Genomic DNA, 144,179 nt, shown 5'->3' on the forward strand with positions numbered 1-144,179 from the left:
AGAAAATGCCAGAGGTTAGTTAAGTTGAATTCTAGAACAATGAGATCGGGCTATCCTGTTGCCTGAAAGCCTTACCTCTCGGGTTCATGGAGCAGAATTTGCAAAAACAAACTGCAGAAAAGCCTTTTCTGCAGCCAGAATTCTCAGTAGGCAGTCATGTGGGGGTGATTGCTCCTTTGTCTGCCTCCCACTCCCTCCTCTTTGCTCAGCCCCTCTGACTTCTGCCTGAATGGAGACAACTATTGCCGAGGCTGGAGCTTGGTAAAGTCAGTGGGCTCGGGGAGAGGGACCCCCCCTTGAAGAAGCGCTGCCACCATTCTGACAAAGGCCCTGGTGTCTACCTCTCCCAGGAAGGAAACTGGAAGTGATGGAAGGTTCGCTGGTGTCGGGCAGTGCTAGGTGATTCCTCCTTCAGTATCAAACTTAACTCTTCCAGTGCCCCAGCAGGCGGGACTTCTCAGCCCCATTGTCACAGAATAAGGGGCCACGGAGAATGATTTACAGAATATTAAGCCTTAGAATGGTTTTAAAAAAAAAAAAGTGGCAGTAACTTCACAGCTACTCTGCGGTGGGCTGGAAGCTTTGTTCCCACACCTGCCCCGAGTGTGGGAGCTGACTCATCAGTGGTAGGGAAACTGAAACCAACTGCACAAGGTCCAGTGTCCTGAATTACGACAGTCAGGTACTCGATGATAAATGATATCCAGGTCTCACAGAAAGAGAGGGAGGGAGAGACCTGGACTCTGTCTGCCGCAGGCCACTAGGATATTTTGGTGCGGAGCCTCTCATTTTCAAACAATTTGCAAGAAAACAAGATCAAGTCGGCTTCTTTTGCTGGAGATTTTTCTCTTTTTTTTTTGGTTCTTTCTAGATGTTATTGGAAACCAAGATTTTAAGACTGTCCCGTCCCAGTCCAAAAGCCAATGAAATAAAAATAGAAAAGCAAAACTGAGTAGCAAATGAAGGAAATTAATTGAATAACAGATTTTGCTCCATCTCTTGGGGCCTGCCCCAACGAGTATTCCCGAATACTTTTGGAGTGAGAGCATGACCACTGCTGAGGAAAAAGCCTCTTGATTATGGCTGCAGAAGGCAGAAACTATTATATGCGAACCCAACACTGGCACAGAGCTAAACTACACTTCCCAGCCTCCCTTGCAGGGTGATGGGGTGGTGGCCGTGGTCTAGCATCAGTTCTGCTCTGGTCAGTGGAAAATGAACAGAACTGATATGCACCAATCCCAGGTCATAAACTCAGATGCAATCCTCCGTGCACATTTCTCTTCCCAGTTGGCTGAAATGGGTCTGTTCTGGGGACCATCTTGGGAGATGGAAGGAGCCCAGGCTCTCGACTCACATTGTGGAGAAGAGCTGCCCAGCCAGAAGCTTTCTGTGCCCAGCCCTGGACTATTACATATCAAGATAGAAGCTTTTAGTATATAAAGCTGCAAAGATGTGGAGATTTCTCTGCAATTGCAGCTAGCACTCCCTTAGCCAATATGCCAGAGCCAATATGCCAGAGCTCTGCTCACCTTCCCAGAGACCATGAAGTGAGCCCCAAAGCACCAGAGCCTGGAGAATGAAAGTATGCTTCCAGGGAGGCAGGTCTATCTACTTCTGAGCGTCCAGGATTTTTCTCGTCTGCAACTTGTGTCCTACCAACAGGAGGTGTGGGGAGATTTCGGAAAACATTTTTCTTATATGATTTAGAAAGCAGAGTTCAGTTGTGACACCAAGGATCTACTTCACCGGAGGATAAAGTCATAAAGTAAAACATTTGTTTTCAGACCGACTGTAGGAGAAAACCAAAGTTAGAAAAAAAAAAAAGTGAATGATAGGGTTTTTATGTCGTTTTATTGCAGCAAATAAAAAGTAGGCAAAACAACCACTGCCTGCCAGAAATCCTCGCAAACTTGCTTTTGTGAATACAGATTTATGTGCACCCGGAATCGATTGTTTGGGTGCAATGTGACATTTTAAAGTGCTTGACGGTGTTTAAGACAGTTTTTCCTTTAAACACATTAAATTCACCCTTCCTACAAATGGGTTTAGTCTGGTAAACACTACCTATAATTATCTAAGCAACAAGTCAGTTTCATTTCAGCTTCTGTCAAATACTACAAATTTCCACTATGTGACTCTACATTTAATGAGGATTATTAAATTGGTATCCTTCATGTTCCGTGACGGGGATGAAGTCTGTGTGGTGGGAAGGAAGTCTCGACCACAATTAGGTGATGAAAGCGCAGGTGTGAAAGGTGCGTCTTCTCCAAGAACAAAAGAAATCCTGAAAGAGAAGCAAGCTAAGAGGTGACACCTTGAGAGGAAGGGATTTATACAAGACCTGAGCTACCACAGGGCTCTCTGAAGGCTTGATCTGTGTGTGTATCTTAGGCAACCGGGGATTATCACCGGAGCATCATTTCTGTTTGTCAGGGGGCAGAAAGAGAAGATCAGGGCTCTCCCCAGGCAAACTCTTGCATCTGCCCAAGTACAAGAAAAACAGTGAGATGGTCTGAATATCCTACTTGCACGCAGACCCCGAAAATGTGTAAAAACAAATTGCTTTCCCTCTCAGCACACCAAGACACCCAAAGGTGACACTCTGGACCCTCAGAGCCAAAAGCCAGCTTAAGAGGATCTGTGCTCTGTTCCAGGTGCACCGAAATTTGTGTGTTGCTGGCCCTTTAAAACAGCTCTAGGCCAGAGAAACCTCATCCAGTAGAATTATTCAGTTTGTTTTAGCAACTGCTTCCCGTGCCCTGGTCTCCCATTACTTCATCTGCATTCCCCAGATACTGACCCTGTCCCCCTGTAAACCCACAGCATTCTCCCCACACCCTCCACCCCGCTGTGGCTTTCATAACCTCCTAGGGAACTCCCAGTACTGAGCCCTGGCGGCCCCACAGGATGCCACCTCTTGGGTCACGGGTGGAACCTGATGCCCTTCCCCTTCTCTGCTTGCAATCCTACCTGCCCCAGATTTCAGGCCTGCGTCAGAGATTGCTACGGGAGGAGGTAGGGAGGTGACCCTGTTTGGTCCTGCCCAGGCTGAACTCCTCCATGCAATTGCAGACAGCTAAGAATAGTCCTGAATCCAGGGGGTTGCTTGGTAAGGTTGCATTTAGAGAGCTGCAGGGCAAGGACTGCCAGGGTCTCTGACCAGGGGCTCAAAGCCCTAGCTGTCGGTCTTTGCTTGACCAGTAAGTCAGCCACGTGTCCTTGTTCATACTCTACCCCACTGTTGAGTAGCGGGCTCAAGGGACATCTTCCTGGATTAGTTAGAGTGTCTTTGGATGCAAGAGACAGAAGGCTGATTCCAACTAGCTTAAAATGGTTTCTTGGCTAGGAAATCAAATTGTGTCCAAAAGAGTAGTAGACCTTAACACTGAGTGGCACCCAGAGCAAGTTCAGACGCTATTGTTGGGGATCTCTCTGTCACTCTCTCTCTCCACCTTAGAAAGAGTGAATCCACACAGCAGGCAGGATGTCTGAGAGAGGTCATGACTTAACATCCCAACACTTAGCAACTCAAGAGAGGGAGCCAATCTATCCTGACAGCTCCAGGAGAAAATATCTGGAGACAAGTCCTGTTGGCCCCATTCGGGTCACGTGTTCGTATCTGAACCAATCCCAGTGATTAGCCAGACTTGAGCCCACATACCCACTCTGATGGCTAAGGTAGGAGCCAGAAGCTGCAATCAAAGCATGTTGAAGGGTTTATTCTGCAGAAAATGGGGCTCAACAGAAGCCTCCACGCTGCTATGACCGTCATCTTTAGACCTTGCCTTAGCTGCCATGGATCACCACTCCTTCCTCCTTGAAATGCTGCATCTACTGTCCAGTGTACCCCATTCCCCTGGTTTTCCTTTCACTGGGCCTTTTATTCCCAGCCTCTTTTTCTGGCCTTCCCCATCAACCTGGTCTCCTCATGCTGCAGCCCCAAAGCTCAGGCCTGACCCCTCTCTGTCTCTGCTGCCTTCCATCTGCACTCCATTGGTAATCTCATTCTGTCCTGTGACCCACCTATATGACATCTCTTCACTCTGGGCACCAAATTTATATCTGACAGCTTCCTCTCATCATCCCCAGACTCCACTTGAAGTTCTTTCCCACAGTGGATGACCCACAAGCATTTCAAATAAATAGCCCCAGCACTGAGATCCTGATGGCCCCCCTCACCCCTTCTCTTTGCCAATAATGATAAATTGCTCCATTTGTGCACTTGCCCCCACCAAACATCTCAAAAACACCTTCGTCTCCACTCTTGCTCATTTGCCACAACCAGGTGATCAGCAAATCATGGCATTCCACCTCTGAGTATAGACTCTATTACTCACCTCCTCCACCCCTGCCAGTCTGGGCCAAGTCATAGCATGCCTCACCAGTATGATCACAATCACCTCCTTAACTGGGCACTTGTCCCTGTCTTGTTCCTCTTTCTGTGTTCACTCAGCTCACAGTCAGAGTGAACCTATGGACGTAATCAGACAATGAATTCCTCTGGTCAACACTCTGAAGTGACCCTTGGCTCACTCAAAGTAAAACTCTTACAAGTAGTCTACAAAGCCCCACACAGTCTCCACACAGCCAGCTGCCCACTTCCTCCCTGACAGTCGACTCCCCTGCACAGACTCCATCAGTTCCAGCTGTACTAACTTCCTTGCATGGCTTTCATTCACCAAGCAGGAGTATGCCTCAGGGCCTTTGCACTTGCCATTCCCACTGTCTGAAGTCCTCTTTCTGCAGAGATCTACATGGATGGCTTCCTTACTTATGTGCATCAGATTTTTAATTAAATATCCCTTCTCCATGAGACCTTCAGTGACCACCCCAATCTAGAACTGCACACTCCTTCCTGATTCTGGTACTTCTTGTCTTCCTTTACTGCTTTGTTTTTCTCCAGAGTAGTGATTATATTCCAAACACACCCATTTTTTAAAATATTTATACCTTATTTATTTAGTTTAATTTTTCCTTATTTTAGTCTCTGTTTCCCCAGCACTAGACTCTGCTGAAGGAGGTGCTATTATCTCTGCATTCAGTACTGTAACCCCATTACCTAGTGCTGGTAGGATAACCCCTCGACAATTTGAGGAGTCAATAAAATGGGGTGACTATCTCAGTCCTCTGGTCTGGCCCCCATGAGGGTGTGGTAACCTCCAATCTCCTCTCTTGTCTCATCCTCTGAGGCTCTTTACCAAAAGTCTGCCTGCGGAGGGGACCAGGAGGCAGCACAGAACTACCACCTGGTGGAGGCAAGATGGCAGCCTGGGGCCAGGGAAGGTGAGGCCAGACCCCAGAGGGCAGGGGGGGAGGTTGGACAGCAGGCAAAAAGCAGGTGGGCTGTGACGTTCCAATCATGGGATGGGGCCCAGTGGGCAGGAGCTAGACCAGGTGGGCAGTGGGGCCTGACGTAGTAGGCGGCAAGCTGCGTGGCCTCAGTCCTTTGTGAGGGCTGGTACAGGGCAGATGCCAGGGCCAAGCAGGGCAGACAAGGGGACAGAAATCATGAGACATGCTGAGGTCAAAATGGAGAGGAGCCAGAACATGGTGCCCAGCCAGCTGTGCCTTGGAGGCAGGCAATCTGTCATCCTTCCCAGCCACGGCTGATGTGAGCCCTTTGAAGATGCCTGGCTCTCGGGGCAGGGCAGCGCCTTCTCTTACCTTAAAGGGTCAGCTGCTTATTTCTCTCCTTTGGCAGGCTGCCCCTCTTGGGGCAGAGCCCCTGTGACTGCTCTGGCAACCCCAGGAGGGCCACCCCCCTGGCCTGGCTCATACGGACAAGAAAGCACCAGCTGGTCTCCGCCAGCCTGGAGGAGACCCACCCTCCCAACTCCCCAACACCCGAAGCAATTTGTTTAGCACTCTAGAATGCAAAGGTACCTCGGAGACCCTCCAAGTCCAATATCCTCATTTTCTCGGTCAGAAACCTGAGGCCCCGGGGGTTGAGTGAGCTGGCAAGGGCGGTGCCCAGGGAGGATGCCAGGCTGAGGGCTCCTTACCCAAGACGTGCTCTGGAAAGCGGCCTCCATCCCAAGGATGGGCTAACCACAGGCCGGCCTGGCTGCTTTACCTGTGAGGGGGAAGCTCTCTGATGCTCCAAGAATTTGCAGCGCGACGGGTCTAATAAAGCAGCCGCGCTGCGGAGGAGTGTGTGCATGTGTGCATAGCAGCTTCTCCCTCTTCTCTCTGGTCCCCATTTCGTGATGGGATCGGGTGAGGTCACTCCTCTGCCTGATGAAAATCTCGGCCCTCGCCACGCGGCTGCTCTCTCTAAGCTCATTATCTGACTGGCTCATACTTTCCCAGGGGTTGCAGAGAGGAGGAAAGGTAATTAAGTGTTTTGCTTAAATGGCCTTTTCAGTTGACAGAAATAGCTGCCCGGGGATGTGGTGGCCGCTCCTTCCCGATTCTCTCCCTGCAAGTGCAGGGGGGTGGGGGATGCAGGCCCAGGGCAGGTGCCCAGGGTCAAGGAGGGAGCCAATGACAGTGCAGAGGCCAAAGGGACCGATGCTGCCGATGCTGCCGCCCTCCCCCAGCTAATCCCTCAAGTGGAGAAGAGTAAAATAAGCACAGGTCGGCCCTCTCCCCAAGTGGAAGGAGAGTCTCTGATTCCTGCGCACATGTGACCTTGGATGCCACGCGTGATGAAGCCAACAAGAACCAGGGTTTAAAAAAAAAAAAGAACCAGGGTTTTTCTCCTGCCTCGAATGACCCTCTGTCGGACCTGCATAGCGGGTGTAAGTCTCTTCAGTGGTGATGCGCAATGGCCCTTTGCAGCACGGAGCAGTCACTGCGGCTGACAGCATGCGTTATTTTGGGAGAAATGATACTGCCAGATGGAGCCCTGGCAGGCGGGGGATGGGACAGGAGACGCGGCAAAGTACAAGGGTGCGTCTCCCCCAGATGCCATGAATAAAGACGTCAGTCCACAATGCCCTCAGACAAATGGACAGAATACAGGTTTCCACATAAAGAAGAGTCTGGATGCAAAAGAGGTCATTATAAGAACATACAAGGAAAGAAAGAAAGTGGGGGTGGATACAGGAGAAAAGGAAAAAGAAAGTAAAAAAACGAGCATGTGACTTTCTGAGGTTGGAAACCACTGATGGGGCTGCAAGGAGCTGCTTAACTGACCACAAAGAGTTAAGTCTTGGCGAGCAGCACCTACTGATAAGTCCAGGGCACATTCAGCATCATTGTGTTAAAGATAATAGCAGCCTTATTACAAGAGAGAACCCCATATACATTAGTGCCCACACAATGTCACCTGTCTGTGAATTCAGCAAAATTTTGTTCACAGAATAATACAGTGCTCCCATTGTTCCAGCTTAGAACTACACATTCATTAATAGAAACAGGATCTCTAGCACTTCTATGCAACGCCGAGTCCCAAAAAAGGCTCATTATGGAATGTGGCCCCACAGCCAGTAATGACAGTCATTATGACAATGTGCATTAATATCAAAGGATCTGTGATTATTTTTACATTTGTTCTTGGTATCATCAGTGATTCTTTAAATTGCGCACCTCTTTTGGTGCCATCAGGTGTCCTTGTAGCCTCTATCCATATGCAAAATTTCCTTGCAAGTTGTTAAAAATTGCAGAAGATATGCCTAATAGAATGTTTATTAGCTATCGTTTTGTTTCAAATTGAGCCTCCAATTGTTGTCAAGGTGACTTCCCTATTATTTAGTCGTATTTAGCCCAAATCAAATCAATCAGGTGCTTCAGCATGTATCACTGGAAGGAACATACTGAAGACAAAAAAATCTTTCCCTTTCTGTATGGATGGTTCGAGGTGGCTACCCAAACTGGGGAAAGGAGAGAAATTGATATGTACAAGAAAATTCAGTGAGAGAGAAAAACGGCTTTGCCAAAATTGTGCTTAGTACTGAGATTCCTAATCTCATCCACGTCCAGGTCTTCCTTCCTCTTGTAGGTGGGCAATGTGGCAAGTTCTAGCCCGTGAAACAAAAATGGAAGTTGATGGTTGTTTCTGGGCCAAGTTCTAGGAAAGTATATGACACCTGTACCCTTTTTCCTGTTCTGCAGTGTTCTTGTAAAAATTCGGCAAGCTGTGTATTTCAGTGTGTTTTTCTGCACATGAATTATGCGTTGATTAAAAACCACAAAAATAAGAGGTGGTCCCTGAGTAAATTTTGCCCTCCATGGTACCCTTCACTTCTCAAAATTCTGCCTGTTGGTGGCTCCATTCACCCACATTCCCTTCTTTCCAGGTTCATGAACCAAAGGAGCGAGAAGATCAGAGCCTCATCAGAGTTTCAGGTGTTCGGGATTTATTGAGGAAGTGCCTTACAGGAAAAACTGGTGAGGGAGAGAGGGAGTGAAGCATTGTGGTGGGGAGAGGAAAGAACTAAGCAAGGCTGTTGTCTCAGGGAAGTCGGGCCTTGGCCTGATCTGCAGTAGCGGGTGAAGGGAGCTCCAGAGCACAAACAGAGATGCAGAGTGATCACTCCCATATGATGCAAAAGATCCTGCCTTTCATAACTTCTGTGCACTCAACCATTGCCTGGGGTCCCCCCATCCTGGAAGTCAGTGTGAATTTTCTTAACAAAGCTGTTCCCATTTGTGGAGGGAAGTGTTTTAGAGAAGGGGACAACTGATACCCATGAACCTCTGACACACAGAGCAGCAGGGTGTTCACACCTAGGACAGTAGATCCGATCATGGCTGCACAGCATCTACTACAGTCCTGGCCTTTCACTATTCACTTCCACGTGCTTCTCAGGCCAGCACGGCTTCTGCATTCAGCAAAGCTTCTTGAGGATTTTGTGTCACAGTTCCTAAGGAAACTTCCAAGAGGATTGTTAAGGGGATGAGTTACAGCCCCCATGGCTACAGCCAGTCCCAGGGCTATTCTTAATCATCATTGCCCTACTCTACCACCCATGGGAGATTCCCCTCACCCTTGGGTAGCACTTCTGTGGTTCATGTGGGCCATGTTTGCACTACTTGCCCAATTGCAATTTAAACTGAGCACCAAGGGGCGCCTGGGTGGCTCAGTTGGTTAGGCATCTGCCTTCGGCTCAAGTCACGATCACATGGCCCTGGGATCGAGCCCCACATCGGGCTCCCTGCTTAGCGGGGAGCCTGCTTCTCCCTCTCTTCCCAGCTCATGCCCTCTTGCTATCTCTGTCCCTTTCTCTCTCTCAGATAAACGAATAAAATGTTTAAAAAATAAACTGAGCACCAAGAGTCACCACAGGAGGATCGTCAAAATGCCAAACACATAGCCCCCAGTTCACTGCATGTACCAGCAGTCCTTCGTGATAATCAGAATCAATTGTTCCTCCTTATAATAAATTTTTCCTTGCCCAGTTGTCTGTTGGCATAAGGAGACCATGTGACAGGGGCAGCTGTAGCTTTACATTTACCAGGACCTTTACTGTGTTGCTTGGTGTTAGCAGCACCTCTAAAAACCACTATATCTAAAATTATATGGATAGAAAACACAAATTTCTCCAGTCAGTCATGATGATGGAAATGATGATGAACAAAGGCATATCTTATTTCCTGGAGCCATGCTTTTACCTCTTACAGATATAGCACATATGATAGCATTAGTCTAAAAAGTCTCCTTGCATCTTGAAATAGTGCCTACTCACACAGGGTATCACATTCAAGCTGGTGACTCAGTTGCTTTGTTGAACCGTTTCCACTCTTCTATCAGGTTGGCAACTTCTGAAGGGCGTGGTATGAGGTAGGATGAGCGACCCCATGGTCATGTGCCCACTGCCTCACCTCCTTTGCCATAAAATGAGTCTTTGGTCTAAGGAGATGCTGTGTGCAATCCCATGTCAGTGAATCAGACACTGCCTGAGCCCTTGGTTAGTGTATAGGCCAAGGTCTCACGGGGGGAAAAGATAAATCCATATCCAGTGTACTTGTCAATCTCAGTGAGCTTTATCTAGGATGAGAGGGAACTTACATAGTAGACTTATCACAATGCCTTTCTGGTCTGCCCAAGGAACTCATATTTGATTTCCAGTAGCAGCAGCAGCTAAATCAGCTTTGGGGAGAAGAAATCCATGCTGTTGGGCTTAGGCATTGCCTCCATCTCTGCCTTCATAATTGTTTCATTAGTGAGCCTGTTGAGAGGGCAGAGGCTGATCAACTGGCCAAATCATCTATTTGTTTGGTTGGTCAGCACTTCTGCTACAGTGGTTCTTGGTGTGTGGTCATGCAACACCTAAGACCTCTTCACACCTTATGACCTCTCCCATAGGTCCTTCTATATCTCTCATCCTCAGAGCGTCTTATCCTCTCTCCTTTGTGCTCCTTAAGACTAGCCAAATCATCCGTCAATTCCCCAGAGCCCATATATATTCTTACCTTAAGCCACTTTTCTTTCTATATAAAGTCAATGACCAGATGCAGTGCAGGTGCAGAACTCTACTCTCTGAAGGATTTCCCTCATCAATCTTTCAGGGTCACAAGGGAAGTTGTCGTGCAGCAACAATCCATTTTCAACTTGTGTCAATATATCGAGCTGATCCATCTATGAGTTTTCTCCATCAGTGGGTCATAAGAAATTCTCTTTGTGGTAGTAAATATGAGCTGAGGGAAAGACATTAATGTAAAATTGTATGTGACATGAAGATCTGGGCCACCAGCTTATTTGTGTCCTATGGACCTGCTCAGTTCCAGTTCAGGATATACCATATCCATTCTATAATGGATTGTACTGAGCTTATTTGACCTTAAATCTTGATGGGGCTGATTGGACCCAGGTCATGATAGGTAGTTTGGCATGTGTTTGATGGATACTTACTCCATTAGATAGTCTGTCTCTACCAGTGCTCAATAACAAGTCAAGAGATATATATATTTTTTAAGTTTTTATTTATTTATTTATGAGAGACGGAGAGAGGCAGAGACATAGGCAGAGGGAGAAGCAGGCTCCTCTCAGAGAGCTCAATGTGGCACTCAATCCCAGGACCCCAGGATAACAACCTGAGCTAAAGGTAGAAACTCAACCACTGAGCCACCCAGGTGCCCCAGAAGATATTTTTCAAATGGTGTATGATACTCTGCTGCAGGCAGTAGGCCTTGCTCTAGAACTTTAGAAGTCTGTGCTGGAATTCCCCTTTGAGGGCTTAAAAGAAACAACCTCTAGTCAGCAACCCACTCTACCCAGACACCTGTAGGACCACAAAGTCCGCTGGCCCATATAGTCCAAAGAGCAACTGCTTTTACTACAAGGATTTTTCTTCCTCTGGGTCCAATGCAAAACTAGCAACCTTTCATATCACATAATAAGTTAGAGAAATATTCTCAAGCATATAATATACCAAAAGGTCTGACAGTAGTCATGCTTCTTTCATAGCAGTGATGGGTTCAAGGCACTCACTTTTTCCTTACTTTGTCCTTACTAAGAGCAAGGTACTTGTTTGTTCCTTTGGAGGGCCTGTCCTGGCATGCTCCCAATCATTGGACACTTATAATTCACTGCTGTGGTAGGTCCCTGAATCTTTGGAGAGTTTATCTCCTACTCTCTGGAGCATTTATCTTACTAAAGCATCCAAAGTACTTGAGTGGATCAATATTCTTCAGAATGTCCAGCCAATCCAGATCCTTTCAGACTACATTATGATAGGGTGCAAGAGAATCAATATATCCCCCAAAATAGATCATGACTGTACACTGTTGTCCCTTCCATATAAATGCTAACTGCTACTCTTCCTCTTTCCTTATGGAAAAGAAAGTACTGACCAGATCAATAGCTGCATACCTCATACTGAGGCTGTGAGGATCTACACTAGTAAAGAGCACATATGACAGGGATGCCTGGGTGGCTCAGTGGTTGAGTATCTGCCTTCAGCTCAGGGTGTGATCTTGGGGTCCCAGGATCGAGTCCCACATCGGGCTCCCCACAGGAAGCCTGCTTCTCCCTCTGCCTCTCTCTGTGTGTCTCAAATAAATAAATAATAAAATCTTTAAAAATAAAAAAAAAGCACATATGACAGAGCCAATGTAGCTGAAGCCTCTTCCTGGTTATGTCTATAGTAATACATTGTCATATGCCATGATCCACCTGGGTTTGCAAAGACCAGCCTGGCAATTATGATGAAAACCCCTACCTTTGTATCAATTAGGTCATTTAGTGTCACACTTCTGTCTGTCATTCTTTCCAAGAGGCAATTCTGCTTTTGATTTGCTACTCTGGTGTGGGAATGGGCTTCCATGTGGCTTTTCCTACTACAATAGTTCTTGCTCCACAGGCCAAGAAGCCAATAGGACTAGTCTGCCAAGCTAAGTATGTTTTTACCAAATATATATTCAGGAATTTTGGGAATTATCACCTGTTGGTCTATGAACCCATTAGACTCACCATGAGATGGACCAGAGCCACAACTCCATAAAGCAAGAAATCAACATTAACTCAGACCTATAACCAACTCAGACCTATAACCAACAGCCTTTGATCAAGCTGGGTATAACCTACTCCTGAGTGGATGGATACCCAAGTAAATAGCTTTATATTCCTTTAAGGAAGTACTGGAGAATCACTATCCACTTGCCTCCGTGTTGCAGAATTCATCCTTAAGAGACTTGATCTTCAATCAATGAGTGTCTGAGAACTGGCTCCAGTTTGGAACTTGGGCAACTGATCATGAGTTTCAACTGGGACCTTGGGTTTCTGTTCTCTTCTTCATCCTTGTTCTATTATGATGCCATATTTACCAACTACTGAATAACCTATTATGGATGCTGGATGTTAGATACAGGGCTGAAAAAGATACAGCCCATGGCCTCTTAGAACTTTTCCCTTCCACCTTCTCTTTATCATTTTCTCTTAACCACACAGACTGAAAGAACCACATATGAAGACAGAGAATGTTGTGGATTCTTAGCAGTTAACATATTTGAAAGTAAAAATGACAATAATAAGAATGATTAATATTGAGTAATTATAAAGTATTTTACCTATATTATTTGATGTCATCCTCAAAATCCTGTGAAAGAGGATTCTTTATTTTGTGGGTGGGAAATTCATACTTACAGAGATAGCCAAGGCTCATCCTGCCTCCCAAAAGCTGTTTATGATCAAATGAACATGAGAGAGATCAAAGCAAAAAAAGAGATTCCCTCAAGTTGTAATTTTGACCAGAGGAAGCCAAATTCCCCAGAACTCTTAATTCACAGAGGGTACCTATCTAAACAAGTTTCTCTCTTCTGATTTGAGCCAACCTGGAAATTACGGAGTTCAAAACTCAATAGAGTGTCACCTAATTCAACCATTTTCCATCAGAAACACATGCCATGTACTGATCCCTGAGGAAAAATAAAAACCCCACTATACTGTACTAAAAGAGTTCAAAGCCTATTGAGATGAACTTGTATACACTGAACAAGTAATGAACCACAGAAGGCTCAATGGATTAGTTGCACACTGCCTTAGCTCTTTCATGAATCATGACAACACTTCAGTAGGTTTTGACTAGCATTTAAAAAATTAAATAGACCATAACTAAAGAGAATATTATCAAGTAGAAAATACCAGGTTGCATCTCTTATAGGAAGAACATACATTGTTTTTGTGAGGTTTTGTTACTTTGGATGAAATAAAACCTATTTCTTGCTATGAGTTATGGTCAAATTTTTTGAAAAAGACTGTGTAGAACATAATATTAAGATAATTTAACAAACAGACAAAACAAGCCAGCCTCGAAACACCAAGCTGGCATTACATAAAGAAAAAAGTGAATGACTAAAGCAGTAGTACTGTGCTACTTGGCTATCTGAGACTAATATAACTACAATTATTTCTCTATCCTAGAGGGTCATCTCAATGAAAAATGACATAAGCAACAACAACAAAAGAGCTTAATGCTTCTGGACTTTCACTGATGGTGACCTTCTCTCAGAGTCATCTAGGAGAACTAGGTGATTGTGAGTGTCCAGTCATTTCACCTCATAAAAGAACCTCTTTCTACCACCACTTACACATGCTGAACACTCACATCTCCATAAAGTGGATCTGGGGGAAATGACTTTAGTACACAGGCCTGAGCAGGAGAGTCATATGTTAACAACAACGAGGGCAGGGGAAGGCTGACATGGGCTTGAGATACTTGCCAACGCTGCTTAAAGGAGGCAACTGTCATTTTTTATTCCCACTTGCCACCATTCTGGTTAACTGCATAAAAATCCAGAATTTCTTCCTTAGTGATCCACTCTGCAACATAAGTCTTCTGGCTTGAGAGTTATGCCACTGTGAATCAAAAAACTACAAAATGAAAAAGAGGAAATGTATAGGTTTTTGAAGCACTTTGTATCCAGAAAGGGCTCTATATGAGTCATGCCTCATATTGAGACAGCTCTCTTCTTCCCAAAGAGTTCCAAGAACCTCACCCTACTTATCACTCATTGCCTCTTATCTGGGAAGCACCAGCAAAGATCCTTATTATGGATTCCCCAAGGCTCCAAGTCCTAAAACGAGGCTGCATTAAATACAGCCTAGAGAAGGATATTCATGCTTCTAACCACCCCAAGACAGTACAACTCCAAAGTCACAATGTATGTCAGTAACAGGTAGTTTTATGCTTGATTCATAAACTAAAGCTCTGAGGGGCTTGAATGTTAGAAATTCAAGTCACACCAAGCAACCAGAAACACAGTCAGAACTGATTTGCAAAAGGGGTGTTAGAAAAACAGTTCCGGAGTTTTGCCCAGAACTTGTTTGTGCTGTGTCCTCAGCCAGAAGTTTCTTCTCTCCTACTCTGCACCAGGTTGACTTCTCATTCTCAGGCCTCAGCGAAATGTCACCTTGTCAAAAAGCCCCTCCCTCGCCACCCTGCCTGAGTCAGGTCACCCAATCAATGCTTTCTCAATGCATCCTGGTCTTTCCCTTCACAGCACTGATTGCAATGAATAATTATATGCTGATTTGTATGTTCCATTGTTTAATATCTCCCTCCCCAGGTGACTAGAAACTCTGTGACAGCCTGTGGGTTCACCCTGGGCACCCTAGCACACGGCCCCCAGCACCTGGCACTCAGAAGATAGTGAATGTTTATTGAAGGAGTAAATGAGTTCTGTTTATGAAACTGAATTTTGTTACCTGTTACCATTAAGCCATCGGGTTTGCTTTTGAATTATTATCAAAACAGTAAGTGCGTATGTATACTCACATTTATAGCAGCATTACTCACAATAACCAAAAGGTGGAAGTGACCCATGTCCACTGACAGATGAATGGATAAAATTGTGGTTATATATACAATGGAATATTTTTCAATCTTAAAAGAGAAGGACATTCTGACATGTCCTCGGCTAACCTTGAGCACATTGTGTTAAGTCAAATAAACCAGTCACAAAAGGACAAATACTGCCTTATTCTACTCTATATGAGGCACCTCAAGTAGCCAAATTCATAAAGCCATGAAGTACAATGGTGGTTACCAGGGGCTAGAGGGAGGGACAAATGGGGATTCGATGTTAATGGGTAGACCATTTCAATTTGGAAAAATGAAAAAGTTCTGGAGATGGATGCTGGTGATAGTTGTACAACAATGTGAATGAACTTAATGCCACTGAACTTCACCCTTAAAAGTGGTTAAGATGGTAAATCTTGTGTTATGTGAATTTTACCATAATTTTATTTTTTTTTAATTTTTATTTATTTATTTATTTATGATAGTCACAGAGAGAGAGAGAGAGAGGCAGAGACACAGACAGAGGGAGAAGCAGGCTCCATGCACCAGGAGCCTGACGTGGGATTCGATCCCGGGTCTCCAGGATCGCGCCCTGGGCCAAAGGCAGGCGCCAAACCGCTGCGCCACCCAGGGATCCCCTTTACCATAATTTTAAAACTAAAATTAAAAAATACATTTGGAAGTATGAAGTGTTTATTACTATCCACATGCTTGCTTTTGGTATTACGGCAAATGGTGCATATTTTGTATAAGTGTTAATGTATAAGTACTGAAAATGTGGATCACCTACTGAAAGTTTTGCATTCTGGCTGATGTTGGTGGAGGTTTCTTCCCTTCCCTTGTCCAATTGGAGAGCCCCTCAGGATAGCCCTGTGTCTGACACATGGCAGGTATTCAGAAATACACACTGAAAGGATGGCTGGAGGTGGGACAGGATGCATAGGTGTACAGACAGGTGGGTAGGTAAATAAAAGGATGGTCATGATAAAAGAAGTTGTTTAAAAGTGTGTTAAGGAAGCTAAAATTCATAGCCTAGATTTTGGGAGTTGGGATACCTTATTTCCTTTTTTTTTTTCCTTAAGGTTTTATTTATTTATTTATTTATTACTTACTTACTTACTTACTTACTTACTTATGAGAAAGAGTGCACACAAGCCGGAAGAGGGAAAGAAGAGGAGAGAAAGACAAGGAGACTCCAAACTGAGCTTGAAATCGTGACCTGAGCTGAAGCCAAGAAGAGTCTGATGCTTCACTGACTGAGCTACCCAGGTGCCCCAGGACACCCTATTTTCCCAAATCACTTCATTCCCTTTCCTAATGAAAGGATTTAACAACGAATATCTTTCAATAGTCAAATCTGGCTGAAATCTTAAATAAGAAAGAATTTTGAATTGTATTATACTGTGTGTTTCTGAAAGAAGTGTTTTATTCACAAAGAGTCAAAAAAATTATAATCCTATTCTTCATGGCAAACATTTATGAGCTGCCATTATTATTATCAGATGTTACAGGAAAAATAATTGAGGCAGAGAGAATACAGTACCCCGCTTAAGAGCATATAGCAAAGAAGTGGTAGCAGGGGCACAAGCCAGATCCTGTGTTGTTAACCAGTAAGTTCTATAGCTCTCTGGAAGGGAAAGGAAGGGGCGGGCTCATCTTCTTAAAATTGAAAAGCCAAGTTATATTCATCTACTTGGTCTATTTTAATGCTCATATTTGAATACAAACAATGCAGAAAGGGGCTTCTGGGTCTTCCTCCAGACCAAATGAAGTCTCTTCTTTCCCAGGTCGCTGCCCCTCTGCAACTAAGAGCCCAGTCAGAGGCCCCACAACACACATTGCCTCACTCACTCTTCCTGTAACAGGGAATAACTTCCCTTAACACTCCCCAGTTTCCAGAAGGCTGCATTGTTCTTGAGTCCCATTTTGGAGTTCCAGAAGACCTCATTTCCTCTGGTTATTCTTTGACCTTCACCAGTAAGTGGGAACAGAACCAACTCATCCACTCTCCTTTGCTCTAGTTTGCCTTCTCCTAAGGAAGCTTAGAAAATGTCCTTAGTAAAAAAAAAAAAAAAGAAAATGTCCTTAGGGTGCTAAGACACCAATATTCTCAATACGCTTTAACACTATAGGAACATAAGCTAGGTGTGGTGTGCACTGTGGGGGCTGGGTGCCAGGAGGGGCGGTAGTGGCGGAGGTGGGAATGAGGAGGGAAGTCATCAAGGGAGGAATGATACAAAAGTCTTTGGTGACTGTTTCTAGACAACACCAACTTACCCTAAAGAAAGGCACCAGATACACCCAAAAGTGCCATTTGAAATGGAATTTGTGGTAATAAAGAAGTTTTATTATTGCTATCAAGTTTACCAGTTGATACATAAGGGTAATATTTAAAAACAAATTTTAAAAGAAAAAAAAAGTGGGGCACCTGGGTGGCTCAGCAGTTTAGCGCCTACCTTTGGCTCAGGGCATGATCCCAGTCCCGGGATCGAGTCCCGCATCCGGCTCCCTGCGAGGAGCCTGCTTCTCCCTCTGCCTGTGTCTCTGCCTCTCTGTGTGTCCCTCATGAATAAATAAGTAAAATCTTATTTAAAAAATAAAGAAAAAAAGTCATTTGAGGGGAGTGGTTATGTTTACCAGCACTTTACTGTCTTTGAGATGTCATTTATCATCATTGCTGGGGTGCCTGCCTGGTTTTTATGCTTTAAACAAGTCTAAGGAAGGCTTCCTGTGCCAAAAATGAATGGTACGTGTGTTAGGGTTGGGCTGACACCTGCAGCTCTGTGCTCGCACGACGATTACACTTATCGGACCTTCCATTTCCCCCTCTGAACTCTGGCCATCCTCTGACAATGCAGACCGGCTCCTGGTAAGGCTGAGACCGGCCGGACCCCCAAGGTCTCCCCACGACGAGGCCGGAGCCACTGCACACCTATCCTTCAGGATCAGATTCAAAGCGTTGGCAATTTCTCTGTGAGCCTGAGAAATCTTTATATTACTCTTACAACGTTTATAAAGAATAAAGAAAAAAAAAAAAAACCTAGAACTTCACAGACTGGAAAAAGCAAACAATAGAAGGAAACGATGAAGACACCATGACTTTTAAGCTCCAGGGAACAGCACAGCTTTGGTGACAGAGGAATTTCAGACTCTCCCCCTGCCTTATTGAGATCAGGGTAGAAAACCCAAAAGCTGCAGGTCCCCTCAAAAGAAAACACTAAGAAGGAGTTCAGGGTTTTTTTAGTTTTGCTTGATGCAATTTGCATCTCTATTTTCAATTTTTATTTTTATTTATTTATTTATTTATTTATTTATTTAAGATTTTAGTTTTTTATTAGAGAGAGATTGAGAGAGAGAGAGAGGAAGCACATGTAGAGGGGAGAGGAAGAGGCAGGCACCCTGCTGAGCAGGGAGCCTAATACGGGGCTAGATGTGGGGCTCGGGGCTAGATGTGGGGCTCGATCCCAGGACCTTGGGATCATGACCTGAGCCAAAGGCAGACAGATGTCTAACAGTTAACAGACTGAGCCACCCAGGTGCCCCTATTTTCAACCTTTAAAATAAACAAGCAGATTCCATGGTATTTGAAAAGTCAGATGACATAACAATAAACTAACCTAAACATAGTATACATTTTCAAATAACGTGTTCAATGCTTTCTTCAACTCCTAGCCTCCTTTTCAGATGCAGGCTCTATAAATTTAAAACATTAATGCCAATTATTTGTAAGAGAGGACCATATCTACTAACCAAAAAAATCTGGAAACCCAGAGAAAGTTGTGTATTTATTACACCTTTATCCAATGTATCTTGGGTCTGGGAACCTCCTGTATTTATCTCTCTTGTTTTCAAGTCTTCCACTTCTTTTTTCCAACCACCAGATGGGTTTTCCCTCAGGAACCACTGAATACAACTTACATGAGAACAAGTGCAGGTAAAATCAAGTGTCACTCAAAAGTTATATCAGACTTTGGCAACAGTGTGAACTGGAAGCTTACAAAATGACATAAGAGTGAGTGATTGTGAGAGAATTAATAAAGCTTGTTTTTAAGGATTTTATTTATTTCTGAGAGAGAGAGAGCAGGAGCAGAGGGGAGAGGGAGAAGCAGACTTCCCACTGAGCAGGGAGCCCCATGTGGGGCTTGATCCCAGAACCCTGGGATGGTGACCTGAGCTGAAGGTGGTTGCCTAACCCTGGTGCCCCTTGAGCAAATTTCTTAACCAATGATTCTTGGGTGTCTCAACCGTCAAAAGCTTTCTCAGGCTCCAAGTAAAGGATTGCTGGTTTCTGAGGCCTGGAGCTGTGGTCTGTAGCTCTAAACTCTCCCCCTTGAACTCAGGAATGATGGAGAAGACCTCACAGAGCGGACTGGGCCTGAGGAGCAGGCTAAGAACTGCTTCTCCATCTCACAGACTCCGCCCAAGTCTCTAAGGCAGAGGTTATGGGCAGGGTGTCCTCGTTTGTTCCTGAGTTGAAGCTTCAGGCTGAGCTCTAGAGGCACCTGCATAGTGTCTAACCACTTAAGCTTCACCCCTGCACCCTGACCACAGGGTTTTACCCCCTTCTGCTGATCCGGCTTCCACAGATCCCAAAAGAACATCAGATTGTCTGGAATCGTGCTGTGGCTGTGATGTAGGTTTTAGCCACTGGGAGCTGCCCACGCATGGGCCGACCCACCCTCCTCAGGGGAGCGCTCCCCACTTAGGCATCCATCCGCTGTGCGGTATCTCCCACCTTCTAGGGCTATCTCCGTCCCTTGGTCCCGACAGTTCAACTTCAATAAAGGGAAAAGTTAAGCCAAAAAAAAAAAAAAAAGCTTATGAGAGGAAACTATAAACATCTTTTTGTCAATAAAATTGAAAACAGATGAAATGCACCCAAAATAATAATAATAAACATCAGGCTGATATAAAGGTCATTTGTTCTACATCTTGGTTCACCTGTCAAGGTCAGTCCAGCCCTGATGTATCCCAGAAACTACAACTCTCTTTTACCAGAGGGAACGCCTTCCTTGGACAGTAAGCAGGGGTACAGGGCCCACTAGAGGCTGAAGTGACACCACAGCCAAGTGGTCTCGTTTGAGCTTTTCTTTTCTTTTCCCTTTTTCTTTTCTTTTCTTTTCTTTTCTTTTCTTTTCTTTTCTTTTCTTTCTTTTCTTTTCTTTTCTAAAGATTTTATTTATTTATTCATGAGAGACACGGAAAGAGGCAGAGACATAGGCAGAGGGAGAAGCAGGCTCCATGCAGGAAGCTTGATGTGGGACTCGAGGATCCCACCCTGAGCCCAAGGCAGATACTCAACCCCTGAGCCACCCAGAAAACCCTCAAGCTATTCCAGATCTTGGCTGGATTGAGGACAGCTCACCAGCAGTCCCACAAGCCCCTGGAGGCAGGAGAAGTGAGGAAGGGTGGACCCTGCACTCGCCCCTGCCACTGAAACTCCTCTGTTTTCCCCTCCTTACCCAGAAAAAAGATCCGTATGACAGCGAGCCCCATGTAGGAAACCCTGTCTGCTCTGTGTTCTCTCCCCACTGGTCCCCTCACCGTCTCCTCTCTAAGGTGTATCCTCAGGAAGCTCTCACTTGGTCAAATCCAGGTTTCTATATAAAGGAAAAAGAACAGGAGCTCATCCTGTTGCACACACAGACACACAGCAACAGAACAACCCATACACAGTACTGAACTGCTCTGATACTTCACTTCCCACACGCTGCCCTATAACTTGGCAATACGCCCCTGTGGAGGGGGTCACTTCCCCACCTCCTCACACTGGGCTCAGCCTTGTGACTTGCTCTGAGCAATGAGGGGATAGCCGCCGACACAGGGCAAGCAAATATTTTTATCACTGGCTTGCTCTCTTGTACTTCCCAGAAGTAAAGATGTCCCAGAAGAAAGATGAAGGACCAGGACCAGAACCATTTCCAGCTGGAGCTCAGGGCCTCTGACTCGTAAGAACTAGTAAAGGACTGTGGTTTTAAGCTCTCATGTTCGGGACAACTTTGTTACATAGCATTTTGAGGCAATAGCTAACTGATACATCTTTTGGATTTTCCCACCCGGGCCTGTTTCAACTTATTGGACTGTAATTTTACTTAAGAATAGAAAAGGCTTTAGAGACAGAAGGTTCTGGAAGAAGAAATTCATACATAGCCTTTCACTTATTCTCAGCCCTTCCTCTGTAGTCTCAGCTTCCCATGTCACATGGCAGACTCTTAAATGGTGGAGGTGTTTATACAACAAAAAGGAACAACCTTCTGGCTGTTTTCATTCCTGTCCAGCTTTTCTTTAGAGGCAGAAGGCCTGCAATATGTCCCTAAGTCCCCCAAGACCTAAATGGTGATTGACATCTCCTATCGATAGCCATCAGCCCTTTGGCCAGCCCCATTTTACTGCCAGACTGGGTCACACACATTACCCATGCAAGGAGACAGGAAGTCGCTTCCAAAAGAGATTCTGATGCAGAGGTTATGGAAGACAAGCTATGGAGGCCCTAGAGAAGCCAGAGCCCATTACCAGGTTGGCTTCACCCCCTTCTGGCTTACACAGAGTCTGAGAAAATAGACCATGAGGTGCTTAATGATGAAGACCACTGGGGCAGGAATGTTTTAAGCCAGGACTCAGCACCCGCCCTGTTCCACCTCCCCCACCTCCCATGTCCACCTGGCCCCCAGGGCACAGGCTCTCCTCTCCCGACCCCCCGGAAGCAGGGCCCACTGATAGCATCACCATTTTATCCTTAAGGCCACACACATCTTAGGCCTGGGTTCTGCTCTCTGGGCCAGCTAGTTCTGGCGGGGTTGCACAACCTGTTCCCACACCTCACTCCCTATAACACACAGTATCTCTGAGCCTATGCGAAGATCAAATATCATTGTCTGAAAACCAAAACCTTCCACCATTCATTGCCTCCGTATTTTATTTGGTTTCCTTGGCCCCTTCTACCCAAATCCAGAAAGTTCTCCATCTTCTATCTTCTCTTTCGTAAAATCTTAACTCTGCATCTTCCCCCCATGGTCGGGTCTCGTGTAAAACATATGGCAATTCGTGTTTTCTTGCTTCAACTGCATTTTACTCCTCCTGGAAGCACACCTATTCTACAAAGGATTTCATCAGGAAAGGCCACGAATCACCTTGTCCCCATTCTGTATTGAATTATTTATGCCACTCACGCTGGTAGATTTCAAGTTCCTTAATGGCCAGGAACTTAGCAATTGGGTGGGTTGGTTTCCTCTGCTGTGCAGTTCTGTATTCATTTACTACTTCAAACAGAACATAATGAGAGAGCAACAGCATAAAACCTCAAGGAGTAAAATGGTGATTTTCTTAAAAGGTACCAAGAAAAATTGGGACAGTGTGGATTATTCTGGTGTTTCTCACCCCAAAAGTGCCACAGAAGTTGCCCTTTTAGCATTTTGCTCTAGACAAGTTCTAGTGTGGAGATGGATGGAGCTGGAGTGGGGGGGGGGTTCCAGGAGGAAGGTGGCCTCTGGGCGGGTAAGGTCCATCCCTGGCAAGATGACACCAGAAGTCCATGCTGAGGGCCCAGCAAATGCCACATCAAGATGTGGGTTCTTGATGACCTGGCTCCACACCAGGCCAGCATGTCAAGGGAGGCAAGGCCAGGGTGCATAAAGTACCTCCCTTCCGGTGACCCTCCCCACCCCTCACTCATCTTCCCTCCCCTCCCCCCACCCCCCAGCTCTTTATCTTCAGCCTGAGGATTGGCTGCCCAGGCATTCCATCCAACTCTGTTCTCCTTGCAGAATCCTCCTCTCCTTCATCTCATTGAAATCCCTTTCTATCAACTATAAGAGCTACAATTTACTGAGTTACTCAGAACTTCATAGACTTGGAGCTCACATATTCCAGAGCTTAAATAAATGATCTCATTTAATCCTGAAAGCAGCCCTACAATGAAATACGGGTTATTATTATCTTGATTTTACAAACTAGGAAATTAAAGCCCTAAAAGTTCCTAAAATGCCCAAAGTTACAAACCCAACAGACATTTGGACCCAGGTAGCCTGACTCTCAAAACTCTGTCTTTCTAGAGCTCTGCACCCCTCCTTCCGGTGGCAACCTCAGCAAAATATTTAGGCAATGTATCTAAGGAATATGAGGAATTTGGGGTAGTGAAGGAGCCTTCCTTTTAGGCAAGGACCTTCTCAGCACCTTGGAAAGCCTGGTACCTGGCACAGAGTATGTGCTCAATAAACATCTGTTGAATGAACAATAAACATCTGTTGAATGGCTACACCTTGTCAGTAGCCACCTTCTCCAACACTGCAGAATCCTGTCCCAAAGTTGCTTTGTCAAGATATTCTTTATTTATGTATTTATTTCAGTTAGAGAGAAAGAGAACACCAGCAGGGGAGGTAGGTAGGGGCAGACGGAGAGGGAGAAGCAGACTCCCCCTGAGCAGGGATCCTGACACCGGGTTCCATCCCAGGACCTTGGGATCATGACTTAAGCCAAAAGCAGACACTCAACCCACTGAGCCATCCAGGTGTCCCTGCTTTGTCAAAACGGAGAGTAGGACTTTACCCAGCACTAACTCGCCACTACTATTTGGTAGATGGATAAATGTAAAGTGTCCAAAGTACACCCATGTGTGCAAAGACATATTCACATTTGTTGCTCCCTAACTAAACGTAGCTATCTCCAGAGATCCCCATTTCTACTGATGTTGAAAATTTTAGTCTTACTAATTTCATGATAATTTAGCCAATTGCAATTTTTTTTCAATCCCTTTTGGGTACTTGGTCATTCAGACATCACTTCCCATGCCTTCCCATTTCCTTCTCCCCTTAGGGTGATCTAAGTTCCGTGGAAAGGAACATTTCTTCTAAAAGACTGAAATTAGGGGCATCTGGGTGGCTCAGTGATTGAGCATCTTCCCTTGGCTCAGGTCATGATCCCAGGGTCTCAGGATCCAGTCCCACAGCAGGATCCCCACAGGCAGCCTGCTTCTCCCTCTGCCTATGTCTCTACCTCTCTCTATGTGTCTCTCATGAATAAATAAATAAAATCTTTAAAAAAAAAAGACTGAAATTATTTCTGAATAAAATGTCTTAAAACCATAGCCTTGTTAGTAGTAAGTGCTCCAAGTCTGCATGGAGACACAGGCACGAGTCTCCCGTGGTTGGCCCAGGGCTGCCCTGCCAGGCATACGCAGTGGATCTGCCACCAAATGGGCAGCCCCAATGTGGCTCTTGAGGCTGGGCTGTGCCAGGGCTTCAATGAGGATTCCAGTGTTTTCTGGGATTACTGCAAAGAGACCTTAGATGCAAATATCTTTCAACAGAAGGGATGGGGCAGGGGCAGCCCTGGTGGCGCAGTGGTTTAGGGCCGCCTGCAGCCTGAGGTGTGATCCTGGAGACCCAGGATCGAGTCCCACATCGGGCTTCCTGCATGGAGCCTGCTTCTCCCTCTGCCTGTGTTTCTGCCTCTCTCTTCGCTCTCTCTGAATGAATAAATAAATAAATCTTTAAAAAAAAAAAGAAGGGACGGGGCATAAGAAGGACTTCCCTCCCCGCAAACTGTCATGGAGCTTACTCTGACTTCTAGGAGCTTGAGGATCACACTAATCGGCCCAAATATGAACTAAAATCACCCCCACCTTCATCCTTGTTTTGCACCCTATTATCAGTAAAGGCAACAAATAAGCACCAAAATTTTTGTGGCTGAACACAATCAAAACGTATGTCTCATCCAGATAACTGCAAAACAAGAGCTCCCCTCTTGCCACGTCCTTTCAACGCAAAGTTCGTCCCTCTCCCGGCAGATGGAGGAAAGTGTGGTAGGGGCATCTCTGATTCTTAAAAACCTCAGCCCCGAAGTGACATGTTTCACTTCCACTTGTGTCCCTGTGACTGATCTCTGTGCCCCTCCTCCCCCCCCGTCCCTCCTTCACAGTTGACCCACTTTCCCTGTGTGGCTGCAGGGGCCCCGCAGGAAACCAGACACGCACAGGGAGGCGACACCTGCCAGGGCGCCAGGTGGAACCTCTCGGCTGCTTGGGAACCTGATGTTAAGAGGCGAACATTGGGGACCAATAAACCCGGGTTAAAGTCTCAACCCACCTCTGCTATGCTAGACAACCTTGAGGAAATGACTTGATTTGTGACTCAAAGGGCCGCATGAAGATATACTTAAAACATTTAGCAGAACATTCGGCACGTGGTACATGCTTGATAGACATTAGCTGCTAGGTTCATTGAGTTCTTCTAGGCAGACTGCATGGGCCAGAGCAAGGTCCCCAGGCCCTGTGGCATCTGCTTCTGGCCACTGGAACCATCTGGATGGAACCCATCAGTTGGGGGAGAAGAGTGAGCCCCCTTGCCTCTTTATCCTCCTCGGAGCTGCCATCACCAAAGAAGAATTGAAGCAGAAACAGATTCAGGGAAGGAAAGTCCAGGCAGGGAAATGGAGGAGGGCAACCAGCAGATGGAGGATGTGCTAGAAGGGAGTAGGTGGGGGTTGGCCAGGAGTCTGAGTGAGAACCAGGATCAACAGAGAAGACTGGAGCTACATGGGGCATGCCCTAGACTTCTCCCTGTCCAGCCCCTTGTCCACTTCTCAATGGATATGGGTATGGGTGCTGAAGGTTGTCCTGTCCGAACTGCGTTGCGTAATGATTCACCAAAGGATTCATCTCAAAAATGCACTCGCGATATTCACCATTTGTGAAAGGTTGAACTACGTTCCCCCTCATCAAGAAAGGTATATTTCCATCCTAGCTTCTGGTACCTGGTATGAATGTGATATTATTTCAAAATAGGATCTTTCCAGAAAGAAGTCAAGATAATGTCAGCCAGGAGTAGAGGCATGAGCAGAATCGTCTGAGAAGATTCTGAGCCTCCAGGAAGGAACCAACCTATTGATGCCTTGGTTTTAGACTTTTAGCCTCCACAACTGTGAAAGAATGAATTTCTGTTGTTGTAAATCATCCAGCTTGTGGTATTTTGTTACAGCAGCCCTAAGAGTCAGATGCAACACTGATGGATTTAACAAATGTTGTTAAGACTCTATTACCCTTCAGTATTAGAACTAAAAAGATTTCATTCTTGCCCTCCTAAAGTTTACAGTGTGGTGGGAGAAACAGACATTAATCAAATAGTTCACTATGAAAGTCCAAGGGGCCTCTCTCCTTTTGCCCCAGTTGTGAGAGCAGAAATGAACTCATAGTCACTCTTTATTCCTAGACCCTAGCATAGTGCTTGAAATATTTTTTTTTTTTTATGATAGTCACAGAGAGAGAGAGAGAGAGGCAGAGACACAGGCGGAGGGAGAAGCAGGCTCCATGCACTGGGAGCCTGATGTGGGATTCGATCCCGGGTCTCCAGGATCGCGCCCTGGGCCAAAGGCAGGCGCCAAACCGCTGCGCCACCCAGGGATCCCTAGTGCTTGAAATATCATATTAAAGTTTAATTAAAGGTAGATCACATGAAGCTTGGTTATCTCGTGATCAGTCTGCCGCAGCACTGTATTCAAAACAGCAAGGCCTCCAAAAGCCTTAAGTATAATGATATAAGTCTTGAGGCAAGAATCCTGGAGAAAGTGGCAAGGGGTGTGTGTGGTGGGGGGCGTACATTGCAAAGCACACAGCAAGATCTCCTAAAAGTCCGACTTAGGATTTTCTTCTTCAGAGCAGCGGCTCCATATTCCTTACCTTTCACCTGCCTCCCTCTGGAGGCTTGCCCCAACTCCTGGTCTTTTCTCATGCAAAGGAATATGACCTCTCTTGGCTTCTCAAATATGGTTCTGCTTAGATACTGGGAGAAGAGAGAAGCTATCTGATATTTAGACTTCATTCTTTGTGTTTCCCATGGATTTGTGAATTACCATATGAATGCGCAAACAGCCAACTCCAAGGTTTCAGGTCTTCGCTTTCTGCCAAGTAGGAATGATTCTGAATTATTGAAGCAGGCTCAGAACTCTAACACCATGCAAGAGCCCTTCTCCTAGGGCAGGAAATTAACCCATCCATAAAGGATCTCCAAGGATCCAGTGTCTTACGGGGTGGTAAGCACTCTAGCATTTTCCTCTGTTTGGCCTCAGCTGACTGCCTGGTCAGTGTGCCCTGTTGGATGCCAGAAGGAAGAACCCTGGACCTGGGATATACAGGTATGGACACCTGGGGAAGTCCTTCCACTTCTCTCCCTCTCGGAGCAAGCTCCAGGTCATGGTCAACTTAGATTATAGGCAAGATCAAAAAGAGCAGAACCTCCTTTTGGGAATCTCTGCAAGTTCTTCGTTAACCAGCACCTCATCAAGCTCCAAGCTCATCAGCGTTGCTTTGATGACAGGTTGCTCAGGAGACTCATGGAGCAGCCAGCACCCATAGAAGAGCAATGACCTGGACACCACTCTCAGCATTACTGGACCCACCAGAAGCCAAGTGGCCAGTGGGGAAATCTCAAACCCTACCATCAGGGAAACGCACTGAAAGGCTGCAGAACTTCTAGAATGGAGCTTGACATGACCTGACGCCTCAATTATCCTCCTCACAGTAAATTCATTCAGGATGAATTTTTTTTAAGATTTTATTTATTCATGAGAGACACAGAGAGAGAGAGACAGAGACACAGGCAGAGGGAGAAGCAGACTCCAGGCGGGGAGCCCGATGCAGGACTTAATCTCAGGACCCCAGGATCACGACCTGAGCCGAAGGTTAGATGCTCAACCGCTGAGCCACTCAGGTGCCCCCAGTATGAATTTTGATGTCATATATGCAATACTTCCATAAGAATTACCATGATGATTAATTAACATATCATTAATCATCCTTATTAACCCATTATTAACTAATCAATCTTTTTTTTAAGGTTTTATTTATTTATTCTTGAGAGACGAGAGAGGCAGAGACACAGGCAGAGGGAGAAGCAGGCTCCACGCAGGAAGCCTGATGTGGGATTCGATCCCGGGTCTCCAGGATCATGCCCTGGGCCGAAGACAGGTGCTGAACCGCTGTGCCACCCAGGCTGCGCTCAATCTATCTTTAAAGTGAAAAGTTAACAATCAATTCATAGTACTTGGATCCTCAAGCCACTGGCAGAGCCTTTATTATAATTATTTACTAACTGTGCAAGGTATTTTTGAATACATGTATTCACAGGTTTCTTCCTGTCCCCTCTCTATACATCACTGCTGCCTTGCCAAATAGATTTGTCTAATCAATACCTCAGTGTCCTTATCTTTAAAGATGTCACCTTGTGTTTGCAGCAGTTAGTCCATCAATACACGTAAAGATTTCTGAGCTGCTTCTGTAGCAGTGAAATGTATCATACATTCATTTATACCACATTCATCTCAAGGACCATCCAGATAGGGAAAACATCAGGATCTTTTCTATTAAAGCATGAAAATACTCTCTTGATTGCTTAACACACCTTATCACTGTGTGGTCGATTCGCCAATAAACAAAACCATATTTTAAAATGTGGATGTTAAAATCAGATTACTTTGAAGGGAATGATATTTTAAGTCCTAGGACTTGTTATGAGCCTGTTTAGTGTATCACCTCAAATACCCTGATGACAAATGAAAAATGAAAAACAATGCAGATATTTGTCATATTCTTACCGGACAATGGATACTGTAAATATACATAGCCCATCCGTTCTCTGTCGCAAGGCGTGGAGAGAGACACAACACACCAATGCTGCAGAAAGATATTCAGAAAGGAAACCCAAAATGGTAAATCACCGGAGTGTTGACACTTCTTGAACTTGACCTTAAAGGTCTCAACGGCAAAGGAGAGTTATTTTTAAATGGGTCAAACTATAAACTTAATTTATGTGGGGTCTTGAGATATGGACAAGTAAAGGTGACATACATATATAATTATGAGCCGGACAACTCATTTGATTCATTTTATTAATTCCACTTCAATTTTTGACATTTGATTAGCCGTCTCTGTACTTAATTCCCAAATCCCAGGAGCAAATGCCTAACATCTACTATGTTTGTGTGTGTGTGTGTAGAACACAACCTAACATAGGGTAGTGAGTAGTTTATTGTAAAGTACAGGATCCATATTAATGCACATCCTTGTTGACTTTTATCAGGAAGACAGGGTGAGTCTCCTTGAGATATTGTTTGTCTCACTCATGGGTGTGACAGCATGATATATACGATCTATCATGCTCATTTCCTTCATACGTTCTTTGCCCTATTGGAACAGGCACGAGATGATGGCAATCTCATGAAAATGCAACATGATTTGTTTATTACTGAAGGTTTATTTAAGGCTGTCACCATGACCTGTATCCATTAGTAACCTCACAGGTTCTTAAAGCGACACTAGCGACAATACTTGATTTTTTTTTAATTCTACTGAGCTTTGGGGAAAAGGCCCTGCAAAGGAGGTTTCTTTGCACCCCTTCTCTGCTGCCTTTCCGTCCCTTTTGAGATTTATTTTTGAATTTTATCCACCTTTCCACAAAAGGGTTTCAGGACTATATAAGCCAGTGTTACACAGTGAGGCACTCTACAGAAAATTAAACTAAAAGTACTCTACGATCTTTTTCAGTGAGACTGAGTTCCTGGGATTCGACCTGATTTTGAAATGTTTATTTACTTCCATGGGGAAAAAAACCCACAAATCTGGCTGAAAGCTGTGCTCTTGTTTTCTCATGTCTACTAAACCAAATCCATCACGTGTAGCAGAGCAGTCCCTGTGCTTCCTGCATCCTCCAGATTGCAAGCAAGTGTAGTTTCTGGGGTGTTACTTATGAACACTGTATGGGATACACCCGGTGCCTGTGGCATCCGGCAAAGAATTTAAGCATCTGACCAAGCGCTCCCTGGGAAAAAGAGCTGCATGGATGAGAAGATGAATTGGGCAAGTCCTTAAAGAGCATTTTAGGATGAAGGCCTTCCCTTTCAAAGCACAAGCCCGAAGCTCTGGCCTCGGCCGTCCGTCTGGATGACATAGACAGGTGCGGCAGTACCTGAGGATTGAACTTGCAGCCCCACAGAGCATAACTCTGTTCAAAATCACGTTCAGGGTCTGCAAACAGATGCATAAAGCCCTGTGTTCTTAAAGTGTTTTCATTTCAGCATGAAAGTGTTTATAGTGTCCAGACATATGAAACTGAGCAGAAGACAGGTACATCCATTGTGAACCAGGGCTCGCACACAGCAATGATGCTTCACAGACTTGAGTGTACCTTGTAATTTACCCAGGATTCAGCAGTTAGGTTAGGGACACACACACCCCACAGAGACCTCACCCCGCGAAGCCCTGCCACCACGAAGCACACCAATTTTCCTGCTGGGGAAGAGGAGCCTCCGGCTTTTCAAAACAGAAGTCATTCTGGAATACCAAAATACACCAATGGCTGAATTAATTTTCTCACCTTCTGTATGAGTTTGTAAGGGCTGCTGTAACGAAAGATCACAAACTGGGCGGCATCAACATTAGCAGGAATTTACTGTCTTACAGTTCTGGAGGTAAGATGTATGAGGTCAGGGACACCTGGGTGGCTCAGGGGTTGAGTGTCTGTCTTCGGCTCAGGGCGTGATCCTGGGGTCCTGGGATCGAGTCCTGTATCAGGCTTCTCACAGGGAGCCTGTCTCCCTCTGCTTGTGTCTCAGCCTCTCTCTGTGTGTATCTCATGAATACATAAATAAAATCTTTTTTTAAAAAAAAAGTACAAGGTCAAGATGTCAGCAGCTTTGGCTCCCTCTGAGGGCTCTCTGAAGGGAGGGTCTCTCTCTGTGGTGTAGAAATGGCTATCTTCTCTGTGTCCTCACATGGTCTTCCCTCTGTGCCTGCCTGGATCCTAATCTCCTTTTCTTACAAGGCCACCACTCCAGTTGGAATAGGGCCCACCCTCAATGACCTCATTTAACTTAATCACCTCTGTAAAGACATTGTCTCCGAATACCACCGCCACATCCTGAGGTAGCAGGGGTTAGTTAGGACTTCAACAAGTGAATGGAGGAGGGGGCACAATTCAGCCCATAACACCTTCCTGTAGGTATTTTGATGTCAGACAGCACAACCTTTTAGACATCTTGCTTCTGGTTTTTTGCATAGAAGAATAAGACAAACAAATTAACCATTGGGTTTGGGGGAACTAGTGCATGCCCGGGTTTCTTTGCCAACTCCTTTAAACTCAGTAGAGTTTTTAGAAAACCCACCAAATACTGTATTTGACCAGAACTAGAAAACCACAGCACTAAGTGGGGATAAACCAACATGCAGGTGGGTAAGTGCAGGACAGGGTGCCCAGAATCACCTGCTGGCTGCTTAGCCAAGACTTGCAGAACATGAAATGAGAGCAAGACCATTCCACAGGGACCTATCCATCAAAACCATCTGAATGAGAATAATACCAAGAAGACGGAGTGCCTGGGCGGCTCAGTCAGTTAAGCATCTGCCTTCAGCTCAGGTCATGTTCCTAGGGTCCTGGGATCGAACCCTGCATCGAACTCTCTGCTCAGCTGGGAGTCTGCTTCTGCCTCTTCCCCGGCTTGTGTTCTCTCTCTCTCTCTCTCTCTCTCTCTCTCAAATAAATAAAATCTTTAAAAATAAAAATACCAATAAGACATGAACTACAGGGCCAGGATATTCAGACGAGCTTGCCTTGGGTTACCAGATGAAAGAAAGATGGTTCTACCTGGAAAGTGGACAACTTGACAGAATAGCCTTTGGTTTTTTCCTCACACCTCTGACTGGCAAAGAGGAAGGTTCTCAGGCAGGCCTCCAAGAATGGGATTTTTGCATTAAACACAAGCTCAGTAACAAGATCATCTAGCACCACTCAGTCTGCTTTTCTTGCATCAAATGAACAATATAGCTGAGGTCTGAATCTTGCTCAGAAGATAAACCGGTCTTAATAATCTTCAGAGATTTGTAACCAAGCTCGTGCAAAAGAACTATAAATTATGTTCCCAGTCTGGCGACTCTTCCTTTACACTTCTTTTCTGTACCAAAATCTGAAGAACATGCTTAGAAGCAATGGGGCATGGAGCTACAAGGGAGCAGGAGAGGTTTCCTGTTCAGGAGAGGGAGGAGGATGGGGAAAATGCATTATTACCCGTGTTTGAACCACAGGACTTGGTGAAGAACACCCCATTTTTCAAAGAAGGTTCTAAGATCTCGTTTGAATTTATTAATAACAGGGTGGATTTAATGTTGAAATCTTCCTGAGAGGGGATCCCTGGATGGCTCAGCGGTTTAGCACCTGTCTTTGGCCCAGGGCATAATCCTGGAGTCCTGGGATGGATTCCCACGTCGGGCTCCCTGCATGGAGCCTGCTTCTCCCTCTGCCTGTGTCTCTGCCTCTCTCTCTCTCTCTCTCTCTCTCTCTGTCTCTCATGAATAAATAAATAAAATCTTTAAAAAAAAAATCTTCCTGAGAAAGCACAAAATAGACCATCCCAAACTCAGCAAAAAGCCTAAAACACCATCTGTTGCTCTGTTGAACCATTTGACTGGGGTGGGGGAGGGAGAGGAGATGGCTGACAAATTGGAAGACACTGAGACACACAAATCACCGCTCTGAGTCCTCTGCTTGGGCACCGAACGGAGAAAAGGAACTTCCTGGGTGCCTGGTTGGGTTGCCTGGATCTTAGAAATGTGTGAAAGCATGGAAATGGCACGCCTCCACAACTTTACGGAAGCAGGAGAGATTAAACAAAGGTGTCAGAAAAGTTTGGAACGAGGAACACTTTAATGCTGCTTTGAAAGGATTTCCTTCCCAAAACGCACACAGCCATCATTTCACGGTGGTTTATTTATGAAACTATTAAATCGAAAGTACATTTAAAGCAGCCTCTGAAACAAGGCCGGCCTGGCCGTGGCCCCTGCCTCCCCAGAATTCAGGAGTCTTGGAGGGGGGGCGGGAGGGGGGGGAGATTTTCCTGCAAACAAAATGCTCTTTAAAATGCAACACATGGCAAAACGCAGCATTGTCTTTATCTGGGGCATCATGCCTTTGGCACCAGCCGCACTGTCTCTGAACATCAGTGTCCTCTTCAATCGGTAACATGCATGAGCAGAGAATGGCTTTTGGTAATGAAGGGATGGCCTCCCGGATCTGCCGGGCAAACAGCAGTTTGATTAGATCATCTGGCCTCTAATAGCCAGGAAGGCAGCCGCAGAACACTCCAGACCAAAGGTGTTGGCTGGCTTTGCAGCCGGAGCGGAAAACCCTCCTCCAGCCTGCACAGCAAATCTCCCTGCGCTGTCCCCGCGACTTCAAGTTGACCCACAGCGACGAAGCCCAGGGGAGCAGTTAGCACACGAGCTGAGAGCATCGCCCGGGCTGTGATTTCCGCGGTGACATGTGCGCTGCGGCCCCACTGGCTGCCCGCTGTGCCCGGATCGGCCGGTAGGTGGCGCGCCAAGCCACCGCAGCCGCTTCGCCCGGGCGAGGCGGGCAGGGACTGCGATTCATAAAAAACATAAATTCTACTCGATGAACAATAATAATAAAGGAAATGGAGTACTGGGCACCGTAGAGATGAAATTTTAAAGCCCCGAAATCAAGTTATTTGAGATTATTTAATTTAATTTACTAAATTTGAATAACTGTGCGATGTAATGATGCATGGCAGGGCATTTAGGTTTTATAGCTTCTAAATGCTCCTCTTTAGGGTGATTGCACTCAGTTGCACCGTCGCCAGAGAACTCTGTCCCCGTCTCCAAGCTGTGTAAACAAATTGAGGAGAGAATGATTACACGTTGGGAAAAAGGCAAGGAGAATCTTATTGAGAGGAGAGAGAGAGAGACAGCGCCCCAGCTACCAAATATCACCCCTTTGCACATCACAAACTACCTCCGAAGTACTCAAAGACCAACAGCAAAGATTGTATTCATGTTAGCACAACAGCAGAACCTAAGCTAGGCACTGTCCAGGTGCTTCTTGAAGTAAGATCCTAGTAAATCGCAATAAGACAATTAGGGTCTCTAGCAACCTTTATGTTCACATCTCTGGGTTTTTAAGTTGGTGAGTGTACACGTCTAATAGCTCCTCAACCGACAAATTAGGGCACTGCAAAAATCTAGGAATTGATCCGTGAAGATTTTCCGCAAGCAGAGGTAAAGAAGGGTCCTTTGATAAAAATGCAGCCCCACATTCTCGTCAGCGTAGCTCCAGTGCACACGTTCTACATTTGCAAAATGTGCGTGCCTAGCTGCATCAACATAGGGAGCTGCACACACGCGAGTATTAATTCAAATATGTGTGAGCGTGTGCACATAGACGGGTATATAGATGCTGTCTGTGCACCACTCTTCTCTATTGTTTTCAACATAACCGGTTTTGGCACCCGCTCTGTAGCACTTTGGAAGGGCCTTCATTAGCACTGGGATAGTATCCAAAAAGAATCCAGAAAAATCAACACATGGCTGCTCTTGTTCTCACGATAAATGACAGCTTTGGTGGAAAACAACAACAGTCAAGAAGCAAAACAAAAACCAAAAAGCAACAAGAGTAGCAATAACATGAACAGAGGAAGTCAGACATCACTAACTCAGATTTTTTTTTTAATTTTAATTTATTTATTTATTCCATTTTTGCCACTTTCTTCCTTTCCCACTAAGCCTCGGGGTCCTTCCCCGCAATTAAAAATATAAATAGTGAAAGTATCTTCGAGACCCTGGGGCGGGGAGCAACCGGGCCGGCTTCTGTCTCTTCATCGACACAGACATGCTTATTATAATCTTAAAATTGTGTGAAAGCGTGTAAGTGGCCCACTTGTGAGATTTTATTGGTATGGTGTGACAAAAAGCTGCCCATTAAACTATCTCAGCCCCTCCAGACTGAACGGTGTCCCCTGAAACATCCACACCAATAGAGCACAATTCTTTGGGACCAGAGGTCTGAAGAGATGAGCCTTTTTTAGAAAACAGAACCTCCCTAGTTACTTGAACGTCTTCCCTCAGAATCATAGATAGGGACTCTTGGGTCATTCAGATGCCACAAGAATGGGAAGGGAAAGCAGTAATCTCTGAATTAGTGTATGTGAATGTACCCTCACACCGTGGCTTAACAGGTAGATAATAAATCACACTTCAAAGAAAAGCAGTCGGGGCACCTGGGTGGCTCAGCGGTTGAGCATCTGCCTTTGGCTCAGGTCGTGATCCCGGGGTCCTGGGATCGAGTCCCACATCGGGCTCCTCCCTCCGCCTGTGTCTCTGCCTCTCTCTGTGTGTCTCTCATGAATAAATAAATAAAATCTTTAAAATAAAATAAAGAAAAGCAGTAGTCAAACTATAGAAGATTCGATTCAAAGAATTGATTCCTTTGTACTTCGGCTGTCAAGGCAACAGTGGAAAACAAAAGTGTGTGTGGCCCTTTAAGGCCGGTGGCTCTGCCCAGGACACCAGACATCCAGGGGGGGACCCCCGGTGCGTCTTCAGAAAACAGAGGTTGTGGTGCTATTCAGTCCCCCATCAGCCCCCTGACTTCTCTTTCCTCGGTTTCTCAGATTCTGTGAGTTGTTCGTACTGGAGGGTCTTGAAATTTTTCAAGGAAAAGAGGAAAGTGATGAAACGATATTATGAAGAGGAGGAGGAGGAGGAGCCCTGCACGATGCTGGAGGTGAGGGTCCAAAGGAGGAGAAAGCTATGCATGAGCAGGTGGCAAGAGGAGCATCCGAAGGAGCCAATCTTAAGCCTCCGACATGCTAGAAGGCTGGCTCTGGAGGGATACAAAATACAGGAACGGCCTGAGACGTAGATCCCAGCAGACAGGAAGCAAGGCATCTCCAAAGTAATCCATTCGCTCCACCAACGTGGAGTCGTTGTGACGGGCCCCCTGTTAAGCACTAGGCATCCAAAGGTGAACACAGTATTCCTTCTCGAAGCCTTTCTGATGTAGAAGCATGACCATTTTGTCTGACTTTAACCCCATCAGTGCGTGTAATCCAGGGGGCAGAGGCTGAAACCCTATGGGCCTGTGCACAGGGAGGAAACCGAGCCCCAGGGCCCGAGGGTGCTGTGTTCCTGGCAGCACCTTTAGCTGTCTTCCCTTCTCCCCCCGACCACTGCACGCTGAGCACAGCCCCCCTCAGGGGCTCGGGAGCTATCGCGTACTGCAGCCTAAGTATCTGTTGACAACAGTTCATCCTTCGAAGCAGCTCCATTTCACCCTATTGCTGATAATTATTATGAATAAGCTAACACAATCTCCTGTTTGACAGAACTGTCTCACTCCCCAAGAAGGGCCAGAAAGCCGGTTGAAAGGTTTCCAAAAGGAGGAAAGATTCCAAGTAGAACCGAGGCTACTTCTCAACAGCCTTTTCAATAGCCCTTCTCTCTTTCGTCTCCCCCAAGATGAGGAGAGAAGCAGCCTGGCGTTTGGCAGGGAGACCAATGTCAACACCCTATATTTACTTATTTATTGGCAGTTTGGAAGGCAGCCACCATTTATGGTCCTTCATTCCCAAATAGAGGGAGCGATGATGCCTGCCAACAATGTCTCCACGCCACCTGACTGCCCTCTCTCTACACAAGCCAAGGGGGGAATGGGTCCAGGACGTTCACTGTTGGCCACCATATTTATAACACTTTTAATGCTGCCTGTACTCTAAAGGACCCCAACTGGAGAAGATAGTGTGGGCTACAACTCCCTGACATTAACCATGTGGTTGAGCTCCCACAGAAGCAAGGTTTTGAAAGGCAGAAGCTGACTCTATCCGTACCCAGCCACACAACCCCAATATTGATGTTCTCTTCGGAGGTGTGATGTAAAGACCTTGGAGAGAGTCCCAAAGTGTTTCACGGACACATGGATGGTGATATGTTTGGGAAATTGTCCTTCTGAGAAAAGACCAAATAAATTGGGATTTGTTTGGGGAGCAAAAAGAGACAGCTAGGATGGGAACGTAGGCCATAGAACTGTCTTTTAGAATGATATCGGGAGAGTGAGATTGTCTTTGAATGAGACCCAACAGAGGTTTTCAACTTCTAGCACAGCTAGAACAAGAGAAATCAGAACATTTGAAAACCAGATGGGCCATTAGCGAGAATCTGGTCTGACCTCTTCATTTAACAGATGATGCAGTTTATTTTTTAGGAAAAGATTCTAGACTGGATGTAGGTCCCCTAAGTCTAAATAGAGTGCTAGATTCTCATAACACAGTGACACAAACACCAGAAAGATGAGCCTAGACATCATTAAAAGCACAGACACATGTCACCAAAAGCACTCAAACCACAAATTAAATTCTAGATCAAAGTAAGCAAGTTTGTTCAGTCAGGAGCACAGCACAGCCCGGGTCAGGAGTCGAGAAATCCTGATGATGGGATAAGACAGCTCTTAGTGGGCTGCCTATCATACTGCTTTTGAAAGCAACCTGACTGTGGCAATAGGAGGCAGAGCAAGTTCGACCAGTCGAGGGCCTCGGAGAATGTGGTCTTATTAATTGCTGGACCAGGCCTAGTCATGAAATCCCAGCAGCCTTCTAGACAGGCACTCAGCTGCAATTTCCCAGGTTGTCCACACTCGTGGGCAATTTCATGGGAAGCAGGTTGTGGACACACCGCATAAGCTACAAATGCTCAGTTGGCCTCCACCATGGCTGCAGCATGAAATTTCCCGTTTGCTCCACAACCTCCAAATTCGAAGCGAAATTGCCACCAGCTGTGCTTTCAGCTTTCTCCACTGCAAGTGAAGAACAAGACATCTTTGATGATAATGTGGGTGGAGGAAAATTTAGGGAAGCCCTCCTCCACTGAGAACTAGTCAAGGTTGACCAAAGTCAAAGTCAACCATACCCCAGGAGTTGTCATCCACTCTCAAAGATGACATCCTACGGATACGGAGCCCATTAGCTGGAACAGTGAGATTGGACTGGAGGTCCAAAAAGACGAGAGTTCTCATCTTTCCGCTAAGATAGTACGCAATCAAGATACAAGTGTGTCCGCAGGAGAAAGGTGACCTGGACGTTGTCAGCAGGTTAGACATTAATTACTGAGGCAGAAATGAAGTAGGTGACAGGCCTTTGGCTTCTGAAACTCTTCACTCTCCTTTTCACCCTATGTTTTATGCACACCACTCCCTCCACCATTCCCAACCCATTTTCCACCCCTATTTGGTCAACCCCCGATCATCCTTTAAAAGTCAACACAGATATCTTCTCAGTGACATCCCCCAACATCTCCCAAACAGAATTAGGCGCACTGTCCTCTGTGATTCCAGATATAAGATATTATGTATTATATGTATATATTTATCACTGACCACATTAGGCTGTATGAAACAGTAAGGAGGAAAGAGAACTGAACTTTGGGGTCAGGAATAAGACTCCGCACCTTAAGTCTTCAATTGATGAGCTCTGTGTCCGTGAACAAATTATCCAATTTCCTGATCCTAAGGGCAATTCTATCTGTACAATAGAGACAATAATGGCCACTTTGGAATATTCTTATGAAGATGGCATGGCTCCTGGCATGGGGCCAGTCTCACAGTCAGTGCTCTATCAATCAGTCCCCTCACCTTCCTCCTCCCTCCAAAAGCAAAAAACGTGCTTTTTATCATGTGTCCTCAGTGTTGAGCATGAAACATACTAGAACATTCTAGGGCCCTAATACATGCAATCATCAGTGAATATGATAACTAAGGACAAATATGGGCCAGGGTTTTTGGAAAAGAATTAATTTATTTGAGAGAGAGAGCACGAGGGAGCTCAAGCAAGGGGAGTGGCAGAGGGAGAGGGAGGAACAGACTCCCTGCGGAACAAGGGAGCTCCAAGCGGGGCTCGATCCCAGGACCCTGAGATCATGACCTGAGCTGAAGGCAGACGCTTAACCGACTGAGCCACCCAGGTGCCCCGGGGGCCAATTTTTTCCCCCCGGGGCCAATTTTTAATCAAAAAATGTCAGGCCTAGAAAGGGCCCTAAGCCAATAGCCTTTGGCCCCACGATCATTACAGAGAAAGCTCAGGAAAAGCAAGGAGCAGGGCAGGAACGAGACCCTCCTCTCCCACTCCCAGGCCCGGACTCTCCCACCGTGCCTCGCTGCCGGCACAGGCTCACCTGCTTCTAGGTGTGATGGACCAGAAGCCGCGTGGGCCTTCCTGGGGTCCTATGTCAGCCGGCCTTCCTGCCCGTGGACCTGGAGACCAGCGCCAGCCTTGGTGGCTGTTCTGATATGAATCCCCCCCCCCCCCAGCTATTAGTGGTTAAAGGCAATTTCTCATCATCCACACTCACACGGCTTCACTCAAATTGGAAATGATAGATGATTAACAGGCATGAGAAACCGTGTTGTGCTACATTCAGAAAGGATGCAAATGACAAAAACATGTTGCCTTCTGGATAGGCAGGGAAGTGGCGTATAGCAGAACGCACCCGGCTTCTTGCACCTCCGTGTCTGGCTAGACGGTTTTATGGCATTTAGCAGCGCTGCGCGAAGGCACCCACGGCATACCAGAACTCTCACAAAACAGCGTTTTCATGTGCTAATGGCAGCTGAATCAGAAACACATGGATTTAATTTCCTTCAAAATACCCCCGGGTATAAAAATCAATGCAGGCAAGCCATTTGGCTAACTGTCTTTGGGGCTTTTCTGAGCCCAAAAATGGCAAGAAATTGTCGGAGCTGGCTGGTGAGCCCCACATCCCGCCAGGTGCAGCCCTCCCCGAGCACGGCCCGGCCTAATGCGATGTGAAGGCCCGGCTGTCTTTTTGGAGAGAGGCAGGTGCTTGCTGCGTGGTACCTTGCCTGCTGCCATCTCTGCACATTTCCTACTTTCCGCCCTTAGTTCATTTCCTCAGCCTCTCCCGCCACACAGCCATCAGGGAGATCTCATTTTGGCAGCAGATCGGGATCCCTGCCTGAAAGTTGATAGAGGTTGAGCTATTTGCAGAAATAATGCTTTCCAGACGTACTAAACAGTACCCCTCTTTCCAGATGGAGTGGCATTAGTGTTGCTTCCAGCCATTTCCTCACCTTCTGGTATACTTGTCAGTTCTCCCATATGCACCACAAGCCTTCCGTATTCTGGGGAATCTCAGAAAACTGCTCAGGCCCTCCGCCTCTCATCACTTGCATGCACAAACGCACACACATACACGCACATTTACACGGCCTCCGCTTTTATGGATGCACAGACAGTTTTCTTCCCTGCCCCCCACCCCACCCCCCGCCACCTCCTGGGAGCAGACGTAGATGTTCAAGAGAGCTAATCACTATATGTGATAGTTGAACAGCCCCGGGAATTAGGAACATCCAAAAAGCCGCTCGGCTTCGGTGGATGTTGCTACTGGCACTAGGCATCAATGATTATTCACATTATTCACATTGCCTTTTGGTGGCCTCTAGTTTTGAATGTCAGAGGGGGGCCTGCTCCCTAGAGAGGAGTGCAGAGGCTTTTCCCCCCAAATAAATCTGTTGGGAGCTGCGTTAAGCGTCTTTGTGTGGTGGCCAATACATAAGACACTTTGTTTGGACGGCAGGACCCCAGAATGTCACCCCCACGTGCTCTTTCCTTACTGAGAAATTGTCCCACTCGCCACATTGTATTAGCTCTGGGTGGTTTAAACATGCCCAGGCCAGAAATCAGGCTACTTCGAACAGGCCATATATCCAGGTCCTTCCCGGCTCTGAGGTCTGATGCTCTCAGGAGTCTGGATGTTACTCTCCTGTCCGGAGAAGCAGGGCACAGGGAGGGTGGCAGCCCAGTAGGGAAGTCATCTTCATCTTTCTAACACTTTGCCTTTCTCCTACCTTTTCTAATTCCTTCCTGAAACTGGGCTTTCTTTTTCAAGGGGGAAAGCAGAGAGGGGATGAGAATGCTGTACACACATGCAGAGTTTCTCCTCTCCCATTGCTCTCTTTTCTCAATCTGCCTGACTTCAGTCCTGAGTGCGTTCAGGATGACTATGCTCTCCCCCCAAAATCTAAGATCTGCTCTGTTTCTCTTCTCACAGAGTAAAGACCCATGCATCCTGGAGTGGATGAAGGGGTCAGGGTTAGCTTCTCAGAAGAACCTGGCATTGGAAGCTCTCAACGCTACTACATACCATGAAAGTCAGGTTGAACAGTCAAGGTCAGTTACTAAACACAACGAAGACAGAATAAAGCAGAAAACACATTAAAACAAAATACAGATCATTGGATATAACTGATACCTTCCTCCTCAACTCTTCAATTATTACACAGAGTCAGTATATCCTGTGTGACCTTGGCAAGTTACTTAACCTCTCTGTGCCTCGGATTCTTCACCTGTAGAATGGGGCTACCACTAGTAAACACCTCACAGCTTTGTTGTAAGGATTAAAAGAGGTAAGGGAGATAAGGCATTTAAATGTGCTGAGAAGGCGGTTGGAGTGTAGCGAGTGGTCTCTAGGTGTAGGCTCACAACCAAACCGTAAATTTTCTTTTTACCTCCAGGAAACCTTCCATGCTTTTTGGAACCGAGAAAACCTTGGCTGTCGACCTGGCAATTGCCACTGGTGGATTTGATATTTATCACACTTTTTGGGTCATTGTCTTTGATGCTCTTGTCTTTGGGTGAGTTGGGTGGTTAGGCTTCTTCCTGAGGGATATGGTCTCAATGATGAGCCACTTCTTCTGGAAGGGCACTGTCCTGGCCATCTCACGAAAGAACTCACACATTCGAGCCTAATTTCTTAATCCCCACATCTTTTGATCTTGCCAGAATGACAAAGATAAGATCATTTTTGGAATCTTTGTACCCGATTGTGCTAAGAGGACACATTTCGTCCAATCAGGAAAATGGAGAGCTTAGCAATCAAATAATTGCTTTATTTGATCAACTGTGCATCTTCTGGCCTCGATCAAGTCTCCAGATGCCTTGAGTCATCCTGACCCAAAGCTTGGCAGATTTGCCACATTTGTTAAAAGCCCCAAACCCTTTTCTCTGATGCTTCGAAACACACAAAAGCAACAACAAAAAGCTTTTTACAAGTTTCGGCAATTTTTCTTAACGTTTCAGAATGCATCTTACTGTTTCATTGATGCGTCTGTACAGTTTACCGGTACAAATCAACTATTCCATATTCATTTGCTCCATGCTCACACCCTTTCATTTTTGGAAGTCCCAAAAAGCAAATACTGCCCTCTCTAATTCTTTTGCACTACTGCTGTTGATAAAAGGAAATGAAACGCATTAGTCACCACCCCTCAACCCAGGCTTCTGATTACATTGCGGGAGCCTTGCTCATTAATGCAGGTATGGGATGCCGAGCAGAAAGGAGGGGTTTCCATTCAGCCCGCGACGGGAGTAACCAGTTGATCGGCAGGACAAACCAGCTCCACGAGGGGGAATACCTTCAACAATTCTATCAACATTGATTTACTTTAACCAGGTGATATTTTAATGAGCCAACCCCAGCGCTCCCTGGATGACACGACTTCTCACATGAAGAGAGCACACCACCTTTAAAGGAAAAAAAAAATTAAATCATGAAAAAAGCCAGAGAGTTGACACTTGCAGATGAGTCTGATTCCCTTTGTCCTGTGGACATGCGCTGTGTTGGGAGAGCTCCAAGAGCATCGAGCTGATTCTTGCTGTCATCGGAACTGACCCTCGGGCCCCCAGGAGGCCCGCAGCCTGTCTGCTCTATAGTGACAGGGAAAGGAGCCAAGCTTCAACTTGGGGTTCTCAGATGTGTAGCACAACAGGCTACATCCAACCCTGACGAGGGCAGCTGGATCACATGAATTTTTAAAGTAAAACAACTGATTTTGTTGGGGGGAGGAGGAGGGGGGAAACGGGTCTTGCTTTTTCCCCCCTGTGAAATCCCCACGGAAGAAATGCACGGACCCAGCATGTTGATTTTGGCATCGGCACACACGGTCCCTCTGTTCTGAAGATGAGCTGACACGTGCAGATTTGCAGATCAGCCATTTCAAAAGGTTAATTAAATATTACCATTGTTTTCCAAGCTATTAATGTATGTTCTTTCTTCATGTGAAAGGCTTCTCCCCACTCAAAAATCAGGGTTTGGATTTGCTTCCCAATCTCTTCCCCTTTTAAAACCTGGAAAGAGAGTGACTGAGGGGCCTGGCGAGAGACACAGAGAGAGAGACAGAGAGACAGAGAGGGAGATTCCCAGGCCAGAGGCAAAATACAGTTTGGAGCTGAAGAAGGAGCGACTGTGGCAGGCATTGTCTGAAGCAGCGCCCTTGAAACACATTCTCAGCTGCAGCTGGGGATTAGAATTATGTCACTTAAGGGAGGTTCTAGAAAGGGGCCAGGAAGGAACCCCTGCTCTTTTCACCTTTATTTATTTGTTGACATAACTGACCACACTGGAGCTCAGTGCAAGCCTTGGCCTGGGCTGGTTCTGGGGAAGGGTCAGCAGGTGCGTCGGCCAAAGGGCCAGTGAGGACTGAGGCAGGGACGTACCCCACTTTGCGACGTCCGTCTGTCCCCTGCTACTTCCGAATGATGTGGTTTTCTCTCTGCCTGAGGCATCCGGAGGCTGGCAGGACAAGGCCTTCGTGCAAACGGGAGAAGCATCCCAAGATGGACGGCAAGGGATAATAAGACAGAGGTCAGGGAGAGGACAAGGTTTCTCTCCGGCAGGAAGTGCCACCCTCTGTGACTGCAGTTTACAAGAAGCCTGAGCCAGGATGAGCACAGCAGTCTGCAGGAAATCTCTCCAGACAACCCATCTTCCAGGGCAAGCGGGACATGTTTTGTTTGCAAAGTAATAATGCCTCCCTCGATGTGGGGAGGAGACAGCTAACCTAACAGTGTAATGCATGGAAAACAAAGAGGCAGAATGAAGGCAGGTGATGGAGGGATGCGGTGGGCAGGGTGGGGAGGGGAAGGGAGACAGCCGGTACCCAGCCTGGTCATGGGTAAAGTTGGAAGCGCACCCGCGCAGTCACACCTCCCCTGCCTATCTGCCTGCCCGCCCGTCCCTATACCTACCAGGCAGCCTGAAATTTCATCTGCAGAGGGCTACGTGGCAGTATAACGTGGTGCTTACAACTGCACACTCTGCAGTCAGAAGATCTGGGTTAAAAGCCCGTCTCCATCACTCTCTGGCTGGGTTTCCTTAAGGCTTTTCATTTCCTAATGTTTCCATTTTTTTAAAATACAAATTGCTGATACTGTAGGGTTGTTAAAACGATAAAATGAAAAAAGAAAAGAAAAGAACAAAGTAGGTAGGGTGTCCATTGTACAGAGAGCACTCTTGAAATAGGAGGAAAGAAAAGGAGAGCAAATCCTGGACAAGCGGAGAAAAGAGGAGGAGAACACAGGGGAAGAGGGGGAGCACGGAAGGGGAGGGCCAAGAAACCTTTGTCCTTCTGGAACCATCTGTTAACTAGCCATCCCAGGGTGTCCTGGGTGCAGCTTCCCTGGATGAGCTCATTTGGATCTCCTGCAGTCTTCACCGGTATCCTGTCCACTGCCTCTGTCCCAACACGGTCTCCCTTTGCTGGTGGGATCACCTTGACAAGCTACCCACACCCAGGGCTGAGACCCTGCATACATGCAAGGCCTGGTGGTAACTGGGCGGGCCGGGATGGAAGGCGCAAAGGGAAACACATGCTTGAGTGGGCTGAAACCCTGGAGGAGGAAGGACCAGCACACGTGTCCTCAGCATGTTTGAGTGCTGAGAGGCAGCCTCCAGAGAATAGTGCTGGCTCTCCTGTAGGATTGTTGCCTGAGGGACAGATGTGAAAGGAAAACCAGGTAACAGAGGGATTTGGGGCTGTACTCTTTCCAACCAGGTACGTGCTAGGACCTAAGGCATGCTAGATAGACCCTTAATAAATTGTTGGAACGTACTGGAGAAGCCCCTGACTTCATGGAGGTTATATCACAGCACAAAGGACCAGAGACCGTGAATCATAGAGCACTGTGCTGGGGAGTCGGGGGCGTGATTAGGTGCTCAGCACCAGGGGAGAGATCCAGCAGAAAGCCCATTCCAGGCAGAGGAACAGCTAATCTAAATAAGCAAGTATGGTGAACACCCTCAGAGTTGTCTGCTCAGCCTAGTAACCACCCGCACCCCCACCCAGCAGCAAGTGAGCAGCAGTGAGGACGCGATCTAGCCCACAGGCTACCACTAACTGATGTGGGGGTGGGCAGATTCCCAGTTCCCTGGCTCTGGGCCAACTGGCCTAAAAGAGGGCTCCTTCCTGACTAGGGTTGCCAAACCTAACAAATAAAAATTTAGGATGTCCAGTTAAATTTGAGTTTGTGTACGTATATCTCACAAAACTTTGGGGAGATACTTATAACTTAAAAATAATGAATTATTTCTCTGAAATTCTTACGTGTTCGGGCATCCCATATTTTATCTGGCAACCTGGATCAACCTGCTTCTGTAGGAAGCAGTTAAAAGAGAACTGAGTCATCCATGCTCCAGGCGCTCAAAGTGCAAAATGTTTTCTGCCCCGTGAAGAAAGCCAACCTACCAAAGGAGAGAATAAAATGAAGTCAGAAGTCAGTGAGAAGCAGAGACGAAGGGAGCAAGGTGGCAGTACCCAGGTTCCAGTCTGCTCCCTGCCCTTCTTACAGCTTGCTATTCTGCTCTATTTGCTGGACCCTACTCCCCACCCACCTCACCCTCGCTCCCAGGCCCCTTAGACAAGAGAGAAAGCAGACGCATTTTAATTCATCAGCTCAAAGGTAATAAAGTCAAGCAAATGCACCTTTAATACAGTAAGGCCAGCGTTACTATGTTAAATGGTACATGGTCAAAGCCATATTACAAGAGGAAATACTATTCTTGTATAGATCAGACGGGATGTTCTTCAAAAGGAAATTAATCCTCGGATGGTGAATTATATTTGATTTCCAAATTTAAGGAGAATACAAGCCAGAGTTGAAACACACACCGTCTCCCCATCCCATCTCACCTACAGAGCCAAAGTTCTCTTATAAACCAAGCAGAAAAGTTCACTGATAAAGCCTGGATACCTAAAGAGCCTAAAATTTGTATGATAAATTATTTGCCATAAGTTAGATTTCTTGGATTTCTATCCTATAAAGAAGTCCTATAAACCAGTAAGCAGGGATCCCTGGGTGGCGCAGAGGTTTGGCGCCTGCCTTTGGCCCAGGGCGCGATCCTGGAGACCCGGGATCGAATCCCACGTCGGGCTCCCGGTGCATGGAGCCTGCTTCTCCCTCTGCCTGTGTCTCTGCCTCTCTCTCTCTCTGTGTGACTATCATAAATAAATAAAAATTTAAAAAAAAAAATCTTTAAACCAGTAAGCAAAACATGATGGGCACCTCCTTCCAAAAATAGGCAAGGGGATATTTGCAAGAGAAATATGAATTTGCAATAAAAAATATTTAAAAAGCATTTTCAGACTCATCATTAAGTAAATAAATGCAAGCAAAAATATCAAAATCCCCTTTTAGACTGTTAAACTAAAGAAAATTAGTTCTACTGAAAGGTGCAATAGAGTGAGCACTCTCTTGCACTGGTGGTGAATCCCTAAAATACAGTATACCAGTGGTATGTCCCTAATGTGCAATATACTAATGGTCTATCTCTAATGTGCAAGGTACAAACTGTATATCCCTAATGTGCAGTATACTAACGGTACATCCCTAATGTGCAGTGTGTGAACAGCATATCCCTAATATACAGTATACCAGTGGTACATCCCTCATGTGCAGTGTGCTAACAGTATATCCCTAATATACAAAGGACTTCTGCAAAAATAATAAATGACAAAGACCCCAATAGAAAAATGGGCAAAGAGTTTGAACAGGCAATTCATCGAAGAGATGCAAGTGGTCACAGTAGGTTAATAGAGGCATACATTTCCATTTGGATGGGGATTTGGATTTAGATAAGCACTCCTCCTCACAGTCAGGGAAGGTCAAGATGAAATGAGATACCAGTTCTTGGCCTCTGATACCATAAGACTGATAACTTCTATTTCTGAGAAGAGCTTTGGGGACTAGCCAGTCTCACACAGGCTATCGGTAGGCATAAATACCCCTACACCATTTCTAAAGGATAATTCAGCAGGGACAGCTGGGTAGCTCAATAGTTGAGTGTCTGCCTTCGGCTCAGGGCACGATTCTGGGGTCCCGGAATCCAGTCCCATTATCAGGCTGCCCATGGGGAGCCTGCTTTTCCCTCTGCCTATGTCTCTGCCTCTCCGTGTGTCTCTCATAAATAAATAAATAATAAATAAAATATTTTTTAAAAATAAAATAAAAATAAAGGATAATTCAGCAATATCTATTTAAAGCACCTGAAATCTCTGACAGCTCCCTGTTTCTTCCTTATAGATTGAAAACTGTTGGGGATCCCTGGGTGGCTCAGCAGTTCAGCTCCTACCTTTGGCCCAGGGCGTGATCCTGGAGTCCCGGGATCGAGTCCTGCGTCAGGCTCCCTGCATAGAGCCTGCTTCTCCCTCTGCCTGTGTCTCTGCCTCTCTCTGTCTCTCTCTCTATGTCTATCATGAATAAATAAAATAAAATCTTTAAAAAAAAAAGAAAAAAAAAACTGTTGTTTACCTTCCTCCTCGTAGAAGGAAATTCCCAATTCTAACTCTCTCAGGAAATAATCGTTACCCTGTGGTCCCGTCTTCTCTAATTTAAGAAGCACATTTTAAAATTTTGCAAACCATGGCATTATTTTCCATTTTCGGTGTTTTGATCCATTTTATCTATATTCCGGGCAGTCTTTGATGAATCATCTCTCATTTTTTAACACTCCATTAAGAATGGGGGAATGACGTGGGCACAATATTATTCTAAAAACTAAAGCTCAAATGCCAAAGACTGTTAACAGCAACAACGTTTTCAGCAAGGATGGGGAAATAGTGATTGCGTTCAAGTGGAAGAGGATGTCGGACATCCTGGGCATCCGAGCAGCCCTGCTACTACATGGCCCATTCCTCCTCTTCCTTCCTTGGATTTTTTCCCACTGCCCCTTCAACTAAGCACCATATTCCCTCCTTCAAGGTTTCCTTCGTTCCTGGGCAGGAGGCCCTGTGCCTGGAACCCTGCCCCATCCCATCTCCGCAAGCTGTCTCCTGCAATCATTCTACCAGCCTCTGAGATCCTGCTTCCTCCACAAAGCCCCCCCCAGCTGAGAGCAAAGTGATTCTCCTCCAGCTTCCCACCTGTTCTGAGCCACTGCACGCTCCCTCTCTCCTCCTCCCATTGTCTGTACTGAACAGCAGTGGGCTCGGTGATGTCCTGGCCACTAAATGGTTGCAGTTTTCCTTTCCTATGCCTGTCTGCATCCGCGATGGCTGAGGCCGAGTTTATAAATGTGCTCTGCTTGGATCAGCAAGGCGAGAAGCTGTCGAGGGGCTGTTTGCATTCTCTAGAGATCACCTTGCACAGCATCACCAAGGATCAAAGTTCTGTGGCTTGGTAAACGGGGCTCACGTTAGGGTCAAGTGTGCTCCCAGTGAGACTTACTTCGACCTTTCTGGGCCTGGCTCCAGTGTCCTTGGGACAGAGCAATGCTGCCTTAAACTGGCAAGCTCTGATAATTAAACGAGTGATTGTGAGTTTAGTGGAACGGAAGAATGGCTTTTTTTTTTTTTAAGTGGTTAAAAATGTCCCTAACAACTGAATCTAAATATTAGAATCCTTCTTCCCTCAATTATATTTTCCTCTTTTGTGATTCAGCATCATTTTAATTGAACTGGATCCCCCAAGACTAAAAATCTGGTATCTAGGACTATAAAACACCTCCAGTTGGTAAAATAGGTGAGAAGTTTTCTTTTAAATCCCTTTTTAGATTTTTTTTTGTCTCTATCCACCATTAAAATTAATTTCGCACCCATTTTCCTCCTTGTACCTTTGGGAAAGACGCTTGCTTTTATAGCTTTCTCTTAATGTCAAAACAAAAGCTCCCTTATACTTCTTAGAATCTTGAGATCTTTTTTCCAACAAAGAGGAAAACAAATGTGCTCGATTTAAGGCAACTGGGGAAGGACTGGATCACTTCAAAACAGAACCCGACCCTCTTCAACTTCTAAGAACCGGTAGCTCCAGCATCGATAGACAACGTGAACAGGAGAATGCCAGGAATCACACAATTTTCTCACTCACTTATTTTCCATTTTTTTCCTAAAGTGTGGTATGGATTTTTGTAAGCCACAGTTTGAATGATATGCAGTTTAGAGTGAGATACAGAGATATTTTCACAATATCATATAAATGTTATTCTGTAGTCAACGATGAAGTGAAGAGCAAGGGTTTTTTATTTTTCCCTTCCCTACCACCCCCCCTTCTCCACCACCCCCACCCCTGCTTTGAAAGGGAACAGGAGAAACAGAATAAACCCAGGGTCCAGATCTCTGGGCCATGTGAGTAATGTTTTCTTATTTTATAAAGGCTCTGACAAAAATACTCCAAGGAGGACACACAATAATATATAATAAATTATAGATGCTGGAAAACTGAAGGACATTATGCTTCAGCATTTCTGCCTTCTAATAAACCAGTGGGATGAGATGCCCTTCTTCATCTGTCTGCTTGCAGAGCGTTTGTTCATTCACACCCACTGTGTCGTGGGTCACCTGCACAGGACCTCAGCAGACAGACTGTAAAAGGTGAGTGGCCGCTGACTGCTGAACCCTGCCTCCCTCCTCCTCCGGCCATCTGATTTGGTCCAAGGGCATCCTTGAGAGTGGGGACAGATGAGCGATGATTCTCCTCTCTGTTGCAAGGAGGGGCCATGGAGACCCACAGGTCCCAGTCTCTGCAGAACCTTTGTCGGCATCAAGGTCTCAGTCCCTCCCACACCGAGCTGACAATCCCGTCCCCAAATCCAGAAGATCAGCAATAATTGATTTGGCTTCTGGCCCGTACCCTTCTGGTGCAAGAGCAACAGCACAGTTCACTAGCTCTTTCCGATTCCTCCCTGCCCTCCCTTAAAGAGAACTCTCGCGTCTGATTAAAATCGGTAATGCGCTGATCCTGGAGTGAAGAGGTGCTATTTATTTCTGTCAAGTTCTGCTTGGAAGGTTTGAGGCTTCCTCCTACCAGACATTTTACTAGTAAACAGAAAAGTTACCCATATTGTCATGCTTGCCCTGACCTGCAAGCTAGTGAACAATAAATCTTAATTACAGTTAAATGCCAAAATCTGCAAAGAATGAGACAGCACTAGTCAACTGTGAATTGGTCCGACTCCTGCCTCGGCTGGGGTGCAGCTGCAGGAATACATAAATTAGTTTGTGATTTGTTTGTGCCGGAACAATCACTCGAGGCTGTTTCTTAAGAGGGTTTCCAGTATCAGTGGACGCACTGGCATTCATCCTACTGCCATGTCAGATGCAGGTGGCATCTGGGAAGTTTTATTTTAAAGGACTTCCAGCATTATGCTTGGGTTAATAAGAAAGCGCGATTTCTAAATATCTCGGCAGTTTTCCAAAATAGGGCTCAGTCTCCTGACATCTGCTCTGTCCATACTTGGTACCTTTGGGTTTATTCGGGGAACGGCTGAATAACCTTTTGTTGATAATCTCCTTTTTTTGCACCGTACAGGGCCGCTAGAGCACGAGGCAGGCAACCCATGCAGGAGCTTTTTAATTTTTTTTTTTCTTCTCCTGCTGCTGGAAGGCTCATGAGCCCCTTGGTATTCAAGTGTTTGCTTGTCATAATGCTAAATAAAGCCACCCTGTTGTCCCCTTGCCTGGGTCCTCTTGACATATTGGCACCTATATGCAAGAATTAGAAAGGTGATTGCAGACATAACTCTGTTCAATGGCTCCAGGCTGTTCTATCAATTTTGAGACTGACAGGAGATAGGAGATGGAACTCGCAAGGAAGAATGGAGTTTGGGCTGCTGGGTGCTTTGTCCCATGAATCAATCTGCAATTTACTCATATTATTTTAGATGCAGATCCTGTTCTCATTGGGAGTCAATCATGTGTTAGATGCCCTTACCGGCAGGTTCCTAAACAATAAGGCAGGCCCGGCTTTCCGGGGACTCTGGAAGCCGCGCAGGGTGATAGCAGGCCCCGCGCTGAGGTGCTAGTTCGCTAATTACCAGGTGGCCGTGGCCGTGGATGGAGGCAAGAAGGAAGGGGGGGGGCACAAAAGAGGCTGAAATAGGTTCTTTCTGTGCTGTTTTTTGTTTTGTTTTTTAAGCGAATGAAAGGGGGATTGGCCTGGCCTGGTCTCACCCCGCCCCACAGGAGGCCACCCTCCAGCCCAGGGTGCCCCCCCCAGTCCCTCGCAGGGCCCCATCCTGTCACCAGCGGTCCTGCTTCCTGTTTGTGTTGCCGCTTTGTTGCTTCCTGGTGGTCAGCCGAGCCGCCCTTCTGCTGAGCCTCCACCCTGGGGCTGGCTCTCGTCCCAGCCCTCTCTTGCGAGAGCAAATCTGTCTCTGGCTCCAGCTAAGCCCACGTTTTTAAAGGACCCGTCCTAGTGCAGGAGGCTGTGCCCACCCCCAGGGACCCCCTCCACTGGGCTGGGGCGGGGGGGGTTGTTGCGGGGGGCAAGCCTCACACTGGACCTCCGAGCCTTGGAAGAGCTGGCTTGAAGCATGATCTCATTTGCCCCCCTGCTTGCCCTTTGGCCTTCCTTTGAGGAGGGGACAAGCGTTGTTGCCCGCTTTCACTGAATGAGAAAGACACCCAGAGAGTCTGGGGGGCTGCAGCGTCCTGGGGAGAAGTAGGAGGAGCACCCAGTCTGTTGGCCCAGACTGCACCCGGGGCACCCAGCTCACGGCTAACACCCACCCGCGTCCAGCCTCCACCGCTTGCCAAGCCTCCACATGCCTTACTGCATTTAATCTACACAAGCACTTTGTCAAGTAGGTGTTAGTTTTATTTTAAACCAGGCAAAGGGAGGTTCACAGAAGTTATTATCTCGCCCAGGGTCATGCAGCTGGCACATTTGCCTGATTCAACTCTTCTCTCTGCAGATACCGCGGAGGTTCCCCCGGTGACACCCTTATTTCCATCCAGGTGTCTCTCCTCCAGTGCCACCCCCTCAGAGGAAGCTGCCTTAGATAGATTGCTCTGCCTCACACAGCTCTCTGTTGCTCTGTCCCCTCACCCACCTTTATCTCCCTTTGGAGCATTTATCACTAGCCCATATTATGTATATTTCCTTGTCTGGCTGTTGCTAGCATATGTATGAAGTGAGGGACTTCCACTGTCCTGCTCACGGCTAGATCCTCCTGGCACAGGGCATGTACCTGATAAATATCTGTTGGAAGGAAGAAAGGGGAAGGAAGGAAGGAAGGAAGGAAGGAAGGAAGGAAGGAAGGAAGGAAGGAAGGAAGGAAGGACATAAAGGAGGGAGGGAGGAAGGGGACTGCATTTCTCTCCAGCTTGAAGCTGAAACAGTTATAATGTTTGGCCAGGTTATCAGAAATGACAGGCAAAGGTCTGATCTATATATGGAAAACTCAAGCTCAAGGTTGCCTTGCTCAAGATTCTACAGTAAGCCACTGGTAGATCTAGGACTAAACCAACCATCTGGGATCCCTGGGTGGCGCAGCGGTTTGGCGCCTGCCTTTGGCCCAGGGCACGATCCTGGAGACCCCGGATCGAATCCCACATCGGGCTCCCGGTGCATGGAGCCTGCTTCTTCCTCCGCCTGTGTCTCTGCCTCTCTCTCTCTCTCTCTCTGTGACTATCATAAATAATAAAAAAAAAAAAAATTAAACCAACCATCTAACAGACTAAGTCATTGCCAGTTATCCCTACAGTGGCTTCCCATACCCTGCAAATTCCTTCCTCCGCTCTGTAGCTGGGAGCTGCTTTATCAAGCTTCTCAAAGTTTTCTTCCCGCCTTCCTTCCTTTCTTCCTGCAAACTCTCGCCTGAGCATCAGTAAAAGGACAACCAACACTTCAGGGGCTCCGGGAAGCAGAAGGCGGCAAGCCTGTTGAGTTGACCTCTGCCTCTTCCAGACAGAACAGGAGTACTTTTTGTAGAAGTCAAAGAATTTAACTCCTCTGTTTGTCTTGATCCTCAGAAGTAACGCCCTCCAGTGTTTACTAACCCCCATCCTTAGAAGATCCAAGAGGAATTGTTTGGAGCAGGACCCTAGTAGAGACCCTGTGAGACTCTATAGAGCAAGCCCCCAACAAGAAACCCCATGAAGGCAACAGAGTCCCTTCAGAAACTGCTCCTTCTTCTTGGCCCTTTAACATTTTACATCAGAACTTCAGCAAGAGAAGGAAAGCAGCATATATGCAAGTCCATTCCTGGCCTCTGCTTCCGGGCCTAGAAAGAAGACACCCACAAAAGTCCAAAGGCAGCAGCCTTGATGCACTAGGCTAGACCAATGTTCTGAACTCAACTGTTCTCTCTTCTTTTTTTCTTTTCTCCCCCCCCGCCCCGCCCCATATATGGTCCTTTCAACATATACACTCAGTAGAAGTGAACCTAAAAAGAACTCACTCTGAACTGAATGCTTCCATCCTTCCTCAATCGTGATGGCCCACAGGAGGCAACACAACGAAGCTTAATTGCAGGTGGCAGGCGTAGGGGGTTATAAAATGTGTGAGGCACAGCTTCACACATTTTTGTGCTTTCACTTCAAGGGGACAAACCTTTGGGAGTAGACGAGAATACCCGTTAAAGTGGATTGATTGGAGGTTCCAACGTGACTTAAAGGATTTCAAGACAGGAGAAATCACTCTTGAGGAAATCAGGAAAGATTTTATGGAAGAAGTGGCTTCTCGGGTAAATCTTGAAGGAATGGTGGAATTTTAATAGGCAAAGGTGGCATGAAGGGAAAATGCTCGAGATGGAGGGCATGACAGCTCATTGGAGACAAGAAGTGAGAATGAGGAAAGACTGCGTGAATGTGGCTAGAGTACAGGGTACATGCCCACAAACTGGAAGAGAAGGCTGCAAAGGAAGTAGGCCAGTCAAAGGCATTTGCACTTAATTTGAAAGGCAAAGGGTGTAATGATCTATGTCTACAGTGGGATACTACTCTGCAGTAAGAAGAAAGAGATTTTTAAGTTTTGATTTAATTTAACCAGTGCAAATTCAGTGCTGAAAACCGACATTTGATTCAGTTATTGGAAAATTTTAAGGTATATTTGAACAACCCGCTCAGTGAATCTTCTCTTTGAACTGTAAATCTTATGAAAGCTAAATACAAATTAAATATACCTGATTAAATTTAACTTCTAAATTAAGATGCACTGTAACTGTGAAGTACACACTAGATTTTGAAGCTCAGTATAAAGAAAGGATATAAGATATCCTATTCATCATTCTGATGTGGGTTACATGTTGCGATAATATTTTGGATTTCTTAGGTTAAATGAAAATGCTATAAAAGTGAAAACAAAAAAAAAAGGGGGGGGGGAGCCATTGAAGGTCTTGAAGCCAGGCTGTCACATGATTTAAATAATAATAATAACTTTGAGGAAGTGGGGCAGGCAGATTACAAGGGAGAGATGAGGCAGGGGGAGAAGAGGCAAGAAAATTTCACTGAAAGATTTTTTTTTTAAGAGTCGCATCAGTAATAACCTAAGTCAGGGACTCAGAAATATGTTTTTCAGTCCCCAGACGTGGCTCAGAAGTGTACTCCCTAGTTTTAGGGATATTTCCACTGGGCTAACGCTAACCTTTGCTCACTCCCCCAAATACTTCACCCTCGGGGAAAGTTATGGATTCTGTTGGGAGAGGTCAGGTCCCGTGAAGGAGCAAAGGTCACCCTGAAGGGTCCTGGACCAAACCTGACCCCTGGTTTGATTTGGAGGAAAACCTGACAAAGTTTGTTATTGCATTTTGGGCTGGAATTTACCATTGGAAATGCAGCCTTTGTCACTGACACAGGGAGAACTGTTTTGCATTTGATGACATTTTCAAAATGGTGTGAAAAAACCTTGACGTTTTTATTAGAAAATCTATAAAGCCCAAACAAATGGTTTCATGCTGCTTTGCCTCATTCTTCATAGGTTCGTTGGCAATCCATCATCTCTCCCACCTCTCCCGTGCCCTCCCACTCCCCTTGAACCCATCAGCGACAACGTCTCACCCATGAACAAAAGGACTACTCAGAGAAGCCCTTTCAACCTTAGTTGTCCTTTGCCTCTCAACTTTTACCCCTTAAATCAACTACAATCATTCCATTTTCACTGGCTCCCTTCCTGAAAGGCTGAACAGTGTTGTCACCTCCTTGCAGAAACTCTTCCCTTAACTTCTCATGACACTGAATTACAGAAGCTTGACCTGCCTTCTCTTCAGTTAGAGACAGGACTCTCTCCGGTCCCCCTTGCATGTGATGAAACATCCAGTTTAAAGCAAATAATTGGATTCAGAGCAAATAAATGAAAGTATTCTCTCTAGAAAAAAAAAAATTGCAAGTCCCTTTCATAGATTGCCATTTTGAATCAAGATCTTATCCATCCTAAATTTCAAATAAGGTAACCTATCTCGTTCGGCCTTGCTTTTGACTATGGCCCGTGCAAACTTACCCCGTGTATCAGAATGCAACTTCTTACCTATGCCTCAGTCTCCCTAAAACTAACTGTGATTTGACTTTCTCTCTCCCACCTGTGGTTTCCTCCCTGCTGACCCTCTCCCAATCTCTGCATCCCCCTCATCAGCACAGGAGCTGACACGGTAGGTTCTCAAGCATGGAGATTGTGCTCATTCATTGGACCTTGTCACTTTTTTTGCATTTTTGAATGACTCTGATGCCTCTCCCAACACCATCACCATTTGGTTCTCTCTTGGTTCTCTGCCTAGCTCCCTCATGCCTATTTTGATTAATCATCTTTTCTCCATATTCTGTTATATGCTCACCTACTCCTTTCTTTCTTCAACCAAATTTGCCTAATAGTCACAGTTGCCACATAATGTGTTGACATAAGTCTTGGGTTTTAATGTTTCCATTGAATTCTCAGAATATCCTTGGGAGGTAGGAAGGGCAGAGGTTATCTTTGGACAATTTAAAGATGATAAAATGGGGGCACCTAGGTGGCACAGTTGGGTAAGGGTTCAACTCTTAGTTTCAGTCTAGGTCATGATCTTAGGGTTGTAATATCGAGCCCCACATCAGGCTCCATGCCCAGCAGGGAGTCCACTTGGGATTCTCTCCCTCTCTCTCCCTCTGCCCACCATGCTCTTTCTCTAAAATAAATCTTTAAAGAATAAAATAATAATAATAATTATTATTATTATTATAAAGATGATAAAATGGAGGCTCAAAGACGGTAAATCCCTTTCCTAAGCTCCCTGGCTCATAAAGGGCAGAGGCAAGACCCCAGTCCTCTGCCCCCAAACCACAGTGCCTTCTTGCCATACTCGCTGTTTCACTTCCTCAATAGCCATCATTCCACCTTTTCACTTGTGATTTAGCCTCTCATCTGTCTGATCAGTCCTCTGCTTGGCTTGACTTAACCACATTGCCTCCTCTCCTCTTCATCCCCTGCCCCCCACACTCCTTTGCAGAGAACCACCAGCCAGTTAGCCACACACACTAAGCTGAGTGTGACAAGTCAGCTGTTCAGAACAGACAAGTCCTGTTCTGTCTTCGAGCAAATTCCTAGGTTTGGGTGTGAGCTCTTTAGAGCAGGTCTGTAATCTGAACTGCCGTCATCCATGGTCCCCCACCCTGCTCTCTGCCCCCTCTGCCACCCTGACACGTCAGTCTCACACAAGCCCATCATACCCCGGGATGCTGGCCGTTTGATGGTGGGTCTGTCCCCTGCATTCCCAAACTACCATGGACTGTAAAACCATGGAGGCTCATTTGTGTTTTCTTCTCATCCTCAGTGTGTTTGGTAGCACTCCCTGGGAGCATACAGATACCAGAGGGAAGAAAGAATAGAAAACCCAGCAGGAAGAGTCTCCAGCAGCACGAGAAACTACCTGTGCCAGTTCAACGGCCACCAAGTGAGACAGTCGACAAACACATACTACACGTGAAGGGAAATGCTGCCAACCAACCAACAGACTGCTTGCTTATAGGCTTTTTCTTTTTAAACTGAGACTTTTGGGGTCACATTTACTGATTCCTCCCCTAGACCAGGAACAGACCCATAGAGCAGAAAATACAGAATTACTCTAAAACACAATTAGCCAAAAGCCAGGGGCAGTAGATGGAATTCTTACAGTATGCCAAGCCATCTCCTGCACCACCAAGTGTGACAGAAGCTAAACCAGGCAGGCACACAGAGCTATTGAGAAGTGACACCCCACCCTCACCACCAGGGGCAAGCTGAAACTCAGTCAGGTATCCTGGTGTTGCACACAGCATTGAAATTCAGGTCACATAAGTTCACAGAACAAGAGTGAGTAGGTTCAAGCTTGAAGATGATGTTGGGATAGGCAGGGGGCAGGGAGGTAGTGGGTGGGCGCCAGCAAGCCCATAGCCCCGGCATGACAGAGGGCTCAGTTCTTCCCTCTGCCTGTCCTCTCAAATCTCTACCAACTACCAGCCTCAGTACTGTTAGCAAGAGTAGGACCAGCCCCCTCTGCCCTCCTATCTTATGTCCTCCCTGAAAAAGCCCTCAAGTAGGAGTCCATTATGTGGATTCTTCTTTATGCGGGAGATGGGCAAATCAAACCCTCTGTGCTTCACCTTAAAAAAAAAAAAAAAACAACATGATGCCTTCCTTCCTATTTATTCCTGAGCTTCTCAAAATCACACACACACACACACACACACACACACAGAAGCATCTTGAGGACTAGTAAGCATCCCAAGAGTGCTGAGTTCCTTTCCATGAACTCTGCATGAATAGTAGAACATCTTCTTTGACAATGACCACCTGGCTATCTAAGGCGATCCTGTACTGTTTTAAAGGACATGTCTTAGGCTCTTCTCAGCTCAAGAAGAGAGAGCTTGAGTAAAGTCATAGACTCACCTTTCCTTGGTGGCCCGGCTTCCATGGAAGGCAGACAGCGTGCCTGTGCCTGAGCCAGGCATCGTCCAATGCTCCAGGAAGACATTCCCTTCCCAGACAGGGAGCCGGGGACTTGTTCCCAGTAGCAACACAGGAGAGCTGACAATGGCTGGAGACTGGGAAAACTTCCTCCCCATTTGATTCTATTCTAATCAGCACAGATTTAACAAATGCGTAGTGTGGATGTGTGTGTGTGTGTGTGTGTGTGTGTGTGTATAAATCATACATATAAATAATATAAAATTTGTACACAGTTGCCTACATCTACATGCTTGATATATAATCTGTTTGCCCTGAGCGCATGCTCCAGACCCCAAGACAGGATTGCCTGTAGGCCTGTGTTTTAGGCAAGGATGTCCCACAGTCATTTCTAGATGCTAATTGTGATGGCTTCCAGGATTCCCAGCATGTCGGCCGGCTCTGTGAAAGCTCTTTGAGGCCTTCTCATCATTAGAATTCCCTGAGTTTTCGCTCCTTCCTAGCAAACCATCTGGCCTCTCTGTACTCCAGCTGTAGCCCCCATCCCCTGCCACTCACACCTGAGCCTTTGACATCCCCCACCTGAAGCAGATCCGTCCATCAAGAAAATCCAAAATTGCAACCAGAAATTCTGTGCCCCCAAAATCTAGATATAAAACTGTTTCTTTTCCCTTTTAATCCTCCGTTAGGTTTCATGCTTCATTTTCTTCTCAAATGCATTATTTACAGTCTTGGAACATACATTGCCATATATGGGGGGAATGTATCTACCTCCACTTAATCGGTTTGCCCAATTAGCTGAGGCCTCTTGCCTCAGTGGTAGGCCTCTTGAACATTTATAATTATCATTAAGCAAAAGAGTAGAGAAGGTCAGAGTGGAGAGGTCTCTGAGAGTCAGAGGTGGCTCGCAATCGCGTGCAGGCTCACGAAGTCTCAGTCTGCCTCTCTTCAGAAGAAGGTGGGTTGCCAGTTAGCCAGTCCTTGCTCACAGTCATTAACCCTGGCCATAGGGACAATTTGAGTGACAAAGAGTCACCAGAGCACCACTCAAAGGAACACATTACTGGTGAGGCAGGAACCTGGAAACAAAGAGAGAAAGTAAAATCCCAATAACAGGAGCTGCTACTGTGGGCCTGGTGATAGAACTTCCAAGAGATTGATCTAGTAAAAGAGGGCTTTTCACATTCCTTATCTTTGGAACCAACTCACTCTTTCCACGTATTTTTCTTCATTTTTGAGCTGATTGTTACTGCTGCCAGTTGCTAGCTTTTGTTTTAATTGAAGAAATACTGAAAAGCTATTTTGTAAAGATATTGCAAGCGATCCAAATGGTTCAGGACAGATTTCCCTTCATTTTACGAGAAGATAATTGTGAGCTTGTGTTTCAGTGACACAGGGGATGTGACCATGAGAGCAAAATCCAGACATGAGAGATAATGTCCTAAAACCACCAAGGATATGTGGCCTGAGGAGATTCACCGAGTCGATCGACCATTCGAAAGCACTGTAGCCCCCCAAAATCCTAAGCTCCTAACCGGTGGTGGCACAGCAGGGAGACAGGCATAGGACGTAAGGGACTCATGCTTTGAGATAGAAGAAAAGAAAGCCCGATTACCAAGTCAGCCAAGTGAGAGCAGCAGGACCACCCCCTCCACAAACCACAGTTGTCTTAGCAAAGTGCAGTGCAGTGACATGCGTCAACATATTTAACTAGCACTTACCAAATGCCTGCTTTATACTAGGGTTTAACATACAGTGTCTCATTCAGCCTTCTGTTATGGGCCGAATTGCGCTCCCGCCCCAAATTCATACATTAAAATCCTAATGCCCAGTATCTCAGAATGTGACTGTATTTGGAGAGGGAATGAAGGTAAAATGAGGCCATTAGGGTGGGCTTTAATCAAATCTGACTGGTACCCTTACAAAAAGAGATTAGAACACAGACATGGACAGAGACGACCACGTGAGGACATAAGGAGAAAATGGCCATCTACAAACCAAGGAGAGAAACCTTCAAAGAAGCCAATGCCACAAACACCTGATCTCAGAATTCTGACCTCTAGAATGGTGAGAAAAGGTACTTGTGCTACGGAAGCCCCCAGTCTGTGGTATTCTGTATGGCAGCCCGAGCAGGCTGATGAGCCTTCCCAACCGCCTGGGGAGGCCGTCCAGAAGCGAGGACACAAAAGCTCAGTGATGGAAAATAATTTGTCCAGAATTCCAAAACTATGATGTGGTGGAGCAGGAATGAAAACACATCATCTGGCTTTGACTCAGGGGCCTTGAAAAGACAATGGTGTTTCCCAGCCCCCAAAGACAGGAGAAGCACTAGACAAAAATATCCTCTCACCATACATAAGCAGGCATTGCTTTCAACCCACCACCCTGGAGAAGCTCCAGAGAACTTATGGATGGGGAGGTCAGTGACAGGCTGCCGTGGGGCTGACCCATCACCTCCCATTCAGGAAGGAGTGCCCTTCCAGCTGACTTCCCGGCCTGGCGAGGCTGGAGGAGCCAAATCTTAAGCAGCCATTGTGTCAGTTCCCCTCTCAGGGTTTCACATAGAGTATACCAGATAATCCTCAGCACTGCCCATGAGCCCGAGACTACTGTTATTCCCACTTTATGGATCAGAAGCCCAAGGAGGCACAGAGGTGATTGGTTCAGGGTCACCCACCAGCAAGAAGCAGAACAAGACAAAAGCCCAGGCTGGTACAAGGGCCCAAGCGCTGCCCACTGCACAAAACTGCTTCTTCTGGAGTGTAGGCACCTGGACTAGAATTCCATGCTTGGAACTTTTAGAAGAACAGCATAGGGTATTCCAAGCTGACAATATGTAAGCTAAGTTGGAAAAGATTCTGTGGCTTCGGAGGTACTGTAAATCTCTGTTCATAGTCCCAGAAGGTCAATGAGTAGCTAATGACGAAGCTGTGCTAGGGGCCTTCCCCTCCCCACGGTTCGGTAGGACTGAATTTTCACACAACAGTCCATGGAAGTCACATAAAGAACAAATTAAAGAGAGAAACCCCCACGCACACAACTTTCCAGTTGTTAAGTCTTCGTGATCCCCTCATGAGAGCCTTATGAGGTAGATGAGAAGGTATTTTTGTAATGCTCCCGAGCCCTTCCTTCTCCTAACAGGGAAAATGAGACTCAGCGAAGCAGATGATGTCCTCACAACCCAGATGATGACAGTGACGGGGCTCCTCCATGGGTTTCAGTGCCCTTTCATGACCTTCCCTACCTCTGCTCCCCACCCACCTCTGTTCTGTGAAACACGTCCAACATTCACTTCCTGGTTCTCCTCTATGTCACAGGCTAGGTTGTATGGCCTCCTGTCTTCCTCTTCTCTTTACTTCATGGTTTGTCTAAGCCTGACAAGATCTTTTGTCCATCTTAAATCTCCAGACTTTCAGGATCCTCAAAACAATATGAAATTTGCTCAGGGAAAGAAAAAAAATGCATCTCAACATCTCCATGGAAGCTTTCATGTGGTTGCAAGAGGTTCACACACCCCCGAAAGCGTGGATGCAGCTACCTAGCAACACTGCCCTACGTGTTTCCCTCTCCTCTAATAAACTTTAAGTCTTTTCTTCTCATCCATATTTCCCATGGCCTTTTTCTCTCCAACACATTTTCTGCCCTCCATTATACCGACTCAAGAGAAGTCCATGCTTCTTCCCTTCCTGTCCTGCTGGTTTCTACTTCCTGTCTGATTCTTCCAACAGTCTTCCTTTTAGGCTTCACTTCTCATGAAAAGTCTATTAAGACTCCTTCATGAGCACCTAGGTGGCTCAAGTGGTTGAGTGTCTGCTTTTGACTCAGGTTGTGATCCTGGGGTCCTAGGATCGAGTCCCGCGTTGGGCTCTGTGCAGAAAGCCTGCTTCTCCCTCTGCCTATGTCTCTGCCTTTCTCTGTGTTTCTCATGAATAAGTAAAACCTTAAAAAAAAAAAAAAAAAGACTCCCTCATGCTATCATAACACATGCAACCTGATTGTCTCTTTATTTTCTAGAACTGTGACCCCGTCACTTAAACATGCTATCTTACACTCCCACTTACTAGGAGGCCTAGAAATAGACGATGGGACATGAGAGAAAATGTGATGTAGTTACACTCGCGTAGAGCTTATAGATGAGTGACAAAGGGATAAAATCAGACCATTACCTACAAATATGACATGTTACCTTACCAACGTAGAGATGTACGGGGTTCTTGGGGAACATATAGCAAAGGGTCCTAAAGCAACTTGCTGAATGGGCTCCAGGGATTTGAGAAGGAGAGGAGAAGCTTCCATCAAAGTGGCATCTCCAACAAAACCCAAAGAATGAGCAGAGGTTGGTCAGACCAAGCAGGAAGGAGACCAACCCAGGCAGAGTGATGAGCTTGTTGGCAGCCAGCATCAGAGTGAGCGTGGCTGAGCTGAGAGCCTGCAGAACCCCACATGACAAGCTCAGAGCCTGAGGAGTGCCAGGCACACCAGCCAGATCAGGCCACCCTGAAAAGCCACCAAAAGGACTGTGCATTATATAGCAAGGGTACTAGGACCTGATAAAGGGTTTTTGATAGACAAGAGATGTGGTCTGCTATGAGGGAGGAGCTGAAAGCTTATTTCATTTTTTATACTAAATTTTTGGTTACCCAATACGTTCTCATGTTTTTCAAAAACCAGAAACATGAAAAGGCATTCTGTAAAATTTTCCCTGGCCCTCAGTTCATGTCTCTCCTAAATAGATGTCAAGTTTTCATAGTTCTTAGGAGTCTTTTTTGACTGATTTCTGCTTGTACAAGCTAATATGACTAGGAATTCTTGTTTTTCTCCTTATATATTCAAAAAGTAACATACCATGCAGTGTTCTGTCCTTGATTTTTTTAAACTACAGATTCAGAGCCCTACACCCACATTTTTCAATTCCTAAGTTTTGAGAATCTACATGTTTTTTTGGGGGGGGGGTGCAAGGGAGAGGGAGAGACAGAATCGTAAGCAGGCTCCACATCCACTGAGACAGATGCAGGGCTCGATCTCATGACCCTGAGATCATGACCTGAGCCAAGATCAAGAGTCAGGCACTTAACCAACTGAGCCACCCAGGGGCATTTGTGCCTTGATTTTTTGAGATACCTTTTGACTCTTTTGCATATTGTCAATTTAGCTCTTACATCAGTATTAATATTCGTGTTATTTACCTTTAACAAATGTAGGTCTCTCCTCCCCTACCTTCTGAGGAGCAGAAACTGTGTCTTATTCCATTTTGCATGAGGTGGATGTTCAGTTAAAGGCTGTTGAATTTTAGTAGATGATGAAAAAGTATCTTTGTTGAATGAATCAATTACTATTGGAAGGAACAAATGCTTCACCTGGCCCATTCTCTCAAATTTTTCACATTTAATTATGCCACTTTTCAAACATGCGTAAAAGTAAACGGAATACCAAATGAACCTCGTGTACCCATGCCCAACTTCAACTATTGTCAGCATTTTGGCCATCTTGATTCTCATCTCTGCCGACCACCCATCCGTTTTGGGGAAAAATGGGGCTGCAGTATTTTAAAAACCAAATTCAAGACATCATGTCATTTCCTCTACAAATACCCAGGACTGAGCCTCTTGCTGATAAAGGCTTTGATTTAAGAAGATAAGCACATGCCAACAAAATTAATAGTAGTTCTCTAGTATTGCCACCATTCCCTGATTTTCTCAAAAATGTCTTTATACAGTTGGCTTCAGGAATCGGGAGCCCCACAAAGCCCACAGATGATACTTGGTCATTGTGTTTATAGTCCTTACATCTCTTTGATGCCATCACAGCCACCTCCTCTCTTCTTCTCTCTCTCTCTTTTATGCCATTGATTTGTTAGAGAAACCAGGTCATTTGTCCTGCATCGTGTCCCACATTCTGCATTTGGCTGATTGCTTCCTTGCAGTGTCATATAACTTGTTTTCCATCCTCCATATCTTCTTGAAAGCTGGCAAGATTTGTGTTTTGAAAACTTCATCCTGGCTGCTGTGTGGAGCAGTGAATGAAGAGCAGGAGAGAGAATGACAGTAAGAGGCTATGTTGGGTCACCCAGGCAGGAGGGTGGCCTCCAGATGATCGCAATGGCACATGGCTTCAGGGGTTGCATGGACAAAGGGAAATGGGCCCATTCAACGGATGCTTAGAGACAGGACCAACAGGACTCATTGACTAACTGGAAGGCAGCATGCTTCTCAATGCTCTATTAAGAATCTGGGCCTTACCATGTTTTCTCCTGGAAAAACATTTACATGTTTACTGACATTCTTCTCACAATTATCATTTATGGCAAGTTTTAAGGGCATACAAAGTTGTAGTATTATTGTTGGTATTAAATTTTATTGCTGTGGCTTTAAAACATAAACAAAAATAATTCCTTAAGTAGTTGGAAATTGTAATGATACTCTTGGGATTGGATTTTACTGCCATGGATACTGTAAAGCACAAAGATAATAAATTTAAATTGCAGTATTAGTATTGGGAATATATTTTATTACTTTGGCCAGAACACAAAGAAGCAGGATTCATAACTCTTGTTTTTTCCCAGCAGTGCGTTTATATGCAACGACGCTGGGTCTGGTGTGGGGAGGATCAGAGGTCACCAGCATCACAGTTCGTGTGACCAGGCAAGAAGCCAGGCCAATAGGATAAGGTATAGAAGAGCTTAATTCTTACAGGTGGTTAGGGCACTGGAGAGAAGCAGATCAAGTGAGGAGGAAGAGATGCACGTGGTCACATGGCATTGAGAAAGGTTCATCTGGCAGGAATTGCTACGAACCCCATTTCACCAAAGTGGTTCTGCACCCCACCCACCAGCACACCCCATGGCTTCACATGCTCACCATTTGAGTCCACTTTTGTTTTTGTTTTTGTTTTTTTAATTTTTTTTTTAATTTTTTATTTATTTATGATAGTCACACAGAGAGAGAGAGGCAGAGATACAGGCAGAGAGAGAAGCAGGCCCCATGCACCGGGAGCCCGACGTGGGATTCGATCTCGGGTCTCCAGGATCGCGCCCTGGACCAAAGGCAGGCACCAAACCGCTGCGCCACCCAGGGATCCCTTGAGTCCACTTTTGAAGACAAGTTCTACACACCAAGGATTGTTTTAGGTTTGGGTGTTGAATGGTCTGGCACTTTGTGGACACTGCCCATGACTTCCTCTGTGTCCATCTTACTATAAGCCTAGCCAAAAACCTAGAACTTGTTCCTAATGCTCCTTTTCCCTGCCCCTGCACATTGTCAGTCATTGGCCCTGCCCATCCTGCCTACTCAGTATGCGTCTCATCAGTCGCCATCTGTCTACCCCATCTCAGTCCACCATCAGCTCTCACTGGCATCTCATTCCAGCCACTGCTCCAAATCCCCCTTGCTGTCCACCCTCCATGCTCATCAAAGTAATAACAATCATCATTTACTGATCATTAATAATGTGCCAGGGCCTGTGCTAAGCATCTTATAGCAGTATCTCATTTGACCCTCACAGCTTCCCTATGAAGGAGGGATAACTCTTCTTTCAGAAGTTATTAAACTGAGTTCACACATTAAATATCAAAACACATCATGTACTTATGTAAATCACCAGACAAAAGAAGAAAAGAAATCTTAGGTCCTTCCTTGATCCTCAATACTCCCTGTCGCCATTTCTTCCTCCTTTCCTTCCTTCCCTCCTTCAACAAATAAGCCCCTTGGTATGAAACACAAGAGCACTACCAGTTTCTCCAGACTCATCCATCACCTGGATCCCAAGTAACCACAGCTCTCATTAACAAAGTAACTTGCAGTTCTTGGTATGCCATTTACTCCTGTCCTTTCTCTTATCTAGAATGTAACCTCTTTCCCTGTCATTGTCTAACTACCGTTTATCTTTCAAGATTTATTTTAGACATCATCATCACCAGGAAGCCTACTTTTAAACTATGCACTTCAAAATACCCATGAGCACACAGCCTGCTTGTACACATAGGCACGTGTGCTTGAGCATACACACACACACACCCATACACACACACACACACACACAGCTCTCTGTAGCTATCCTCTTGGATCCTACTGTACCCCCTACTGTACCCTATCAGGGTGCTTATCATACTGTATTGGGACCATCTGCTTTATCTTAGAAACACATGTAGCCTGTAATTTACCTGAGGGCAAGGACTATGTCTTGTTGGTGAATTCCCAGAATCCAACACCTGAATTCAGCACACACGGTAGATGCTCAGTGGCCTTTGCTGACTAAATGCATGAACAAATGAACAGTATAAGATACAATGATTTCAACAGTAATTTTATTTTTTAAGATTTTATTTATTTATTTCAGAGAGAGAGGAAGAGGAGAGAGAGAGAGCGCACAAGCATGAGCAGGGAGAGGGGCAGAAGGAGAAGAAGCAGACTCCCCATTGAGCAGAGAGCCCAACATGGGGCTCAATCCCAGGACCCCAGGATCCTGACCTAAGCTGAAGGCAGATGCTCAACCACTGAGCCACCCAGGCGCCCCTCAACACTAATAATTAAAACAGTAAGACACGGGGCACCTGGGTAGCTCAGTGGTTGAGTGTCTGCCTTTGGCTCAGGTCATGATCCATGGGTCCTGGGATCAAGTGCTGCATCAGGTTCCCTGCATGGAGCCTGCTTCTCCCTCTGCCTATGTCTCTAACTCTCTCTGTGTGTCTCTCATGAATAAATAAATAAATATCTTAAAAAAAAAACAATAAAACATAAGCCTTTTGAACCTGAAAGGAATATCAGACTTTTATTCAGTTTCAGGAATTATATTTATATACTATGTTTCAAATTCATTCTCCAATTACTCACCTGTTTTCATTCTAAAACCCAGCAAAGGGTTACCTATAAACTCATGGCAGAATATAATTGGTGGAGAATACGCAATTCCTTTCCACGCACTTTAGTGAGTGCATGGAAAATAGCACCCTGGCAACCACACAAATAAATATTGGGAGTGACACGTACCATGTTATAGCAAACTCGGAATGCAGCAAGTAGTCAAAGAAATTAGAAGGTGTCGTAAGTTTGAATCCTCCCAAATGCCAGTCGGCCTAACTTCTATGAGCTTCTTGTTTGGAGGGATAACTCCTCCATTCTCAAGTTACGTGAAGCTCTTTTCTTTGTAGCTGGCCTTTTCTGAGGTCATAAACTTCCAGAACCAGAGTATGGAATTCAGAAACATGGAACGCGAGAGAGGCCTGACAGGAACCAGGCCTCTGACCATGGCCCGTTCCTGCCTCTGTTTCTGTTTCCATAGAAATGACCATCTGATCAGCTGAAATAAGTTCAAGATTCCTTTACTTTGTTTTCCTTTCTTCTTCCTTTGGAGATAACCCCACAAGGTTTGGCCAATTGGAAAAAATGGGCTTGTTGGCTCCAAGTCACCATGTTGGAGAAGTTAAATATTCTCCCAGCAGCGACAGCATGCTTCTCCTCCAGCTACACATTGGTCAGCTCCTGTGATGGCTACCACCCACCCCACCACCACCACCATCTGGGGTGAGGTGCTCACAACCTTTGAATCACCAATCATCTTCCAAGTCACTTCCGGCAGTTGGATAACCTTTATGACTGCACACGTTGCTGGGCATTCAGGATGGTCCCTATCAAACTGAGATGAATGTGTTTCCTAATGTCTGTTTTTATTACATTAGGCTGGGAAGATGAAATCAAAAGAACTACTTTCAACAAAAATGTCCTGTGTGGACAGTTCAATACTCTTTCTACAGGCCCCGGTGATTGCCCTCATTGTATGCGGGATAAAGGCTAAACGCGCAGCTACCCGCTAGTTTGACAAGGCTGTTCTCCCGCCAGCAGGTTGCTCAGACTTTTTTTTTTTCATAGCAGCCCTCTGATTCCACCAAACCCACTGGATTAACAAAAACCTGAAAGCAAAATAGCACAAAATGATATCCCCCACATGCACCACTATTAGACTTTGCAACCTACAATTACACCAGTTCAATCTAAATGCCCCCAAACATAATTTCATTAATGCCAGCCATTTCAGAACTGGTAAATATTTTCTCTTCTTGGATTTTCTCTTATTATGGGTCTTCAGCCGAGAATGATGAAGCAGATAGGCACAGGCCACCCAAACAATGTAGTGGGGGAACCAACCGCCCAGTCAAGATGACAGGAGAGTGAGGGGCTGGTAGAGGAATGAAGAGGGAAACTGAGAAACTCAATTTGGAGAGAAAAAGGGGGGAGGGAACAAACAAGCAGAGGAGAAGAGGGAAGGGGATGGAGGAGGAATTCTGTGGGCAGATACACAGAGCTGTGCCCGGGACCGCACGCCCGTGGCTGGCATCGCCTAGGGAGCTGGGAAGTGCAGTCCAGCAAAGCTGCACTCCACCTGGGCCTCAGAGCTGCTTTTAAAGGCCAGCCTTCAAGATGTCCTATGGTCTCCGACTCAAACCCTTTAAAGAGATTTCCTCCTGTGATAGAATCCTTAGACTGATACAGATGCACAGTGGGTCGTTAATTTACTTTATCAGAGAAAAAAAATTGTCCTAACATTCTTAGCTGATCCAAAATCTGCCTTCTGTAAAACAGCTTTCCGGGGTTGGCAGAGAATTAGGAGGAAGATTGCAGAGCTTGGGCACAGCCCGGCGACACATGTGTGCTCTTGGGCAGCCCCGCGTCGGCAAAGAGAGGGCAGGACACGTGCACAGTGGATCTCAATGGGTGACTCGTTTCGGGGGCATTGCGATGGTCCAGAGGAGGGATCAGGGAAAGACAAAGACCTCGATTTTAGTAGCGGCTTTGGCACTTGTGAGCTGGACATGGGGGAAGCTCAAGTGTGTGAACCACCATTCGGTCAACTGGAACAAAGAAAAACAGCACCTGCCTCATAGAGTTCCCGTGACAACTACATGCCATGGGACAGGTAAGGTGCTTCACACAGGTCTGGCCACACACCTGCCCTCAAAAGAAGGTTGGATAGTATGATTTGCAGTATAATAAAGAGTGATATGACTAGAACCAGAATAGACTCCCCTTTGGGAATCTTTGGGAGTGGGAGGCCCGGTGGCTCAGTGGTTGAGCAACTGCCTTTGGCTCAGGTCATGATCCCAGGGTCCTGGGATTGAGTCCCACATCGGGCTCCTGCATAGAGCCTGCTTCTCCCTCTGCCTATGTCTCTGCCTCTCTTTCTGTGTCTCTCATGAATAAATAAAATCTTTAAAAAAAAAAAAAAAGGAGCCTATGGGAGTAAGTGAAATGGGTTAAAACCAGGTTTAGGGTTTTAATTCTCATCAGCAGATACTGAGACTTGAAGCCTCATTGGGGGCGGGGGGGGGCAGGTAGCAACTTTCTAAAATGGGGTGAGGTACTAGAATGGGAAAGATGTTCTAGACACCTGGGGATTCCCCTCTATACGGTCCCTTCATGCTGCTGAGGATGCAAGTTTGCACCTGTGAGGAAGAGAAGCACCCAGGAAGTGTTTCCAGGGGTGTGGGGGATCAGAATGCAGGTGGGGTTGAAGTCAAGGAGCTGGGAAAGAAATGGCTGGAATGCAGGTTAAGCTGGAAGTTCTTTCCAGAACAACAAAAGTCTCCTCCTGGAAAACGTCACATCCTAACTTCGGGGGCAGCTCTGGCAGGAGGAAGAGCACCTGCCCACACGTCCCTCGGGCAGAGCATGAGGGGAAGCAGGGGGTCTTTGGTTATTGTGCACGCTGAGCTGAGCGACCAGCTGGAGTTCACGGGCATTGTGCTAGCCTGGATTTCACACTGTTTGCACAATTATGAAACAACAGACAACAGAAAAGGTGCCAATTCACTCTTCAAAGGCACACGGACGCCCCTTGTTCCTAGAGTTGGTGTGCGGCACTCAGACATCACAAACACTGTGCCCACTTCCCTCTCTCGGGGGATCCTCATTCAGAGCCCTTCCTTAGGGGCATCCCCACACCCCCGTCCTCTGGATGGAGAAGCAGCTCCTGGCTGGAGCCATCTAGGCCCCAGGATCACCACACATTTTTGTGGCAGCAGAGCCTTTTGCGAACGCTGGCCCCTGGGCTCTGCCCTCCCTGGCTGCTGGGGAAGGAAAGCAGCTGCATCCCAGAAAACGAATCCACTCAACAAACAATGCAATGCCCCGACTAGTCATAATGAGGTCTGGTTCAAATGTTGGCACACACACAAAATATTAATTAAAATAACGTGCATGATAAATAATATTGGGATCCAAAGCACAGGCTCCTCTAAAATCACAGTTGGTAATTATGTGAGAGGCTGCTAACACACACTCAGAATTCCAGTGTTGCTTACATGACAAAATTAGTCTCAGGGAGGTGACCTTGAGAGGTCGTCTCGTGCGAGTATCCTCCTGCTTAGAAACTGAACGATGTCTAAACAACACTGCAAGACGAGCATTCGTCCTCAGTTCCAAGGGCTAAGGGAAGAAATTCCTTAAGAACTCAACAATTCAATTTAATAACAAATATTTGAGCACCGGCTGGTGTAAGACTCTCTACTTATCACTGGGGATAAGGGGTAGGGTGCAGGGGGAGCCACAGTTCACATTTTTAAGAAGTAGCTGGTTAAGGGGAGCTTGGGTGGCTCAGTCGGATGAGCGACCAACTCTCCATTTCAGCTCAGGTCCATGATCTCAGGGTCGTGAGATCAAGCCCCAGGCTCAGTGCTGGGCGTGGAGCCTGCTTAAGACTCTCTCTCTCTCCCTCTCCCTCTGCCCTTCCCCTCCTCCACCTCTCCCTCTCTTAAAAAAAAAAAATGGAAAAAGAATAGTAACTAGTTATTGGTTAACACCTCTCCTAGATAAAAAGTCCTTCTATATCCCTCACCTAAATCTTTCATGCTGCTATTAAAAACCAGTGCCACTCGTTTAAGTCCTTGACTGAGGACCTCACAGGATTCCAATTCTAGTGCTTCCAGGGTCTTTACCAGGTACCACGGACTTCAGGGTAGGCTGACAACAGGTAAGTATCCCCAGTACTGCTCATTACTGAGATACTGACCTGAAGTTCCCCACCAACTCCCAACATAATGAAGCAATTGTGCACCATCGACTTTATCTAGACCTTTTAAATTATTACCAAATTTGACATTCATTGCCCCAGTTAATCCAGAAGCCTAACTGGGAAAGGAAAAGACCTCATTATCCTAATTCCGAAACCATTTTCTATTTGTGGCTCAGTCAACATTTCGGCATCTCGTTAAACGTATTTAATTTCATTCCCTTAACAATAACCCACGTACCACACCAGTGACCACAACTTCGGCATCCCAGCCCCTAAATTCTATTAGTGTTCAGGAAGCCTCATGGTCGCAACATAATGTTCAATCAGTGCAGAGAAATTAATTAAATTAAAATTATTTTTATTGTGATTTAATTAGCTTGATTTAATTACTTTGTTCACGGACTGAGCATTCTGTTTACAGCCAGATCCCGGCTCTCATTCGTGGCATGAATGTTCCCACAGAATTACATATTTTCTCTGTTCAGCCATTGGAGCGGGCTGGGGGAGTTTGCCAGAAACTCACGATTTATCACAATCAGCATCATCACAAATTATAGGAAGCATCCAGCAATATGATAACTTCTAAATGAAGTGTCTGAAAGCAGGTCATACCAGCAGCCTCGGCTGTTAATCCGTCATATTTCATAGTCAACCTGACACCCTGTCCAATTTGCTGTGCCTGCGTTATCGCTGGGCAGCTCCTGTGAGCTGCTGCCTCTCGGAGGGCCCGCCTCGGGGTGCCCGGCTCCCACGCAGGCTGCGGACCTGCCTGGCCCTCCGCGGCCTCCCCTAGCCCTGGCTCCACGCAGCGGCCACTCACCCTGGCACTGCTACTTCCTCTTTCTCTGAGCCGGGGTCCTGCGCCCAAGGTTCACCGTCTGAAATTCAGTATTTCCTTCGACCAGGGGATGTAGGCAGCAAACCACAGAGCATTAGCCGTCCCTGGGACTTGGTCTCAGGGAACACCAGCTATTTCCACGACTACATTGCAGTTACTGTCCACATCTTGGAATACTTTGATCACTACTTGAAAACAATAGCAAGTATTAGACCCCACAGGAGATCATGCGCGTTCTCAACCTTCTTTATGGCAGGCCACTCCACAATACAGTGTGTGATTCCAGCTGGCCGGACAACAGTGCCCTTCCTATTGGTGTCTCTCAAAAATGAAATCAGTTCAGGATGCCTGGGTAGCTCAGAGGTTGAGTGTCTGCCTTTGGCTCAGGTCATGATCCCAGGGTCCCACATCAGGCCCCCCACAGGAAGCCTGCTTGTCCCTCTGCCTATGTCTCTGCCTCTCTGTGTGTGTCACTCATGAACAAATAAATAAAATCTTTAAAAATAAAAACAATAAATTCATAAATAAAGAAAATCAGCTCTAACTTGCCTGTATCAGAAATGTATTGTCTTGATGAGTGCACTCAAGGCTGTATGGAGCTGTTTTTTCATGTTCTAACAACCATATTTCAATAGTTGGGTTTCTCCATGGTCTTAAGTATTTTATTTTACGATCTGAAACCATGTTGCTGAGAATGGAGCCATAGGCTTTGCCAGACTGCTCTAACGAAAGAAGCCTGAACTTTTCATTCCCTGTATGAGTTTTCTGCTGTAACAGAGAGATACGACCTTGGTGGTTTCAGGCAACAGAAATGTATATTCTTTTATGATTCTGGAGGCAGAAGTTCAACCTTCTTCTCACTCGGCAGAAATCAAGGTGTCATCGGAGCTGTTCTCCCTCTGGAGGCTCTCGAAGAGAGTCGATCTCTTGCCTCCTCTAGCTTCTAGTGGCTGCCAGCAAGCCTTTTGCTTCTGGCCACCTCCTTCCTCTCTCTGCCTCTGTCTTCACATCACCTTCTCCTCTTTTGTGTGTATGATCTCCCTCTGCTTCTGTCTTATAAGGACACTGTTGATGGCATGTAGGGCCCACCTGGATAATGCAGGGTAATTTCCCCATCTCAAGGGTCTTAACTTAATCACACCTTCAAAAGCTTATTTTCTCCTAAATAAGGGAACATTTACAGATCCCAGGGATCAGAGCCTGATCTTCTGGGTGCCACCATTCAGCCCACTAGTCTCTATGCTTATTTAATTCTTTCTTTTTTAAGATTTTATTTATTTATTCACGAGAAACAGAAAGAGGCAGAGATATAGGCAGGGGAGAAGCAGGCTCCTTGTGAGGAGGACTTTCAGGACTCACTCCCTTCACCCCAGGATCATGCCCTGAGCAAAGGCAGACACTCAACTGCTTGGCCACCCAGGCATCCCAATGCTTACTTAATTCTTTACTGGTTGTACAGTTCTGGCCTTCAGGAAGGGGCATAAAATTATCTCAAAGATGTGACAAAATTGGCACCAAATCAAAATAGATATTGATGCCAACACCCATTAAAGTCATTAGATAAAAGTTCATGAGATGGTTAAAGAGAAACACAAGGCCTTTGAAAAACAAAGTTTTCACCAAGGCCTAGGAGAGAAACAGGACCTCTTTCTTCACATCCAGATGAAGAAAGCACAAGCTTCGCAAACTTTGCCACTGGAACACCCTTGGTTTTGGGCCCCTACCCGTCCCAGAGAGCTAAGGCGGGTAGCTCTGCTTGCCCCTCCTCCGCCTCTCATCCTGCCCCAAGGGTGCCGTATTTATGTGTTCTGCACAGTGTTGAATGAGGAACTTATGTCACTGACCAGAAGTGAAAAAGGGCAGGGACTGTGTGTTTTTCAATTAAATAGAACAAGAGGAAGTGAGTGTTAACTTTAACATGAAATACTTAAGCTACAGATTAGAGCTAAATCCCTATGGGCAGGTAGGTGTGCCAGACCAGTTTATTGCTAAAAGAAGTTCTATACCCGCCTCTTCCAGAATCATGAAAATGGTGGATGAGTTGACCCAGGGGCAGCCTGATGTCATTCTCTGGTCTAGACATCAGACCTGGCTTCCTGCCCCAGCTATGCCTCTTCTCATGTGATGTCATTCACAAAACCCAACCTCACCAAGCACCAGTCTCCTCATCTGGGGCAGATAGATTACTACAAACATGAAAAACCATTTCATTGGTGTGGATCTTGACTGTCTCATGATCTCTCATGAGAGATCAAACAACTCAGTGATTTTCGTTTGCCATCTTTACCATAGACTACATGGGCTCCTTAAAGGCAGGCCTGGCTCTTCTGGGTGCAGCTCTGAGCATATTGCCTGGCACACAGAGAACCCTCAATAAATATTCCTTTACTTGAACTGAATGCCTGCCTTACCTGACTCACAAAGTGATATTGGTCACACTTTGATTCATGCCCCGGAGATCTGGCCAAGGGCCTGCTAGGGCAGCTTCGGTTACTCCTTTGCTCTACCCCGTGGCCTCCTCCTTGCCCTGGCCAGCGGCAGCATCTACATCTGCCTGTTAAAGCCAGGAGAAAGGGCCTGCATTGCATTGCTATGCTAGCCAGCTCTCCACTCCTGCCCCCAGCATCCTCCAGAAAATAAAAACAAATAAAAACATTTAACCAACAACAACAACCATATATATATATATATATATATATATATATATATATATATATATACATATGGCATGCTACTTCTGGAGGTAACTTGGAAATGCTACACAGACAGAAAGTATCAATATTGTGGTGGATCCTGTTCCTCTTGCACAAAGGACCCTTTTGCAAGTTTCCTTCCAGACATATGACACCTTCGCCCCCTTTAAAATTAGCCTCAGAGAATGCCCTTTTGCACTGGGAATGAGTAGACAGAGGTCTGCGTTGCTCATGCTCTCTAATTCAGAGGGCAGGCCCTAACTTGCAAACCTTGGTGCTCTCCAGCAGACTGGGAAGACATTTGAGATGATCTAGTTCAACCTCCTCTCTTTAGGGAAAAGAAAACTAGGGACACCTGGGTGGCTCAGTGATCGAGCATCTGCCTTTGGCTCAGGTCATGGTCCCAGGGTCCTGGGATTGAGTCCCTGGCTTCTCTCTTCGCCTATATTTCGGCCTCTCTCTGTGTGTCTGTCATGAATGGATGAATGAATGAATGAATGAATAAATTTTTTTGAAAAAGAAAACTTAAGAGTTATCCATCGTCATAGGGCTTATTAGCACCAAAGCATGCAAGCAAGCAGAACCCGCTTCTACTGTCTTCCAGTCCACTGTGGTCTCCATTCTCTTGTGCTCTTCCCTGAACCCAAGGCCTTCACTTGGCCTTGCAGATCTGGCTCAGTGCACTACCTCACAGCTGAGTGTTCCAAGCTGCCCTAGTAGGCTGAGTTACGGACTCCCTTCACACGTTGGGTGGTGAGAAACTATGTAGAAAAACCATGACAAGGTAATCTGATGTAGAATATTTTGGTAGTGTGATTTTGTAGTATGCCATTTTAATTCCCTCTTCTTGTATTTTTTAAAGTTATTTTATTAGTCATATCTTAGAGGTTACAGTTAACATCTTAAACTTGTAACAACTTAATTTGAGTAATACCAACCAAGTCTCAAAAGTATACAAACACTGTGTTCATAATATCTCCATCTCTCCCCCTTTACATGGTTATTGTCACAGATTGCACCTTTATACATTGTATGCCCATTAACATACACTTATAATCATTGTTTGTTGCATTTGCCTGCTAATCACACAGGAGGGCCACCTGGGTGGCTCAGTGGTTGAGCATCTCCCTTCCGCTCAGGTTGTGATTCAGGGTCCTGGGATTGAGTTCCACATCAGGCTCCCTGTGGGAAGCCTACTTCTTCCTCTGCCTACATCTCTGCCTCTCTCACTGTGTCTCTCATGAATAAATAAATTAAATCTTTAAAAATAAATAAATAAATCATATAGGAAAAAGAGAGAAGTTGTAAACCACAACAAAAGTGCAATGATACTGGATTTTATAGTTAGTTATATAGTTACCTTTACCTATGTTTTTGTGTTTTTTTCTAATGACTTTGATTTAGAGCCTACTGTCCTTTCATTTCAGCCTGAAAGGCTCCCTTTAACATTCATCATACACAGCTGATTTACTAGTACTGAAATCCCTCGGCTTTTGTTTGTGTGGAAATGTCTTAATATCTCCCTCATTCTTGAAAGATAGTTTTCCCAGATATAGGATTTTCAGTTTTTGGGTTCTTTCTTTCCAGACTTTAAATATGTCATCCCACTGCCTCTGGCCTCCATGATTTTTGAAGGGAAATAAGTTGTTAATCTTACTGTGGATCCCTCAAACATGGTAAGTCCTTCTCTCTTGGTGCTTTCAAGATTATCTCTTCATCTTCGTGTTTTAATAGTTTGACTATAATGTGCTTCAGTGTGGGTCTTTTTGAGTTTCTCCTGCATGAAGTTCATTGAGCTTTTTAAACATGTATATTCATGTATTTTTTTCAGATTTGAGAAATTTTCAGCCATTATTTATTCAAATTGTTTTCTTCCCTTTTCTTTCTTCTCCTAGGACTCCTTCCCAAAATGTGTATATTAGTATGTTTCATGCTATTACACACATCCCTCATGCTCAGTTCACTATTCTTCATTTTCTTTTCCTTTTGGTCCTCAGACTACAAGTTCATTGACCCTTTTTTTCCTGCTCAAATCTTCTATTTAAACTCTCTAGTGAGTCTTTCATTTCAGTTATTGTTCTATTCACCTCCAAAATTTCTGTTTGGCTTCATCTATCTCTTTGTTGATATTCTTATTTTGTTCATGCATTGTTTTCCTGATTTCTTTTAGTTCTCACTGAACAGAGTTAAGACAGCAGATTTAACATCTTTGACTAATCATTCCAATGTCTGGGACTCCTCACAGATGATTTCTATCAAATTTTTTTTCTCCTGCAAATGGGCCATATTTTCCTGGGTTTCTTCAGGTTTTGTTTATTTTTTGGTAGATTTTGTATTGTTGAGAACTGGACCTTGAGTATTAAATTATGGTAACTCTAGAGATTTAACTCTCCCATCCCTTTAGAATTCCTGAATTTTATTTGTTGAAAGCTAAAGCCAACTGTTACTTTTCCAGACTATTTTCGCAACATGTGTATTCCTTGTTTTGTGTGGTGCCTGATATTTCTGTTCTATCTGTAATCAGCTGGTAACCTGACAAAGATTTCCTTAAATGTCCACCTTTCAAAAGGGGTGAAGGGCAGAAAAAAAACAAACTGTTCCTGTCTGTTGAAATCCTTTCAGAGGCTGCTTCATTCCATAAATGGGCTGAAAGTTCCTGCCAACTCAGTCATTGTTTTGTTGAAGGGACAGATTCCTAGAGCTTTCTACTCTGCCATTTTTATGATGTCATCCAGTAGTGATTGATTTTAATTTAGAAACTATAGAGAGAAAATAATAATTAATTCAAAGTCCAAAGTACACGTGTTTCCCAAACATGAAAAAACATTTCATCCATGTGGATCTTGACTGTCTCATGGTCTCTTATGAGACATAAAACAACCCAGTGATTTTTGTCTGCCATCTTTAAGACATATATATTCTAAAAATCCCTCTAGGAGGCAGGCAAAGTATAAAACTTGCTGGAAGCATGATCTAGAAAAATCTTCGACCTACAAAAGTCTAGCAGGAGGGTCAGAATTGAAAGATCAAAGTGATATTGCTAAATAAGAGACATCTTCTAGAGCATGAAGAGGGAAAGCCAGTCCTCAGGATCAAAGAATGCTTGATCAAGAGAAACACTGAGTCTGACCACAAAGGAGTCCCCAACCTCCCGGTACTTACTCTATGCACCCTACACTTAACATTCAGCCACCTGGCAGCTTCTAGCATCCTCATCTTATGGTTCTGTTTGGTCACTTAACTTAAATATCATGTGTACTTTGCTCTCACGCAATTAGACCTCTCTTGAGAACAAGAATAATTTCTTAAACATTATAATTAAGCTAAAGGAGGAAGAAGGAGAAGAAGGAAGAGGGTATGGGGAAGGGTGTATTCATTTCCTGGGGCTGCCATAACAAATTACCACAAACTTAATGGTTCAAAACAACAAAAAATTTATTCTCTCTGGAGACTAGAAGTCAAAAAAATCAAGGTGCCAGCAAGAAAGTACTCCCTCCAAAAGCTATGAACTTACCTTGCTTCTTCTAACCTGGGGCCTGGTAGCTCCAGGCATTTCTTGTCTCATGGTAGCATAACTCCTGTCCTGCTTCTGTCTTCTCATTGCCTTCTCCTCTGTGTATCTCTCTCCATTCTGGTCCTCTTACACAGATATCAATCACTGGATTTAGAACCTACCCTAAATATAAGATAATCTCATCTCAAGATCCTTAATTTAATTGCCTCTGCAAAAACCTATTTCCAAATAGGATCACATGTACAGGTACTATGGGTGTGGTATAATACAAAAATATATTTGGTCTTTGTCCCCAGTTCCTGACACAGAGCTCTTAAAACCCTTGGGATTTCCTGAGAGATAGAGTGTGTTTGTTATTCATAATGTGCCTGTTTCAATGACACTGGAGTTTTATGCTAATGAGGTAACTTAGGGCCTCTTGATACCCTCAGCATAGGACTAGTCACCAGAAAAACCAAGTGATTGGAGACTTGGAACTTTCAGCCTCACCCATCAATCTCTTGGAAGGTGAAGGTAGGAAGGCTGGAAATTGACCTCTATAAAAACCCTTCAACAATGTGATTCAGAGTTTCCAGTTGCTGAATACATCAGGGTGATGGGAGGGTGGCACCACCAGAGAGAGCATGGAAAGTCCCTACCCTTGGTTCACACCTTGCCCTGTACATCTCTTTCATCTGGCTATTCCTGAAGTTATTCTTTCAAGTAAACCAATAAACATAGGTAATCTGTCTTCCTGAGTTCTATGAGCCATTCTAGCCAATTATCAAACCTGAGAGGGGTTTGTGAATAGCTTCCATTTATACCTGGTCAGTCAGAAATCTGGGTGGCCTGAGACTCACAACCGGCATCCTAAGTGGGGCAGTTTCATGTGGCTGAGTCCTTAATCTGTGGGGTCTGCACTAACTCTGGGTAATACATGTTGGAATGTAACGGAATTGTTGGACAACCAGTTTTAGTGTTGAAAACTAGAGCACTGGGCAGCCCTGGTGGCTCAGTGGTTTAGTGCCGCCTTCAGACCAGGGTGTGATCCTGGAGATCCAGGATCGAGTCCCATGTAGGGCTCCCTGCATGGAGCCTGCTTCTCCCTCTGCCTGTGTCTCTGTCTCTCTCTGTGTCTCTCATGAATAAATAAACTCTTTAAAAAAAAAAAAAAAGAAAACTAGAGCACTAGTTGGTGTCAGAGAAAACACCCCACAAAAGTTGTGATTTGGATGTGTCTTTCGGGGGGGATACATAATTCAACTCCCTATAAAGGGGAAGGGAAAGAAGCCAGATCCTTGTATTCTGACAAAAATCTACAGTACCAAGTATGTATTAATTACATGTATGAATATGTTACTTATGAAATCAACTTAAGAAGGCAGAGAGGTTAATGGTGCTTCATGACAGACTTCTTTTGCCCCCGGTTAGACATGAGGTCTTTGCACAAACTTTATAGGAAAGATTATAAGACTTCAGTACCTACTCTACGTTCCCATTAATCCTGAGTTTACATTGCAGGTGCTCTTTTGGGAGGACAGGCAGGAAATATGGATAACATTAATGAGGGTGAAATCGGTAAGCTGATCACTGAAATTATGACTGCTGGTAGAGCTAAGGAAGCATTCAAAGATTTGGAGCCAGAATTTGGGTACCTTTTGACTCCATTCTTGGAACATCCCCCGCAGTTTCTCACCATTAAAAAAGAAGTGATTTGGATTCATGCCAAAATCCACAGCCAGTAGAAGGGAAACCATTTATTGTTCTCAATCTATGAATTTTTCTTTTCTTTTGTGTCATTTGTCTTTCTTTTCCAGCACTACATTTTCTCTCTTTATTTCTTTAAAACAACAACAACAACAAAGAAAACAAACATTTGCTTTCACAGACATGCAGTTTCATCTTGCATTAATACCATGGGGTAGATATCATTATTGCTACCTTATAGAGAGTGAAATGGGGCCTTAAAGACATGCTGTAAGGTTATGCAGACACTCAGTTGTGAAGCTGAGAATAGGACACAGGCACTAAAACCCAATGATGACTCCCTTTCTACTCCTACCATTTCTTTTTTCTCCTTTTCCCCATTCCAAAGGGACTCACAGGCTTACAACATGCACCCAGGATTCTAAGATCCATGGGTTTCAGCACTCTTAGTACCAGAACTACCTGGAAACTTTTTTTTTTAATTTTTTTTTTAATTTTTATTTATTTATGATAGTCATCACAGAGAGTCATCACAGAGAGAGAGAGAGAGGCAGAGGCATAGGCAGAGGGAGAAGCAGGCTCCATGCCCTGGGAGCCCGACGTGGGATTCGATCCCGGGTCTCCAGGATCGCGCCCTGAGCCAAAGGCAGGCGCTAAACCGCTGCACCACCCAGGGATCCCCTACCTGGAAACTTTTTATGACAGCTGATGACTGGCCTGATCTTAGGTCAATTAAACCATGACATCCAATGGTGCAGCCTGGACATCAGCATTTTTTCAAAGCCCCCATGTGACCCTAATGTGCATCCAGGATTGAGAATCATTGCTATAATGTTTATGCCTCTTATTAACCATAGAAAAGAAAATATTCACTCCCCTCAGACTTAAGCAAATCTCTAGAGCATGTCTTAGTAAAACTGGTTGACAAAAACCAAGGGCAAAGTAACAAATGAGACTTACAGATGATAATGTGAGCTGACATATTTAATGCCCCTCCCTTCTCAAATCCCACTGAAACCATAGACTCATCCTATATAGAGAAAAGTCTTTAACATTCATGCAAAATAGGGAAGAATGGTATTGATGCACTAGAAACTTTGAGGAGGTCGGCATGATTTGGTGGAGGTGAAAACAGAGGGGTCAAAGTACTGACAAGAGCTATATAGCGCTGACAAAGAAAGGCCATGTGGGGAGTAAGTGAATGAAATTTCCCACAAAGACCTGGGAAATTCTCGCATGTGAACTACAAGAGAATGAGACTGTGAGACAGTTGGTGGGTGGAGCTTAGGGCAGTTTGGCAACTACACCAGTGTCTCACATAGAACTGCTGGCCACCTGGAGGGATTTGGGGAAGGCCCTCATCAGTGACCGAAGAAATAAAAACTTAAAATTTTCCCTCTGGGACTCAGAGAACAGAAACCAACACTATCGCTGACAAAATCATCTCAAATTTCCAAGCCAGGTAAATATAGATCTCCTTTCGAAGAACAAGGCAAATCGAAACAAAATTAAAATCCCAGAACATGAAAAGATTGAGCACACAAAAAAGAAAGAAAATACTTTGAAGAATCAGAGCAAATGTTTAATCTGTGAAATAAACTTATTGCAAAGAGCAGGGATTTTTAATTTGGATTTTCAACATGTTGGAAGGACATTATGGAGAATAGCTACAAAGAAGCAATTGATAAATACTTCTATTGGTGAATAAGGGCAGCCTGGGTGGTTCAGCGGTTTATCACCACCTTTGGCCCAGGGCCTGGAGACCCAGGATCAAATCCCACATCGGGCTCCCTGCATGGATCCTGCTTCTCTCTCTCCCTGTGTCTCTGACTCTCTCTCTCTGTGTCTCTCATGAATAAATAAATAAATAAAATCTTAAAAAAAAAAAAAAAAAGATGTTCTATTGGTGAATGGCATGCTTGCTAGAATCTTGTTTAAATCAACTTTAATCTGAGTTGTGTGGCAGATTAAAATTTCCAAAGATGGCAAATCTCCCAACCCACATGCTCATATGCAATGTGACCTTCCTCTTTCATCAAGAAGCAGAGTCTAGGGATGCCTGGTGGCTCAGCGATTGAGCATCTACCCTTGGCTCAGGGCATGATCCCAGGATCTACGATCAAGTCCCACATCAGGCTCCCTGCGGGGAGCATGCTTCTCCCTCTGCCTATGTCTCTGCCTCTGTGTGTGTGTGTGTCTCTCATGAATAAATAAATAAATCTTAAAGAAGGGGGGGAGTCTATTTCTCTACATTTTTTAATTTAGGCAGAGAGCAGGAGGATCAGTTTGACCTTTCTGACCAATAGAATATGCTGGAAGTGACACTATGCCAGTTCTGGTCATAGCTGGCCTGACAGCTTTTGCTCCCCACCCATTGGAAGTTAACAGCCATGTAAAAGGTATGACCACCTAAGACCACCAAGCTGTAGGAAGCCCAAGCCTTGCAGAGAGATCCTAAAGAGTGAGACACCATAGAGAGAAAGAGAAATTGGGAGAGGCCATGCCTTGGGACTGAGAAGATAGCATGGAAGTAGACCACCCATCCCAGATGTGATCAGAAATACACCACCCAGCCAAGCTACTAAATTCCTGACCCTCAATATTATATGCAAAATAAAACGGTGGCTCCAAGCCACAAAGTTTCAGTGTAGTTTGTGAAACAGAAATAGATAGTAGTAAAGGCAGCCCACAGCAACCTGGGGTGTCCCACAAGACAGGAGGGTTGAGGGAATGTTGAAATCCCAAGCCATCTCCCCCAGCTCAGCTCCCAGAATCCTGGCAGCCAGTACATTCATTACCCTACAGGCAAGACATAGCAGCTCTCCTCTGGGAATTCTGACCAGTTCTAGGGAAAAGACCTAAAACAACTCACTTGAGAGCCCCCACAGTAGTCCTACAGAGAAGCTCCTTTCATTAAGACCTTAATCACCTTTCAGTCCCCTTCCCTAAACATATGCAAACAACCCAGGATTCCCAGGCCTGTGAGAAAGCCTTTAATATGAAACACTCAGAAGAAAGGAGATTTAAAGGAAACAGATTATGAGGGGAGGAGAAAAACTAAAAAGCAAAACAATCATTATTGTCCCTAAAGAAGGAGATAGAGGAGAAAACACTGCATCCATAAAACAAGAACAGGATGCTATTCAAAAGAACAAGTAAAAAAAAAAAAAAAGAAAGAAAGAAAAGAAAGAACAAGTAGTCCAAAAACAAAACAAAACAACAAAAACAGAGCTTTTGGAAATTAAATATATGACAGTATAAGTGAGTAACTCATTCAAAAGGTGATGATAAGTTGGGGAAATTTTTTGGAAAATAAACAAAAGTCAGAGATTAAAAATAAAAGAGGAAAGATAAGAAAACTAGAGGACAGGTATAGACCAACAATGATCTGTTCCACCCAAACAACAAAGAGTTCCAAAGAGAAGGAACAGAAAAAACGAAATGGAGAAGATCACCAATAAGGTAATTCAAGGGAACTTCCCAGAATTGAAGGGAATGACACACATCGAGTCATATCATCATGAAACCTCATATCATCATTTAGAAAAAGAAGACTCTGCAAGGAGGTGGAGGGAGGCCAGAGAGGGACAGAGATTGAGAGACAGAAAGGTCACATACAAATGAGAAGTAACAGAATGACTTAGGACTTCTCAACAGCAACAAAGAGCACTAAAAGACAATGGTGCAACATCTTCCAAATTCTGAAACATTCTCTCCACACTGAACTTATCTATCCAGACAAACTATGAACATGTGCAGAATGAAGATATTTTCAGACATATGAGAAATTAATCTCCCACACACTTTCTTTTAGGAAACTATGGGAGAATGTGCTTCATAAAACAAAGGAATTAACCAAGAAGGAAGAAAATATGAAATCCAGGAAACAGGCTTCAACACAATAGAACAAAGAGAATTCCCAGATGTTAGTGAAGGGGAAATCTCAGAATGAGAGCAGCTAGTTCAGACAAGAGCTGGTCAGAGGACTTCAGGAAAGACTACACCAGAAGACGAAGAGACAAGAATGTCTGATGCGAATGCACATCTCAAGAAGAGATCTAGAACCACTGGTATAGAATTGGGGCCAATAAGTATTATGTGAATCAAGGAAAGACACAAACCAACTACAATCCAGAACAGCACTCTCCGCTCAAAACAAAGTATGAACAAATAATTTTACATTTATTATGAGTCATATTTTACAAAGAAAGAGCTGAAAGGTGCCTGGCTGGCTCAGTCAGGAAAGCATGTGGCTCTGGATCTCGGGCTCATGAGTTCAAGCCCATGTTGGGAGTAGAGTTTACGTAAATAAGTAAATAAATGGGCTGAAATTTTTAATTGGTATCAATAACATGTTTTATTTAACCTAATATATCTAAAATATTTCACCATAAAATCAACACAGAATTATTGAGATATTTTATATTCTTTTTTCACACTAATTCTTTGAGATCCAGACTGTTTTGCATTGACAGCCTACCTCAATTTGCACACTCAAATTTCTCAGAAATCCTTGATTTCACCTGAACTTAGTTTTCCTTAAATTTGCAGCTGAAAAGGTTATTCACACACCAGAGGTGTTCCAAACATACTTAAAATTTTTCCAAAAGCCATCACCTTTTAAATTCAGTTGTAAAAGAATTAAAATTAAATAATGTTAAAAATTAATTCCTTAGTCACACTAGTCACAGTTCAAGTATTCAACAGCCACATGTCCCTATTGGCAAATGTATTGGATAGCTGAGATCCAGAGAGATCAGAAAGTTATTCAGAAAAGAAAAAGTAATCATTGTCACTATAGAGCTCAGCTTCAAATAACATACTCTGAGTATTCATTTAATCAAAATTATAAGATGAACTCCATGGGGAAGACAGGGATAGGAAACATTCATTGTGTCAAAGGGGGAAGAAGAAAGAAAGCTAAGTCTTAAAGTGTCTAAAACTGAAAAATTAAAAAGTACTAATATAATCCTGTTAAATAGAAACAGAAGTAAATACAAAAGGAATCTATCAACATCATTTCAAGTGAATGCCTGTGGGTAAGGAGAACTGAGGGAAAATGGGTTTGGGACTCCTTTTTCTCTGAAACATCACAGTATTGGTTGACTTTTTAAACTCATGCATGTAAGATTTGATTTTTGAAAAGACCTTGACAAATGATCAGTGGACAGTCTATCCACAAGTGTGTGGGTTAAGAATTTTCTATGTAATATTCTCACTCTCTTACTCCCTCTTTCTCTATAAAATAAATAAGTATTTTTAAAGTGAGGGAGGCCTGGGGGACTCATTCAGTTGAGCATCTGACTCTTGATTTTGGCATAGGTCGTAATCTCAGGATCATGATATCCAGGGTCCCACTCTGCTCAGAGCAGAGTCTTCTTCTCTCCCTCTCCTTCTGCCCCTCCCCCTGCTCACACATGCTCCCTCGTGCACTCTCTCTCTTTCTCTCTAGAAAATAAAGAAATACATCTTTAAAAAAATAATTTTCCATTTAATATTGCAAATGTAGGGTCATCACTTTAAAATACAATGCCTTCCCATCATCCTCTATAAGGAGGCAGCCCCCAGTCTCAGATGGAAAATAAAGCTGACAGAGAATGCAGTGCAACATGCATCCCCTTGGCCAAATCCCAAATCTCACTCTCAAAGACCCATGCCTTGTGCAGGCTTAAGAGAGGCTTTGAAGCCATACAAAATGACTTCCTGAGGGTGCCTGGGTGGTTCAGTCGGTTAAACGTCTGCCCCTGGCTCAAGTCATGATTCCAGGGTCCTGGGATCGAGTTCTGTATCGGACTCCCTGCTCAGTGGAGAGTCTGCTTCTCTTTCTCCCTCTGCCCCCCACTCCCAACACACACACTCTCTCTATATGTATATATATATATATATATATATTTTTAAATGGCTTCCTGAGAATCACAAGGGGATAGAGGAGCCAGGGGAAGGGAAGTGTGGTCCTTAGATGAATGTCACACAGGCCACAGGGTAAGTAGGAATTGCATCCCACTTTCTCCACACCTCAAAACTGCCCTTTTGATGGAGTCAAGCTACTCCCCTTATGGTCCCATTGGTACCTCCTCCAAGCCAAGGCCTACCATCCTTCCTGGCTCAGTGCAGAGGTTCTCCTTCCTTTAAATTCTCCTTGACTACTCCTGTCCTCACCAACTATCTTTTTCTTTTTTTCCTTTTTTCTTTTTTTTTAACTCATGTGGTACATCTCACACAGTTTGGGCCTTAATTATAAACTGTGGAATTGTATACTACAATCTCACACATAATTTCCAAGCTGCATGATAAGAACTAGGACAATACCATATGCTTCTGCATGCCCCCATCACACTGAACATAGGAATAAATCCATAGTATAGGCTTAAAAAGTATTTGACGATCAACTGTTGACAGTGATACTGAAATGTGTTCATGCATTTTTTGTAGTACCTCTGATTTCAGAAGTTATGGTATTTTATAGGTAGGCAGATCCCTGAGAGAGAGCATTTTTTAGACATAGGAACTCAGGTACAGAGCTGAGTTCATTTCCCTTACAGTTCATGATACAATATTGGAATTGGGCAATACAAAAACTTCTCCCTTCTTTAATTTAATTTGGATTTTTTCCCCTTTATCCTCAATCCCCATGACCTGTCTCCTTCCTCTCCCCACCCAATAGACAGCTGTCGAATGGATTAGGAATTTGCCCTTGGAAATGTACATATCTTAAAAACAGAGTGTTTGTCTATATTATGCTTCTCTTAACTTTATTAAAATAATATGCTACAGATGTTCTTTTTCATTTAGCATTCTTTCTAAAAAACCTGTTTCCATTGCTTCAACTGCTGCATAGTATTCCACCGTCAGCTTCGATCATACTTCATCTATCCATTCCCCAAATGATGCAACCCCCTGGGACCCAAAATAATGCCATGAGGAACATCCTCACATATCTGTTTCCATATGGACATGTGCAAGAGTTTCTCTGGCATATATTGAGATAGCTGTGTTACAGAATATAAAAATACATAATGTGGCTAAGTATTTTTGAATTGCCCCTCACAATGGCTACACCCATCTCGCTTCTACTAGCTGTGGATGAGAATTCGCTGTTGTGTAATTCAGAAACAGCTGTCAAACAAAATGTGGCAGAAACAGCTTTGGGAGCATAATTGAGGCCCTCAGCAGATATGATTCTCATCATCTCCATGAAAGGAGAAGACAAAAAATGGTGGGGGGAACCACACAAAACGAGGCTGTTGCTTACAGGTTTGTTTATCTGATCCACTTCCTTTTTTTTATTTTTTATTTTTTTAAGAAGAGAATCTCATTCTCTTCTCTCTCTCTCTCTCTCTCTCTCTCTTTCTCTCTCTCTCAAGGATTTTATTTATCTATTCATGAGAGACATAGAGAGAGAGGCAATGACACAGGCAGAGGGAGAAGCAGGCTCCCTGTGGATAGCCCAATGCGGGGACTCCAACCCAGGTACCCTGGGATCACGACCTGAGCCAAAGGCAGACACTCAACCCCTGAGCCACCCAGAGACCCCTGGTCCACTTCCCTTTTAAGTGGGGGACAGGACTAAGCTGTGGCTAAGAGATGCTGCTTACCCAGTCTCCCTATTCTCTGCTTCTGACTCTTGGATGTACTAGTTAAGGAACCACTAATTTTTAGACAGTCCTTTTGATTCATATCTCAAAAGAATTCTCCAACTTGGGAAAAGAAAGAAAGTGGAGGAAGAAACAAGAAGGTGTTAGTTAAGCCTACCGAACCCATAGGTCTGAAATAGTAAAGGCTCACACGATCCACTAGAAGAGGTAAGGCTCTGAAGTTGACGTTTATTCCCTATTAACAGAGGAACTGACCATCCCTTTGCCAGCAGGGCTGAGTGAAATATCTCTGTCTTTTCCTGCTCACATCCTCGTGTTTCATCACCCAGGGCTGCAGGGTCCCAAGGCATGAGCTCGTTTGTTGACTCCTCTTCCTGCCCCACATCTGGGGTTTACCCCACCGTGGCTCCTCTGGGGACTCCTCTGCCGTCATCCTGTGGCCTCATGTCGGAGCTGGAAGATCAGCCAAGTAAGACTCCCTTCTCCCATTCTGCCTCAGCTGCCAGACCTAGGGCGCTGGGTGACAGGACCACAGACACGGGGCGGGGTGAGGCCAAGGCCCCCAAGAAAGGGCAGACAGCCTTCTCCCCGCTAGGGCACAAGACACCTTCCACGAGCCCCTCTGCTTCCCTTGCCGGATTCCCACCATCTGGGGTCCACCTCTGACTTGACAGACTCCTGTTGGTCACATCTGGCTTCAGAGAAAGAAACCAGGAGTTAGAAGGCCTAAGCTCACAGGCAGCGCTTGGCACACACAATAGAAGCAGCTGCTGTTTATAGTCCTTTTTAGGGTGGCCTCAAGCTGGACCTCACACTTCCTCTCCCTGGCTTTCCCCTGTGGGGCATTGTTTTACACAGAGCATCTGGAACCTCGCAATCTTGCAGCTCAAAAGGAAAAAGAAAAAAGAAAAAAAAAAATCCACGAATCCCATGCATCTGTGAAACTCCAACGAACCCTCTCCCTGGGAAAAGTTCCCAGACTCGCTCTCGGCTTCCCGCTCAGGTAAGGCAGGTCCCTACGGTCCCTGACCCTCACCTCTCTGTCCATTCCATGGGAATACAAAGGCCAGCCATTCGGAGATCCAGTAGAAAAGCTACCCCGCAGAGGCTTGTTCTAAAGAACAGCCTAGAAGGCCTGAAACACTTCCAATTTCTTAACTGCCAAAAAAACCCAGCATGAATTCAGGTGGGCAGTTCCAGACCAGCACCACGTGGCGTGGGAGGCAGGTAGCAGGGGCCTTCCCAGAGCCTTCCCGCTTGGTCCTGTTATCTGTGTGCCTCCTCTGACCCCAGGGCTCCTCTTCCCTGGTCCTGTCCCCATAGAAACAAGCGCAGAGCTGGCAGGCGCCGAGAAGGCTCCGGCACCATCTGACTCCGCGCCCCTCCAATACCCACTCCTGATTTCAGACGCCTGAGCTGGCTCCGCTGGGCAAGGTGGCGCCTAATTACCTCCCTTCTGTTTTTTTCCCTCCTCTCGTCCTCTCCCCTCCCCACCCCTCAGAGGACAGCCTTTCCAAGAAATAACACACACGCACACACCTGGCACGATGCGATAGGGAAGCTCACCATGGATACCGGGCTACCATTCCCACTCCGCCAGGGGCTCCTGGGAATAAGTAACTATCTCTAGAATGCTACAAACTCCAGATGTGCACCGACTAGTGCCTTGAGACCCGGCTTCCTTGTCTCATTATGCCGAGTTTTTTCACAAGTTTCATATATGCATATCAAGCCTTCAGAAGGGGGAAAAAATGGGAAATGGTAATCTTCCTTTTAATATGCTACCACATGCCAGCCCGGAACAGCTGTGCACACACACCACCATGGACTGGACATGAAATATAGCCCAGGACCATTTTTTAAGCATTCACTCCCAGGGCTTACAAAACACATCTACTTGGAGGGAGGTCACACAGTCTTCCTTCTGCATAAAAAGGTGGCTTTGAAATAGGTACAGCCATCTGGAAACAGCCTCCTCTGCCATTGATATGTAAAATGCACATATTACACCATCTTGCTCGGGACTGTACGGCAGGAGGCAGAGACACACAGAGGCCCATAATTGTTTAAATATACAGCCTCCGGTTCTCCACAGTGCTTACCTTGCTCTGAAAAAACCATTTGCCTGCAGTCTAGGTGACTCTGGACAGGCTGGAGAGGCAATTTGCTCATGGGGGCGTTCATCTGTGTGCAGGAGGAATGTCCTGGAGTCCAGATTTGGGGGGAAATTATTTGCACGCTCTCCGGTGCTGCTCCAGCCTTGCTAATAAGAAAGAATATGTCAAGTGCATGACTGGGAGTAAATAGCAAACACCCCATCGAAATAATGACCTCTGCTCTTTTGCTCATTATAGCCGAGCATTTGCTTCCCTCCCTAGAAGACTTAGATCCCACCTTTAATAACTGGTTTTGTCAGGCATTTAAAGGAAAAGAGCAATGGGTCCTATTTCACTAATTGATCTCGATGTAGTCAGGGGGATGCTTCTGTATGTTTATTAACATTTGCTCCTTAAAATGAGTGCGCTCCCCCCACCCCACCCAGTAAGACCTCACTGTTGCAGACCTTATCCAAATAAATTCTTGACCTCTGAAGCTATTGAACTTGTGTGTTGTTTCTTCCATTTTTATTTCCTGGGCTTGGTTTTCATCTCTGTTCATTAAAAAAAAAAAAAAAAAATATATATATATATATATATATATATATATATACGATTTGGATAATATAAATCAGCTGCTTTAAAATGTAAAATGCCACCCCAAAGCTAAACGCTGTCCCTCTAAAAAAAATACCCCTGAAAGAATACAGAGCCCTGGAGTAACTCAAAGGGTTAAGCTGTTAAATGCACAAATAGCAGAGCTCCCGTTAGTGAGAGGAGAGAGAGCCCACTGGAAGGAGGAGATCACTCTAGGTCAGCCTGTCCTTTACATTGTGAAGAGCTAGAAAGGGGCTAATAAACCCAGCAGCCTATGGCAAAGGTAATTTATTTTATATTCCTAGTCATCACACGCAATATTTTTTGGAGGGGGAGAGCAAATATAATTCAAAGAAAGTGATAAACAATAATAAAAAAAAAAAAAAAAAACCAACAACACGATGTCTAGTGACACTTCCACCCCCAAGTTCAGAGAACGGGAGCCTCTCTCTGCTTTTGTGGTGCCTTTCTCATCCTGTTTGTGTGTCAACATGTTCAGAGTGCCTACCCAAGGGGGGGTGGGGGCTGGTGGCTCTGCCTAAGCCCGGGGTCGCTAGTCCTTCTTACAGGCTGGAACCCCCTGAGATAAGCGACTCCCAGGTGTGGGCACACACACAGGCACCCCCCAGCCCCACTCCCTGGAAGACACATCCACTTGACTTATGCACGGGCCCCTGGCCGGCAGCAACTACCAAGTGGGCAGCTCCTCCGGCCCTTCCTGAGCCAGCCTGGGGGACAGCTACTCCCGGGGGGCTGCGAGGGAGAAGCTGGGCCCTCTCTGCTCCCTGCTCTCGTCTGGCACTTGCCACATTGCACGTGGATGAGGTCATTGGACTGCAGATGAGGTAACCGTGCAGCCTGCCCGGGAGCTGGGAGAGGTTGCCATGTGACCGTGGGTGTAAACACAGCGAGGTCCCCGGGGCACCGACAGCTGGGCTCCGCTGCAGCGGGTGGGAGTCTGGGCGGGCTCTTAAAGGGCCAAATCGCTGCCTGAGCTGGGGTCACGGCCACCTCGGACACTGGCCTCGGGGCACGGCAACATCCTCCAGGGAGGAGGGCTGGCTGGTCCTGTGATGGGTTGGGGGGGCAGAGGTCAACAAGTAACACTGCCCCTTAAAAGGGGAGCTTCCTGGGGCAGAGACACTGCAGACAGGGCTGTGTGGTCCTCTTCTGGTTCAGCTTTAAAATCTCTGCACCCTTCCCCCCCGGGTGGTGAAGGTGGTTCTAGCATGTGAACATTCAGTCACATTGTCTAATGGTCTCTAGGTTCTAATGGTCTCTAAGTTTAAAAACAAGCATTTTTTAAAAATCAGTATAGAAATACATTTTAAAAAAAGATTTTATTTATTTATTCATGAGAGACAGAGAGAGAGGCAGAGACACAGGCAGAGGGAGAAGCAGGCTCCATGCAGGGACCCCGCTGCAGGACTCGATCCCAGGACCCTGGGATCATGACCTGAGCCAAAGGCAGACGCTCAATCACTGAGCCACCCAGGTACCCCAGAAATACATTTTTTTAAAGCTCTTCTGTATTATAGAATGACAGAGGGCATTGCCAGATGCGGAGCTGTGCCGCTCAGGTGTTCCACGGTCCCGTGATTCTCAGGGGAAGGAAGCTCTTTTCAAGGTCACATCGCATTAACTGAGTTCTGTATCTATCCCATCCCTTCCCCAGGTGAGCCCTTTTACTGAGCCCTCCCACGTACAAAGCAGTACTGTGCCTTGGACTATACTGAACACTGGGAATTTTTAGGAAACGTGATTGGCCTCCTGCTCTCAGTGCTCACAGCACCAGCAGACAATTCCTGTTAGTACACACTAGAGATCATCTACGAATGACTATGAGAAAGGAGATGCACGCACGAAGGGGAAATGTGAGAACCAGGAAACAGAGGGCATCTCAAGGATGACCTCCCTGAGAGCCTCATTAAGCTGGGACCAAAAGCCTAAGAGTCACCACAAAAGTCACAGCAGTAACAAAGAGGCACTTCTGGGTACGTCACGTGTCTTACAACCATCCGTCAGTAAGTTCACTGTGTTCCCCATTTTCCCGACGCTCACACAGCTTGAGAGAAATTAAGTAACCTGCCCAAGGAAGTGGCAAAAATCAGAATTTGAACCGAGGGGTGGGAACCCAGAGGCCTGCATTCTATAATCACTCTGCCCCAGACACAGTCAAGGGGACACCAAGACAAGAATCTCACAGCCAGGCGTGAGGCCTATAACCTGCCAGCAACACAAGCAGCTGAACTCACAGGAAGAATGGGAAGACCCCAGGAGACGAGAGCTAGGTGATGGGGAGAACGTTTTGGAAAGAGAAACCAGCATATGCATAGGATCATGTGTGTGCACACTCACACGTGCACGCAGACACACAGACATGACAAACGGAAAAAGAGAGGGACTTCGTCTGCCATGCTAAAGAATTTGAACTTCTGGGGCACCTGGGTGGCTCAGTTGGTTAAGCATCTGCCTTTGGCTCAGGTCATGATCCCAGAGTCCTGGGATCGAGCCCCACAGCAGTCGGGAGTTGCCTTCTGCAGAAGAGAATCACCAGGGCCTGGTAACTGATTGGACGTGGGGCGGCCCGTGGGTGGAAGCGGGAGGAAGATGTTTTCTGGTGGAGCTGCAGGATGTGGAAGATCAGGTTTAGATATGCTCATTAGGCACTCAGACATGCAGGTCTCAAGCTCAGGAACCAGATCTGGTCTGAAGATATCATTTTAGGAGTCACCAATGTATACAAAGCAACCGGACCTTGAGAGTTGCTCAGCATGTCTGAGATGCTACTAATACCCCATTTCTTTTTTATTTATTTATTATTTTTTTATATATATATATATATATATATTTTTTTTTTTTTTACCCCATTTCTTTAACATGGGTCTTTTGGATCCTTTTAGAAAGGCACACTCTCCCCCGCTGGAACATAAGCCACATGAGGACAAGGGACATTTTTTGGTCTTGTTCTACAATTGTTCCCCAGTACATGGCATATAGAATATGGTAAATATTCCATAAGCATTGTGGAATAAATGGGGTCTTCAGGCCTGAACAAAGTAGAGAGATGAATAAAAGAATGGAAGGATGACTCTTTCTAAAATAAGATATGAGGGGCACCTGGGTGGCTCAGTGGGTTAAGCATCTGCCTTCGGCTCAGGTCATGGTCCTGGGGTCCTGGGATTAAGCCCCAAATCAGGGGTCCCGGCTAAGCAGGGATCCTGCTTCTCCCTCTCCCTCTCTCCCTTCCCCTCTCAAATAAATAAATAAAAGTCTTTTTTAAAAAATAAAATAAGTTATGAAAACAAGACAGGCACGGGATCCCTGGGTGGCGCAGCGGTTTGGCGCCTGCCTTTGGCCCAGGGCGCGATCCTGGAGACCCGGGATCGAATCCCACGTCAGGCTCCCGGTGCATGAAGCCTGCTTCTCCCTCTGCCTGTATCTCTGCGCCTCTCTCTCTCTCTGTGTGTGTGTGACTATCATAAATAAATTAAAAAAAAAAATTTATTAAAAAAAAAAAGAAAACAAGACAGGCAGAGTTTTTAAATGTTTTCGTGTACATTTTAAATGGGAGATTTTAAATTTAAATTTTCCCTCAAGCCCTCATGCCTCAGAAGCACTACAGGAGCTAAGGAAACAGTATAGCAGGGATAGCAGGGGTGCTCGTTACCCCCGGCCTTCTTCAGCTGCCCCCCACACACACTTCTGCAGTGCCCAGGTTTACAACATTTACCTTCTGTTCTCAACTATATTTCAGTCTTCTTGCTTTGTTAATGAAGTTTGAATCTAAAACTTTAAACTCCCAAACAATAACTATAATAGAACTATTATTGCATAAACATCACCCATCACAGCACTGAGTACTGTGATTATACTAATAAAAAAGCCAGTGCAGCAATTGGACTGTGCGTCACTAAGCCAAAGAAGTATGTTCCACGCATCAAGATCAAGCGTGTTCTCTTTTCTTAAATTACAACAACTGCTCTAAATCATGCCACATCTCAGCTTGCTTCGTATTTAAACTATAAATTTCTTCTAAGGGGCACCTGGGCAGCTCAGTCAGTTAAGCACCTGCCTTTGGCTCGGGTCATAATCGGGGTCCTCAGATTGAGTCCCGAGTTGGCTCCCTGCTCAGCGGGGAGCCTGCTTCTTGTGCTCCCTCTGACTTTCCCCCTGCTCATGTTCTCTCTCTCACAAATAAATAAATTAATTTTAAAAAAATAAATTTAAAAACTAAAAATAAATAAATTTATTGTATAATATTTCTTTTTCTCACAATTTCTATTGCTGTTCTTGTCTTGTGATTAACAGGAGACATATGTGTTTGTCTTATCATGAAAATCTTCCAGGTTCTTAATCATACTATGTCTATAATAGAACTCTCTTATTGAATCCATTCTTTATTGGGCCCCCTGCTTTCCCAGGAATTTGGACCAATTGCCACCCAACTGGCATCCTAGGGCCCCTTTTCATTGTACTACTGGGTTACGTCCACCATTTCTCAGATTCCCTTTTTTTTTCCTTTAAGACTTTTTTGTGTCAATTTTGTTATCACTATATCTCAGCCACATTAGCATCCTCTCTGACCCCAGAAAATACCCAGACTACTCCTAATTTATGGCCTCCACATGGCTCTTGCTCTGTGTTGAACAGTCTTCCCTCGTTCCCTACCTCAGTGCCTTCCAGAGCTGTTCCCTGTATCACTCGAGTCAGTTTTAAATGTTGCCCCCTCACCTGAACGCCCCTCCCCTGCCTCTCAATCTAAACAAACAAATAAAAACAATTTGACAGCCATACTCTGTTAAAACTGCTTCCTTTATTTTCAACATAGGACTCTCATTTCCTGATTTTTCTGGTTTTATTCACTTTTTATAACCTTGTTCCTCTCCATTAAAATGCCAAGTCCAAAAGAGCAGGATTTTTTTTCTGTCTCATCCACTGGCAAACCTCAGCCCCCAGAGCAGTGGGAAGCATGTAGAAGTAGCTCGATAAACATGGCTGAAAGAATTTTCAGAAGGCCACATCCATATATAACACCCAAATTTCTTCTACTCTATCCTCCTACATGACAGAAGAGAGGTCAGAATCTTAGTGTAACTCCTCTGAAATCTTGCTGAGACTATAAGCTCTCAGATGGAAGAGGAGCTATAAATCAGTGCAACAAGATGTTAGAGGGCTTCAGGAAAAATAGATGGTTGTCACTTGTCAACTTACCAGCTTTTGTTCAGGTGAGAGCATATGTAAACCTAAAAGGGAGAGATAAATTGTTGGGTTTTGCTATCAGAAATACAGAAGGCTAGGTATTGTGAAAATTTCTCCATCACAAAATGCTGATATGCTGGAAAAAGTGTGATATTAAACGAATTGATTAACTCTCAAGATAATATGAAAAATTCTTGTATTTAACATACAGTAAGATAAAACAAAACAAAATGAGCCATAAACAAAAAAGTAAGAAACTCGGGAGGTTGGGGCCACTCAGGAAATAAATGCCAATATCAGGATTCGAAAGCAGAGGTTGGCAGCCCATAGTATGCAGGTGAATCCCTTGTTTTTGTAAATGGCTTTACTGCCAAATGGCCACACCCATTTATTTATAAATCCAACAGAGTTAAGTAGTTGCAACAGAGGCCATATGGCTCGTAAGCCTAAACTATTTACTATCTGATCCTTTTAGAAAACCTTGAATGGTTGTGCAGGGAAATGGGGTCTTCAGGCCTGAACAAAGTAGAGAGATGAATCTGAGTTTCACGTAAAGCTTGAACCTTCTTAAAAGGAGCTCATGTTCCAAGGAAAGTGTAGATTAGAAAAACAGACCTGCGGGCAAAATAAGTCAGAGGGAAATCTGTTCCTGCCACAGCTCCAGGTAGAAAATTTTATCAATCGTATGCTAATAACAAAAATAAAAAATAATAATAATGGTCTCCCTGGGAATTTTTAACTATGAGCCTCCTGTCACACGAATCTCAGGTTCAATATCTCATCACCCACCTAATCTTGAAAACCCCAAAGAAAGAAAACAACTTAAGGTGGTCCCACTTTGGTAACATCTGTGTACCTGATAAATGAAAATGCAGATCCATTCCAGAGCTTCTTAACCCAGTCATGTGAGGATCCCCATAGTTTAAACTCAATTAAATATAAGTTTTTAAAAAGAGAAAAAAATGTATCACACCACAAAATAACCAACCCCTATACGTGAGAGTCAGCAAAAACAACAAGCATGACTTAAACCTCCAAAAACTTCAGATATTGGAATTAACAGGTAGAGGACATAAAATAACTATATATAAAATGTTGAAGGACATAAAAGATAGAAAAGGAACAAATAAAAAGAGGCTATCAAAAGTGAATCCCCCCAAAAAGAGATTTGACAAAGAACTAAACAGAGCTTAGAGAAATAAAAATAAAAATATATTTAATGAAAGCCATATGTATTAAAATGCATGTGTATATGCGTATACTGGATAGGAGAACTAGCCAAATAAACATGGGCAAAGATAGAATTAGTAAACTGAAGACAGATCAAAAGAAAATACTTGGGATGCAGTACAAAATGATAAGAAAATACAAAAGAGAAAAGGAGGAAAGAATAAGAATCTCTAACATACTTCCAGGGTTACACAAGACAGATGAGAATGAATGAAATAGAGATACCTTGTTTGAAGAGATAATAGCTAAGAAAATGCCAGATCTGATGAGAGACTTAAGTCCTGAGAGATGGGAAATATAATATACCTCAAGCAGGGTACATTTTTGTTAAGCGAGCACACACACTAGGCACATCATGTGAAACTGCAAAACACAAAGCTGAAGAGAACATCCTGAAAGCAACAAGAAGGAAGGAACAGCTCACCTACTACAGAATGACTGTGGTCAGACAGTGGACTTGCAACAGAAACAAGGAAGCCAAAAGACAGTGGAACCATGTTTTCAAAGGATGGAAAGAAAGAAGTGTTGATTGAGAATTGTATTCTCAGAAATACTATCTTTCAAGAATTGATAAGGAAACAAAAACATTGGCCAAACAAAACCTGAGATAGTTTACGATTAACAGAGTCTTATCAAGGGAACATCTAAAAGATGAACATCTGGGGCCCTGGGTGGCTCAGTCAGTTAAGTGTCTTGACTTTCTTTTTTTTTTAAGATTGTATTTATTTATTCATGAGAGACACAGAAAGAGGCAGAGACATAGGCAGAGGGAGAAGCAGGCCTCCTGCAAGGAGCCCGATGTGGGACTTGGTCCCAGGACCCTGGGATCATGCCTGAGCCGAAGGAAGATGCTCAATTGCTGTACCACCCAGGCTTCCCAAGTGTATTGACTCTTGATTTCAGCTCAAGTCATGATCTCGGGGGCCTGGGATAGAGCCCCACATTGGGCTCCAGACTCAGCAGGGAGTCTGCTTCTCTCCTTCCCTCTCCCTCTTCTGCCCTTCCTCCCCACTCACACACACACTTTCTCTCTCTCAAATAAATAAATCTTTTTTAAAAAATAAAGAAAGAAAGAATGAACATCTAGAACCCAAAAACAGGAAGGGAGGAAAAAGGCTTAGGGGGAAAAAAGGGGAAAACCCCAAAAAAAAGTTTTTTTTTGGGGGCTTTAAAATTTTTGGAACCTTTTTTGGGGGTTCAACGCCCAACCCAAAAGGCGAACACTCAACTAATTTTAACCCAAACCCAGGGGGTTGGTTCACCCCCAGCAAAGGGTTTTTTTTGGTTTTTTTTGTTTTGTTTTTTTTTTTAATTTTTTTTTATTTAAACCTTTTTTAAAAAAGAAGCCTTAAAAGGGGAAAAAAAGAGGCAGAGGAAAAATTTTTACAGGGGGGGGGAGAAACAAAAAGGCCCCCGTTTTCCCCAAAAAAAAGGGAGGGCCCGCGTGGACTTGATCCTTTTTCTCCAAATCTTTTGCCCGGGGGAAATTAAGGGGGGGATAAAACCACTTTTTTCCCAAAAATTGGGGGGCCCCTTAAATTTGGCTTTTCCCGGGGGGAAGGGTTTCCTGACATAAAGAAAGATAAAAAGGGAATTCAAAAACCCTTATTTTTCCCCCCTTTACCCAATTCCACCGTACCCCACGGGCAAGGGGAAAAAAAGAAGGAATTTAAAAATTTTAATTTTATTTTTGGGAAATTTGGTTTGGGGTGGGGAATCCCCAAAACCCCTAGGAATTTTTAAAAAATCAAAAATTCTTTAAAAAATCTTTGGGGGACCAAAGCCCTGGTCCAACTAGGCCACCCTTGGGGTCGAAACTTTGCCAGGAAAGACAGCCAATTTTTCAATTTATTTCCGTTGGGGGGTTAGCAAATGGGCCTTGGAAAAAAAAACACCCCCAAGTTTTTCCGGGCCAAACCCTCCCTAATAAGGGAAAGCAAAGGGTGGGAAAACCAAAACCCAAGATTTTCTTTTTACTCCAGACGGAAAAGCTTTTAATTTCCCCCTTTTCCCAAAAGCCCTTTCCCTCTTTTGTATAAACCGATGTTTTCCCCAATTTTTTTTTTTTTAAGTTTTTTAAGAAATATTTTAGGTGACCAGAAATCATTTGTTGAATACGTGAAAGATCCTATGCTTACCCAGCAAGGTTTTTTTGTTTTGTTTTGTTTTGTTTTGTTTTGTTTAAGATTTTATTTATTTACTCATGAGAGACCTAGAGAGAGAGAGAGGCAGAGACATAGACAGAGGGAGAAACAGGCTCTATGCAAGGAGCCCAATGTGGGACTTGATCTTGGACTCTGGGATCACGACCCAAGCCAAAGGCAGACACTCAACTACTAACCCACCCAGGTGTCACTCCAGCAAGGTTTTTATTCTAGTTTGGCTTCTTTTTTTTTTAGATTTTTATCTATTTATTCATGAGAGACACACAGAGAGAGAGGCAGAGACGCAGGCAGAGGGAGAAACAGGCTCCGTGCAGGGAGCCCGACGTGGGACTCGATCCTGGGTCTCCAGGATCATGCCCTGGACTGAAGGCGGCACTAAACCACTGAGCCACGTGGGCTGCCCTCTTATTTGGCTTCTCAGGTAGTTGCTGACATGGAAAGAATGCATCAAAAGGAGAATTCAAGCCTTATGTCTCTTGCCAACTCTACTGTACCCCACTGTCAAGGAAAATAAGAATGGAATTTAATTTATACATTAGTCATTTATGAAGTTGGTTAGTGTGAGTCAATCCCTGATCCACTCTAGGATGGGAACAAAATCAAGATTCTTTAGGCCACAAAGCTGTGGGGACCAAGCCCTGTCCACACATCAGCACCTGTGGACGTCTGAGACTTGCCAGAAGACAGCCAATCTCCTCATGTATTGCCGTGAGTCCTCAGCAGTGGGCCTGAGAAACAAAACACCCAAGTGCCAGGGCCACCCTCCCTAATAGCAGCAAAGCTGGGATTCAAAACCAGATCTTTCTGACTCCAGATCTGAATGCTATTTCCCTTTTCCATGCCCTCTCTTTTGTATAACAAGATGTTTACAATATTCCATTTTCCTTAAGTCCTCAAGAAACCTATATTCATTTTAGGGAAAAATGAACATAATAAACTAGAACAAAGGAAAAAGTTACACATAATCCCCCTCCCAGAGATGATCTATTAACATTCTAGGTCATATTTTTCCAGACTTTTTTTTCTTATGGTGTGCATGTTTTAACCAAAAATGCAATTGTACTATCTTATAATCTTCTTTGGCCTCTCATAGAGTGGGAATATTTTATGACAATCTAGATGTACATATAATCACTTTTAATGTTGTCATCTTTTTTTTTTTTTTTTTAATTTATGATAGTCACACACAGAGAGAGAGACAGAGACACAGGCAGAGGGAGAAGCAGGCTCCATGCACTGGGAGCCCGACGTGGGATTCGATCCTGGGTCTCCAGAATCGCGCCCTGGGCCAAAGGCAGGCGCTAAACCACTGCGCCACCCAGGGATCCCTAATGTTGTCATCTTTTATTGTATTCATACGCCATAATTTAGTTCACCAAAATCTCACTGTTGGGGCACTTGGGTGGCTCAGTGGTTGAGCGTCTGCCTTTGGCTCAGGGCATGATCCTGGGGTCCTGGGGTCTAGTCCTACATCAGGCTCCCTGCAGGGAGCCTATTTCTCCCTCTGCCTGTGTCTCTGCCTATCTCTGTGTCTCTCATGCATAAACAAAATCTTTTTTTTTTAACAAAATCTTTTTTAAAAAATCTGTCAGACATCGAGTTTGCCTTAGTTTTTAGCTTATAATCTAATGTGTCTACTTTATTCTCAGTAACTAATTCCCCCAACTCCAACCCCAATCGTCACTTGACCTCTGTCCCAAATGTCGGTATGAAATCCTAGTGTCCCCAATTAGTAGTGATCATCACAACGCCTTCATTTCTGAGTTCAGGATTCAAAGGAGATGCAGTTATTTGAAACAGCAACTTTATTGCCAGTAAATCAGAACTGGATACCAGAGTTTAGTTAAGGCCACAGATGAATCTCCCTCATGGAAGACAGTCTAGACCTGAAGACAACCCAAGCCACCACCTTGAACCCTCTGCCTTAGGAGCACACAGCAAGCAGCAGGCCTGCAGCAGGAGAGGCCAGAACACATGGTATCTGCAGGCTAGCAAACCCTCAAGGGAGAAGAGCTAAGATGCCACGCTTGCTTCTCTCAGCCTCGCCAATCAGATCAGCACCCCACACCCACCCCCACACCCACCCCCACACCCACCGCTACACACATACACACACACACACACACACACACACACACACACGCACGCACAAGCACCCAGGCTGAGGAAGGGATGAGAAAGGCCTGAGGAAGGAGCTGGTAGAGTCATTCCAGGGGAAGCAGGGCCCACACTTGCTACATCCATGCCAGGGCCTGCCTCTCTTGCGGCTGCTGCCTCCCTCCCCCCAATTCTGAGGTAGGGATCGCTCCCCATGGCTTCCCCGTGTGTCACGTGCCTGTTAGAAGGCCATAACCACAAAGCTGCGCTGACTGCCACCAGCCCTGCCCTCTCAGCCCTCGTCAATCTGCAGAAGCCACTTGGTTTTGCCTCGACATGAGTCATTCTTAGTCATTACGAGAGCTATGAACTCTGTGGGAGCCTAGGTCTCTCCAGGGAACCAAGGCCCAGAGGTCCTTGCCTCTGTCCCTTCCAAGGTGGATACCTGAAGGTTCTGACCGCCTGGGGAGCTCTCCAGGGCCTGCAGCTCACGGCCATCTGCTCTCTCTAAGACACCACAAATGAACTGGGGCCACCCTGAGTCTGGACTTTCGCCCCCTTGTCTTCCTGAGACAGCACGGTCAGCAGGTCAAAATCCAAGCTGGTGGCTTTGGACCAGGCACCTGGCTCCTCTGAACCATGCTGCCCTCATCTGCAAAATGAGGCCAACAAGCCCCTTTCAGAGACCATTGACGTTGGCATGGCAGGCAGGCCGGCCTCTGCAGCCTCCCCAGCCCTGCACCCGCTCACACCCACCTGCACCCTTGTCTCTTTTGCACACGGCTCTCTGCCTTGGCCTGTGTTGGCTTTGCTTCCTCTGCACCTGCCACTCCCTCCAGGCATCTGGTCCTTGAAGCTCAGCTTCCCTGAGATGTTTCCTACACCCGGCCTTGCTCAGATGCCACTTCCCTGTGCTCTGGGCCTAGTCTCTCAGACCCTTACCCACTCCCTTGCCTGCCTCACCCATCCAGAAAGCTTGGGTCTTGCCCCCACCCCCCCACCTCGACACATTGACCCGGGCTCTACTGAACGGTGTGGGGAATGGGTAAAGTGTTCAAATCACAGCATCCCAGAGTTCTGGAAACCTAGGAGATTTATCCCTGTTAGTGTCTATAACTCTCTAAACACAAGATCTTACCCCTTAGACTGAAGACTGCCCTTTGAGGGGACTGGGACACACACCATGGCAACTCAGCAGGAAGCTTTGTGTGTGCGGCCCACTGGCGCTGGATCAGCAGCCCTGTGCCCAGGATTACTGAGAATCTGGAGCAGCAGTGTCTGCCCTGGAGCCCCAGGTCATGTGTGTGCACAATTGGTAGCCTCTCCAACACAAACAACCCCAGAAAGACAATACCAGCTTGTTCCAAAGAGAGAGGAATTCTGAGCAGTTGCCATTTCCTGGATGACTGAGTATTCTTTACCCTGGAAACATGAACAGTCTGAACAGAATTGCTTCAAAAACAGCTTTCCCCCTTGTTTCAAATTGAGGGGGTCGATGTTACCTCTGAGCAGTTGGTGAGAGTGATATTGGAAACAGGGAGGCTTCTGTTTGACGTTTCACTACTACCTCCTCTGAGTAGTATGTAAATTCCAGCATAAAAACCAGAAATGGGAGTGCACAGAAGAAGGCCAAGTGCATACATGGTTTTCTGGGAGAACTGTGGGTATAATTACTACCTCTGATCAGTCTCATACAAATGATTCTGCAAGTAACAGACTTTTTTTTTTTTTTTTTAAATCTTGAATATCGGGCTAAGGAGGAAAACACTGTGGCCTTTTATAAAGGAAAGTGTGTCCCTAAGGAAATAATGAAGGCCCCAGTTGCTCAGATCTCACAAAAGAGACTGTACAAAGCTCTCCCGAAAATACTGTGGGGAATAATTCTATGTTAGCTAGGGAATTGGCTAGATGATCTAATAGGTCTTTGCCCTCACTCTAATTTCTATGATTCATGTGTGACTTATTTAATTGTTACCATCTATTGCAGATATATAAAAGAATGCTTTTATTCTAAAAAAAAAAAATCTAAATTCAAATCATCTTTAATATCACAGTAAGTTCTTACTCCCGTCACCCTTCAGAACATTGACATATTAACTTTTTGACCTACCCTGAACCCTCCCGCTACCTCCCAGGATACAAAAAGTACATCTGCTGTGCCTTGGGGTGTAGCACGGAGCCCCCACCCCACGGAGCATTGAAAACCGGTTTGGGAGAACTAAGGGTTAAGTGCAGTCCCCTAGGAATTCCAATCTGTTGCAGGCTGCTAATTCAGAAGCTGCCTGGGGCCTAGGTGTAACCACAGCTAGGAAAACAATGCCTAACTGCCTTATCCTCTACAGCATTTAGCATTTATCATGGTCAGAAAACCACCTGTTACTTGGGAGAGAGTCAAAAGAATCCTGAGCCATCATTAAAGCAATAATGAATAAAAACATATTGTGAATCGCTACCCAAACCCCAGGCAGATGTGTTATTTAAACTGTGGGCTTGATCTGTGCTATTAATTTGGAATTAAAAATAACAGACAACAGAACATAACCCAAACCAAGACGCTGCCTGCCCCTGGGTTTTGTTTTCTTTCAAGTCCTTGACGGTTGTGGTTAGTAACCCACGGCAAGCAGGGCTGACCGTTCGTGCAAACCTGAGCGCTGTCTGGCAGCTGGCAGCCAAGCAGACTCTAACAAACCGCTGGATCCCTGCGACTGCCCTTCAGTGAGATTGCGGGGAGATGGGCAAGGGGCAGGAGGCCCATCCTCCCACGCTGCCCAGGGCTCTCCTACTGGGGTGGGGCCGGGGGTGGGGGTGGCTTTTAACCTCACCCAAGGCAACAGCAGATCTCGCACTCCAGAAGAACACACACCTGACTGCTCACATCCCACCAGGAGACGCGTCAGGAATTTCGCTGGGCCACATCTGAAAACACAGTTCTCCAGCTGTCAGCAGAATTGCAATTAAACACAGAAACTCACGTGGCGGGGTCAGTGTCTACTTGCAAGTTCTCTCTGGCTGCTATTGGTTTGTTTTTAAGACTGAGGTTCCATCTCTTTCAGCTCCTGTGAAATCTTCCGAGAGAAACGTGCCCCAGAGAGGGTGAAGGCAAGGGCAGTGGGGGTGGGAAGTGAAGGAGAGAGGGGCAAAGCAATTTTGTGGTACGCGGGTGTTCCTAACTCTGTATTCAAGATTACTCTTAGAAGAATTCAGAACGCGGTTGACAGATCTATGCAAATGTATGAAAAGTGGAGAAAGACGAGCTGGCGTTCATTTCAAAAGTTGAAAGCATCACTTTGATTTGCAATGATCTTCAATCTACCTCTTTTATTGCAAAGAAACAGCGCAAAGAAAGGAGCCCCAAATGTCATGAAATAAAGCCTGCCAATGTTCTGTTGGCATATATTTTAATTCTTGAACAATTACCCTGCCATATACATTTATTCTTGAATTTTATATATTGACATACTAAATTTTGGAGCTGAAAGAGAAAATGACACTTGTAAATACCCGGGAATGGAAAATTGACTTGCTTTAAAATATAGTCTATGTGCGCGTGCGTGTGCGGGTGTGCACGCGAACGCGCTACAGTAAATCTGTAAAAAGTGCAAGGTATTACTGGTTTATTGCAGTTGGCTTAGTGTTACTCTCCAAGACTTTGAATATACATGTTCATGCCCTGAAAATGTTTTGAGTACGTGTTTTTGGAATAAACTATCATGTATATTTAGGACACGATCTCTAATAGCTACAAGAAGTTGCATGGAGGTGAATTTGTAGTTGAGAATGGCCTTTACGTGGCTGCAATCTTATTATTGCCCTTCAATGGCTTCCCTTTGCCTCTCAAATAGACTATTCTTCAAAACTGCCCAAATAGGGGCAGCCCGGGTGGTTCAGTGGTTTAGCACCGCCTTCAGCCCAGGGCCTGACCCTGGAGACCCGGGATCGAGTCCCACGTCGGGCTCCCGGTGCATGGAGCCTGCTTCTCCCTCTGCCTGTGTCTCTGCCTCTTTCTATGTCTCTCATGCATAAATAAATAAAATATTTTTTAAAAAACTGCCCAAATATGGCCCCAAACTCCTTTCTGGGTTCACCTTCAAACTTCGTACCTGCCACAGATGACTCCTGGATGCTTTATACAGCCTGCTCATCTTTTTTTTCTTTTTTTATGCCTTTGCTCACCCTATTTCCTCCTCTTAAAACACCCTTCCTAACAGATCCCAGTTGGAATCTCATCCCAAAGACCATGTCCTGCATGCCATGATGTATCTTAGTCATCGCTCTATCCTCAGCATCTATCACAGTGACTGGCAAAGGATAGAGACTCATGAGCATCAAATGCATGGATTTTCACATCCTTTTCAAAACTTAGTCTTTTAATTAAGTCTTTTCCAGGGATCCCTGGGTGGTGCAGTGGTTTAGCGCCTGCCTTTGGCCCAGGGCGCGATCCTGGAGACCCCGAATCGAATCCCACATCGGGCTCCCAGTGCATGGAGCCTGCTTTTCCCTCTGCCTATGTCTCTGCCTCTCTCTCTCTCTGTGTGACTATCATAAATAAATAAATTTTAAAAAAAATTTAATTAAGTCTTTTCCAATCCCTTTTACTATTAGACCCCAGAAAGTGATGTTGGAATTCTTTGGTGTGACTTCTTATATTCTATCTATATCGTTACCAGGCATACTTGGTACATTTTGCTTTATTGCCCTTCATAAATATTGCATTTTTTCACAAACTGAAGGTTTGTGGCAACCCTGGGTCAAGCATGTCTACCAGCATCATCTTTCCAACAGCATTTGCTGATTTCATGTGTCTGTCATATTTTGTTAATTCTTGCAATACATCAAACTTTCCCACTATTATACGATGCCAATCTGTGATCAGTGATTACAACTCACTGAAAGCGCAGATGACAGTTAGCATTTTTGGCAATATTTTTAAACTATGTACACTATTTTTTAGACATAATGCTATTGCAAACCTAATAGATGGCCAGTATAATGTAAACATAACTTTTACAGGACTGGAAAACCAAAAAATTCATTTATCTTGCTTTATTGTGATAGACACTCTGTTGCAATATTCGCTTTATTGCAGTAGGTCTGGGACCAGCCCACAGTACCTCCAAGTTATGCCTACACTTGGCTACTCCTCCTCTCCCTGGCCCCTATCTTTAGCAACCCTCCTCCCCCCGCCACAGTAGTCTCCTTGTCTTGCTGACTATGTGCTAAAGCCATTAATCCACATCCCTTCCATGAACCTTATATTTGGTGGTTTAGTTGTTTGTTTGTTTTTTAATTTGAGACAGAAGGACAGAGAGAACACATGTGGGACGAGATGGGTAGGAGGAAAGGAAGAACGAGAAGCAGGCTCCCCTTTCAGTATAGAGCCCAACGTGGGGCTTGATCCCAGGACCTTGGGATCATGACCTGAGCTGAAGGCAGACGCCCAACCGACTGAGCCGCCCATGTGCCCAGTGTTTAATAACAGCACCACTATCGAACATTCGCACAGCACAGAAAATTCTACAAAACACTTTCGCGTGCATTTTCTCATTGTCCCAACAATAAGCATATAAAACAGAAAGGGCCACCATTTGATAGATAATAACAGGTAACGTTTATTGAGAGCTTACTTCAGACCAAGCCTATTAAACACAGGAAATGGTTAAACCTTCACGACTCCTTGAGGACAGCCCTAGTTTGGTCCTCATTTACAGAGGAAGAACCTACAGGCTGGATGGGCGGCATGAAAACCAGAGGCTCTGGCTGGGAAGTGGCTGAGCCACACATGAGAGCCCAGGGTGGTCTGGCTCCAGGGTCTCGATGCATTCAGTCACTGCCCTCAGCAGAAGCTTAGAGGGGCTGTCTGGAAATCTCAGAGCTTACGGAAGGCAGAGCCAGGGTAGGAAGTCAGTTCTTCCCACTATACGGCCTCTTCTGTCTTCTCTGGTCAGGCCTCTGAAAAAATAACTGAATTCAGTTTGCAAACTGGGTCTCCATTGATAGGATAGTGGTGAAGAACACTGATTCTGCGCCTGACTCCCTGGATGCAGAGTCTAGCCTCATCCCCTACCAGCAGCGTGGTGCTGAGCCAGGTGGCTGACATCTCTGAGCCCCCTGTCCCCATCTGTACAACAGGCAGCAAGAGTAGCCACCCCATGAGGGTGTTGTGAAGACAAAAAGTAAACACACGTCAACACATGAAGAACATGAGGAAAGGCACGTGCTTTATGCACACTTGACATAAAGTTCAAGTGTTCCTTGGGGTTCCGGGCCCATGTGTGGTCCAAAAAGGTTTCACATGGGCTTCCAGCATCTCTGTGTGCTAGGGCCACCCCTAAAAATTCAAGAGAACGATTCTGCTCCCAGTAAAGCGGGCCCTCACATCTTAGCTGCAGTATCAGGATTTAGTGGGCCTTCCTTCTCCTGTGTGCCCAGGATCACACATGGACAGAAGAGCTGACTGGGGCCTCAGTGCAGCATCCTGTCCTGTAGTAGACACCCAGGCCTCCCGCCCAGCCCACCCCCCTCCCAGATTCACTCCCGGCCCATTAGCAATATACTAACGACCATACAGATGCTCACTTTGCCCTTATTTCACACATGGTCCTCCAGATGGGACTGACATTCTACACTACCTCATTTTCCATTTGTGTGCACTTAACCCAACTAAAAGGCCACCAATGGTGCCCGTCTGCACAGACTCCCAAGCCCTCATATCTGTGCATCTCACGACATCCAGCTCTCTGCTTCTTTGTCTCCTATATATTTCTCTGTCTCTTCATCTTTCTGAGTCTCTCTCTCTCTCTCTCTCACTTTCCCTGAGTATTTTTTCTCTTTTTCTCTCTCTCTGCCACTCTTTCTCTCCCTCCCTCCCTCACATACACACACACACTCTCTCTCTCTCTCCATCCCCCACCCATCCAACCTGACACACTAATTGGGCTCCCCAGTGACTTTGCCTCATCCCTACAGGCAGGAGTGAAGGGAGATGGGCTTCACACCTGCCAGTTAAGCTCAATCACTTGTTGTGTGAAAATAGAACCACTGCCCAGGAACAGGCCGACCTGGCCAGATTGGGTCCTGTCTCAGCTGTCCTCCAAAGTGGGCTCTGGAAACAAATGCTCCTTCTGTTCTCAGTGGATGAGGGTGTATCCTGGAATGTCCCAGGAGCAGGTGTGGGTCCTTCCATATCGTGGACAGAGGGGCCTGTTCCCAGTGAGTTTATAGAACTATATGTGCTGCAGTTGGTCAGCTATTTTTACAAAATTCCAATGACACAGCAAAAGGACAAACACCACAGAAAGAGGAAATAGGTACTACCCTGGCATTCATGTCACTGGAGTACATCAGTAGCAAGGAAATGTCTTGAGACTGGACCAGCCATAATAGGAAAGAAATATTACCCGAAACAAAGGTGCCTCTATTAATATATTACTTTCGATTTAAAATGGTCTGCCAACTGGAACAGAGCCCATCAAGAGTAAAAGCTAGATGTTGCTGTGAGGGAAGGGTGGGAATATTTTTAAGTGTGGGCTGAGATCCAGGTCGCCATCTATCATGTTACTCACTTGACAATGATTTAAGGGCTTCCAGGGTTGAAAGCATGGTGCTAGCCACAGAGGACGTCCCCAGCCACACAGAGCTTACAGTTTAGTGGAGAATAAGGGCATTCTCCATTCTGTGCACTGAGCATTAGGACCATGGGATCCCAGGGTGCTGAGCATGGAAAGTGAGGGGATGGGGTGCACCAAGGAGTCGAGCGATCAGGAAAGGCCTCCCACAGGAGATGACATGGAAGCTGGCTGTTGACTGCTGCATAGGACTAGCAAGGAATGAGTATTCCAGGCCAAAGGGACAGAAGGTGCAGAGAAGTTAGAGGGGAAGCAGAAGCCAGATGGCAAAGGGTCTGATGGACCCCATTAAGGAATCGGGAAAGTTAGGAGAGATTTTAGGTAAGGTACAATGTAATCACAATTGCACTTTAGCAGTATCCCTGGCTACTGTAGAAAGAAAAGAGTGGTAGCAAGCATGAGGCTGTTGTAGGAAATGTGGAAGAGAAAATGAAGGAATCAAGTGGGGTTTAGGAGGCAAATCCAGAGGGCTTGGTGATTGGCTGTTTGAGGGAGTGGTTAAGAGGAACAGTCAAGATAACTTCTTGGCTTTTAGTTTGAGGGTGGTGTATTTCCTACTGCAGCAAAGATGGAAGAAAAGCAGAGTGGTGAGGAGGTGATGCGTCAGGGCGTGTTGATAATGCTATGGACACCTGTGGCACTCCAACTCTAGACCCAACCTCCTGGTGCTCCTGCTTTATATAACTCCTTCTGCTTGAAGGGGTTCCCCTCTTCTTGTGGGCAGGGCCTATGACTTCCTTCTAGCCAAGAGAATATGGCAAAGGGGATAGAGGACACTCCTGTGATTACATTGTGTCATACAAAACTCTCTCTTAGCCAACTAGACTAGAAACTCTCCTGTAGGCTTGATGAAGTGAGCAGCCATGTTGGGTAAAGCCAGCATGACTCTGAGGATGGCCACTGGCCAACAGCCTGTAAAAAGACAGGGCCTCAGTCAGAGAGCTGCCTGGAAGTTTATTTTGCCAGCAAACCTGAGTGAACTTGGAAATGGATTCTTACCCCAGTCCAGCCACCAGATGAGAGCACAGCCTAAATGACCCTTGATCTCAGTCTGGTAGGACCTTGAGCAGAGGACCCAGCTAAACCAAAGCTGGCCTCCTGGCCCAGGAAAAGCATGAGATAATCAGTGCATATTGGCTTAAGACCTTACGTGTGTAGTACGTAATTTGTTATGCCTCAATAGAAAACTAAAACAGTATGTAATTAGAGATAGCACACAAGCCATTGGCCATATGGGTCTGGAGCACAAGATGGAGTTCAAGCCTGGAGATACACATTTGGTAATTATTAACATATAGATAGTAGCCAAACTCAAGGGGAATGTGTACTGACAAGGAGACAGCCTCCTATAGAAACCAAGGATCCACCAGCATTTGGTTGATAAGTAGATGAAAGAGTCTCAAAGGATTCTGAAAAAGAAAGCCCAGTGAGGCAGGAGGAAAACTAAGAATACAGCTGTATTAATAACAGCCAACAGCGATTAAGAACTTTCCACGCGCCAGGTACTATTTTAAGTGGATGACAGGTGTCAGCCCCTCTATGAGGTATTATCATGTTAGTATCCTTATATTACAAATGAGGAAACTAAGGCACAGAGAGAGTAAGTAGCTTTCCCCCAGTCACACAGCCACACACCTAGCAAAGGGAAGAGCAAGGATTCTAACTCAGGTGGCTGCCTCCAGACTCCACGTTCTCACCCATTTATGCCAAACTGACTCTATTCTGAGGAACAGAAACCCAATGCAAACCAACATAACCATAAGTGGGGATTTATTAGTTCACTTTAACTAAAACTATGAGGCATAGAACGTAGGACAGATTTTAGGCATACCTGGGGAGATTGAAGCGATGCCATCAATCCCCCCCACTCCCAGCTTCCCTTATGTTGGCTTTATTATCACACATGCTCTGCTGACATGATGGCAAAAATAGCTGCCAATAGCTCCAGGCTGACATTATCTCCATAGGAGAGTTCCTCCTCCATCACTTGCCAAAACAAACCAATTCTAGGACACAGGTAGGTGAGCTTCCCCTCCCTGACCCCAAACATAGAATCGCCTGAGAGATGGGCGCAAGAGCCAAATAGGGTTCACATACCAAATTTGGGTGGGGAGAACAGGGTGCCAGAGTTAAGACACCTGTGTCTTAACTTTATGTGTTTGACTTTCTAATAATATTGTACCTAAGAACGAAAGTTAACCCCAGTCATAGCCAATACTGGACAACTGGCAGCTACCCAGCAGAGCACAGCTTGGGAACATAGCCTGCGCAGCTAAGCTTGCCATGTGGCAGCATGATGTACTTTCTCTGCAGGCAGAAGGAGAAACAGGAGCTGAGTCACAGAAGCCTTCTCCCAAACTCACCTATCGGATGAGTCACCTCTCTATCCACCTTACCCTCCTCCACCACCCCCTACAGAATAATGGGAGGGAAAATCCCAGGCACATATCTATTAGAATGGCTAAAATTTTAAAACCTGACAATACCAAGTGCTGACAAGGACATGGAATGACTGGAAGCTTCATCCTTTGTGGACAGGATTGCAAAATAATACAGCCACATTAGAAGACAGTTTCTTATGAAGTTAAATGTACTTTTACCATGTGGCCCAAAACCCAGCCCTAAGTATTTATCTGTGAGAAATGAAAACACATGCCCATACAAAGGTCTGTATATGAATGTTTATAGTTTTATCCACAGTTGCCCAAAACTGGAAACCATCCAAATGTCCCATAAACTTGTAAATGACTGAACAAATTCTAGTATCCACACAAAAGATACTACTTGGGAATAAAAAAGAACACAGCACTAATACAACAATATGGATAAACCTCAAAAGCACTGTGTTAAGCCAAAGGAGCTAGCTCAAAGGGCTACATACTGTATGGTTCCACTTAGACAATATTCTGGAAATAGCCAAGCTGCAGAAACAAAAACAAGATCAGGAGTTGCCAGGTGGTGAGGTGAAGGGTGGAATTAAATACCAAGGGGGATAAAGGAACATTTTGGTGTGGTAGTGATTACACAACTACATGCACTTATTAAAATTGCTAGAACTGTGTGTGTAAGAAGAGTGAAAAGTAAAAGTAATAAACTTACTTATTAAATTTATTTAATAATAACAAATAATTTATTAATAAACTTTAATAAAAAAGTAAAAGCTGTTTCTAAATTAAACTTCCACAAATTTAAAACAAAACAAATAACAAAACCAGGGGAGTTATGCTAATCCTCAAACTTTAACTAATGTGTAAGAATCCCCTGGAAAACTGGTCGAACACAGATTGGGGAGGCTAAAGAAGCTGAGAACTTGTATTTTTCTCTCTTTTTTTTTAAGATTTTATTTATTTATTTGAGAGAGACAGATCACAAGTTGGGAGAGGTGCAGAGGGAGAAGCAGGCTCCCCGCTGAGCAGGGAGCACAAAGTGGGGCTCAATCCCAGGACTCTAAGATCATGACCCAAGCCAAAGGCAGCTGCTTAATTGACAGGCACTCCTGAGAACCTGCATTTCTAACATGTTTGCAAGAGATGGTGATACCCATGGTCCAGGGATCACATTTCAGGAACTGCTGCTCCTGTGAAAATCCCCCCAGGTGGAAATGAGGTACAGGAGACTCTCATTCCTGCCCAGCTGGGTAGCCAAGCCAGCCTGGGCCAACTGGTAGATTGCCGAGGGAAACTAGCTTTGCCACAGACAGTCCCATAGCAGGGCAGGGGAGTTTCCAAAAGGACACGAGGTGTTCTTTTTCCAAAGGAGGAAAAACAGAAAGTAAGTAGCCCCCAACAGCACTTACTATGGAGGCACATCAGAGAAGCCAGAAGTGTACCCACAAGAAAGGAGTAGGGAGAACCATCGATCACACTGCTCCAGAAGATACAGACTAAGGTGTGTTTGCTGGATTGAGCAGCACAGAGGCCACTGTGACACAGAGACCACATTCAAGTGAATGGTGATGACAAAGAGATGACACGAGGTGGGAAAATAAATGCAGGTGCTTCCAGGACCCGTTCAGTAAGCATGGAGCATGTATGTACGTGTGTGACGAGGTGGGATGGACGGCATCACATTTCTTTGTCAACATGGGGATACTTAAGGGAGGAAAGGAGTCAGTAAATGACAAGAGGTTGAAAATATGGGAGAGAGAGTGTGCTCATCCAGGGAAGTCCTTAAAAAAGGCAGGTAAGTTGGGACCCTGACCACAGAGGGAGCAAGAAGCTGAGCAGAAGCATAAGGCAAATAGGCAACAAGGAAGGAAGATGGGGTGCAGATGTGTGTGGGGGGGGTGTAAGTTTAGTGGAGGGAAACTGAGTGTGTCCCCATCTGATGGCCTCCATTTGCTCTGAGGCAGAGATAACAAGTCAGTCAAGGGATGCCCTAAGGTGTTGGTTTGAGAGCTCAGTCTCCAAAGTCAGAGTTCAAATATGCTGTGTAACACTGGATGAACTATATGCTTAGCAATGTCTCTAAAGTAAGAATAGGGGCACCTGGGTGGCTCAGTCGGTAGAGCATCTGCCTTTGGCTCGGGGCATGGTCCTGGGGTCCTGGGATTGAGCCCCACAACAGGCTCTCTGCTCATGGGGAGCCTACTTCTCCCTCTCCCTCTCCCTCTGCCCCTCACCCTGCTTGTGCGCTCTCTCTCTCTCTCTCTCTCTCTGTCAAATAAATAAAAATAAAATCTTCTTAAAATAGTAAAAAAAAAATTTTTTTTTACAGAACTGCTAATCAGTCGCAGCTACTAACGTTTTAACTCCAAAAGAAGCAGCATCCTCGTCAAACTAGCCGGCTGCCGTGCAAGCACTCTGTAGAGTACCTCCTCTCCCTGTTTGTGAAACTCTGGGAGCCAAAGGGCACACTGGAGAGGAACTCAGAGGTCTTAGGTTCTTCTCCCACCTGAGCCACCACCAGCTGTGGGAACTTGAGCGTTTCAGGACAAGGCCACTCTTCAGGTCACCTCTGAAGTTCCATCAAGACCTAACAAGTTGGTGTTTCAAAGGCTCAGAAGTGAGTCACTCGCCCACAGTTGGCACCTTCAAATGGGGCCATTGTGTAAGACGCCCGGAAGGGTAGAAGTAGCTGGACTTAATTAGCCCAGGGAGACCAAAGGTGCCTCTTTTCCCCACTCAAACCACCAGCCACCAGCCAAGGCCATGGTTCAAGGACACTGTTCCATTTCACGTGATAAGTGAAAAAGAGCTTTCTCTTCCCCCCTCCCCCAAAGCATTTCTTCTTCCATTCTGTGTGCTAGAGTTGAGCTTGCATTTCCAACAAATGTTATTTCTCCTTGAATTCATTGAACATGGGTTGGTAAGAGAGCTGTCCCAGGTGTGGGTCCCGCCTGAATTACAGAAGAAACAGAACTACTCCAGTTCTTTCCTTTTCTAAAAAAAAGGTGAGGAGGTGAGGCTTTTCCGAGCTTCTGTTTTTCTCCCTTATCTCTTTTTCCTTAGGAACTCAGCAAAAGGCAGTGACTATACTCCCTCCATTCTAGGGTGCACACTTTCCTCACATGCTAACGTCTGGGAAATGGGGATGCATGAAGGCCCAGGGCACCTTCGTTTTTGTGCAATGGTTAAACTGCCCGTCTCACAATCAGTCTCTTTGTTTTGATGAAGTATAGAGCTTGTCCTCTGGGGAGTGCCTCAGCGCCCGGACTTTACTTAAGTGCTCTCCACAAGCCCAACCCCAGCCCTGTACATTTGGTGGGATGCTCCCGTCCTCTGGCACAACATGACATCAGCCAGATTTCGTGACCTGCTCGAGGCCACATGGTTAGCAGATAGCAGGACGGGATGATGCAAAGTCTCGCTGCCTCCTGAAATATTTTGGCAGCATAGGCATCATCAATCAGCTATATCTGTGAACTTTCCAGAGGAGATGAACAAGGCTCACAAGAGGATTTCAGTCTGAACTATAGCATAATATATAGACAGATAAAGAAAGCCATGTCTGGAGACATTTAGGACCAGCTAGGGGACGAAGCCACCAGACTATGGTTATCTTCTCTGGGCCTCTGAGTTGTGTAAATATGGTCACAGTAACAATAATGCCACCACTTTTGAGGGCCTGTCTGTAACTGGATCTGGGCCAAGCAGTCTACCACATTGTCTTATTTACTTCTCACAACGGCTCCAAAAAGCAGATATTTTTCCTCATTAGAAGCTGTTGCTTAGGGGCACCTGGGTGGCTCAGCAGTTGAGCGTCTACCTTTGGCTCAGGTCGTGATCCTGGGGTCCTGGGATCGATTCCCACATGGGGTTTGGTGCAGGGAGCCTGCGTCTCCCTCTGCCTATGTCTCTGCGTCTCTCTCTGCATCTCTCATGAATAAATGAATAAAATCTTAAAAAAAGAAAAAGAAAAACTGCTACTCAGAATGTTTAAGTTTTTGACCCAAGATTACAGATCTAGCAACTATCAGAACTGGAATTCACCTCTGCCTGGCTGGCTCCAGGAAGCGCTTACCCCGTGCCACTCAGTCCCAACCATCAAAGGAAGTGGGTGGACCAGCTGACCTCCGAAGTCCTGTCCCTAAGAGGCAGTGGTTCTGCTTTCACAAACAAGGACACAGTGACACTCGGTGAGCATGCTCTATGATGACGTGTTTAAAAGTGATTTAAAAAAAAATCAAAAATTAAACATAGAATGACAATATGATCCAGCGACTCCACCCCCAAAAGTACAGGAAGCAGGAACTTAAACAAATGTTTGTACACTGATGTTCATAGCAGCATTATTCACAAGAGCCAAGAAGACAGAAACAAATCAAATGTCCATCAAAAGAGGAACGGATAAACAAAATGTGGTATGTATGTACGACAGAATATCATTCCTTCTTAAAAAGCAATGAGATCCTCATCTACACTACATGGTGGGTGAATCTTGAAGACATTGTGCAAAAGTAAATAAGCCAGCTCCAAAGGGAAATATTATAGGATTCCACCTTTATGAGGTACCCAGAGCAGTCAAATTCATAAATACAGAAAGCAGAATAGAGATTCCCAGAGACTGGAGGGAGGGGAGATTGGGAACTTATTGTTTAACAGAGACATCCCTTTGGGATGATGGGAAAATCCTGGAGATGGATGGTGGTGATGGCTACACAACATTGTGAATACACTTAACGCCTCTCAAATGTACACTTTTAAATGGTAAAAATGGCAAGTTTTGTGCTCTGTATACTTTAACACAAATTTTTAACTGCCTAAGAAAACATCTGGGACTAATGAATCATGCTACCCCAAATCAAAAACAGGAAAACTTCTGAGACCCACATTGGGACGGAAGTGAGGAATCCCATCCCCGGAGTACATCATGTAGGACCAGGTGAGGGCGTGAGAGGGTGGACTTGTGTGTCCTGGGAGGAGGAAAGATGGGAAAGGCGGCGGATGTGAGTTCTGCGAGACAATCCTGGGCACAGACCCAGGGTATCTCAGAGCAGATGGCAAGCTTGGTCATGACAGCAAGGAACAGGCCGAGGGATTCCATGTCATTGAGAAATAGCCCATCTATCTCAGGACTCTGGGGAATTACTTGAAAAACAAAACACACTAGGTCCCTCACGTATCAAACAATACTGTATCCTTCCTCACACCTGTAAATAAACATCCACGCATTCTAATTTTCATGGCAAAGGGGAAGCAGTCGACTTATGAAGTCACTGCTTGGCTCACTGCTTGGCCTTCAGGAGACGCTCACGTATCCAAAATGTTTGCTCACATCAGATGCCGAATATCTGGATTGTCGAATGTTTTGCTGCTAGTGATAAATGTGTGCTGACATGCAGTTCCTGCCTTTCGGGAAGGGCTTCCCATGTGGCTCCGAGGAGCTCTGTCCCCCGCAGTGAAGCTGGGGCACCAGCTCGCAGGCCTTACTGGGATTGGGGAGCCCAGGCCTGCCTCCTGTTGAAACAAGCAGCACACCATGGGATGCTTTTTACAGAGAAAGGAATAAAGTACTGTGTTCAGAAGAACCAGGAAGGATTGTAGCACTCACCCCAACTCCACTCTTGTTTGTGTGGGTGTTGTGGGTGGAGATGAGAAGGGAGATGAGGCAGTGCATGTCTCATCTGGGTATCGTGGGGGCTGCGGAAGAGTCTGCACTGGTTTCAAGATTTATCAGAAAAACAAACAAAGGAAAGTATTCTCTGAAAATGTAGCAAAAGTCCCAACTCAGGATCAGAGGATGATCACTCTAATACCTCCTGTCTATTTCCGTCAGCCTGTGTAAATCTAAGAACCAACCCGACTACCTCCACGCAGTCAAAGCTTTCCCTGCCCAGTGGGGCACAAGGGATCTGGGGGTGAGGGTCAAGCCTTGGAGGTGGCCCCCCTCACTCCATCTTCTGAGTCTCAGTTCCCTCTCTCCCAAGTGAAGAGACTGGAATAGGCAGTTCCTAAGGGCAACATATGTGCAATATTTCTATTCATTTTGCATTTAGAATTTTTAATGATAAAGGCCATATAATAGCAATAAAATTCGTGAAATGGAAACAAATCTATTTGTTTCAATGGAAACAAATGATTACCTCTGAACCCACTATCCTAAGTGGCTTAGTTTGATATTTCAGTGTTTTCAGTCTTGCGGCGTAACTGGTTCTGAAAGCTACACAACTGTTTCAGCTATCTTTGCAGACCAAAAAAAAAAATCTTATTAATTCATATGATAGGTTTTTTTTTTCTCATAAACCCTTTTTTTTTTATTTTTTTTTAAACTTATTTATGATAGTCACACAGAGAGAGAGAGAGGCAGAGACACAGGCAGAGGGAGAAGCAGGCTCCATGCACCGGGAGCCCGACGTGGGATTCGATCCCAGGTCTCCAGGATCGCGCCCTGGGCCAAAGGCAGGCGCCAAACCGCTGCGTCACCCAGGGATACCCTAAACCCTTTTATAAGCTCCAAAACTCTGCTGGATGCTACAATGACTCTTTGGTGAGTGTTATGGCTGTATTGTGCCCCCACCAGACTCATATGCTGAAAATTTAACTCCCAATACCCAGAAAGTGACTATATTTGAGACAGGGTTTTTTTAAAGAGGTAATTAAGTTGCAATGAGGTCATTAGGTGGGGATCTAATATGACTGATCTCTTCATAAGAAGAGGGAATTAGGACACAGACCCACACAGGGGAAAGACCATGTGTGGACACCAGGAGAAGGCAGCCACCTGCGAGCGGAGGGGAGCGGTCTCAGACGGAGCCCCAGTCTCTGGGCATGTTCAGGACTGTGAGAAACTAGCTTTCTGCTGCTTGACTCCCCCCCTAACAACCTAACACAGTGAGATACGATTCTCTTTCTTGGTAAACTACACTGATGACACCAAAGGGCCACTGAGGTCAAGACCCTCCCTACAACAAGACCCAGGAGAAGACCTACACACCTATACCCACCCACATACACACACACACACACACACACACACACACACACACAGTTTTAATGGCCACAAGTTTATTGAATTGTAACATGAGTGTGTTTTGCAACAATTTTTTTTTTTTGATCCTGTAACAGAACAGGGTTTTGCAAAGTAACCACATCCTCTGCCTCAGCTGCTTCTCCCTTCCTGCCAGCCAAGCTACACTGGCAGAGCTGCTTTGAGAGTCAGCCCAGGACAGGGGGTTGAGAGGAATCTCTCCCTTCAGGCCGGCCCGCCTCTTGAATTCTTTCTGAGAAGTTTCGGTTAGCAGTCTATCCACTTTCCAAAAAGGAGACGGGACACATCCTCTCACACACCGCACGGGCCCGTGGTTTCATCAGGGTGGTTGTAAGCACGAAGCACCGTCTGGGGACCAGACCTCTGATGGCTCATTTCTACAGCTCTAACCTGATAACCCCCTTCCCCCCCACCCCCCGGGATTTGCCAGCAGCAGCTACAGCAGCCCCATTCACCCTGGAAGTGGGGAGCTTGGTTTCCCCGCAGCACTATGGTTTGCTTTGGGATTTAAAGCACCAGCTTGCCTGTCCAGACCCCACAGGCCATAGGAGTGGCACAGACGAGTCTCACAGAGTCTCACAGAGATTCATTTATGTTATGACCAATCCAGCTTTTAATTTTTTTTAAGATTTTATTTATTTATTCATGAGAGACAGAGACGGAGGCAAAGGCAGAGGCAGAGCTGGTTCCCTTCTCTCTGCAGAGCAGGGAGTGGGACTCTATCTCAGGGCCCCAGGATCATGACCTGAGCCAAGGGCAGGCGCCCAACCAACTGAGCCACCAGGTGTCCCATGACCAATCTAGCTTTAAACAACCACAACAAACAGAGAACAGAGAGGCAGCAGGTTGTTCTCCTTCAGGGAAGTGGGCACTACACCCCTCAATTTTGAGTCAGTATAACCAGGAACCACCAAGAGCTGAAAAGGTAAATAATCCACCCATTTCACATTCCCTACGTTGCACTAAAGATAGAGTGGTGACTCAAAGGGCCGTGGCCATCTCCAGACCAAACTGCAGCCCAGCCTCCAGGGTGATCTCAGAGGGGTAGGAAGTCTGGATAAGCATCCAGTACAAGGGCATCCCAAGAAGCACCTACTGCGGACAGGGCAGGTGGGGCCTGAACATCCCTGAGGACATCTGGTCTACCAAACAGCCAGGAATAGGGTACCTGGGACACCTGGTAAAAGGTGCAATGACATCAGTGAGTGCCACCAACCAACTGCTGTGGTTACAACCTCCTTTCAGCTCTCCCCTCAGCCAGACAGTGCCTCCTTTTTCTCATGACCACTGTCGCCTCCGCTCATTAAAGATCAGCCTCTGCATTATCACTTCCTTTGCATTGTCACTGAGGCCACAAAGTGTAAGGAAGAAAGCTGACACCTGCACCGCCTTGTCCATTGGTGCTTCCTCCAAGTTTCCCTGTGACACCATGTTTGGCAGGGACTGGCATTTAGGGAGGGATGTTGGCCAAACTTCCCAGGGGTGCGCCTCCAGGCCACGGCTGACCTAAGGTGATGGGTTACAGGGTAAATAGTCACCAAAGCCATCAGAAGGGCTCCACCTTTGAGTTTATTCTGAGTAGATTCTCTGCGCTTATTTTGAGTAGATTCTAAGGACAGCAAATTTCGGAGACGTTGACAAGACAAAGGCAATGGGCCCTAACTGTGGACACGCCTGCCACAGACACCATCCCACATACTGCTCACGAGTTTGTGAAATATTCGTACCCCCCATTCTACAGATGAAGCACTTTGGGTTTGGTTTTGCCATTTTAGAAGGCACCTGACGTCCCAGAGTCAAATCCAGCAACCCAAGCTATCATACGGCAGAACCAGGACTGGGACTCAACTCATCGGCTCCCAAATCTTGCCTCAGCACCCTGTGGCCTCCCTTCCTGGTACCAGTGGGTAAACGGCTTACATCAGCTGACAACCTGTGAGCTGGAAAGCCAAACAAAATTAGGTGCAGTAAAGACCCAAAAGGAAGCACACAGAAATGCTGTTTGCCTTTTCTTTCAGGAAGCCTAGAAAAGCAAAGGCAAGTAGAAGGACCTGGGAGGAAACAGAGAACTGATGGCTGATCGCAGGCTGACGAAAATAAAAACATAGGAAGATGAGGCACAATGAAAATCCCGACAGAGCTCTGGCTGGAGGAGCCTACTACTCTATCCCAGGGGCTTTCTTTAGCAGCAGGTGGAGAAAGGAAAATTCGTCCAGCCTCCTTGGAGAGTCAGGAAAAGGAAAAAAAAAAAAAGAAGAAGAAGAAGAAGAAGAAGAACAAGCAATATGTAAGATAATGAAGTTTCTGGAGCAACCTAAGAAAGCTCTGAGTTTGGGGGTGGGGATGGGGACTACAGGGGGGCTTGGGATCAGAAAATGGGGTAGGGGAGGTGGAGGGAGCCTAAATGGGGAAGGAGAGGAGCTTCCCTGGGAGAAGCCAGCAGGATGGTAGAGTAGCCTAGGTAGAGGCTTCCTCGTGAAGACAAGCGCCACCCCATAGGGGGTTTATAGCTCAGTCCTAGGGACAGGTGCCTCCTTAGGAAAATACTTGAGGATAAGTGATGGTCTTGGGACTGCACTGCAAGACAATGACCCGAAGCTGAGAGATGACTAGGGAGCTCCCCAAACCAGGCCAACTTGCTGGAAAAGCCTGCACGCCAGGGGAGCCTGACCAGTTCTGCTGGTGAGGAACTCCCGGAGGGTGCTGCTCTCAACACCAACACGCAGGTGTGGCCTTTATAGAGCCAGGCTCGGAGCTTGGCCGCAGCATGACCGGAAGGGAGACGGAACTTCTTGGAAGCATCCGAGGGCTTTTCCAGTGCCTCTCACCGCAATCAGTCCTCTTGGCTTAAGTAGCTACTGAATTAAAAGTCATCCTTACGGGTGAAATGACATGATGTCTGGGATTTGCCTTAAAAGTCTCCAGCAAACCAAAAAGTTGGGGGAAGGGACAGAAGCGACATGAGGAAGAAAATATCACGGACTGGCGCTGGGTGGGCAAGGTAAGGAGACGGAGACCTCACTGTGCCCTTTCCAGACCGGCAGCAGAGTCACCTGGGGCCTCGCACGCACGTTGCAAGCTCAGGCTGGAGCAGGAGACCCCAGGTCCACTAAATAACAGCCCTGGGCGTGGGGCCAGCTACCCACGTTTTAACAGGCCCTCCCCTCCCGAGGATTGCTCAAATTTGAGGCTCACTGCATGACACCATTTTCTGTCCTTCAGGGGTGCGATTTCCACAATAAAGGTTTTGGGTCTTTGTTTTTTAAGGAAAAAAACCGTCCCTGTGGGCATTTTTGTTGTTGTTTATTTCTTACATCCCCGGTCTTCCACGGCGATGGAGCCATTGTTCTGATCTTTTCCTGGAGCCAGAACAAAAAGCCAGGAAGCAGGGGCGACTGCGACTCTCCCACTCCCTCTCCCGCCGCCGCTCGCGACCGTAAACTTCCCGTCAAGGACGCCCCTGCCGCGTGCACCCCGCTCCCACCTGAGCCCCGCGTGCGCAGAGGCGCCAGGTGCGGGGCGCGCTCCGGGGACCCTCGGCCTTGAGCGCTCCCCACGAGCTGCACCGCCCCCCCCCGCCCCGCGAGGGTCCCGGCCCTGACCGCGGCCCCCCGGGGCTCGCGAGGCACGACCCCGCCCCACCCTGGCCTGGCTCCGCTCGCAAGACGTGGGGCCCCCGCACCTCTTCCCTCTCCCTTTCCGAGGATCTGCAAAAAGCAGCCCAGGAAGGGAGTGCGCGGAGCCGGGGGCCGGGCACGGGGAGGCCCCGTCCAGCGGCGGGCGCGCGGGGGCGAGGGCCAGGGCGAGGGCCAGGCCCAGGGCGAGGCCGGCAGGGGAAGGGTTAAGGAGCCGGCCCCTCCCCCTCCCGCGCGCCCGGCCCCCACCCCCCGCCGCCCCCGCCCCTCCCGCCAGTGCTGTAAAACAATCCCTTTGTTTCCTCTTTAAGACGTTAGCCTCAGGGGCCATTATAGGAAAGAAAGGTAGCCAGGCTCTTTTATCTGCAAGAATCCATTAAGCGTGGCCTCGGTGCCGCGGCCGCTCGTTTATGGGCTGCTCGGAGGGGACCCCGGGGGACCCCTCCCCAGCGCGGAGCCAGACGCACCTGTCCCCCAGCCCGCCACCCGGCCCTGGGGAGCCGGGGCTTGGCGGAGGGGGCGGCGGGGTGGGGAGCAAGGAGCCCCCATCCAGACACGAGTCACGAGCGCGTCGCGGAGCTCTGCCGTCTTGGGGGGTCTCCAAAGTACCGCTGCCCATCTTCCTGCACCCCCCGGCAGGAAGAAAGGAACTTCCGACGGCCAGATGGGCGACGGCCCTGGCCTCGCGGTCCGCCGCTCCCCACGCGGGGCTGCGCCCGGGGGCGCGGGAAGGGGCGCTGGGGGCCTCGGGCCGCCCACCCCGGTGCGCTCTGCCCGCAGCTGCTGGAGCGGGGCGCGCGGGGCGCGCGGGGCGGGCGGGGCGGCGCGATCTCCCCGGCCTGGGAGGATGAGGACCCTTTACCTTCCTTGGGAAGCTGTGACGCAAAAGGCCGGCGGGAAGGCACCGGAGAAGGCGCTAGAGGCTTCACGTGGCTCATCAGAAAGTAACCCAGCGCCGGTTAATTATTTATGTCTTCCCCTGGAGAAGCCCTTGCCCCAGATGCCCACTTGGCCTGTGCGCTCGGTTACGGGGTCTCGGATCAAAACGGGAGACACGCCCGACGGGGCCCACGGCTCTGGCGACCCCGGCGACCCCAGCGAGCGGCTGTGAATTCTGGCCTTGGGGGCAGAGGCGGAGGGAGGACGGGCGGTGGGAGCCAGGCAGGGCCCTGGGAAGGTCCAGGGTGATGCTTTCCTGGAGCCTCGGGGGAGGGATGTTCCCTTTTTGAAATTGCCAACAATTCAGATTGTTCTGAGGAGCACAGGTGGCCGGAATGCAACAAAACAAAACAAAACTCTTGCTTTAAATTCTCCGTTGTATCCAGGCCAAAGCCAGAATACCAAGCCTGCAGGTCTCCTGCCTTAAATCTCTGCGGAATGACCTTCTTTGGATCTTCTCCTGCTCTTTCCCCATGAATATAAATATTTTCTCCACTTACCATATGTTACCCACGCACTTCCACAGACCCCACCGCCACTGCCCTGCTGGGCTGCTTGCAAAAGGAAAGTCTGCCCTCCCCTCAACCGGGAGGGCAGGGGCGGGGGAGGGAACAGTGTTGTTTAAGGGACAATGTCACTTTCCTCTTCGTCAAGATTCTTTGTCAATTGCTGGGGGAAATAATTGACCTCAAGCTACTTCAGTCACAACCAATAGAAAAATGGAATGGTGATGTGTCCAGCTGTTAAGGGGAGGCAGGCACGCAGGCTGGAAAACAAAGGTGGCGGGGAATAGAGCTGACATGAAAAATATGTAAAGCTTCATGTTGGCATTCTTGGGAAATGGAGGAATTTTGAATTTTGCCCATGAATAGAACACACAAACAAAAACTAGTAGTCTGTTCATTTGCCACACCTTCAAGTTTACTGTCCTTAATTTTATGCCTTTGGATGGCTTGAAGGGAAAATCCAGCACAGAAGCCCTTTAATGCAGCTGAATCTTTTCGGTTCTCTGACCCTTTCCCTAACTTACACAATGGTACTTCCCCGGCGCCCCCCACCCCCCATCCTCCACTCAATCAGCAGCCAGAATGACTCAGTTCTGTCTGATTCAGGGGCCCCGGGGAAGGATTTGAGAGTTCAGGGAGGATTGTTTGGGGGTTTTTGTTTGTAAGCAGTGGGAGCAAGAGCAGGAGGGAAACGGGGTGCCAGGAGGAGTCAGAAAGGTCACTGGAGAGAAAGCCAAGAAGAAACTCCGCAGTTGCAGATCTTGGGTTCCACGGGGAGAGATGATGGCTAAGAGTGGTTTGTGAAAACAGGTCTCATATTTCAGACCACAAGATGTCCCAGTTATGAAGCTGATCCTGTTCCAGGTTGGACCAATCAGGGAAAAAAAAAAAAATCAATAAGGACATTTGATGCCACCAATGTGGTAAGGAGCAGGAACGCTATCAAACTGGCAGCTCCACCAGGCCTCAGACACGAGCTCCTGAGCTTTCCCGTCTTACAAAGGGGACTTAGAACAAAATCCAGGTGCAACAAAAGCACCTGAAAGCTTCGGTGGTGCACTTTTTCTCCTCTAATGTGAGACGAAACTGGCATGGTTTTGCCACCAGAGACAAAAACTAAGGTCCCTGCCTTAGCCTTGAAACACAAAGGGTGAGGCATAGTACCAACGTGGCACAAAGCCATCGCCAGGGCGGGAGACTCATCGGAGCCCACGCTTGGGTTTCTCAACAGCCTATGTCTTCTCCAAGGACTTGCCAGGAGTGTTGGGAATACGAGCGAGACATCTGGAAAAGAAAGCACCTGAGTGCGCAGAAGGTGCATCATGGCAGCTTTAAGACGATAGAGCCCCATGCAGACCTTCAGAGACAAACATTCAGTGCCATTCAGTGCAGAAATGACGCCCCAGGGTGATGTGTTTTTCTCATGCAGAATTTTTGAAATGTGTGTGCCTGCTCTAAGATGACCTCAGGTAAACAGGCTCACAGGTGCGAACCTGTCTCCAAATCTCTCCAGCGTCTCACAAGTGCTTTCCGGGATCTCCTCTGAGGTTCCATTCAAATCTTCGCACACTCACTAGCTTATGCGCTCAGATCCACTAACCCCAACCAGCGGCATGGTATTAATTTGAAGAAAGAGAGCCTGCTGATGCAATTCTCCATCATTGTTTGAAGCTACTGACCCCTATTTCATTTGAAGTAAAGAGATTTTTTTTTCATGTACCATTCGTGAAAAGAACTGCATCTGGACTAGTTTTGTTCTAAATGGATCTAGAGCTTTCATTCTAGGACCTAACAATTGCTGAACATGGATATTCTAATTGCACCTATTAAGCACCTCTTCCCCCCACACAATCTCACCCAGTGGTTCAAAGATGGAGCCTTTGAGTTGACTGTCTAGTGATGGTAATGGATTTGCATTGAACTCTTCATATTGTCCCTGGTTCCTGGTGGCCCCTGCCGTTCATCCGCAAGGTGGGAAACCAAGACTGGGGGCAAGGTGGGAAACCAAGACTATGGCTATAGTAGTTAGTAAGGCTAACTGGCTAGCGTGAGAATGAAACCTGTGGCTTGGCCTCAAGAGCCCGGCAATAAATCTAACATACCAAAGTACAGTTGAATGGACAGAACTCTTGCCTGGGATATGTTTGTAACTTGGTAGAATTAAATAAGGTTCTCAGTGAACACTGCCCCATCTGTGAGACGTTCAGGACAGAACAGAGGAAATTAGGGGAAGATGCCGAGCGATAGTCTAGATTTATGAAAATTAAATGCTTTTAAAGTATATCATTTTCATCCTGCAAATAATTTATGTTTAAACATCTTAAAACACTGCATTTTATTGTGTGTAAATTATGATCCTATTTATGTACAAACAAAAAGCTGAGGAAAAGACTGGTAAGAAGTAAATCATAGTTATGTGTTTTTGTTTAGATGGCATGATTATGGACAAGTGATTTTTTCCCTCATCTCAGTTTTCCCAAAACGTTATTGAGTGGCTACAACTACTGTTTCATGGAACAAAAATACATGATCATTCTAGAAACATTTGTTAATACACAGAGAAATCACTATAAAAAAGTGACATAAGTACAATTCCCGTTTTTCTAGGCAGAGAGGGACTTGCACAGGAATGACAGAGGAGTAAATGGAAGAAAGAAACAGTCAAGTGAGTGCAAACATCTCACACTGTTGTCTTCTGCTATCCTCTCTCCTGGGGACCTAGGCGCTGACTTCACAGAGTAGCGGACTGTAACTCTGAGAAGACAGTACACATAAACTGCCCAAGATCTTCCTGGTAAAGGGGACATTCAGACAGTTCTGTGTGTCCTGCCCTGTCCTCCTGCTACACAGAACACATAGAAGCACATTGAATAGGTCAGACAGGTAAATAAATAATGTATCCACACTGCGTCTGATCAGAAGTTCTGTACTCAACAGTATAACTGTCCTGACCACTCCCCTCACCCAGATTCACCTGCCAACACACGTATACATACACGCACAAGCACACACATACATAGGCATGCACTTACATATACACACTTAAACATAGACACGTGCACACATATACATACATACACGTAAGCATGCACACATGTATACACACACACACACACACATTGCTATCACTGCTTGGACTGATGATCAACTGACACAAAGTCGTTGTACCACTAACTTCTAAGTGCCGACCGGATCCTCTCTTGTCAAGAATTTGAATAAAGAGATGTGTGTATTGTGGGGAAGTCTGTAGGAAGCTTTTCAATGCAGCTGTGAAGTCTTTTGGCAGGTGAGAGCAGGTGTCAGCTCCATAGAGGGCAGATCTGGAGGCTGGAGGTCTCACGGATGAGCAGAGGAGACTGGTCTCCACAGAGGGGAATGCAACGTGTGTGAAGGTTCAAGTGGCAAGCGGCTCCATTGCCCTGTGTAGTCCAGGAGGGCTATTCCCATCCTCAGAGCTCCCCTATGAACAACACACCCCCTGAAGCTCTCTGTACCCTAACAATTCCACATTTTAAGCTCGCTTGAGAGGGTTTCTTTCCTTGCAACCAAAAGAGCTCAGGTCACAACAGAAATAAACACTCACATTATCTGAATGATTTTCTCGAGTCTCTCCTGCCTGGGTTTCCCAGTGACAACCAGTGTCCACAAACTCACATCTACTTGGAAATCTCTCAGTACCTTCAAACCTAAAGTGCAGAAAAGCAAACCCATCTACTTCCCCTCCATACTTCCCCAAGTATTCTCATATCAGCAGCTTCACTGATACCCTCCCAGTGGCTCAAGTCAGAAATCTGGGACCATCCCTGGCTTTCCCCTATCTAGTACCTCCTGTAACCAACCTATCACAAATCCTCTCAAATACTCCTCAAATCCATCCATGTCTCCGGCCTTCCGCCACCCCACCCTAGTGCAGGCACCACGACCTCTCCTCTGGGATGTGCGGGAGCCTCCTCACTGGATCCCTCAGTCTGGCTTCTTTCCAATTCCATTCCAGGGCTAAGTCTGATCCTTACACACACACACACACACACACACACACTCCAGCATTGAAACCCCTCCCATGGCTTTTGGCTTTCCTTAGCCTTTTAAGGTAAAATAAAAACTCACATACACGGTCTCCAATGGCCTTGTGCACTGTCCCCTCTGGGGTCCTACCTCTCAGGATCGTGCCCACGCTCTGCCCAAGCTGAAACTCTTTCAGTTTCTCAAACATGTTGTGCTTCTCTGCCCTAAGGACTCTGCATACCCTATTCCCCTCCATGTGGAACGCTTCCTCTCCCCACTGACTCCTACTCTCTTCTTGTGTCTTAGCTCAGACTCTGTGGCCTCCACAAAGCATCCTCTGGCTCTCTAAGCTTAAAGTTAAGCATTCCTAATATGTGGTCCTGTGACCTTCTGTATCTGACTACCCATTGCACATACTGACCTTCAAGGTCTTTGCTTGTTTGTATTATTTGCCTCCCCTGCTTGACAGTGGACTCCAGACGGAGCCCACCGTACATGTTCAGGAAGCAATGCGGGAATGAACCTATTAATGCATCAAAGCCGCATTCATGCTCATGACAGCACGTAGATATTTTAGTGAACCGGCTCCTCTACTCATTTTGTCACAGCTTGCACTCTTTTTAGGAGCTGGTACAAGTCCCTGAAACAGAAAGTGGGAAATGGGGCCAGGGAACAACATTAGTAATAATATTTACTGTTAACTATTATTAGCACACATGACCTCTCCACTCCCTTTTTATACTAGGCTGGTAGCTTATCCTCCAATTATTCTGACTGCACTTTGACTCTCCACCCCCTCATGGTGAGTCCTTATTCAGGACCCTCTTGGGTCTTCATGCAAATCAATCTCAGAGGCCTTTCCAGAAGTCCCTCCTCCTAACATCAAACGTAAGCCCATAAGGCCCCATGACACTCATGCAGGAGCATCTCATTCAGATGAGGATGGGGAAACCATGTTCTGGTATAGTGAGGCCGAGATAAGACACCAGGCCTTTCTGTCCCTCCCACAGGCTGCCTGTAGACCCAAGCACTCCACTGCAGGACACATCACAGGGGAGAGGTTGGAGTTTGGGGACAGGTTGAACAGGGGCTAGAACACCATAGCACAAAGTGCTCAGGAACTAGATGTACATGTGATGATCTTGGAAACGAAATAGTTACAATAGGGACACATTGTGAAATGAAGGTGCTTCGAACCCAGAGCGTCAGAAGATGGAGGCAGAAGTTGGGAGGAAGGGTATTCAGGAGAGGATGGAACCAGCATGGCTCTGAGAATGGAATCATATATTTGCAAGTCAGGAGATGGTTTCTGACTTAGAAGGAAGATGGTAGTTTGGTTTTCAGACAGATTCGGTCTGTGATGGAGTCCAAGCAGAAGTGAAAGTTCCAAGACGTCAGCTGCAGAAAGGAATGACGATTTGGAGGTGATCCATGTACAGGTGATGGTTGCAGGATGGACGAGGGAGATTCTATGACATGAGCCCAATACAGAGCCAAATCCGTGAGCTCTTATGAGCTACCCTATTCAATCAAGAAAATCAGGGGAGACCAGGACAAGAATCTTAAGGAGACAAAGAAGGTCAAGATGTGAGGCCAACTGGAACATACATTGAGGTTATAAGGAAGGAGGCAGTAAGGAGTCGGTTTGCCATATTCAATGCAGATAATATTATCTGAGCCCTTATTGCAGGCTAGGCACGTTTCAAGGAACTCTTCACCCATGATCCCATTTCATTCTTTAAAAAAAAAAAAATATTTATTCATGGGAGACACAGAGAGAGGCAGAGACAACAGCAGACCCTGTTGGGAGCCTGATGCAGAACTCAATCCCAGGACCCCGGGATCACGCCCCAAGCTGAAGGCAGGTGCTGAGCCACCCAGGTGTCCTCTGATCCCCTCTGTGAGTTGGGTGCTTATTTTACAAATGAGTTAACTGAGGCTCTGCAAAATTCTCCAACTTATCATGGCCACATGGCCAGTAAAAGGCAGAGCAAGACTTGAACCTTTGTCTTGGAACCCACAGCTGGATCTTGGGAGAGAAGAGAAAAATGGAATGGGGGATACATATCAGAAATGTGGCTCTAGGTAGCTGGACAAGACAAAAGCCAAGTCTCTGTTCTGAATGAGGACTGAAGTTGAAAACGATCGAAGCCTAAATACTCTTCTGATTCAGTGAGTCAAGGACAGGGAGACAGACTGGTGAGGCAAGGAGCCCAGGGCCGTGAGACTCGGGTGCCTGCTTCTCTTCAGCAGCTGCTTCTGGGCAAGAGCAAGGGAGGCTCTTCCAGAGCCTTCTCCCTGGCCTGACAGGAATCGCAGCCCCAGGGCTGCCATTCTGGGTGCTTTCCAAGGGCCCGGGAGCCGGTGGGAGCTGGCGGTGCAGAGGCAGAGAACAGCTCTTCCACTTACTTCCCAGAGGCCCTGCGGCAAAAGTCCCTGCATGCCCAGAAGGAGGTAGAGGCCTTGAGAGGAGTGGGGTGTAGGGCAGACCATTAACATCCTGATGCCCCAGGGCCTCTTAGAGGCAAACACAGCAAGGAGGGGTAGGGGTGGGGGGAACCAAAGCTCTTGCCCTGGAAGCTGGGACAGAACATGGGATGCCCTAGGCCTCCCTGAACCTGAAGCAGATCCTGGACGCCGAACAGCAGGCCCATCAGAGAAAAGAAGACCCCTCCAGCTCTTAGGGGACAGCTCCTGGTGGACACAAACTCTCCTGAGGGGAAAATGTTGGTCTTGCTAGACACACCATGAGATCTCTCACCTCAGATCTACAGAACCCAAGCCTCTCTCCTCAGCAGGTGGAGACGCAGCCCCTACACCTTCCCCTCCCCCACCCTCACCAGTGTTTGCTCTGCAATAGCTGTGTCTGGCTTTTGGTCAATATTGCTGGCTTTTCAGTCAAGGCAAAGAAGACTTGCAGAGACCAGGGACAGCATCTGACCTCTCAGCTGATTACCTGCTCTGCACGTGGAGGGAATCTGGGCAGTGCTGGTTGCAGGCAGGCTCTATGGTAGGAAGGTGCCCCCAGGAATCCTGCAAATTGTCGGCTCGAAGCACAGAAGCACAGTAGAATCTGCAAGTGAAAGAACCCTGAGCCTCCTCTCCACCCTATTTCTCTCCAACCCTGCCACTCGGGCCTTCTTTCTATCTCCACAGCAACCCATCCCAGCCTCAGGCCTTCCTGAGTCTCTCTGCCTGCGTGATTTCTCCCAAGTGGCACCAGGGCTGTCTTCCTTTTGTTTCTAGATCTCGACTCAAATGTCGACTCCTCAGAGAGGCTCTCTCTCTCTCTGTCCTGTTTTATTATTTTTAAACACTTATTCTTATCCAAAAGTAACTTTATTTTTTCAATTTATTTTTAAGATTTTATTTGTTTGAGAAAGAGCACACATGAGAGAGTGAGATGGAGAACACACCAGCAGCAGTAGGGAGGGCAGGAGGAAGGACGATCTGAGCGGATCCCCGCTGAGCCCAAGGCAGGGCTTGATCCCAGGACCCTGAGATCATGACCTGAGCCACCTAGGTGCCCCCCCAAAAGTTACTTTAAAGTCATTAGCCTGGATGGCACAGTCAGCATCCGACTCTTCGGCTCGGGTCGAGCCCCCAGTAGGCTCCACACTCAGTAGGGAGTCTGCTTGAGACTCCCTCTCCCTCTCCCCCTCCCCACCCAGCTCTCTCTCTCTCTCTCTCTCTCTCTCTCTCTCAAATAAATACATCTTAAGGGGGGAAAAAAAGGAATCCATTTGAAGCTTCAAACCACAAAAACTGACCAAATATTTCAAGTGATTTGATTATAAGCAATTGAAATTTAGTTACAAATAATTGTTTCTGCATATCCCCCCAAACGATTGTCTGTTTTCTCCCTAATGGTTTGCCTCTTTCCTTTCATCCTGCCAGATGCTACAGGGAATGTTGGGCATACGTGTAAACCCCCAATGGTTTAAGGGAACCTAGGACTTTAAAAAGACGGTCATCACTGAAGATTGTATAAAACACGCTGTAAAAGGAAAATCTCCAAAGGAGATAAAGGGCGTCAGGAGTAGGGCGTCTCCTTTTTATGAACAGTTCCTAGGTGGTGCCTGGCCAGCTGCTCCACCCCAGTAAAATAGGCCAGCAGGGAAACCTGCCTGTGGCCTGGCTTAACCCTTCCCTGGTCCTCACCTCAATAAGATGCTGGGAAAGATCAGAAGAATTCAAGCACTACTTGCTGACTGGAAGAAAACAGCAAAAGGGGGGAAAAAAGACTGATTCCAATGTCACTCCCCACCCCCCAGCTTTCTTCTCCCAAAGAGCCTTCTGTTCGCAGAAATTAAAGGACTCTGATAACAGATCACAAATTCAGGACAGAAAAGCTTCACTATGCAGCCAGAGACCGTATTGTCGGGAAGCAGACGCTGGACACTTTTTTTGCTTATGAACTTTTGGAGACCATTGGAATAAAAGACTATTTGTTCCTGGACAAACACTCACCAGCAAAGAAGCCTTTAAGAGGAGGGAGAATTTTTGTTTTGCATTTTCTTTTTATAAAAAAGAGAGAGAGACTTACTCTACTTGTTTTTCAGATAAAAGAAGCTAATTTGTTTACTATTGCTGGGGACACAAGTTCCTATGCCATTGTGGTAAAAAGAAATGCTATTTTTAAGAAATAAAAAGCCACACAAGCCTTCGTATGTAGGGTTCTTCTTCCCCTTCCTGCCTTCCCACTTTCATTTTACAGATGGCCCTCAGTATACAAGCCAAGTCAAAGCGCGCGAGGTAATGCTCTTTTCTCTCCTTCTCAGACTCCTCTCAGCAAAGGCCACACCTGAACTTGAGAAGCAATCTCTCATCAAAGTTCAGTGCAATTCTAGCCTCAAAAGTCACATCCCAGATTTGCTCCTTTCTGGAAAACCAAACTCGTGGCATTCGTGAACACAGAACCTAGGTTTCAATCCCCCATCCCTCACCGTGTGCATCTTCCTTGCACACATGGAATAATTCTGAAAGCAAGCTAGCAAGATGTTGAATAATGTCCTTTTAAAAGAGGGTGTGCCATAACTGGGTCACTGACTGTGTGACTAATCATGGTTGCCCGTAACCACAGAGACTGTGGCTTCAACCTGACTTGATCATTTGTAAACCACAAAATGACCCAGCCATCTGCAGGGGCTGCTGGCTTCTGGAGCCTGAAGATCTTCCCAGGCCTGTTCCCTCCTCGGCCCAGGTGGAATGGGAGCCGCCCTTGGCTTGGAGCCTCCGGGCATTTGCAGCAATCAGAACAGATCTGACCAGGTCCAACCTTTGCTTATTCAAGTCCTTACCGGCTCCGGCCTCAGCAAGCAATTGCAACAGTTGCTCTCTGCTCTGAATTCCATTTAGCAATTCTGAGTGCAAAGGAGAAAAAGAAGGGCCCTAGAATCAATTTGTTTTCAAGAAAAAAAAACAAAAAACAAAACACAAAGAAACAGAAAAGAAAAAGGTGACACGAAAGAAAACTTTTCCTGCAGCTTAGTCCAGGGTCGTTGGTCGTATCTATCAGGTACTCATGCATTAGTCAAATCCCTCAATCTTTCCCCAGTCGGCATAGCAATTTAAGGAATATGGGGACAAGAGCCTCTTTGCCAAGGGCCCCTCGCTGGACTAGTCCTAAATTAGGAGGACCGGAGGTTGCATTGCAGACCCCAGGCGGGGATCAGTGGCCTCAGGCCAGCCAAGGAGGAGCATTAACCCCTTCCCTTCCTGTTTGCAGGCCGGCTGTGTTAAAAAATACCACTTAGGAGGAAGAAGTTTATTTATAAATGAGAGAAATGATTGGTCTTAGTGGCAGGGGAAGATCTGTTCTCACTACCTCTCACGATAAAGCCCCCGCTCCAACTGTCTGGAAATAAGGTTATTTTTTCCTAATAGGGCAGGGTTAGAGGCTGGTACGCGGCGGGGAGCAGCGTCTCAGCCCCGCCCCCTTACCTGTGCGCCTTGGGGTCCCCCCCATCCCGCAAGGAGAAACCCACATTAATTCAAGAGGGCAAGCGCTTGTGTCTCGGGTTGGGAAAGACGAGTTTCCTCCAAAAGGTCGGGCGGGAGCAACAAATGGGAGGGAAACGGGCAACGCTTGTGAAATCCCAAACCGGACGGGTAAGGACAACATCATAAATTATGGATCCCTCGAGCCGCCTCCGGCCTGTCGCGGCGTGATCTGTCTCCGCGGACTTGCCCCGCGCGCGACGGTGCGGTCCGCGAGCGCGGGGCCCGGGGCGCCCCCGCACCCCACCCCCCCCGGCACCCCGGGGGCGGCGCGATCGGGCCGGGACAGCTCGGGGCTCCGCGCTGCGGGACGCGCCTGCTGCGGGGCCGGACCGGCGGTCGAGCTCCGGTTCGCCTTTGTTCCCGGCCCGGCGGGAGCGCCCAGCGCCGGGGCCGCGCTCCGAGCCGGGCCCCCGGGGACACCGGGGACGCGCGTGGGCCCCCGAGCAGCGGGCGACATCTGCGCGAGCGCGCGGGGCCAGGAGGCTAGTCGTCACCCTCGACGCCCATCTGGACCGGCTTCTCCTCCCGGGCCAGAGGCGCAGGGAGAGGTCAAGGTGACCCGCGGCGGCGGCGGGGGCGGGTGCGCCCGGCTCGGCCCCCCAGCCCCGCCCCCAGCTTGGCCCGCAGCTCCGCCCCCAGCTCGGCCCGCAGCTCGGCCCCCAGCTTGGCCTGCAGCTCCGCCCCCATCACCGCCCGCAGCTCCGCCCCAGCTTGGCCCGAAGCTCCGCCCCCATCACGGCCCGCAGCTCCGCCCCCAGCACGGCCCGCAGCTCCGCCCGCAGCCCCGCCCCTAGCCGGGCCCGCAGCTCGGCCCCCAGCTCGGCCCCCAGCTTGGCCCGCAGCTCCGCCCCCAGCTTGGCCCGCAGCTCCGCCCCCAGCTTGGCCCGCAGCTCCGCCCCCAGCACGGCCCGCAGCTCCGCCCCCAGCACGGCCCGCAGCTCCGCCCGCAGCCCCGCCCCTAGCCGGGCCCGCAGCTCGGCCCCCAGCTCGGCCCGCAGCTCCGCCCCCAGCTTGGCCCGCAGCTCCGCCCCCAGCTTGGCCCGCAGCTCCGCCCGCAGCCCCGCCCCTAGCCGGGCCCGCAGCTCGGCCCCCAGCTCGGCACCCAGCTCGGCCCCCAGCTTGGCCCGCAGCTCCGCCCCCAGCTTGGCCCGCAGCTCCGCCCCCAGCTTGGCCCGCAGCTCCGCCCCCAGCTTGGCCCGCAGCTCCGCCCCCAGCACGGCCCGCAGCTCCGCCCCCAGCACGGCCCGCAGCTCCGCCCGCAGCCCCGCCCCTAGCCGGGCCCGCAGCTCGGCCCCCAGCTCGGCCCCCAGCTCGGCCCGCAGCTCCGCCCCCAGCTTGGCCCGCAGCTCCGCCCCCAGCTTGGCCCGCAGCTCCGCCCGCAGCCCCGCCCCTAGCCGGGCCCGCAGCTCGGCCCCCAGCTCGGCACCCAGCTCGGCCCCCAGCTTGGCCCGCAGCTCCGCCCCCAGCTTGGCCCGCAGCTCCGCCCCCAGCTTGGCCCGCAGCTCCGCCCCCAGCTTGGCCCGCAGCTCCGCCCCCAGCACGGCCCGAAGCTCCGCCCCCAGCACGGCCCGCAGCTCCGCCCGCAGCCCCGCCCCTAGCCGGGCCCGCAGCTCGGCCCCCAGCTCGGCCCCCAGCTTGGCCCGCAGCTCCGCCCCCAGCTTGGCCCGCAGCTCCGCCCCCAGCTTGGCCCGCAGCTCCGCCCGCAGCCCCGCCCCTAGCCGGGCCCGCAGCTCGGCCCCCAGCTCGGCACCCAGCTCGGCCCCCAGCTTGGCCCGCAGCTCCGCCCCCAGCTTGGCCCGAAGCCCCGCCCGCAGCCCCGCCCCCAGCTCGGCCCCTGCTTGCCTCTCCCCCAGCCCCACACCCTCCCCCACCCCCGCCGCCTTCCCCTTTGTCCTTCCTCCTCTGCAGCCCAAGTGCTGTGACCCCCGGTATTACTCGGGCTGTTGAGATTAAAGGAGCCTCCGCCCAGTTTGGAAAGTGCAGCTCTCATCCCCCTCCCCACCCTCAACGACCCCACCTATTGTCTTGTATTTGTGTTGTTTTTTTGGCTGCAAGTCAACCGCTCATCATAAGGTGGGCAAACCCCTCGGTTCACATTTAAATATGTTTGTGTGCCAAATTGGCCTGCTGTTCCGCCCTTTTAGCTACTGTAACCCGCACCACAGAAACAATGAATTACCAGATTAAAGTCACCGAAAACCGACTCATCCTGCAGATGTTGTCTGCTGAAGGCCGCCTATTGACGACTGTGTCAGGATCTGTGTGTGTGTGTGTGTGTGTGTGTGTAGCCAAAGCCAACAGCCTCACATTTGTTCTTTGCTAATTTGTCTTCACTGTGCACCCCCCCACACACACACACCTCATTTAATGATGAAAGGTCAATTATGAGACTCAAAAACAAGCCACCTTCTCTGGTGAGCCCCCGCTCCCAGAAATGAATGGGGAGCTGGGGTCCCTCATGGGGCAGACACGAGGGAACTCCAGATCAGGCTGAATTGTGTGTGAGTCAGGCCCTGGAGAAACTGTGGGCAGAGGAAATGTGAGTGGTGGTTTCCTGGATTTCTTCTGCAGGAAGAAACCACCAGTGGGAGGAAGGGCAGTCAAGGGAAGGGGCCTGGGAGGCGGGGGAGGGGACAGAGGGGCCGGGAGGGAGGGGGCAGGGCCGGGTGGATCTGCGGGAGGCTGGGGCTGCCTTTGTGTTGCTAGTATGGGCAGGGGCTGGGCCTGGTGACCGCCCTAAAGTGTGTACCCGGTGGGCAGCTGCCCGGCGAGGTAACAGCTGGCACCTGTGCTCGAAAATGCAGCGCGCATTAGCAGCATCATTATTTAGCATTAGAGCATTACAAAGATAATTACTGCCAGTTAGAAAAGCAGAGGATGCAGGGAATTGAAACCCCAGACCCCCTGGCTTATCAAAGTGCCAGCCTTTGGAGGGCCACCTCTCACAGAGCTGCGAGGTCTGGGAAGTCTGAGATGACAGCTGCAGCCAGGGCCGCAGGGCCCCTTTCCAGGTCTCATCCTGGCTCAAGGGTCAAATTAGGGTCATAGAGAAAATGTCAAAGGTCATGCCACCAACATCTTCTGACATCGAAAGCAGTTCTACCTGGAATCCAGAACTTACCCTTTTGTCTGGAATTAAATGGGTCAAGTAAAGGTGAGCAGGGACTTGGGTCTTCAGATAACAATAATAAGCTCAACAGTTAACAGTGGGTGAGCTCTTTTATGTGTCAGGCACTATGGAAACTTTAATGACTTCTCTGCTTCCATCTTCACAGCCTTAAAAGGAGGTCACCATCATTACCACCATTTGACAGATGAGTAAACTGAGACTCAGAGAGGCCCAGGAGAAGGCACAAAGGTCCTTAGCATTTCATGGCTCTCCCCTACTGCCTAGAGGTGCTAAAAACTGACAGCAAGGAAAATGGAAGAGATACCCTTTCCCAAAGCTTGAGATTTAGTACATATAGACCAGTTTCCCAAGTAGGCATAGACCTCTCTACCTGTGTCTTCGTCCAAGTCAGAAGTAAATCTCACAGAAGTAAATGGTATGGTTTCTGGAAAACAAGGTATTTTTTTAAAGTGGCTTCTTTTGTAGATTGGTAATTTAATGAAAAACATTTCATAAATTTGCTCATTGAGAAGTTTGCCCTCAACACATACAACTAACCTATATGGACAATATAAAGTAAACAGTTGAGGAATCAAAAATGGTTTTACGATTGAGTCCCAACTAGGCCAATAAACTCACCTCCCAACTGCTGACCTAATTTTTTTTTTTTTTTTACATGGTAGTAACTGAAATCAATGTGGACAGTTAATTTCAGGTATACATGTTGAATTTGTACCATCAGATGATGATGCCAAACTGAAGCATTATTGTTATTAATATTGACAATAATTATTAATAACAATCACTAACATGAACAAGGCTGTTATTATGTGTCAAATATTGCACCAAATGCTAAACATTCATCAGCTCATGTAATCCTTATGAAGAAAGCCCCTGGCTTCCATTCCTTCTTCCTCAGTCTCCTCTCTACACAGTAGCCAGAGAGCTCTTTTAAAAATGTAATTAAGATTTTTTTTATTTTTTTTTAAATTTTTTTTTTAATTTTTATTTATTTATGATAGTCACAGAGAGATAGAGAGAGAGGCAGAGGGAGAAGCAGGCTCCATGCACCGGGAGCCCGACGTGGGATTCGATCCCGGGTCTCCAGGATCGCGCCCTGGGCCAAAGGCAGGCGCCAAACCGCTGCGCCACCCAGGGATCCCCTAAGATTTTTTTTAAAAAAGTTTTTTAATTTAAAAAAGAAAAGGGGTGCCTGGCTGACTCAGTGAGCAGGACATGCCACGCTGGATCTCAGGATCGATCATGAGTTCAAGACCCATGTTGGGCACGGAAACTACTTTTAAAAAAAGAAAGAAATGTTCAATGTAAACAAGGTCGAGTCCTGCCCTTGGTTAAAGTTTTCCAATGGCTTCCCAAAGTGCTCAGGAAAACGCCATCTGCTTTCCCTTGGCCGACAAGCCATCACCTGGACCTGCCTATTGCATGTTTACTCCAGCAGCCCCCATCACTGTCCTCCAGCCATGAGTCAGGCCTGTCTAGTAAAGATCAAAGACATTCCCACTTCAGGGCCTTTGCACATGTTTCTCCCTCTGCCTGAAATATCCAGCCTTTGCCTGGCAATTATTTTTTCATTCTTCAGTTTAAAGGTCTCCGCATCATGGACTCCTTCCTTCAAACCAATCAAGTCACCCTAGCACTCTCTTTTCCTGCATACCACTTAAAAATCACATAAAATTACTTATTTTTCTGCTTGCTTACCTGTTCACTTCCCTCCCTGAGCCATAAGAGCCAGCGGGACGGGGACACACATTCAGCATTGCTCTCCAATGGGTCCCTGATGCCTACCACTCCTGGGACACAGAACACTATTTGTTAAATTGATAAATAGAGAAGCGGTCAGAGAGGTAGACACTGTTCTTATCCTCACTTTTTAAATGAAGACACTGAGGTGCCAAGGTGTTAATTAACTTCCCAAAAGTCACACAGCTGAATCTGGAATGGGTCAATAACTGGTTCAGATCGCTAGCATTGACTTGATCCAAGGACAAACTGGCAAACACACTTGATCATGAAGAAATGTCAAAATCAAATGGAATTCTATGGGATGCCTAGGTGGCTTAGGGGTTGAGCATCTGCCTTTGGCTCAACCCAGGGTCCTGGGATAGAGTCCAGCATGGGTCTTCCCATTGGGAGCCTGCTTCTCCCTCTGCCTATGTCTCTGCCTCTCTCTCTGTCTCTCATGAATGAATAGATGAAATCTTAAAAAATAAAAAATAAAATAAAATTGATTTCTATTTAAAAAATGAACTTATCTTGGGGTGCCTGGTGGATGCAGTCGGTTGAGCAACCAACTCTTGGTTTGGCTCAGGTTGTGATCTCAGGGTTGTGAGATTGGGCTCCACAGCCATCTCGGAGTCTGCTTGAGACTCTTTTTTTCTCCCTCTGCCCATGCTCCCCACCGCTTTGTGTGCACATGCTCTCTATCTCTCTCAAATAAATAAATAAATCTTTTTTTTTTAAGAATGAACTTATCTTGTGAACGATTTAAATTTACAGAAGAGTAATGTTTCTAAATACACCAGACATTAATACATCATCTTGCACATCTATTCTAGTCACAGGAGTTACACATTATTCTGTGACCTCAGAACACTGTTTCTGATTTTTTGTAAAGGTTTCAAAGTATCTGAGCATTTTAAACTATGTTTCTTCAAATAGTACAAATGCTGTTGGGGATTCCATCCAGTCATTTCTGCTCTTACCTAAGGAAACCAGCGGAACGTGGTTTTATTGCACAATGGTAGAGGCTGCATGTAGCCACGAACCCCTTGACCTCTTCTACTACTTCTAAACCTTGGAATAACTCCTAAGCAGCCCTCCCCCAAGGGCAGGGTGAAATTCAAATAAGCGAAGAGGCTTCATTTTCATCCTTAAATTGCTGAAGTCCCTTCAAAATCAAGGATTCACTGTTTCTAGACAGTACATAGACAGCTTTTTCGTAACAAGAAAAAAAAATTGGTCTTATCTTCGTGTTGCTTTCACAGCTTAGATAAACTTGATGTCCTACCGAGGAAATGCAACAGGGTTTCCAGTAAAGGCCTATGTGCTGCAGACAGAGTAGCTTCCCTTTGGAGAATTGAAGTTTTTTGTTTCCTTCCGGCAGGAACCAGAGATGCTCTGTAGGAAAATACAGGAATTCGATTCACACAGAACAAAACACAACAACCCCAGGAGGAGGGGGAGATTTTCCTGAAATATATGAGTTTCCCTGGTTTCACATGACACTGTGTATGGTGTATAATTCATGACCACAGGGGGCTGAAAATTGTCATTTCCTGGCCCCTCCAATGGTGGTTTTCCAGTGAGGAAAACATTCTGACTAACCAATGCTACTTTTTTTACTCTGAGTCTTCATGCTGGTGGAAGAAAGTCTACTTATACCTACCAGGGGAGGGGACGAGAAGGTGGGCTGCAGAGAAACGACGTAGAGTTAGTCTTGTAATCAATCATCCTCGCCTATTGTGAGGGTTTTAACAACAAAGCCTACCCACACAGACCGGCATTGATGCATCCTCACCGAGTCACTTAGGGCATAAATGAGACAACATCTATTAGATGGCTTTTTAAATATAAATATGCAGACCCAATTGATATTTTGCAGAGAACTTTGTAATGTCCAAACATGATTGTGAAAACAGAGGCAAAAGAGCTTATACACACTTCAATGGTTTTTAGTACACAATTGTATTTCCACTGGTTCACTTAGTCTTTCGTAAGTTGAAGGGTGCGTTGGGGGGTGAGGGGGCAGGAGGTAAAGTTTTTGAATCTTGAGCCTTCTATGCAACATTTATTTGTTATCCTACTTAAATGAAGTTGAAGTTCAATACAGTAAGAAAAGTGAACCTTCAGTTTGCTCTGGTTTCAGCTACATCCGTCATTTCTTCTCTTGTGTGTAGATGTTGCAAAAATGGTCTGTACGCAGAAGCAACATCAGGGCCCTTTCAAGAAGGCAAAACTTAGCATACCAGACGAGATCAGCTATCTGTAGAAATGGTAACTCTAAGGGACAGTCAGTTAATGCACAGAAATTTACAGAACTCCTATGTTCGCAGGTCACCAAAGGGGAATTTGCGCTGACCATAGTGAATGAATGAAGTGAGCCAATCTCAAGGAAGACTCTTACAGAGCTGAAATGATCAGCCTAGGACTTTTAAAAAGGGAGTTGATCCAGAAATCGCACTCCCTCCCCAGTGTTGTTAGGGGGAAGGGGAGGAAAATGAAACCCTCAATGAATAACTATGAGTAACATTATTATGTGCTCTGGGATACACCTCCCTAAAATAGAGATGGAAGCTAGAGGGGTTTTTTGTTTTGTTTTTAAAGATTTTATTGATTTATTTGAGAGCGAGGGCACACAAGAAGGAGGAGGGGCAGAGGGAGAGGAGAAGCAATCTCCCTGCAACTGGGGACTCAATCCCAGGACCCCAGGATCACGACCTGAGCCGAAGGCAGATGCTTAACCAAGGATCACGACCTGAGCCGAAGGCAGATGCTTAACCACTGAGCTAACCAGGCGCCCTGGAAGCTGAAGGTTTTCATGAAAAGAAGTCAGCAACTGCCAGTGTTGTAGGGATTCTTGACCATTTGGTTGATACATTTTGCATTAAATATGAATTAACTGAACTTATAGTTAACATGTCAGTTTCTGGTAGGTTCTGATTAAGTAAGAGGGTTCGAAGCCAAAGATTTCCAGCTGCCCTAACTAATCATTTCTTGCCTGAGAAGCTCAGGACCAGACTGGGGACCCAGCTTGGTAGTGCCCCTTGGGAAATCAGCCCGTCTGGCCAACTAACCCCTTCGATGACATCTCCAGCTTCCCTTCTCTCTAACTGAAACAAAGCATTGTGAGCCCATGACAAGGAACACCAACATCTGATTTTTTTTTTTTACAGGATTCAAAACTATTAGACAAAAAGCTATTAGTTTTCAATATAATCCTGAAAAATAGACACCCAGGGCACCTGGATGGTTCCATCGGTTAAGTATCTGACTCTGGATTTCAGCTCAGGTCATGATTTCAGGGTGCTCAGGGGATCAAGCCCCAAGTCGGGCTCCATGCTGAGTGTGGAACCTGCTTGGGATTCTCTCTTTCCCTCTCCCTCTCCCCTTGCCCCCTACCCCACATGCATCCGTGCCTCTTGAAAGAAAGAAAGAAAGAAAGAAAGAAAGAAAGAAAGAAAGAAAGAAAGAAAGAAAGAAAAAGACACCCAAAGTCAGGGCTCCTAGGGATCTTCCCTCCAGAATTAAATGTTTGAAGAAGGATCTTCCCAAATGGCTATACCTATTTCTAGTGGGGCAAGAAGCCCAGAATAATTTCCATGGGAATTAAAGGAAATTCCAGGCTGACTATTACAAGGTGTACTCAGAAAGTAAGGCCTCTTAGGAAGTGGAAGCACGAAGGAACACGGTGCCACTCAGACAGTGAGAAATGAGGGATCCCACTGTGTTTCAGGGTGAATACTTGTTCTTAGGACTTTTCACTGTGGAGGAAAGCCACACAGGACGCGGTCACGCCAAGCAGCCTGGAGACAAGCCAGGTTTTCAGAGAACATCCTGGTTTCATCCACGTTGTGTTTGCCTCAAAGCTTTCCTCATCAGCATCGAGTTACTCAGGTGATCCTGCAATTTACCTGAAGGCATTAGAGGAGTAATGTAAAAATCTAGAAGAATTGAGCTCATAAAGTGATAAGTAACATAACTCTGCGAGCCTATTAGAGGGGAAAATTGGAAAGGTTGCAGCCAATTATTAATACGACAGGTGAACATGAGCTGTCGAGGAGAAGTGTCTGGACTGGGAAACAGATTGCCGATATGAGAATGCTCAGGGCAGAAGCGGCCACCTGGCAGCCCTGGGGACCAATCCGGCCAGGAGAGGTAGTATTTTGATGGTCTACGGGGATTTAAAAAAAAAAAAAAAAAGTGTGCAAACATAAAACCAAGGCTTTTTGTTTTTGTTTCTGTTTTTTTGCATAAGAAAAATCCGTGTGTTTACCTTCTCTGTCTCACATTTGCAAACAAAATTCTAGCTTAAGTCCTCTAGCCCGGGTCAGAAAGAGCAGGATTAAGTGATTGCTCTTCTAGAAACCACCAAATGTTTTGCTTTTAGGAAAATGAAACCACCACGCTTCCTGGAAGAGAACCAGGCTTCAGGTGAGACAGGCCGGAGCCCGGAGCCCGGGGTGCAACGTTTAAGGAGGCGCTCCCTGTCCAGCCAGCGCGGCCGGCGCAGGGCCCGCACCTGAAAGCAGGGCCTCCTTAAATGTTGGAGCCCGCCTCACCCTCCTTCTGACCCACAAGTAATCACCGGGCAGTTGGGAGGGGAGACGAAATGGTAGATAAAATGCAGGCTCTTTTGTTAAAATGAAATCGAAAAAGTATTGGGCTTCTCATTTTTGTTCTATTTTAGAATCCAAATTACAAGACTCTATATTGTAATCCCCCTGACTACCTGGAAGTAGTCAGGCTCCATCACCGCCTCTTAGAAGCCTTTAGAAGCTTCTCTCAGTATTGCAATCTGTGGTTTGATACGGTTGTTTCTCGCCACTGTTGAAACCAGCCTGCGTGCTCTAGGCTCCCAGGACCTGCGGAATAGCTGAGCAATATCTTTTTTAACCTTTAGTTTTTAAAAAAACTTCTTGTGGTCACCGCCTGGCCTTTTCTCAGGCCCCCGTCACCTTTTCTTATCAAACTCCTTTACCTTGAGTCATTGAGATTATAGGTTTCTAGACTTTCCATCTGTCATACACCCAACAGTGGTCCCACCTGGAGTTAAAAAAAAAAAAAAAATATATATATATATATATATATATATATATATATATAGTCCCTATTCCACAAAGATCTTTCTTTTGGCAAGGATGGGTTTAGGTGTCCGGAGCATATATGAGAAATAATGGAGGCTGGTCCCTTAGGAGAAACACTATATACATTCTTCAGGCTAAGAAGCTCTGGTTGTTGTGCTCTCTGAGCAAAAAAGCCAAAAACTGTACTTTCTCCATAGGCCCCTTGACTTACACCACAGCAGGCGGCTCTGTTCCCTTGGCGCATCATCCCGGAGGAAGGGGTCTAACGGGAAGGAAACTGTAGGCCAGTTAGTGGCCATGAGGTGGCCTGACAGAAGCACACTGCACAACGTGGGTGCTCTCCATGAGATGTGAACAAATCCCATCAGATACCTTTGAGGGAACTGCAGCGTGAGGCATTAAAAAGAAACAACAGTGCGATAAGCAGAGACAGAAAGAGGCCCAGAGAAGAAAGCAAACAGAAGGCACAAAGGCATGGAAGTCGGGAGGCAGGAAAAGCCTCCAGATTTGTTCTGGAGGTGGAGGAAAGGAGGAGGAGAGGAAAGAAAGCTAGTGGTGGCCGGAGAAAGGGGGACTGGAGGGTCTGAGGAGCTGCCTGGGTTGTGTTTGTCTGTAGGCATCCAGGGGCCTTGCCTCAGGCAGCCCCAGCAGTGGTGCAATTGTCCCCAGGGGCCTCCCCCCCCCACTCCCTGTCCCGAGGGGACTGCACGTAGCTCGGCCTCAGTTCCCCACCCAGGACTGGCCATCAGAGCACCACATACACCAGGCTACAGAGCCCAGGGCCATGGACTTCTAGAACTCATATTGTCGCTCTTGCAAAGAGAAGTTCTTTCTGCAGCAGTTGTGAAGCTAACGTCGCCAGGAGCCACCACTGGAGAAAGCAGCCCCAAAGTAAAGTCAGGCCCAAGAAAAGTGGAGCCAAGGGGTAGAGGGAGAAAGCCCAAATCATGAAAGTGAGGCCCACCTCCGGGCCTCGGTGATACAGTAGAAGGCATCATAATGGGGTGCCTGCCGAGCGTGTTTCATAGGGCACTTGCTCCAGAGGGCAATGGCATAATTGGGTACAGCTTGGAAAGATCAGCCCTCATTATTTCTAGTATATACTATATAAGCCTAACACAATGCTCGCTGCAAGAGAGAAGCTTGGAATACAATCACTTCTTAGCAAGTGATAGTTATCATTATTAGGACAGGATACTCTCATTATCATCCAGCCGAGTCCCATCTCAGACTCCCAGGGCAAAGTCACACACTTTCAAAAGTACCCTTGAAAATCCCTTCGAAAATTGCCACATTGGAAAGGCCAATAGCTCCAGATTTTCCTCCTTTCTGGACACATCACAGCTTCCTCCACAAAGTACAGTTGGGGCTGCGCATTTACATGCGGGCACTGGTACAGAATTCATCTCTTTAAATGCTGGAGTGTCAGAGATCATACCACGAAGGCACATGGCAACTGAGAC

General features: G+C 46.3%; 2 long non-coding RNA genes across 3 annotated transcripts; both read right to left on the reverse strand.

Annotated features, from left to right (window-relative positions):
- Positions 1–32,914: 32,914 nt before the first annotated feature.
- Positions 32,915–80,128, reverse strand: LOC121498447. Its single transcript, XR_005989785.1, has 3 exons — positions 79,608–80,128; positions 77,974–78,135; positions 32,915–33,847 (listed from the first exon to the last, which is right to left on the reverse strand). It is a non-coding gene; the product is annotated as an uncharacterized LOC121498447 (long non-coding RNA).
- A 6,990-nt stretch (positions 80,129–87,118) lies between these two features.
- On the reverse strand, positions 87,119–89,906 carry LOC121498446. Of its 2 annotated transcripts, none has more exons than XR_005989784.1 (3): positions 89,818–89,906; positions 89,357–89,513; positions 87,119–87,770 (listed from the first exon to the last, which is right to left on the reverse strand). It is a non-coding gene; the product is annotated as an uncharacterized LOC121498446 (long non-coding RNA). The 2 variants fall into 2 exon arrangements; XR_005989783.1 differs by having other exon boundaries at positions 89,357–89,517.
- Between the last annotated feature and the right edge of the window lie 54,273 nt (positions 89,907–144,179).

The sequence above is a fragment of the Vulpes lagopus genome, chromosome 9, assembly GCF_018345385.1.
Source record: "Vulpes lagopus strain Blue_001 chromosome 9, ASM1834538v1, whole genome shotgun sequence".
Lineage (NCBI taxonomy): Eukaryota > Metazoa > Chordata > Mammalia > Carnivora > Canidae > Vulpes > Vulpes lagopus.